The sequence below is a fragment of the Haliotis rubra genome, unplaced genomic scaffold (genome assembly GCF_003918875.1).
Source record: "Haliotis rubra isolate DU_JTF1 unplaced genomic scaffold, ASM391887v1 Scf1674, whole genome shotgun sequence".
NCBI lineage: Eukaryota > Metazoa > Mollusca > Gastropoda > Lepetellida > Haliotidae > Haliotis > Haliotis rubra.
Window position 1 is genome coordinate 1 of NW_025765641.1, and position 130,643 is coordinate 130,643.

General features: G+C 37.9%; 2 protein-coding genes and 1 long non-coding RNA gene across 5 annotated transcripts; 2 read left to right on the plus strand and 1 right to left on the minus strand.

Annotated features, from left to right (window-relative positions):
• Nucleotides 1-26,696: 26,696 nt before the first annotated feature.
• LOC124272226 lies at nucleotides 26,697-60,459 on the minus strand. Its single transcript, XR_006897287.1, has 5 exons — nucleotides 60,376-60,459; nucleotides 51,157-51,215; nucleotides 45,076-45,188; nucleotides 27,279-27,404; nucleotides 26,697-26,807 (listed from the first exon to the last, which is right to left on the minus strand). It is a non-coding gene; the product is annotated as an uncharacterized LOC124272226 (long non-coding RNA).
• A 72-nt stretch (nucleotides 60,460-60,531) lies between these two features.
• LOC124272224 (GTPase IMAP family member 9-like) lies at nucleotides 60,532-112,570 on the plus strand. 3 transcript variants are annotated; one of them, XM_046707378.1, is made up of 3 exons: nucleotides 60,532-60,614; nucleotides 110,551-110,595; nucleotides 110,973-112,570. In XM_046707378.1, exons 2-3 carry the CDS (start codon nucleotides 110,592-110,594, stop codon nucleotides 112,172-112,174), a joined length of 1,206 nt encoding a protein of 401 aa, XP_046563334.1. In that variant the 5' UTR covers nucleotides 60,532-60,614; nucleotides 110,551-110,591; the 3' UTR covers nucleotides 112,175-112,570. The 3 variants fall into 3 exon arrangements, with proteins under 3 accessions (XP_046563334.1, XP_046563332.1, XP_046563333.1); XM_046707376.1 differs by lacking the exon at nucleotides 60,532-60,614 and adding an exon at nucleotides 109,759-110,057; XM_046707377.1 differs by lacking the exon at nucleotides 60,532-60,614 and adding an exon at nucleotides 109,759-110,023.
• LOC124272225 (GTPase IMAP family member 9-like) lies at nucleotides 60,561-63,583 on the plus strand. Its single transcript, XM_046707379.1, has 3 exons — nucleotides 60,561-60,648; nucleotides 61,139-61,182; nucleotides 61,503-63,583. The coding sequence occupies exons 2-3, from the start codon at nucleotides 61,179-61,181 to the stop codon at nucleotides 62,708-62,710; spliced, it is 1,212 nt and encodes a 403-aa protein (XP_046563335.1). The 5' UTR covers nucleotides 60,561-60,648; nucleotides 61,139-61,178; the 3' UTR covers nucleotides 62,711-63,583.
• Nucleotides 112,571-130,643: the final 18,073 nt, after the last annotated feature.

The following is a 130,643-nucleotide window of genomic DNA, read 5'->3' on the forward strand; positions in this document are numbered from 1 at the left end:
TTGTTGTATTACTTTAGATTTCTTGCCTACGTTTATTTGCTCTATGCCTCCCTCCTCTTTCTCTCCTCTCACTCTCTATACAATGAATACGGACAAATATGAAGAATGTCTAGTGATGTTCGAAGGATGTCAGATCGTGCATGCGTATCGGTTTGTTTATAAAAATAATGCCAAAGATTATCGCAGATTGTTGATGTAGAAAATAATTCTGCTGGAATGTACGCCATGCGCATATATTATATAAAAATCAGCTAACAGTGAAGGTTGTTTAAGCACCTGTCCAGCTGCTCTGACCCAGTAATAATATTCCGGTAACTTTGTTTCTAATTTCAGTAAGTTTGTGGTTATATGCTTGGTAGGTGGGCGTCATTACATATATCGTAAAACTGTAGTCAATGGTGTATGATCGTATCTCTGTCAAACCTGTCAACATTTTCGCCGATTCGTGCTCTTCCTACGGTTTTAAGGGTTGACATGAAGTCTTTGCATTTCACCCACTGCGTACGGTTTCCAAAAAGATATTAATTTAGACTCGAGTAACAAAGTCGCCGTCTGTCATCTGTTATGGCAAACGTCTCCTTTGATGACGTATTTGGAATTTTAGGGCGGTGACGCATGTCAGCTACACCCTTGTTAGAATATCGGTATAGTATTATTTGACGTCAATGGGGAACATTCCTTAGGTTGCAGCCCCTTGCTCCGCTGCGGAAGTTGCGATTAAGCAGTAGCTGTCGCTCTGATACTGTACTGCCTATCAGCCAAAGCCAAAGGCTTAAAAATCGACATTAAACCTACTTTTACTCTGTAGTTCTTATGGCCCGAATTACGGAAGCATGGAAGTTACTTACGACCGGAGACTGTTGTCAGAGCACGAAGAACTACGCGTGTCTGGACGAAAAATAATGCTAATGGAACAGTACTGCAGTTATTGTAATATTGCCGTTTCTCGGAATTTCTTATTGAGTAGTTGCTTTGTAAAATTCGTCATACCATTTACTTCACTTCCCCATTATGTCGCATTACACAGAGCATTAATGGCGTCGTAATGCATGTAGCAGCTTTAAAGTGTGCATCTTGATAAAGGTGACAACACGGGCTACAGGTGTCGTTCGATTTATTCGACGAGCTGGGTTGAATTAATTGCTCTTTACTTACTGAAATACACAATAACAATGGATGAGGATAATAAAGCAAGAATCCGAGGCATAATTCATTTGGCCTGGCAAACAAAAGTATGGACAGCTTACCATCGCGCGGTACATCATATGCATGCATTGTAAATAAAGACGGTAAATATAGAATTACTGCATTTAGTATTGTTATATTAGTGGCCTTGCAACATGAAGTCAAGCATCTGGCTACACAATGCTGACAAGTCAAGGATACACAGCAACCTGAATTACAGTTGTCAGATGATATGTAGTAAATGTAGAATATATGAAATATACATCTTACTATTAGTAGCCATAAACGTCATCAATAGATAATGGTATATATATTCACGTGATGAAAAATAACCAAACATACCAGAAGTATGGCCTCTAGGTGTAGGTCACACTACAGTTTTCCACAACTACATGGTCACGGCTACAGTTCCACCGAAAATACTCTGCAAATGTGGAAATAATTCAAAACTAACTTCCCTACACAACATTCTTACACGTGCAAATGTTATCATCAAATCAGAATTACTGTAAAAGCAGTATGATATTTACAGATCTGGCATAGCACACAGTAAAAATACCAAACATCCTAATACTCATCATATATACACATACATACACAACACATACATGATTAAAAGCTCATAAACTTATAAATCAAAATACTCATTCAAATACCTGCCTATCCAGGAGATTTTGCCATTTACTAGAACCTCTCACAAATGTGTACCAAATTATCTTTATTTAGCATACATAGCATAATGTTTATATAACCTTACATTTATGAAAGATATACACATATAGCGTTTATGTATTTTAATTAAACAAACATACGCTTGACAGTAGTGGAAGTAACTGAAATTAGTAAACTTGCTGCAGTCTGTTGGTGACTTCTCTGTCCAGTGACTGAGGTGCAAGTGATGGTTAAAACCATGCAAGCTAAGAACAAAGGGTCCAGCCACTCAACCAGAAGAATTTGCCCTGGTTTAAACAAAAGGGAAGTGATAGGTAAAGTGAATCTGACCCAAGCATATCCAGTGATAAAATATTTACTTAAAGATTAATGAAGCATCACCTCTTAATTAAAATCCTTCACACCCGTAATGCTAACTAATATCAATGGCCTACTAACTAATAACTAAAACTAATAACTAATACTAATTTTAATACCAATACTATATTCACTGTATACTAATAACTAGTACTAGTACTAATACTAACGAAAAAAATAAATGTCCATTATTAATACTAATCCTAATTACAGTGGTGTACAGTGTATGGTTTATTTGACAGTAACACAAATATATGTGAGCTGCCACAGTAATAGTTGTTAGAACATAGGATTAGTGTACACTGAAATTAGCGTTAGACAAAATAACGCTAGCGACCCGTTGATTACGCGCACAACATATTTCTGTTCACGTAAACAACCTATTCTCATAGCCTATAACGCTTTGGGATTCAAAAGGAAATGCTATGGCAACGGATCGTTTTCAAGGAGGATTTGAAACATAAATATTTTTTTATCGAATTAACGACTCGTTGACAGTGTGTTGAACAAAATACATTACACCCATTCACACGATAAATAAGCACGACTTCCGGTTTATAGTTTCTACATTACATATTTAAGTACCTGTTCAAATTAATAGGGTGGGGGTTTGTGATGATTTTTATGGAGAAGCATGTACAATGTGAATGACCTCCCTACAATTCATGTACAAAGTAAGTGACACCCCTTTGCATATGTCATATTCAAAATCAATTAAACCCACCCCCACCCCATAATTTAAAGCATAATCTTTTTATGTACAAATTTGATTACCCCCCTAGTTCGTATGTGTACAAATTTGATGACCTCCACCTTCCAGAACAAAATAGGTGATCCTTTACATTCATCATCACCTCACATTCCACATCCCCAAATATATTATGACCCCTTAGGCTATTATTCAATCCCCCAAATGTACAGTAAATTGGCATATTGCATGCACAATATATTTCTAAGTATCATTTGAGACCCCACCCCAATCTGTAACATTTTTAAAGGCTGTCTCTTCTCAACACAAATAACCAGTATCTAAATGACAGATCACATTTGAAAACACAAGAATATTATTTGAAATTGTGTTTCAGGTGTTGTCAAATAATGTAACTAAGCATGAATGAAATACTGAAATATTATAAACACATTGAACCATTACTGAGGTCTGAACTATCTGATGCCAGAAGCAAGGGGGTATCGGTTTCATAGTCTTTTAAGGTGGGAGCCTTTAAATTTGAATACAAATATTTCACATTTGTTATTCCAGCATGTGTGAAGGGTTTGCAAGTTACATCAAGGCTCATCACAATTATAATTGACTCACAGTGTGTATTTGAAAAATACTGAAACAAGGAATAATTTAGCTTTTGAATGGTAGTCTAAATGGTACAATCGAGATTCTACAATACTTACGATTATCCCTCATGTGTCAATTATCATCAGACAAAAATCAAGTCTGGGCTGTCATTTCAGTTTTTATTGTTCAACATATTATATTCTGCATGTATGGACATTCATAAATAAAGACATACATAGAGTAAAATGATGATGGTCTCCCTTTGAAGAACCTTGATTAACACCTCTACATCAGGTGCATGTTGATGTTTTCCACACTGACAATCATACTGTCAATATTACTGTACAGATAATGTAGGTGACATGCATATGCACCAAAAATGGAAGTACAACAGTGAAGTCTGAATATTTTGAAAGTCCTGTGTAAATGATAGAATTGCTGCAGCACTAAGCATAATAGTTAGTACTGAAGCACTGCATGTTTGTCTGTGTGTTGATATACAGTAACTTTCGAATTTGGCCTGTGACCAGTCTGGAGAGAAAATGTTTGGCTCAATATTCTTGCCATCAAATCATCATGGGTGACTGTTTCCTCCCCACTGACCTCACTGATGTTACATTCAACATCACAAGTATCCACCAGCATTAAGTGGGTCAGCTGATACAGTCCAGGTAAAGAATTGGTCATACAGCATCTGTTTTTCTCTGTTGCCTCAGACGTGTTCATCCTGGAAAACATCAGTGGAGTATTACTATCCAAACTGATAGAGGGTAATATTATCTCATGACTGCCAGTTATATTCATATTCATTCGGATAGGTCAAAGCTGGAAAACATTATTCTTAACAAATGTTTCCAACTATGGAGAAGCATAGTTTAAATATGCTGACATGTTTTCCTCTCTGAGTGGCATTTACAAGTTGGTGTGATGAACAACAAAGGTAGAGGCTTTGTATGCCTTTTGGTAGCGGTGTTATCCCGCCTACCGGCTAGGGTGACACTGCTTCAAAGAGGCGTACAACAGAACGTATTACCCTCACGCGAAGCATGCAACTTCCATTATCATTCTGCACATGTACGCCATATATATTATGTTACAATCAGCTAACAGAGAAGGTTGTGGAAGTGCCTGTCCGGTTGCTTTGACCTGTCCCATGTTCCGGTAACTTTGTTTAATGTCTGTAAGTTTGTGGTTATATGTGACAGGTGGAACGTTGTACATATATTAAAACTTTATCATGGTGTATGATCGTATTTCTGTCAAACCTGTCAAAGCCTACAATTATTGATTGAAACACAACATGCTCCGCAGGTCCTGATTCACGCAGGACACATTGTACAGACAATACATGTACTGCTGCTTGTTCCACAATCTACTTGCCATGGGATATTGAATTATACACCTGTAATTCATGCCCCGTCACTCTACATAGTATGATGGTGAGTCATTTCCTTCTAATGGTATAATATGGACATCTTGCAAAGTGGATGAAAAGAGGAAATCCTGTTTTGTTCTAATTCCAACATAATTTTAAATATATCTAAAGCATCATAAAAATGAGTGGACGAAGAAGACATTCATGGTTGTTTTTTTTTGTTTTTGCTTGTCAATGCACAACTGTATATAGAAGATACTAAACGACCTTCCGTGAAATACCATTTTTATTAAACGAGTTCATGATTTGGTATCAAACGAGCGAAAGAGAGTTTGATACTAACTCTTTCACGAGTTTAGTATTCTGTTTATTACTCTCCAACATAAATTGATAGAAACTGCCTACAGTGTGATGACCCTCATATCAATTTTCCGCGAGTCATAACTGTAACTATTATGACGTCATATGTCTAGCGGTATTACTGCAGTATCTTCCATGGGCGAGTAATAAAGGTTCTATGTGTCATTCATACAGCTTCGTTAACAGCTGAATGAGTGAGTGAGGTTTTACACTGCTTTTTCCAATATTCCAGCGACATCGAGATGGGTAACGCCCCAAATGGGCTTTATACCACTGATTGTACCGATGAGCTTAAAAAAAAGCTTTTGCAGCAAGAAGGAGAAGTAGAAGAAATATAGTGTCACATGCCGATGTACAAACACACACACACACACACACACACACACACACACAAGGCACTGATATACTAAAACGGCATCCGACCATCAGCCCTTCGAGACACTAGATTTCGATAAAGCTTTATTATATTGAAATAACGTACTGAATAAAAGTAGTAGATATCTACATACATACGATGCACACTTATGAACATGCAATAAATATAAGACACACTAAAACGAGCTGAGTGCGGCGAGTGGCTTACTGTACCTACATCAAGAAAGAAACGACCAGCTCGGTATTGACTTAAATCCGTAGACCGGTGTTATATATCAAGCAAAGACTTAATTGTTACGTCGTTCATTAACAGGATAGTACGGTATAACATTCTCAGTGGAATGTCGCAGCAAATTGTTATTATCCATATGGTGAAACATAACCAGTGTCATATATGTCATATTTGCACATGTGCACATATCACTTTTGCCTAGCAACCATTATTTCTGTATTTCGTTGTCTGTGACGTCATTAACCAACTGAACGTGACGTCAATAAACAGGGCAATCACACTTGCTTATCGTGTTTTACTGCACAAATGTACATGAATAAAATGGATAATAAAGAAATTATTACACTCACAAGTGTGCCACACGACTTATGGGAATGAGGCAGTTCGTATTCCCCATTTATAGAATAAACGAAAAGTCAAAATAATTATGTCTGAACATTTAATACACCAAAACCGAAACAAAACAGTAAACCCAATGAAAAATCCCCGCACTGTACATTCACCGAAAGTGTGAATGTTAACTAAGCTTCTATGCTTCCCGATAATGGAAGCAATCTACTAAGTAATTCGTAACTCCTGGCTGGAGCTCGATATGGACGACCCTGTCCCTCAGCAAATATGTCTGACTAACTGCCGATGTTAAACTGATTAACGCTGTCGTCAGCTATCCCCACGAAATGCACGAGATTTTAAAACCCACGTGCATATACGCATAGCGACGGGTGTATTCGGGCGCGCTGACCCAAGCTAAAAAACGAAAACATCTATTTCCTTCTGTCCATACCCCTCTCCTTGACAGACTCCTGTCAACACAATACAAACAATTCAATCAATACTAATACAATGCTAACACCTCTAGCATCTGCAATAAACTGAAATTAAATACTTTCCATACTTACAAGCTGAAATCAATATAATCCATTAATCCTCGAATATCCCACAATGTTCATAACACGTTATATAATGTCACAAACAGTTCATATAACAGTTCACAGTCAAATTTCAAGACTCACAGTTCACAGTTCAGTGTCAATCTTGATGTCACATAATCCAAAGTCATAGAATCCAGGGAATCTAATGTCTCCACAGAATCCAATGTCACACAATCCACAGAATCCAATGTCTTCACAGAATCCTGTATCACATAATCCGACGTTACAGAATCCACAGAATCGAAGTCACAGAATCCAAGTTGCTGTATCCGATGTATCGAAAGTCGCTGTATCCGATGTATCGAAAGTCGCTGTATCCGATGTATCCAACGTCACAAATCTGTAACACAATTCTCAGTTGACCACTCTAGTGGACAGATCTTGTTTGCTGGCCTGGTAATTACTGATTGTCCGATCCGTACATCCACCACGCGAACATGTCCATCTCGTCCTGGATATGTCTTCACAATCCTGCCAAGGGGCCACTGTCCTCGTGGAGTGTCCAGAGAAATCACAAGAACAACATCGTTGGCACACAGGTCTCTGCTTGGAGTTCTCCATTTCCGTCTTGGGTTCAGACTTGGGAGCCATTCCTTCATCCAGCGCTTCCAAAAGTGTCTCATCAATTCTTGAATACGTCTCCAGCGCTTTCATGGATGGTAATCTGTAGTGTCTACGGATTCTGGAGCAAATATCCCTCTGAACCGGCCGTGCAGGAAGTGATTCGGTGTCAGAGGAATCACATCTTGGAGATGAGTCGACTGATAGGTGAGAGGACGCGAGTTGATCAGGGCTTCAGCTCCAGTAAATGCAGTTTCCAGTTCCTCGTCTGTGACATCACCATTCCCCAGGATAGCGAAGATGGCACGTTTAGCCGATTTTATCATCGTCTCGAATACCCCTCCAAAGTGTGGCGAGTATGGAGGGTTGAAGTGCCATTTCACTCCTCGATTAGCCAGGGAACGTTGAACAGCGTCTTGATCCAGATTGCGAAAAAGTTCCTTGAGTTCTTTAACAGCACCAACAAAGTTGGTTCCGTTGTCCGATATGACCTCTTGTGGTAGGCCTCTTCGATTTACCATTCTGTAGAAAGCATTTAGGAATGCACTTGTGTCCAAGCTATATGCCATCTCCAGGTGAACGGCTCGAGAAGTTAAACATGTGAATAAACATAAATAACGTTTTTGACGTGCCTTTCCTCTGCCTTGCACTGTGATAAATGGCCCAGCATAATCCACTCCAGTCTGGCTGAATGCACGGAGTGACTTTTGGAGTCTCATTTTCGGTAATGGTGGCATCAGTGGACAAGCAGGTCTTGCTTTGTCCCTATGACATCCAGCACATTCCTTCTCCCATTCTCGTATAGCTTCTCGTCCTGAGATAATCCAATACGTGCCCGACACAGCAGCCAACGTCTGGTTTGTTCCCAGTACATGTTTACCATCTTCGTGATACTGTTTTATTATGAGCTTTGTCACCCAATTTTTGCGAGGCAGAATTATGGGAAATCTTGCTCCAAGAGGCAAACATTCAGCATCACCTAGGCGCCCACTCATTCTCATGACTCCATTTTCATCTAGTTGTGGCTGAAGTGTAAGGAGTTTAGAACTGGAAGGCAACATCTTTCCTGATAGCAAAGCAGCATATTCTACTGAAAATGACTCCTCCTGTGCACGGGCAATGACTCTGTGTTCAGAGTCTGCTATTTCTTCTGCTGTAAGTTCACCTTTCATTCTGTATTCACCTGAAGTGGAACAGTTATGTAAGAATCTGTATACCAAGGCATTGATACGTGTGAGTTTTCTCCAGCTGGAGAATTTCGAAGGTGCAAGTCTGCTCGTCTCAAGATCAGGTTTCTGTATTGCAACTAGAGCAACCTGCTTCTTGCTAGTTTTTCTTTCTTTGTCATCTTTTAAGATGTCAAGCGACAATGTTTTGTTTGATGGCCATTCACATTCCGCTCTTAGCAGAAAAGTAGGTCCAGACCACCACAACTGGTTGTTTATCAAACTAGAAACCAGCACACCTCTTGTCAGAAGATCTGCAGGATTTTCTGCAGAAGGTATGTGTCGCCACTGAGTTGGGTTTGTGATACTGTGTATTTCACCAACTCTGTTGGCAACAAAAGGTTTGAAAGTACGACTGTTGTTTTTAATCCAGCACAAGACATTCATGCTGTCTGACCAGAAAGTCACTGTTTCAATCTCAATCGGAAGGATCTTGACTACTTCACAGGTAAGTCTGAGACCAAGTACAGCTGCTATCAGTTCAAGGCGTGGTATGCTACAAGCTTTCAACGGACCTACACGACATTTTGCAGCAACTAGCCTGCTAGACTTCTTCCTGTCCAGGTAAGTATATACGGAGTATACAACAGTTCCGTATGCATCCTGTGATGCATCAACAAAGGTGTGAATAGATACTGAACAAACCTCAGCGTCAAGATGCAAACATCTTGGCACCTGAACAGCTTTTATTTCTTGCAACTGTACTAACCATTTTGCTATTTTCTGTTGCAGGTGTTGGGGCAGTTCATCATCCCAGTCATGTCCCGTTAACCACATTTCTTGTAATGAGTATCTTTGCAGTGATGATGAATGGTCCTATGAATCCTAGAGGATCAAACAGTCTTGCAATTTGCCTAAGAAAACCTCTTTTGGTGGATTCTTGTTGAATATATGTTCCCGCTTTGAATGTGAAAATATCTTTTTCGGCAATCCACATTAGCCCGAGGGCTTTTACCGAAGGCAAATGACCCTTAGAAAGATCTATTTCAGAAGCTCTATCTTCTTCAGGAATGTTATCTAGGACTTTAAGTGAATTGGACAACCATTTTCGAGCATGCATTGAAGCACAGGACCATAACTGAGTTAACTGGTTGTACAGTTCTATGCCTTCATCGGCATTCTCTACTGAGTCCATGCTGTCATCCATATAGGTGGATTTCATGACAGTTTCTGCAGCCAGAGGAAGGTCTACAGTATGTGTCTTAGCATGTTCCTGGGTTACAAACTGAGCCAGGAAAGGAGAAGAGGTGTTTCCAAATACAACACGACTGAACTCATACACCTCAGGAGGTGAATCTGTATTCATAGATCTCCAGAGAAATCTGTGGTATGGTCTATCTTCTGGTGATATTTTGATTTGCAAGAACATCTCTGCGATATCACAAATGAGAGCTACCGGTTTTCTTCTGAACCGTATCAGCACATCAAAGAGGTCACTATGAAGCTTCGGACCTGGACTTATTATGTCATTCAATGATGTGTCTTGGTACTTTGCCGAAGCATCAAAACTATACGGACTTTTGTTGTGGCTTTATCTGGGCGCAAGATTGGGAAATGAGGAAGATACCACACATCTTCTCTTGATTCCTCATGATCTACTTTACGGATGTATCCTTTCTCAACATACTGCGAGATGATTTTGTCATAAGCTAGTGCTGTGTTCTTGTCTTTGGATAATTTCTTTTCAGTGCTAAGCAACCTACGGAGTGCCATATCATAGTCATTTGGCAATGATGGACCATCCTTCCATGGGATACCAATCTGATATTGGTTATTCTCATAAACTAAGGTATTGTGTGCTTTGTGAAGAGCGTGCTCATCATCTGGTTTAAGGGTTTGAGAGGAGTCTGAAACTCTTCAATTTCCCAAAATGATTTCATCAGTGAGCATAATTCACTGTCGTTGCTGTACGCATGATATGTATATGCACAGTGTGTTTGGGAGGTAGCCTGACTGTTTAGATTGCCTATGCATGTCCATCCAAGGGGCGTTCTCCTTGCAATAGGATCACCTGTGTCCCCACAAACATCTTCATATGACTGATGCAGATGCAAATTGTCAATACCTATCAGGAGATCAATTATTGGACGTCTCCCAACTTTAGGAAAGCTTATGTTTCCTAAGTGATTCCATTTGTGTCTGTACTTCTGCCAGTCAATTACCTGAAGGTCACCTGTTACCCTAGTTGTAGTCAGTGCAGACATTTCCTCATTCACTCTACCATCTTCACTTTCAATCTCAAATGTAACAGGCCTCGTCTCAAAGGTTTCTTTCCTACCATTCAAGACACTCACAGATATCTGCTCTATTGACCCCTGCATCCCTAATTCTGAAGCCACATCAGCATTGATATATGACCTTGTACTTGCATCATCCAACAATGCGTTAACACGAATCCTTCTATTTCCGTTCTTCAGCACTACTGGGACTGTCCTAAGGGCTATCCGAGGTTGGTCATTTTCCCATGGCATAGTCGCATGTGCTCTTTCAAAATACCCTGATCATGACCTTTTTGCTTCAGAACTTACCTGAGTATTTTCCCTATTCACAACTGAACCATTTTCCAAGTCCAGATTGCGTTGTGCAATGTCTATTTTGAGTGTGTCATCATGTAAAAGCCTATTATGGGTTTTCGAACACCCATTGATCCCACACCTATATGTGTATCTACATTGTGCACCACGATGATTGCCACCAAGACAGCGGAAACATAATTTCAATTTCTTAGCAGTGTTCCATCTCTCGGAAACGCTCATGTTTTTGAACACATTACATTTCCATAACACATGCTGATCACCACAAACTTTGCATACAACATCCCTGTGTGACCTTCTAATTTGTCCTATCTCACTTACAAACGAGCACGATTCTTTTCTTTTACTCTTATCAGAAACACCATGTATTGTCTCTGCAGCTATTGTTTGGTATTCAGCTTCCTGAAGTACCCATTCTCTTAACGTCTCGACTGACTCTTGTCTATCTCTATCATGAAGCCACCTTTGGTACTGAGCTACCATAGATTCAGTCATTTTCTTTTGTAGTGTGGCATACAATAACCCATTACCTAGCTCTTCTACTCTATCTGCTTCTCTCAGACTAACGACTGCAATGTCCAAGACATCGGCAAATCTTTGAACATCTCTAGCAGAGCCTTGACGAATAGGCTTCAAATTAGTCACTTCTTCTAACTGTAACGCTACTTGACGCCTCCTACCACCATACTTCCTATCTAGACGTTCTAACGCAGTATCATAGGCCAAAGCACTATGTCCCAAACCTTGAATTGCTTTCAACGCGTCACCAGCCAGATATTGCCTCAGTTGCAATAACTTATATTCAGCAGTCGCTGGTGCTTGGTCTATGCATGTCAGAAACGCAGCTTTCCAACTTTCGTAAGATTTTACATCACCAGAAAATACTGGGATTGAAACACGTTTAAGTTGTTTCCATAAATCAGTTCCTATTGCATGACTGTGCGACTCTGCTTCAAAACAAGGTGTGCTTTTCTGTTGTTTGCTTTGAACACAATGTTTATCAGTTACTTTGTTATGAACACTTGGTTCACCTTCTGCAGATTGTTGTTGAGATTTAAAACAATCTAGAAAGTCCCTTACTTGACGTAGACGTTTGCATCTGCATTACTATCTAAATGAGCTTGCGCCTGTTCAACTACAGCATTAGCTTCATCTTCAAGATGACTCCATTTCTTTTCAGTTTTAGTAACATTTTCACCCTGCAGATTCTTTGCATACGCTAAGACCAGTTTTGTCATAACATTGATTGCTTTCACCTGACTTTCATTTACTTTATCTACACCATCTCTTATCTCTGTACGAGATGGTTGATTAGGTGATTCTAGTAGACTGTACAACTTATTTTTAGCTTTGGTGAAGGCTGACTTTGCATTGGTTTTTTGTTGTTTCAGTTTCAAAATGCCCTCGAGTTGTGACTGAGACCCGTTTGGTTCTTGGGGTTTTAACTGACCATGATTTACAGAGCCTTCTTCCTGTATGTCAGACATAACTGATTAATTGACTTACCGCTTGATTAATTGACTTACCGCTTGAAACCACGCTCTGCTACCATATGGGAATGAGGCAGTTCGTATTCCCCATTTATAGAATAAACGAAAAGTCAAAATAATTATGTCTGAACATTTAATACACCAAAACCGAAACAAAACAGTAAACCCAATGAAAAATCCCGCACTGTACATTCACCGAAAGTGTGAATGTTAACTAACTTCTGTGCTTCCCGATAATGGAAGCAATCTACTAAGTAATTCGTAACTCCTGGCTGGAGCTCGATATGGACGACCCTGTCCCTCAGCAAATATGTCTGACTAACTGCCGATGTTAAACTGATTAACGCTGTCGTCAGCTATCCCCACGAAATGCACGAGATTTTAAAACCCACGTGCATATACGCATAGCGACGGGTGTATTCGGGCGCGCTGACCCAAGCTAAAACGAAACATCTATTTCCTTCTGTCCAACTTATACGAAACTCGTGCAAAATACAACATGTCACACTCGTGTAATAATCTCTATTTAGTTACGTACACCATACACACATTTTTGTCGATATGCGAAAAAGGACTAGCGATATCAATATCATCTATGGGTGGATAATATATTTAACATCACATATGATTAAACACTAGTAGTTATGCTTTTATTGTAATTTGTCAAGACATCTGAAAACGCCTTTACAGTAAATTGTGAATTTGGTGTTGTAATCAATCATACATACCATCGAAATGCACACTTTCACAACCTCTTTCTTTCGTTTAAATAGTTATATCGGTTCAAACGTACTTTTAAAATACATTAGCCAGTACATATTGTAAAAACAGTCAAAAGGGAGCACTGCGATTGTTGAATTCCTGGACGTATATATTCAATGGATCAACATCCGAATGCAGCCTGATGGGCATCTCAAGGTCAGTGCCCGTTTATATGAGGGACATAGGCTTTAGCCAGACCACGCTGACTTGACCGTGACATGGCCGTGACCTGATGGTTTGACATAGCGTGACATACGTGACAAGTTATTTTGACATTCACAACAAGAATATGTTGTTTTATGGCAATATTTTTGCCAACAATATTAAGAATCTTTTCACATTCGTTCTTTTGCTAACACCGAGAAAGCTTAATGAGGAATTTTTTCAACGATGAATTATGATCTGTGATTTCTTGTTGAAGATATCTTTAAATGTTGTAAACTAGAAACGACGTGAGTAAAGATGTGTTGTGTAGGAAATATTACATAGTACTGCCACATAGTGAATAGACTGTTAATAAGTAAATATAGGTAAGCAACAAATAATGATAACAATATATTAAAATGAACTCAGCAATAAGGTCAGACGCACACAAACATAAAACTTCCCTTTCAATACCAATCACTAACTATTTCTGTGGGAAATATAAATTTATATAAATGCTTGTACTTTTTGAATTTATCTTTCATCATGCTACCATGCTATTCCAAATGGGAATGTGCTTTATACAGATGTTTTCACTGACAAAGAATTGATGATTTATAATATTATCCCATACAAATGTACTGAACCAAGGTGGTTACAATTTAGGATTATCCATTGTACCAACAAAATCTCTTTTCTTTATGAGATAAATACATGGAATCACCACTTTTCTCCTTTTAAGAAACCATTGATCACCTCTTTTTGGAAATGTGAGGATGTAAAGAAAATATGGAAATTATTTAACTATAATACTGTTTACATGTCTTCATATTATTATGTACCTCAAAAAGAATCAAATGTACTGTTAGCTGTCTGTATGATTTTATAATGTACGCCTGTAAATGAACATATTAAAAATATTTTAAAACAATTAAATTAAATCCCTTGTAATGCACAAAACGCATGTACATGTACGCAAAACGCATCGAGTACCATTGTCTTCGTGATACCTCCGGTCTACTAGGGTCACCATAGAGTCGGAACTGACCTTTTAGAAAAGTGACCAAGCTACTCCCATTACCTGGCCTGAACTTACTTGCAAGCCCATTGGACGGTTGTATGATGTTGATATACCAAGGGCAAAAGACTGGCAATCAGCTGTCTTTCTCTGGTTAATGCATGGGTATAATATATAACTTCCTCTCAAGCACTTTTACAGTGAATTTAGAACAAGGAGCCAAGATGCAGAATAATATCACTTCACAATTGTTCAGAAACTGCATCGTTGGTGCCGGTTGCTAAGGGAAATGATTTGCCTAGCAACCGGTGCTATGCAACACTGAACTCCACCCCTGCAATTGTTCGGTTAGTTCCTATGAACATTTGTGCCAAGTTTCATGCTTGTATCACCTTGTGAGCAATTCTTACACCGATTACCTAGACTATTGGGTAAGCTCATGATACTGCTACCGGTTCTGATAACATCCATTATCAACTCCTTCATATTTGATGAAATCTGGACATCTGGACACTTTCAACCATCATGGCATGAGGCAATTGGTTTTCCCATACCAAACCAAACTGTGTTTGGGAAACCATGGAACGCATGGTCAATAATAGACTGACATGGTACTTAGAATCGAATGATTTATTAACTAAAGTTCAGTGTGGATTCAGAAAAATTCAAAGTAATTGATTATTTAGTTTGATTAGCGTCATTTTTTAAAAATACAATTATCAATAACCAACACGCAGTGTCTATCTTTTGTTACTTAGAAAAAGGCATACGACACTACATGGAAACATGGCATTTTAAAAGATTTACATGATGTTGGACTACGAGGCCGTTTGCCTCAGTTCATATCCAAGTTTTTAACTGACAGGCAGTTTCAAGTTCACGTGGGTTCTACCCTGTCTGATCATTATAATCAGGACCAGGGTGTCCCACAAGGCAGTATTTTATCTGTCACATTGTTCAGCATTAAAATAATTAGTCTCTCTGATGTTATAATGATTCCATTGATGGATTTTTTGTGGATGATTTTACCATTTCATGTCGTGGAAAAAATATGAATACCATCGAAAGGCAGTTACAATTATGTCTAAATAGAATTCATAAATGGTCGTTAGAAAATTGATTTAAATTTTTCAAGTTAAAAACAAATAGTATCCACTTCTGTAGGAAATACATACATCACAGAGATCCAGATTTAGTTTTAGATGGCACTCCTATTTAAGTTGTAATAGAAACTAAATTCATAGGTATAATTTTTTATCAGTAAACGCCTGAAGGTCCTATACTTACTGAAAGCTGTTGCCAATTCTAAGTGGGGAGGGGATCAGAAAACCATCCTTTACTTATACGGGGCACTAATCCGTTCCAAACATGATTACGACTCCATCTTATATGGTGGAGCCTGTATTAGCAACTTCAATTCACCTCAGTTGACTCTATTCACTATCAAGGTGTGAGACTATTCTTCGATCTTTCCGTACTTCTCCTATTGACAGTCTTTATGTCGAAGCTTACGAGCCATCCTTAAACATCGCCGTACCAAATTGTCTTTGCAGTATGTTACTAAACTTAATTCAAATGTGTCCAAGCCTGCTTATAGCTGTGTGTTCCATCCACTTTATGAGGATATTTATAATATAGTCTTCTTTTATTCCACCCCTTTGGAATGAGAATCAAACATTTCCTTTCTGATGCCGACATTAAGCTGGAAAATATATCTCCTTCCCGGCTTCTTTCTTCTCCTCCTTGGCTATTGGTTAGGTCACAAGTTGACCTAACATTAACATAATTTAAAACATGAAGAAACTAACGAATTACAATATAAACGAGAATTTAATCAATTACAAAATAAATATAATACATACAAATCCTTATTTACAGATGGGTCCAAGGATGGTGGCGCAGTGGCTTGTGTCTTGGATCCAGAACAATAACTTCTAGAATACCGGATAACAGCTTATTTTTTGACAGCAGAAGCCAAAGCCATATTTACGGCACAAAATATATATCGATGAACACCCTAAATATAAACAATCCAGCAATAAACAGTCAAATCCCGATGAGTCGAATGTCAGTGTCTCGAATATTATGCATAACTCGAAGTACCTGTTGCTCCCGACCATTCCCTGTTAGTAAGGTGCCCCAATAAGTGATAGGAAATCTGCTAAGCCGCGTTATTTTAAGACAGTCAAATCTCTGCATGCTGTCAACTTCATACTGTCACAACAAGTCTGCCTGGATGACGTCTTGTTTATTTGTGGATTGGGTAAAATCATTAGATAAAAAAATGCTTAGGCGGAGGGATTAGGACTGGATCATCTTTTTTTTTCTACCCTCATAGTCATACCTATGTCTCAAATACATCGATGAGTCGAATTTATTACTTGGTCCCCAGCGATTCGACTCATCGGATTTGACTGTATAATCTTTCGGCCTCTCTTTCGTGCCTTCAGGCTATTAAAAATCCTTCTTGTAAACATCCACTTTTAATAGAATATATTGAATTATATAAAGATCATGCTACTGGCCAATATGACATCGTCTTCTGTTGGTTACCCAGCCACGTTGGAATTTCTGGGAACACAATGGCCGATCTTGCTGCTAGGGCAGCACTCAACAAATCTGTGACACTGCTTCTTATTCCATACTCTTATTACAAAGCTGTCATTAGATCTTATGTCCGTGATCTAATGCAAAAATAGTGCGACACCCAAGTACCTTTAATATGTTACATGAAATTAAACCAACTATTGGTTACTCCTACTTTGGTTGTCGGTCCAGATTTGAAGAGGTCATTATGCGACGATGTCGCATTGGCCACTCCAAAGGTACACCCATGAATATCTGTTAAAAGGTGAAGATCCTCCCACGTTTTGTATCCCTTGTGATGAGAGAATCACGGTCAAGCATGACCGCTGCTGGACAGTATTGATTTTTTCATCACAAGGGACAAATATTTCAGTGCCAAAACAGTTAAGGATTTTTTAATAATGCAATTTTCATTAAATTATTGCATCTTAAAAGAAATAGAGTTATTAGATATAATTTTTGTATTAAGGTTGTCTAAATCGACAAATCTTTTATGCTTGTGTAGTTTAAATAAACACATGATATTGTTAGTGGCTGTATCCTCAAAGGGGTTAAAGTACTGTAAAATTATTGTCCTCCTGCGAGGATACGTATACGTAAGTCTCAAAACAATTCAAGTAAATTTAAACTTACTATGCTTTTTAACTGCAGTATATATGTTATTTTAATGTTCTGGCTAGATTGTCAAAAATTGCTGACAGCTGAAGGGATGGTGTAAATCCAGCTAGGGTCCATGTAGGTAGCTAAAGTAATGTAAGTCCCTATAATCCCTGGTATGGTGATCTACGTTCGGTTGTTGGCAATCTATAGCCTGTTTTTATGTTGTATTGTCATTTATAGTCAAAACGTTATAGATTTTTATTACTAGTTTTACATTTCTGTCTGTGATATTCTAGTTGTTATACTGTCCTTCGTTGACAGGTATTTATAATTTACCGTAAATCAATATTAATCTATAACTTGATTTAGTCACGATATGGCTGAAATAATGCCACAGTGACTTTAACTTTTAACTCACTCACTCACATATGACGTCATGTGATACCCTCCTCTGCTCATTAACTGTCGTGTTTCCGTATTAGGCGGGAATACAAGTACATTTTGTGTGTTTATTGCAATTTTACAAGCTTTGTGTTCAAATTTAATCACGGAAAGTGACTTTTTAGAATGTTTTTACTCCTATGAAATCTTTTAACGTTAGTATTCCCCTTTTTAGCTTCCCTGGACGAGGTTCTTGTGTGGACTCAATGGCCAAAAAGAGAGGCAAGAAACAACACAAAATTATGAGGTACCTCTTATAAAACATTACACTGCAAATGTTGCTTTAGAATTCATAATTCAAATGGACTATTTTATCATCAACGTAAATTTATATTTGTAGGCATGGTCATATTTTTTGTATCAATACAAGACCCAGAACACTAAGTGTATCATCGAAGAGATATATGTTTTTATTAGGGTAAGTGCAATAAATATTAAACCTCGCTAGAAACAATATGTATATAAATAAGTCACTTGAAATACTGTCAAAGTAAGCTGAGTAAATTTCAGTTGGGCTTGACAAGGAAGACGTTTGAGTTTGTAGGCAAAGTATTCTCATGAAAACAAAATGGGTTTAGCTTCAGCATTATGCAAATTTGTGTGAATGTCTTCATGAGAAGGAGAACGGAATCAGAATTCAGCACATACGTACACTCTATGCTATATGCACTCTATGCCTCTCTCTATTTACTCACACACTCCCAGGAATCTGGTTTTGGTATTTCCAGCTTCATATTGTTCTCAATGTCACCTCTATTTCTTATCAGTGGGCTGTTACGTGACTTGAGTGATCGTAGAGTGTGTACATTCTCGTCCCACTCAGCTTACTTTTTTAAAGGGTCTTATTTATAGACATATTGTCTCAGTCGAGGTTTATTATTATTGCACTTTCCATAATGACAATATATGACTCTTCCATGATACACTTGTGCACTGAACAACTCGATCCTACCTGTAAATACATATATCCTTTAACAGTAAAATAGTCCATTTGTATAAAGAGTGTTAATTCGAAAAAATTAAATGAATAACATAAATGTTTGATCGGCATTCTAGAAGTTGGTGAGTCAATAATGAAGCATACAGCTTTCGGGATAACAACTTCCTGTTTATTGGATAGAGCTACGTTTTGCTGTAGATTCTTATACCGTTATCTAGACTGACCACAACCAGATGATGATGATAATGATGATGATGATTGGGGATTTAAAGTGCGCTTTACGACACAATGCGTATTTCGTACACAGGCCTGCCAGTCCATTTAGTGTTTGATTTAAAAGAGGGTGTTTAGACCGAAAGGTAGGGCTGCATAATTAAATACATATGAACTTTTAATTAGGAACTTTGCTAGAAGTGTTGCTGAGAGGGGTTGAACTACGGTGCTGTTTGGTTGATATTCTTTTTGTTTGTTTCTATTTTGTGTTTTGCATGTTTCTCTTTTCCGGTCATGTGGTTTGAATGTTTTCACTTTTTAATGCTGACAGTTGTTGGTTATGTGGGATTACATGAGACCTAGAAGGCCACTTTGATTAGAAATATAGGTACGGTGTTGAAGGTTTGAGTGTTATCTAGTGGCCTTAGGAATGTTGTGTTAGGTGTGTGATTGTGTCCAGTAAATTTGGAAGCAGCATTATCTGTTGTTGGTAGTGTATGCAACGAATGAAGTAGGACATGTTTTGGCGTTTCTTTGCACAGTGTGCATTTGTTTGTTTGGTGTGTGTGTGTCTGTTTTTTGGTAGATGGGAATTTATTTTTTGTGTTACCTCCTTGTAATTTGAGTTGCTGACAATTTTGTTAGGGTTTTGATAGATTCGTATTAGTAGATCTTTCAGTTAGGAATTTGAATGTTGGTATTTACATTGTCACGTTTGTAAGATACACGTTTTAGGTGTCTATATTGTTTTTACATAATGGTATGATTATCTTTACCTCTGGAAGTTAAAGTGCCTCTTTCACTGTTCGGTCGACACGTTCGTTGCCAAACACAGGGACATGGGCGGGGATTCATATGAACTCTTTAGCGTGCAGGTCCTGAGTGCTTTTTAGTATTTCCTTTATTACTTTAGGCTGATGTTGTTTGGGGGTTAGTTTTGTTGTATTTCTTCGTTTTTCATTTTTTCTTTTTGTTTTTTTGGTTTGTTTTTGGTTTGAAGCCCGTTCAGTTAGCCTTTCAGAATTAAAAATGTCATATGTTGTTTAAGGAGCGGGTGATGAAACGATATTACTATGCCCAATTATTTCTGACGTGAAAATGGATTGGCTGTCTGGGAGTCTGTAGGACTGTACCTAGAGGGTTATGATGTGTCTGGTTGGAATTGAGTTTTTGCCAGAAGGCGCTTGGACTTTGGGTCTTATGTTGGTCTTTATGAGTTGTTTGATTAAGGGCTTTGTTTGGGTTGATGCTCAGAAGTTTAGGGTTAACAGTTCTCGTCTTAGTTGTAAGGGGATTTCGCCTGTGCTTGTAAGAAATGAAAAAGGTTCCTTGCTGTGTGCGTGTGCTTGTTTTAGGGCTTTGTAATGCATTGAGATTAGTGTATTATTAAGTGAATCTTTTAGGGAGTTGTAGAATACGTAGCCATAGTCTGTTTTGGACCAAATTAGTCATGATAACGGTGTATCCTTGAAGGAGGCCCCAGTTAGAGCCCACCCGACAGCGGAGTGTGTCCTGTGTGCATCTGTTTATTAGATTTTAAATGTGGGCATCCGAGATGAGATGTTCAGTAAATAGTTAGGCTTAAGAATATAATGTGCTTTTGAAGATTAATTTCAAGATAAATTGATGGTCTTTATGAGTTGTTTGATTAAGGGCTTTGTTTGGGTTGATGCTCAGAAGGTTAGGGTTACCAGTTCTCGTCTTAGTTCTAAAGGATTTCACCTGTGCTTGTAAGAAATGAAAGAGGTTCCTTGCTTACGTTTGAAGACTACAGATTACAACCAAGAGATGAGAAATATATACACATAGTATGTTCTGACAAACATCAGATTAACATCAACAACATCGTGTAATTGAATAACAAGAGGTGCATAACTGGACGACACAATGTGGGGAGTAAGAACAACGAAGTACAACGGACCATGAAGCCAATTAGCAGAAGGGATTAAAAGGGGCACTGATCCAGAGCAATTCCCGTGGACTGTTTGTTGCTTTGTTATTGTTTTTCTCCCATGAGTACCCGGATGATATCCTATAATTCTTGACTGGTTCTATCTATCTATCTATGGAAAAACTTATATAGCGCCATATCCAGAAATAAACTGCTCTGCAGCGCTTGGGACTCTGATGGAAAGTTAGTTGTTGTATGCTTCACGGAAGTAATGAGTCTTTAGCTGTGATTTGAATGAGTCCAGGTCGTAATTAGATCTCAGGCGTTGTGGGATTTGATTCCACAAGTTTGGTCCGGCAATTTGAAAACAACGGCTGGTGATGTGACTGGTTTTAGTGCAGGTGGCTGAAGGAGAAACTGGTGGGAGGATCGAAGAGATCTGACAGGTTGATATCTGGTTATCATGCTGGAGAGATACTGAGGGGCGTGATTGTGGAGACACTTGAACACAAGCAGGACAACTTTGTATTTGATCCGCTGTGGCACTGGCAACCAGTGTAGATATTGGAGATTTGGTGTGATGTGATCATGTGTCGCTGTTCTTGTTGCGACTCGGGCTGCTGAGTTTTGTACAACTTGTAACTTCCTGATCAGACATGATGGCAAACCTTGCAGGAGTGAGTTACAGTAGTCGATGCGTGACAACACACAGGCATGGACCAAGGAGATGGCGGTTCTTTTGTTCATGTACTTTCGTACCAAGGCAATGTTGCGGATATGAAAATAAGATTTCCTGCAGACAGAGTTTATGTGAGACTCAAGTGTCATGTTTGCATCGAAAATGACACCGAGATTTCGGGCCTGTTTGCTTGGGCTGATCTTATGGTTGCCGATGTGGAAGTCTGGTAATACAATGTCGTGACATGAATGTTTGGGCATTATGATAAGAAACTCGGTTTTGTCTCCATTTAGCTTTAGATAATGGGATGTCATCCATTCTTTTATCTCGTCAATGCATGTTTCCAGCACTGTGAAGGTGACAGAAATGGATGCTTTCACCGACGGTTTGAATGCCATGTATAGCTGAGTGTCGTCTGCGTATAGATGGAACGAGAGTCCATGTGATCGTGCGATGTCACCGAGTGGTGAAGTGTAGATGGTGAACAGAATGGGCCCCAACACTGAGCCTTGCGGCACACCATACAGCAAATCTGATGACTCGGAGGAATGACCAGCAATGACAACACGTTGTCGTCTGTCAGTCATATATGAATAAAACCAACCCAGAGCTTGTCCAGTGATCCTTATTCTGGTTTGCAAGATGTCAAGCAACATGCGATGATCAATGTGTCAAATGCAGCTGACAGGTCTAAAAGAACAAGAACGGCTGCTCCGGTCAAACCCACTGCTTCCAGGATGTCACTTTGCACTTAGAGAAGGGCGGTTTCAGTACTGTGATATTCACGGTATGCGGATTGCAGTGGTTCAAGATGGCTGTGAGTAGTGAGGTGTTCTTTCAGTCTTGTAGCAACCACACGTTCAAGGACTTTGGACATAAAAGACAAATTATAGACTGGGCGATAGTTTGACAGAGTATCCTGATCAAGGCCCGGTTTCTTAAGAAGAGGTGTAATGATGGCTTCTTTGAGTGACACAGGAACACACCCTTCACTGAGCGATGCATTAACTATGTGAGTCATTATAGGGACAATGGTGCTGATGCACTTCTTGAAAATCCAGGTGGGCATGGGATCCAGACTGCAAGAAGTTTCAGGGCTCTGTTTGATGATCTTTGACACCTCTATCTCGCTTGCTGGTCGAAACACTTTAAGTAACACTTTCTCTTCATCCTGGGATGTATAGTTGTCCTGAACTATGGGTGAGCTGAGAGATGATTGGATTTTCAGGATCTTATTCGTAAAAGAGTTTGAAAATTGGTCACACAGATTTGCTGGAGATGAGTGTGATGGAAGGGATTTAGTCTTTTCGCTTGTAGAGTAGTTTGTTTGCTACCTTGAACACAGCTTTCTGTCCAGATACATTTTCCAAAACACTATTGAAATATTCACGTTTAGAGAATTCCACTAAGGCTGTGACATGAAGTCTATAGGAGTTGTGAATTTCTTTATCTACAGCAAGACCTGTCTTCCGCATCCTTTTCTCCAACTGAAGACGTTTACGTTTTGCTTTTCTAATGTCATCATTGTACCACTCAGCGTTGTTGTGGACAGTTATGGTGCATGTTTTCTCAGGGGCATGTATCTCAACTGCTGCTTGTGCACATTCATTATAAACATCAACAGATTCTGAAGACGATGAATTGCTCAGTTGAGTTGATTGAAGAAAAGTGTGAACTGAAATACTCGATATCAATATCTTTCAATTTTCTATAAGTAATTGTTTTACGTTCACGTTTAGGTGAAGAAGATGTTGTAAAGTACAGCAAAGTGATCAGATTGTACAGAATGATCAAGTTTGATCCTACTCACGTTCAGCTCGTCATGTCTGGTGATAACTAAGTCCAGGGTATGGCCGCCTGAACGGGGTTGGGTCTGTGATGTGTTGGAGCAGGTTGTAGGTGTCTATAAGCTCTAGGAACATTGCAGCATCCTTGTTCTGAGCATTTTCAACGTGTTTCAGACCTCGCTGCGCTACCCGTATGCGCAATTGATAGTATAAGTATAGATTAATCAACAAAGAGGAAATCTTTTTTTACTCGATAATGTTTCCATCTTCATTAATTTGATAACAAATGAAAACATTTTGAAGTTTAACCATCTGCCAGTTGTGAAAAATGTTAGGACTGAAAAATAACGAAGTCAATGTACGTCCTTACATTTTGTCTTTATAATCCTAATTAGTTTATTATCATATTTGTATACATTTTGAAACATAATAAAATGCACGCGATCTGCTTATAACACGTCACAATTTCATTCTGACTCACAAAAGTCCAGAAACTCTCCGCACTGTGGGCACTTTCTGACAAGGGATTTGACCAAATTAAACATGCAGTTGTTATGAATGTATGCCAAGGATGAAAAATGAAATTTTTCTTTTCGAAAACTTTTAATTTTAACTCCTCGTCCATGGGCTTTGCCCATGGGCGAGAATGTTTAATTTCGATCAGAATTCATGTTTTGGAGGTTATAAATGAATGAGTGTATGCTTGTAAGCATCATGACACAAAGTTCAACTCATTTTGACTTAATTCGACTAACTTAGAGCGATATTAAAAATCTGGCCCATGGGCGAAAAATATGTTGGCCCATGGGCGAGAATGTTTAATTTCGATCAGAATTCATGTTTTGGAGGTTATAAATGAATGAGTGTATGTTTATAAGCATCATGACACAAAGTTCAACTCATTTTGACTTAATTCGACTAACTTAGAGCGATATTAAAATCTCGCCCATGGGCGAAAACATTTTGGCCCATGGGCGAGAATATTGACTTTTACTCAAAATACATGTTTTTCCATGTTTTGAAGGTTGTAAATGAAAAAGCGTATGTTTATAAACATCATGACACAAATTTCAATTCATTTTGACTCAATTCGGCTAATTTAGAGCGATATTAAAAAATTGCATTATTTACGGTAACATGGATTAGCTAATAGGGCATTGCCGGGGAGACCCACATTCACACGATCACTCAACCATACCCATTGCCGGTTGAGCCAAACCATTTTCAACTCTTGTTGTCTTAAAAGTGGCTTTCCCGGGCTATAACTATCAGCACACCCCAATCCGACCATCTGTCATTAATTACCTGTCATGAGCTATCAGTTGTATTGAAAACTCTCGCCTATTGTTTCTTTTACTTAATTGTTTCACGGATAGGTATGTAGTCACTCCAAATTCACCATATGTGCGTGACTGTCCTCTCCGACGTCCGCGCCCACCTCTCAACCTAGCAATCTCGATCCACTTTCTGCTCACTATCAAGCTTCATCTATAACTTCACCCTCTCTCCAACCACCTGTCTTCTCAGAGGTCCGCGCGCCTCTCTATTCCTTCATTATTTCACACCAAGGGCCTGTTCGATTATTGCGAAACTGGTTTTGGTTTCTGAAACTGGTTTCTCCTGTTATAAACGAGTGTCTAGTTTCGGATATATGGTTTCAAAGTGAAACTAGTTTCTAGTTTTATAAACGAGTGGATGGTTTCACCATCCGGTTTCAAAATCGATACAAACTATGAGGAACGAATAGAATGACAGCATTGCCAAAGGTAATATTTTTGGGTCATTTTATCAGGGAATTAACAAATAATAAAGAGATGAGATGCTTTTGGAAGTAAATATTTGCGTATATGTAATTATACTGTTACAAGTAATTTTATGTATACAAGTTACGTAAAATAGTCATGTTCAAATAGACTGGGGTTTTAAATAATATTTTCGTAGTTCTCAGTTGATTTTATCATTATTTGGGTTACAGAAATTGATGCTCTATTTTGCCACCAAGATTGTTTCCGCCATGTTTTTTGTGAGAGAACGCGAAACCGAAACTGTGAAACCTGCCTCGGAGATGGTTTCGAAGTTTCAGAACCCAGTTTTAGGTTTCGCCATAAACGAGTGCATGGTTTTCCAGAAACCAAAACCGGTTTAGCATAATCGAATAGGCCCCCACTCTACCTCCCAACAACTACTGTCTCCTCCGAGGTTCTCGCGTTTTATGGATATCATTCATGAATTATACAATCTGATTAGCTCTGAAATGTCGTATAACCAATAAAAAGAACATGTTGTCATAAAACGTGTCATATATTCAATGCTCATCTGTACATTTAAACATCATTAGACCCGTGAACGTCCGGATTAGAATATTGGCCTTCAGTAACCCATGCTTATCGTAAGAGGCGACTAACGGGATCGGTTGGTCAGGCTCGCTGGCTTGGTTGAGACATGTCATCGGTTCCCAATTGCGCTGATCGATGCTCATGCTGTTGATAACTGGATTGTCTGGTCCAGGCTCGATTATTTACAGACCGCTGCCATATAGTTGGAATATTGCTGAGTGTGGCGTAAAACTAAACTCACTCATCCAACTGCTCAGATCGATGCTCATGCTGTTGATCACTGGATTGTCTGGTCCAGACTCGATTATTTACAGACCGCCGCCATATATCTGAAATATTGCTGAGGGCAGCCTAAAACTAAACTCACTCACTCACTACAAACTGTGAAAATTAGGAACACCTCTAGCTACCAACAATGTCAACAAGAACATAATGGAGTCCCTGCATCAATACATCTTCAAGACTAACGAATTGATAAATTATTCTAGACCAATATCTGTACACAAATAAAGAAATGTAACTGCAAGTTCATGGTTCCTAAGCACGTACAATGCACATTTAGCCTACCTCTGTAATAATGTCTATCTCTGATTGATTCACGTGACCTTGAACAAATGGTGGACGGAAAGTCATTGGAAAAAGTCATGGAAAAAGTCATAGGAAAAAAGTCATAGAAAAATAACTATTATAAAACATCATTGGTGCATAAGGCAAAGAGGACAAACACGTCAGCAATTTGTGCAGTAATCTTCAACTGTATTCACCATCATATACTTGCTTACAGCAAGCACTAGTTGACTCGATGAATATCTTGTGTGTTCTGAAATTAACAGTTAAACAGCTAATAATACACATGCCTCACGTTTAAATATACTTAAAGTTATAAACTTTCCAATTATGTCATGTACTTGACATAAATATCCAAAGCATCCACACTATTACTGAAGGCTGAAAATAATACCTAGACAGTCTGACACTGACACTGGTGCATTACTATCACTGCTCTTACACCTTTCACAAAATATGCAAAATTAACTCTTTGTGAAAATACTAGCAAAACATAATGAATAATTCTTACCAGGCACTGCTCTGACATGAACGATTATTATTTCGCTAATGTGAAACAAACAAACTCACATGAAGGTATACCTCGCACATCGAAGTGCACGAAAACTGAGAACACTGTGTAAAACTAACACTACAACTACATTAATTTACATTTAATGTTCACAACTTGTTGTTACTTTACTGTATTAAACTTGTTTCTGTGACACAGAATTGAATAAAATACCTGAAGAGTGGTGTCTTTACACAAAATTGCTCATAGGCGAGTCACATACAGGGTAGACCATGCCGTCTGTGTCGGCTACATGAAAACTCCGCGCTCTCCATAGCAGGGAGACATCATTATATACTTCTGCAAGGGAGAAGTCATTGCTATGACAAACCATTAAAGTTCAAACTTCTGGTTGAAGATTATCATACACTATAAAATAACTATTCTCAACAGCCTTTTTGTAATTATATGATGTGCCATGTACATATAAACATAACTAAAAATAGTGAGTGAATTTGGTTTACGCCGCTTCAGCAATATTCCAGGACTATCGCGGCAGACTAAGAAAATAAAGATGATCTATGCTTATATCAAGTGTTTGAAACTGGCACTAATGACTGCTGTGGATACACGTTCATTGAGTAATGGTTTTCTGTTACTGTATACATTTCCTATTCAATAAGACTGAATTAAATTCTCAACAATCATGTTCTCCAGTTATTTACTTTGTTTATACTATTTCACTTTCAAGTTAATTATTCCTTTAGTGTGACGCTGTAAGAAATTGGATCTTATCAAAACAGGAGAAATGAACAGATTATTATTTGTTTAGTTCTTAACGGATTGTGGGATTAAAAGTCACAAGTCCACATGATTGTTTGTTTAACTAGCTTTGAGCTTGACGATATCACACCGATTAATGAACTCATGGGATTATCAGTTAATGCTTTTACTCATATGGCTTCCTTCAAGCAGCTAATATAAGACACGCTGGCCGTAACACTGTGACTCAAACTCTTCACGGCATTGGCTGGAACATTCGGTTAAATAAAATATGCTGGGACAACTGACTGATGTAGTGCTGTTGCAGATGAAAGTGTTATGATGACAGTGCATTTTCTGATGTCATGTATTTTACTTGAATGATCACATTAATTTTATAAGTTAGGTTCAAATGTGGTGGTGCTGTTGACGATAATATTGTTATGACTTGTTAAATAGATACATTATCAATGCTGATCTTTTTGAGTTTATGACTTTTTTCCTATGACTCTTTTTCCTACCCAAATCTATGACATTTTCCATGACTTTTTCTTATGACTTTTTTCTACATCCGAACAAATTACAATGTATGCCGGGTGCACGGTTGTGCACTGCTTGTATCCCGCCCCATGGAAAAAAAAACGGTATCTTCCCATAAGATAGACCTCCCAAAGACAAACCGCTTAACACAGCACATTTTATGGTTGGATTTGCATAAGGCTTAATGAAGCTGTACCCTCGATAATATGCATCCATGGCAGTCAGTGAACCGTGAAGCAGTGGTTCAAATCGACTAGTCAATTACCATGTTAGTGAAATATAGGACTGAATTTCATGCTTCATTTACATTAAAGAGATTTAAGATATTTTGGCCTAAGGTTATGTATTTATATGGTTTTATAAAATCTTTCTATGATGTATATTTTGACCCTCTAGATAGCAGTGTCTGATAAGCCTGTTCAGGCTGGATGTATGTAAAACATTATGTGTTTATTTTATATGTATTTTATATCTTGTTTACATACGTGGGACAATTTAACAAACTATGTCTATCTGTCTGTCTTTAAACATTCGTTAAGATAAATTCTGTTTACTATTGTGATGCGGTGTATACGGGGATTTTTGCGTCCCGTTTTATCCACCTAGCCGAAGGCGTCAGTGACAGTTGCTACTACTTATGATAGGAATTAATTTGACGTTTTTGTGTATCCAGTTCTTGTGTATTCTGTTATATTATATATGTACCGGTGAGGTATTAATAAAGCAATGGTTTGCTTGTTTACCAAACCAGATTCTCTGAGAATATAAATATGTTTAAACCATATGTTCAAAATTGAAATACAATATGAACATGCACACAATAGCAAAATTGCCAAACAAGGTTTTCAAGAGCGTATACGCATAAATGTGCACGTCTTGAGATAGGTCAAAGTTCCTATTCCTATCTCAGTAAACAGGGTTGTTCAATCACACATATATACACACCAATTTTGCATGACAAATAAGTTAATGCACAAAGAGAATTTAACACCTTTTCGACACCTTATAATACAATCAATTCGAGATTTCCTTTAGAATGTACAATATTTGGCTGCGGGATAAGCCCAGTCAGTCTCTTTTAAAAAAACCCACCCTCGCGAGCACCTGTACATCTCACACCTAGCCCAGGGTGATCAATGGATTGTATATATGGAAAGCAAAATACACTTGAAAGTCGTGGCTGCTTAACTCCAATAGACAAGACCAACGGATGGGACACAACGACTTTTCGGCGGAAATTGGTCGCAGGCGCTTTGCGGAAATTACGTAACTGAACGCGGAGATACACTAAACGTCATCGTTCCGCTCCGTGACCTCGTCTTTGCGAGCTACACTGAAATACTCAACTGAGGTGAAACTCAGAATGATGAAATTGGAAATGAGGAAGAAACCAGCTAAATCAACATGTGGATGACAAACAACAACTAGCGAAAATCTCTCATGAATTCGTATGACAATGCAATATCTGTTGAGACCATGATAATTTGAACAACGGAGAAAGTTATATGGATATACAACTTCTTTATCATAATGTAAGCGGCGTTTCGGTGGTGTACCCCCAACAGGCAGCAGGGTTACCTGGGATAAGAGGACACACACATGAATGAGCGTGCAGGGCAGGTTGTTCCGTGTGGAAAATGGTCCAGGGTATTTTGGCTGCCCATACAATTGACGCTGTGACGTCATTCATTCATTTATTTCAATATACAAATTATCATCATCATCAATCTCATCAACAGTATTATGAAATACAACCATTAGGCAATATTAGCACTACCATCATGATACAGACATACATTATTACAAAATTTCACATTATACACAATATCACAAGCATACATCATTATTCATAGTCCCACAAGGTGCGACACACCGTAAGCAAGTGGAGTCTCGACACCATCTTGCAGCAGTTTATCCTCGCTGTCTAGCCGTTCTTCAAGCTGGCGATATTTGTTCTTCTTAAGCCTCACACAGCCACCACCCTGCAACTGCATCAATGTTATTTCTGTGTAGTTCTGTTGTGACCTTATCAGAATGATATGTCAACGAGATAAGTGATGTGTTCAGTTTAAACATAACATCAATCATTAATTTAATCACTCACTCGTATTAGTGTCAGTTCAGGTGAACTGTGTTCACGAGCTCAGCGCAGTGGTAAGGTGAACTGTGTTCATCAGCCCAGGGGGTAACTAAAAAGTGAATCACCTGTTGGTTTCAAGAGATTTAGCATGGTTCAGTGACCTGAAACCTTTAAACAATATCTGCTGGCAAACTGGGGACACCCCGTTTCGGCGTAGCTGCTAAAACCGTTATCAAGCAAGTGATGTCTACTGGGTAGTCCCGTAAGTTTAGACCTTTGGGTCGAGGTAAAAATCCTTGGATGTTTGATGTTGTGACGACGGTGTTGTTTTAAGGAATAGGACACTAGCTTTCTACCAAATGTAAAATGTGTTAACTCAGCTCACCCAGGAAACGAAATAAGACACGTGTACCAGAATGTGTTTGAAATTGCCAGTTATGGCAAATGCACAATTAGACTTCAAAGTTTTCCCTACATTTCGTGGTGGAAGATACCTTTGTGTAAATGGTTATATGTTCATAGTGAAAAAGAGGAAAAGGGGAGAATGGATCTCTTGAAAATGCATGCAGAAAGACTGCATACAGATCAACACTCTCAACTGTCTTAACGACATAGTTTCTAAAATACCAAGAGACCACAACCACGGACCTGTACATAACGAAGTCAAGGTAAATCTTTTCGGCTGTAGCAAAAATATTGACAATTTTTAAAAAGGTAAAAGCAAACTCAATCTTGAATATATTGTGTATTCCTCATTGCCTAATGTAAAGACTACATATTAATACTATGGATATTTTAATGTATAGTTTAAACATGTTTTCTTCAAGTAATCATGACGGGATTGGCAAACAAACATAAACATGCATGTCAATGCCGCTCCATAACAATAATACAATTACATAGATAGTGATGTACACTGTGTGCAAAACATAATGTGTGCAAATCATAATGGAAATCCACAAGGGCAATATTAAAAATATTGCATGCAACTTACTCTCTGGTGTCCTCCGATCAGTTAGACGTCCCAGACACGTTAAATCAACAAAAGTTATGGTTGGTTGCACTCAGGTACACTGCACTGTTACCTTTATTGGGTAATGGATTGATCCAAAGTTATGTGCATAAGAATATATTAAGCGATATAATTAATAGGGCTGTAATGATGCATCAAACTATCGATGAATTGCAATTATTCCGAAAGCAATTAATCGATGGTAGAAATGAAAAACTATCGATGCATCGATAGTATGTGTGACTATCGATAGTTTAGTGATGGTTATTTATTCTTATTAAATATTTGTGTTGTTTTGATTTTTTAATTGTTTAGGTGCAAACTTGCATTTCATTGAGTTTATGTTTTAACTGTTTACTCGATCTTGGTTTCAAGTTTCTTGTCAGTTATTCATAGGGGGAGCAGAGGAAGCCCAACAGCCCGTGGTATCCACCTCTGTACCTCTGGGAGTAACTCAGTTAGTTACATGGGAAATCTATAATCCTGTTTTGATCAAAGTGAACATTATGAACACAAACTGTGAGAAGCCGAAGTCAATAAACATTAGTATTCTGATCAAAGTATTTCTGCACAAAAGTAACAAACTCATAATTAGTGTTAAAATATACCACTAACCACTAATATGAAAACATCTCGTTAGTCTATGGGATAGGTCTATTACGTCAGTGGGTAAAACTAGGTTTGTAATCACAGTCACGCCTGATTGGTCCAAAGTTGTCTGATAATCGGCGTGTCTGACAAATGGGATCTGTCTAACTTATGAGAGCAAAAGCATACATGGAATTGGAGACCCCTTCTTCATCTCGGTTAAATGTGTGTTAAGCAGCAATAAATCCTCAATAAAAACCCAACTTGCTTATATATACAGGATGTACAGGAGGACTGCAGCTGTCACAATGGATTGACATGAGAGTGACGATGAGAGCTATCGGGATAGGTTTGTATGTTGAGGTACAATATCTTCTTATAAGTTTTCATTACTATCAATGCATCCCGCTAATATATGATAACATTCATGATAACAGCACTCCATGTCCAGCTCGTTAAACAACACAATAAAATATAATAGACTCACTCAGCGGGCCCCAGCCGTTAAAACACCAAAATAACCAAATAAATGAAATACTAAAATCACCAAGAATCTGCACGCCTCAGGTAAAAAGTAGAGTGCAAAAGTGAGAACCGCCAAAATAGTGCCAATCTTAATCTGCTAAATAAATCAGAATTATCTCAGTGTTAGCATTGCCATATTGTGTGTACTCTGCATGTTTATTTATGTGGAATTGCTTTATGTTTCTATTTAAATAGGGGTGGGGGCTGTACTCCTAAAACCTCGGGCGAAGAATAGCCGTGACGGGCAGACGGGAATTACAAAATAATTGATCAAAAATATTAAAACGAAACGTGCGAACCTGGGTAGGTACACCTCGCAAGTGTGGGGTTGCCCACGATAGAATTTATTCAACAATGAATACTGTAGTGTTTGCCAGGGCAGGGTTCCTCACATGCACAGATAAGAGACACGTCTTGACAGTCCCATACTTTATTCTTTACTCCCCATACAGCCATGCCGCTTCCGGTCACCCAGATCATACTAGCGTCACAACTAATTATCACCAGTACACTACATTCCCTCTTTTCCTTAAGATTAAAATAATTTGCTTATTCTGTATATTAAAATGAGACTGACAATCACTTCTTTTTCTACATATATGACTATAAAAAAATATATAAAAACATCACAGTAAATACTCCTCATGTTGCTTCACCTTTCAACATCTCCTGAAGAATCACAGAAAATAATATTCAGTTCAAATACAATTCATCTCCTTGTCCCTTTTGTTTTTTTTTTTTTTTAACCAAGTCCTTGTTATTTACAACCGTAAGACAGTGGTCAGTCAATTGGTTGACTAATTCTGGACACTTCAGACTGTTTCAGTACATGATGTAGATGCAAATGCTTCACACTGATTACATCACTACAACACTCATTACATAACCTCTGTATTTTGCTGGTTGACTCCTATGCCTCACTGGTCTGCCACTACACACATCCTGTAAATCAGGGGTACTCTCACCTGATTTAGACACACTGGTGGATGCACCACTTCCACCACTGCACGGCACCACATGCACTGACCCGCTATCCACTTCCTGACTATCCAGGATATTCTCACTAGATGATTCTTTTTGTGACACTATGACGACATACCGAGTGTCACGTAGAATAAAAACACAGTTTTGATGCTTTTTTTCCTTTGTGAGAAGGTTTGACAAGGCCCTTAGCTCCTGAGTGGTGACGTGTGATGTCCTGGGCAGGAAGTGACAGTGTATTGACTTCTTTCCTTAATTACCCAGTTGGGGCTCCCTAATTAACCTTCATTTGTTCTGAAGCAGCATAGACTATTTATTTTATTTGGAAGTGGTTATTGGCAAATGTCAATAGGATTGACAAGACATATTTCAATACAGTTAAAGCTCTCACAATACTGTTTATGTTACAAGAATTACAAATTAAAAGTAATATTTCATATTCAACAATTTCTTAATTTTGACTGTTCCGACGTGTATGTTTTGATATTATCTGTTCGTACAAGCATACCATTGACGAGCCACATTTCCAATTGCACTGGAGTTATTTCGCATGTTGTACGTTAACAAATTAATAAATAAGCTACTGTACTGGGGCTTATCTTGCTGTGATTTCTGTTCTGTTTTATGAATCAATGTATCATTGAAGCAGTATGTCAGATAAGTTTTCAACACAAGGTAGTACCTTTGTGTTGTTCTGTGAAGCCATAGCACATAAAAATGATAGAACTCTGGATCATTCGCAGATTGTTGCGAAGCGGCATTTCTGACATTTTCAGTCATCACTCGATCCTGAACTTGGTCACTAGTCTTATGCCCTTGGTGGTGCAAAAAACGATGCTTTTCAGTGCATCTATATTCTCAAATCATCTACTATACAATATCACGTCATACTGTAGTTAGATAACTTGTTCCATGGCATTACTTCTAATGTTGTAAAGTGCCTAGTGACTACATATGATGATGATTATGAGTTTAACGTCAGCTTCTGGCTGTAGCCAATAACGCCGACAGGGTAGGTGGGAGCTAAAGTAATAAATAATATGTTTATAATAAGGGATAAACCACCATACCCCCAAAAATATGGGTGGTCTCTGTTTTGTCATCACGTGGACTACTTTATATGCTGATAACGTACACTGAAGTATACAGGCATGACACTCTCAAACGCCATGATACTTGACAGCCCTGGCAATCACACGACACAAGCCAGCAGTGCATGATACAGAATGATACGGGCATGTTGGAGTAGTTACAGATATAATATAGAGATAAAATTATGTAATCTGCTTTGAATGTATCTGGACGTCTGTGGTGAGTCAATCGGCAGTGTCTGGTTCGTGCAACTTGATTACTTGCCTGTAAGATAGATAAAATTACTCGTGAGAGACCTTTATCATCTTTGTTCGCACTTTGTTCCTGTAACAATACGTTAAAATCTTGATAGTGTTCTGACACTCGTCCTCTATCTATTACTTTGCAGATTATGTGGTATTTCCAGGCTGCAGCGTGCACACATATCTTAGCTCCAGCTATCTCAGCTCACGTACAAATAGCAGGTTATTATGACATAACTTTGTGTCGTTCCACATCAGGCTGCGCATTTACGTTGATGGGCGTCGTACACCCATTTAATCTGTGATGCTACAATATTAATAATTGTGTTTAATTATGTTTCTTTTTTAGATTGCATCTAAGCTTTTAAATATTATAGACTCGTCTGTGTTCTATTTTGCTGGTTTAAAGGGGACTCACAAGCCTTTTATCTTAGTAATTTCTAAGCCATAACACTGGTCTTACCAATTGCCAGGCAGAATTGAAGAGATTGTTAAACAATTTAGTAATGGACTGAAGTGACAATCTATTGCTGCGTTGTTTTAGAGAAGGCTCAATTGCGTCTACATCAAGGCTCTCAATGGGAGATGTCGGAAGGCATCGAAATCTGAGTGCTTCATGTTTTTAGATTACTTATGCAGGTTCGAGGTATAACATTGGAGCCACAGTCCAATTTAGAGTAAATCAATGATCTATATAGGTGAAGGAGGGTTGTTTGATCCCCTCCCAAAGTCATTGCTGTCAATGTGCTTCACTGGGTGGCCCTTGAGGACCAAAAAACTCTATGAGTGCTCTGTACTCAAGCTTATCCATTTCTGCCGTTTCAGTTGGGGTACATGTGATTAGATGTCACATGACCGGAAACTAGTGGATATATGTACATGGCAATATTACGTTTATGTGAATGATATAAACCATTCTTCAATATCATACAGTTATTTTTATCATGCACATATCAGAAGTATTTTAGGTTCAAAACGTTTTGATAGCTCCATGCATTAGTACAACAATGGCATGGCGCCACGCAGGAGGAAAGTGTCCTGTTGTCCAAATATGATAAAAAATGTTCAGAAGTGTTTCAAGGCATGGGTTGGGTAAATATTTCAGGAACTGATAGAGGGGCTTTCTCAGTTCCAGTCCCCGTTCCATGAGCTTCCGCCAAGGCAGTATTCAGCTCACGGAGTAAAACTACTTCACTACAGTCTTCACCATTATCAGAATGAAAGGTGATTTTTAACTTATCTTGATGACTTCTATATTTCTGAAATTTTGGATTACAATTCAATGATAAAGAATTTCTAGCTAAACCTTTACCCAACTTGTTTGCAATGTCAGATTTATCAGTTTAACATACTGTGTCCATCATTGAGATGATGAACACTAGAATTTCTATCTTTGCCCTTACTACTCTGTATCGTGTTCACACACCTTCGTCATAGATATCGGTCAATTTATCTTACATAGTTCTTCCAAGACTGACGTAAACATACTTTGTTTTAAAAGTACGTCGACCCTTGGCACTATTTATTTTTTTAAAAATTATTTAGATTACGAACTGTAGGATGTCGGCAAAGGTATTTCCTTGCCTTTTTCTACACTTCCTCGCTTGTTTACAATCGTCAGTAAACCTCTGGTTTAGCAGAGGCCTTAGGAATAGTTTCATCAGATATTTTGGTCAGTTTATCAGAAAACAATTGATCTGCAGCCTTGACAAAGAAGTCAGATTTCAATTTGTTAGTACACGGTGTCTGGAAATAGTGACCAGTTGATCTTTTTAAATTTCACTTTGTTGCGGGTGGATAATAAGTCAGCACTAGAGCTGCAAGTATTATGGGAATATGGTCACTTTCATACAGGTTATCGTGGACTGACCACCCAAATTCAATATAAATATTTGGACCAGAGAGTGACAAGTGCAAATTACGTTCACGAACCAGTATGTAAATATGTGGCTGATCCATTATTAAATATGCACAAATTATTATTAGAAATGAAGTCCTCAAGAATTTTCCCTTTAGTGTTAGTATCAGTACTTCCACACAAGGTTATGTCAATGGGGATGCAGGGTTTCGGATGATGGTCAAATAGATCCTGAAAAATCGGACTTCTGAAGACCTGAAGATGGAGGTATGTATAAAGAATAAATGGTGAAGGTTATTTGTAAAGTAACTCGGAGGGCAACAGTCCGAAAATTACTTTTAAGAGGAACAGGGCTATGAATGACACCTTTCCTCGCCGAAATAGAAATATCACCAGTGGCTTTATCACCTGGCGGTGAGAACGAATGAAATGAATTATTGTACTGACGAAAATCAAATTAATATGTAATATTCAGGTACATAAAATACAGATGGCCTACAAGCATGTGATAATAGTTTCATATCACGAAAACTGTTCCCAAGATGTCTGCAATTCCCGTTGGACTAAGGTCATAAAATGCTTAGGGAGGTTCAACTTGAGGTGTCACTCCCTACACCCTGTGTGTGAAGGAGCGATCAATATTTCAAGTGGTTCAAATGGATTTTGAACCACCACTGGGACTCAAAGAAAAAGACTCTTCCAAATATTGAAGAGCTTTGACCTTCTTCTTTAACTTTTCATTCTTTATTTGAAAGACAACTCACTGTGTTTCCTGGGTTGAAGTGATATCTTCTGGTTGTGTTTCTCAGTCTGATAGTGTGATGAGCGTTGACAATATACTGTTACGGTTAAAGAATTTGCCGTGACAAAATGTTTGTGAGTCCCCTTTGAACCAGCAAAAACAAAACACAGACAAGTCTATAGTATTCAATAATATATTGAATAAACAATGACCAACTGATTGAAGATTGAGTTGAGACGAGGTGAGATGAAGATGATAGCAGACAGACAGATAAGCGTAAATCCAAAGCAGTCCTCAGTCAGCAACCAAGCCTTATGTACCTATCACAATAAGCTTTTCGCTTTCAGTAGCTACGCCTCACTATTATCCTCCCAGAACTTTCCACAAGACCGCCCAAGACCGGAAGCAAGAAACAACCAAAGGGAAGCGTAGCTCTTACTCTCAGCAGGCGGAATTACATAGCCTCAGCTCAAGATGCGAATTCAAATCACACTCAGCGTTTCAGACTTTGTGACCCATAATAACAAAAACGTAATTAATGTGACATCTTTATCAACACAAACACATTCTCATAACAATAGTTTGATATTTAATAAACTCTCATGATAAGTTGCAGTAACCAAACCTTGACCAGGTTTCTTTAACTGAAGAGGATGCCTCTTCATCATCAGAAAAGAAAGATAACTTCGCTTATTTGTTTCAGATGAACCAGAATGTGTGTTTTGAGGCGAGGTATAAAGATAATGTTCGGCAACCCCGTTCCCTATCCGCCATCGAGTGTCAACAAGAACGATGTTGTAGTGGAAAACCAGTCCTACATGGGTGTTATAATGTCAGGCTGGTTCAGCCCATGACTTTAGTCTTAAGAAACACAGAATTCAGAGGTCCACATCACCGGACTGGCCCATGAGCCACTGCCTTCTGGGCATAGGCCTCAAGGCAAAATGAATATTATTCATGTTCATGAAATGTTTGCCTTCATAGACACGTGGTATCATTTCAAAAGTTGTAAACAAGTATGCTCAGGGCACGGTGTGACCAGCCGATCGATAGAATCCGGGCCAATTCTACCACCCATCTAGATGAAGTCAGTGTCGAAGTTGTATGTTTTGCAAAGGAACACTATTCGTTGAACCAGTGCCCTCAACCACCAGAATCCTGCCATCCACCGACAGAGGGACGCAAACAAGGCAAACCAGTCTTTTACGACCAGCAATGGGGTGCTGTTGACCTATACCTATTCTGACCCGGGTTTTGATCCTCACGATTGCTGGAAATAAATGTTCTTGCGCCCCAAACGCTTAAGCAGTTGAGTATCCGCTCAATATCGAGTATTACCGAAACAAAACATAATTCAGAAAAGAAAAATTTCACTGTGAACCCAAAACTTTAAATCCAGCACAGCAAAGCTGTTGCTGATAGATCAACCTGCAACATCGTCACAATTTAATTCTGGATCTCACATAAGTCCAGAAACTTCCTCCGCACTGTGGGCACTTTCTGACAAGGGATTTGACCAAATTAAACATGCAGTTGTTATGAATATATGCCAAGATGATGAAAAACATTTGGCCCATGGGCGAGAGTCTCTTTACATTTGCTCAAAATACATGTTTGTTTCTGTGTTTTGAAGGCAGCAAATGAATGAAAGAATGTTTGTGAAATATCATGATACAATCTTTTGACTTAATTCGATAATTTAGAGCTCATAACAAATATATCGGCCATAGGCTTCAAAGCAATTTCTTTTACTCAAAGAAACTCAGTAATAAATGTCAGTCCATAATGGGCGAAACAGTTTGACCCACTGGCAAGCTTCGCTAATTTCACAATTAATTTGGTTTGGTTTGCGAAAGAAAAACTGACAACATTACTTCTACTATTTATATGGAAAACAGAATGCGAATTGCTTCTGTTTTATCCTGTTGATCAGGGTTGGTTGAAAACAAATGTAATGAAAACATGTCACTGATGAAAAACGATTTGAGTGTGAGTGAGTTAATATACTCCAGTATATCGTCACATCGGCAATATTTCAGCCATATTTTGACTTGAACCAATTAAACATTGATGAGGAATAAATGTATAGTATATAACCTGTCGTCAAGGGACAGTAAAATATCCAGAATATCAATCAGATTTAAACCTAGCATTTAATATTTATATAATAGCACTATTTGGACAATACACAAAATGAAAACATGTTATAGACAGCCAGCAACTGATTTTAGATCACCATGGGGACTTACGGTACTTTAGCTACCTGCGAAGGACTTACATGGTCCCTTCATACGTTGGCGATTGTGCACAAATTTAGCACATGTATCCTACTATTATAAACCTGGTATATCTAAATTTACTTAAAATGTTTTGAGACTTACGTACCCTCTCAAGAAGACAAAACTGTGAAACCCGTGAAGGTGCGGGTTAGAATTGGCCTTCAGTAACCTATTCTTATCGTAAGAGGCGACTAACGGGATCGGGTGGTCAGGCTCGCTGGCTTGGTTGACACATGTCATCGGTTCCCAATTGCGCAGATCGATGTTCATGCTGTTGATCACTGGATTGTCTGGTCCAGGCTCGATTATTAAAAGACCGCCGCCATATATCTGGAATATTGCTGAGTGCGGCGTAAAACTAAACTCACTCATCCAATTACGCAGATCGATGCTCATGCTGTTGATCACTGGATTGTCTGGTCCAGACTCGGTTTATTTACAGACCGCCGCCATATATAGCTGGAATATTGCTGAGTGCTGCGTAACACTAAACTCACTTTCTCACTCACTCCAAACTGTGAAAAAAGGAACACCTCCAGGTACCCAACAATGTCAATATGAACATAATGGAGTCCCTGCATCAATACATCTTCAAGACTAAACGAATTAATAAATTATTCTAGACCATATCTGTACAACAAATAATGAAATGTAACTGCAAGTTCAAGGTTCTTATCTCTGATTGATTCATACGTGACCTTGAACAAATTACCATGTATGCCGGGTGCATGGCCGTACACTGCTTTGGGTGGTTTAGTACAAATCATCTGGCAGAATATATCATTTTATACCCCACCCCTTGGTAAAACATGAATCCCACGGTAGTCAGTGAACCGTGAAGCAGTGGTTCAAATGGTGTCCTCTCTCTTAGCCAGATTCAGGAAATTTGTATTAAAGTTGGATATATTGATATGGTATTATTTGAAATTCTTTACATTTTTAAACATGTGTGTTGAGCCATAGTCTGTATAGGAACAAAATGGTCAAGTGATTAGGAAATGCTCAATTAGTGAGGATTAGGTGAAATTTGTATTAAAGTGAGATGCATTGATAAAACTGTAACAATTGGTTTAAACATATTTTTATTCCGTCAATGCAGAAAACCTTGATAGGCGAACAAGCCTAGTGGCTTATATAAACGCTGCTCCAGTACAACGGTTCCAATATAGCTGGATGCATAACTGAAATAGTCCGACAAGAAAAGAATAATACTGAGACAAATTTACACTCAGAAAAATGATTGAATAATAAATATTTGGTTTTGTGTTGGTTTTGCCTAGCAACAGAAAAAGAGCGCCGCAGAAAACCGCTATATAAAATCTTGTTCCTGAATTGAATATACATGTATATGTAGAGGTGATAATCACTGGAAGCGCTTACTTTTAGAAATGAACTGGTGTAATGAGTTGAGAATGTCAGCTAATTCTGGTGAGTTATCCAATGCGCCGTTACCGTATAAGGTAGTTTTACATCGTATCCTTGAATATAAAAATACACCGTTGTTCTTAAATTTTGATAGTTCCGACATGTAAAAAGTGAGGAATGACGTCTTCGTTATAATGACCACATGAACACTTAGTTGTTTCTGATATATGTCGATTATATCTGTCTGCGTTCAGATCACTACAGCCGAGCTTAAGGCGACAATGGATGATTTGACAAAATCTAGTCCCAAAATTTAAATCAAAGTAGTTGTGAGTTTCTGTTGGATTTATCATGGTTTTAAACTGCCTCACGGAAATAGCGTTAACAGCTCCATCGGGCAATGAATTCCACGACATAATCGCGCTCGGTAAAAGTGAATGGAAGTACTAGCTCTAAGATTATAGTTGCTTTGTTGAAATACTCTACCTGGTACAAGATCACTCAGATAATCAGGAGTCAGACGATGATACGCATTTTATAGAAAGTTAAAAGTTGAGAGCGATATCGTCTCTTGTTTCAGTGTGCTATAATTGGTTTCCTTTGTATATTTTTTCATAACTGGTGCCACGAACCGCACCGCATATAGTTCTTAATGCGTCTAAGTGTAAATTTTCCAGTAAAATCGCCTGTTCAATCGTACAATTATCCCATATATGACAGCAGTAATCAAAAAGTGGTAAGATAAAGGAGTTATATAAAGTATTTAGCGTTTTCCGAGATAAATGATATTTCAAACTTCTCAGACAATTGATCATTGGACTAATTTTCTTTACCATATCAACTATATGAACTTTCCAAGAACAATCGCTTTGAAGTGTTATACCTAAGTGTTTATGGTTATCAACTTCTTTAATAGTTTCGCCATTCATTAGTAAGTTCGGCCTGGCATAATTGTTCGTTTTACGAGTGAATGTTATAATTTCAATCTTACTAGGATTAAAACTTACCTGCCACTTTCTGGCCCAGAATTTTTGCCAAATCATTGTTTATAATTGCGGCTGCTGTAATATGATCATCTATTATAGCATATATTGATGTATGATCAGCAAAAGGCGAATGTTACTGTCTATACCATCTACAATGTCATTAATATAAATGATGAACAGAAGTGGTCCTAATACGGAACCCTGGGGTACACCAGCTTCCACAGATTTGATACCTGAACTATATCCATTTATTACCACTTTCTGCATTCTACTATCTAAATAACTTTCAAACCACTCCAAAAGTTCTCCCTGTATACCATAAGCGTAAAGTTCATGAATAATACCTTTGTGCCAAATTTTGTCAAAGGCTTTACTTACATCACAGAATACCGCTCTGATTTCCTTCCCTTGGTCTACGTCACTTGCGATAAAATTATAATGATAAGTTAGTTGATTTACTGCAGAATCACCAGGCATAAATCCAGATTGTGAGTTTGATAAAATTTTGTTATCCCCGAGGAAGTTGAAGACGTATTTATAAATGCATTTTTCAAAAACTTTAGCGACACAGCTTGTTAACGCTACAGGTCTATAGTTTGAGCAATCGTGTTCATCAACTTTCTTATGAAGCGGAATCACCGAAGCTAGTTTCCAAGAAGTAGGATACTGTTTTATTACGAAGGGAGATGTTGAACAACTTAGCTAACAACGGGGTTAAAGAGGTTGCAGTTAGTTTCAGTATGATGTTTCCAATGCCATCAGGCCCCGTGGCTTTCGATGTATCTAGACTCAGAAGAATATCGCAAACAACTGCAACGATTAGAACCAACGAGCCGGCATCGATGAATAACAAAATCCTATCCTTAATAAGAAAACAGAATCGTGTACGTAACGTTGCTAAGTAGTATTTCGTTCATTTGAAAAACGATTATCTGAACGATAGCTCAGCTGATAGTAACATTTTCGATTATAGGAAAAAAGTCCCGGAAACAAGTACCGGAAAAACGTCATCCGGAAAAATGTCCTATTATTGTGATAACAGATTAAATGGATGTTTACATCAAAGGTATTGTAGAGAAAACATAAAGTGATTGTGTATAAAAAGACATGGATACTGAGTTAACCAAGAACAATGATATTTTAACTTGGCAGGTCTAATCCTGGATTTAGCTTGAGTTCTGTTTGTCAAAATGTGATTTTAGCTGCTTGAATCAAAAGAATAATTAGTGTTCACAACATGATTGTTTTAACAAACTGGCTCGTGGAGTACTGTTTGAATTCTGTTTGTCAAATAAAACGTGATTTTAGTTGCTTGAATCAAAGAATAGTTAGTGCTATATATTTAACTATTTTAAACAACCGCAGAGTAATGGGAAGTAAATACACACTTTTCCTCGTTCCTGCTAATGGAACGTGATTAGATTGTCCATTGTTTGCAAACACGTAAAACGGAAAGTTTACAACGCGCCCGCCCAAATAATGCAACACGGTAACAATTTGTTCAACTGTTTTATGGAATGTTTTGGGGACATTTTGGAAATGCTACGTAATTTGCATGTACACCAAAATCCTAGGTAGTGAATATCAGTAATCATCCGTTGTTACGGTTTCTATACACTATAAGTTAACACCCTCAATATTGTTCATGAAAAAGTAAATGTATATATGAATGGCCAATGAAAATAGCGTTTCCAGAAGCCGGTAAACAGGGGTGATGATGTAGGTCAAGCGACACTAAATGTACTTATGGCATAAGCCTTAATCACATACATGACTCATTTCATCTGCAGTGACACTTCACGTGACAGGTGTCCCTTGCCTCATGGCTGCACTACCATTACGTAAATGTGCCACTGCTCTGGTGATGATCCTGAAGAAACTGCAGAAAGGAACTTAACACTGACATCAAAGTAAATCAATAATTATGATCTGAGTTACAGTAATAACTCCAGCAATGATTATCGTACATAGGACAATGCCATGATAGATGGAGGTCCTGGTCGACGTCCAAACCTAAATTCTGACATATTCAATTCTCATTCATTCCGAAATATCGTCTTTTTCCTGTAATGGCGACTATCGTGGAAGCCATTTTTCTGCCATATTGGTTTGATCAAATTTTCATAAATCAGAGATTTATGTGTTGAAGTCCAATCCCGCGATCTCGCACTTGGGACGTTGGACACTTTTAGCTCCATATTTCGAGATCGCGAGAAAAGGGGTTGGAGGGAGGGGGATGTGTTGACCAATTGGAGTGAATAATAGTAGCTGCTGTGACGTAGAAGTCCGTTGTTTTACAGAGAACTCCCCCATCTCGGCTCACTGTCTCTAGGTTTCCGAATAAGAAACAATCTCGCATGACGCCTTAGACTTTAGCTTTGTGGCTGAAGTCTCTTTGACAAAAGTTAGCAACATTGTGGGTTGGTTGGACCGTGCGAGTAAAAAGCCGTCCGAGGAAGAACATCCTGTTCCGAAGGTCCCGTCGCGACAGCGTAAGAGGGTATACTGTAGTTTAGGGGAAGGAACGTCACTCCAGGTGTTGGCAACGACTGAGCCAAAACATAAACATTAATTAATATCCAAACCGTTTCTAGCACACACAGACAAAGCTATCGTGATCAACAATTTGAGAAACATACGCGGAAAAAACGACAACGCTCCATGCAAAAGAACAAGGACAAAACTCTGTTTAACTTATTAATTAAACTATATTTTTTTAAATACAACCGCTTGGAAGTATCCTATAAGTGCAATAAAATCGGCTAATAGATATAGTTTGTTTGCCCTCAGAAGATATGTATTAATTATTATTGCGCTTCATCTGTCGACTCACGATCATGATCATTCGCCACTCTGAGTTACAGTACAGTCACTATAAAGATACTGCTAGGTTTTTATCCTTTGCTGCAATACCACAATCATGTCACGGTGACCTACAAGTATCCATGTAAAGGGAAATACAAGACAAGGAAATCAAACCTGTGTGCAGAGAAGGGAATGGACGTTTTCTCCACTAATGTGCTCCACTCTACACATTTTGCACTTTCTACATTCATCTTCATTTTCGAAGGTGCAGGCAGGACAAGGCCACACTGGAATAAATGAGATCATTATGTTATTATGGTTAAAGGCCTACACACACACGTATCACATAGGCGGATCCAGAGAGAGGTGTGTGTAAAGTGAGTGGGTGGGGTGGGGTATTAAATAATCCTTTAAAGACGGGTAAAAATTAACCCCCACCCGTTCTCAAAAAGCTGTATCCACCCCCGGAATCCTATGAATATTTATAGGTCGTTTTGAAGGTACTCACGCAATCTGATTATAACAGCGAATGTACAGACCTAACGACCTGTATTTTGATCAGCTGATATCCGCTGTGTTGTGGTGGCAGACAGTGGTGTAGTGCGGTTGCAAACACTTTGTATTGAGTAGTACAGGACAACAAAGACTGTATTCAGCCATTCAGAGGTGTGCAGGTGACGGCAACGAGCACTGTAATGGCGGCCCCCAATAAGGTAACATGTGACACAAACATCGAGGTTAGTTGGAGGAAAACAAGCAGCTTCGCAAATGTTATGCATATCGAAGCAGAAGTGCATGTAAATCATCCCACTATCGCTAGCTGTGAACACACAGACGGTCAGATGTCGGAAAGTAGGCAGAGTGACATTAATACTATACTGGAGTGAGTGAGTTTAGTTTTACACCGCACTCAGCAATATTCCAGCCATATGGCGGCGGTCTGTAAATAATCGAGTCTGACCAGACAATCCAGTGATCAACAGCATGAGCATCGACCTGCAACAATTGGGAACCGATGACATGTGTCAGCCAAGTGAGCGAGCCTGACTACCCGATCCCGTCAGTCGCCTCTTACGACAAGCATAGTCGCCTTGTACGGCAAGCATGGGTTGCTGAAGACCTATTCTACCCCGGATCTTCACGGGCCTTACCATACTGGAAGCAGTGACAGGCCTTATGAGTCAATTAGGGGAGGTGCAGTGTCATCCCTCACAAAACGCATGTCAGAATTAGAAACCAACTTAGAAGTCAATATCAAGTTTTTAATCTCATACAATAGAGACAAGTCAGGAATGTTTAGAATGAATTGCATAAAGATTTTTCCACGTTGAATCAAAGTGAACAAATTAGAGCAAACCTACTGAAATAGTACAAAAAGGTGTAGCCCTCTCAGAACGTTGACCCATGCTCCTTTTGTGTACAAAGGACGAAAAACCAACCTCGCAAAAATTAAAAACCCAAGAGATAAAGAACACCACTGGACGACCTGCTAATCAACTCAACACAATTAGAGGGTGAAGAAGTAGTGAGAAGTTAAGGTTATGTCAGAAAATATGGAGAAAGCAGAAATCCGGATCACATAGTCTGCCAGCTTGGAACCCCAGAGCAAAAGCATTTGGTTATGAAAAACAAAAATAAATTAAAGAATAAGAAGAATATGTAAAAAACTACATCTATAATTACATGACAAAGGATGAGCTTAAAGGCCAGGGTTCAAACCTATACACAGATGGGGTGTGGCCTCCTTGCCTTGTCAAAGTCTTCGATGCAAAGCAATGCAGTATTCAAGTACATTCCATGTAATATCACAAAATGGACATACCGGTTCTTGATGAAATTAAGCCCTAGTGTAAAGAGGTATGTTATGGCGGCTCATGATAAAATGTATGGATGCAAACAGCCTACACAACATACATTATGAAAAAATATTTCCTCAATATATATTTTAAAACCAGATTTAAATTTTAGCCAGGTGGTCAGAGGAGGGACAATTGCATAGAAACAAACCTGTGAGTAGGTTAGGGTTTCAATCAGGGTTTTTATATTTCAGGCAGGCTGTGAAAAGGACCCTCCCCACTCCCCCTGACCCCATGCTGTGCAGGTTTAGGGCTATACACTTATTTGATGCTGACATCACCATGTTGAAGATTGTATTTTCAGAAAATACGTAAAATTTTAAATTTCGTATATGCTAATCAAATATGTCAAATAGTCATCACAATATGTAGTGAAGGGTTGTTGGGCATTTACTATAAAGGCGCATGTTTTTCTAGTGGTAAATTCCAGGTAAACCTTTGACATCTCCCCGGCTCTTCCCAGGCACCCATAGCCGTTACAGTCACTCATGGACAGATAACATCTACACTGCTGAGGAGTAACCAATGGGAAACTAATTGCGAAATCCTTGTTTTGGGATTGTTTTATTTAGGTTTGCACCCCGGCCTTTAAGGCAGAAAAAAACCATGCGCATGCTTCTCAAAACGTTAGACAAGGAAAACATGTTGAGATTCCACAAGAATGGGAAGCTGTCTTCGACCAACAACACACCTAAGAAGACCCACTAGGGCTTACGGCTTGGGGTATGGAATGTCAGGGGTTTTAAGAAAAATGTGAAACATATAGATGCATAAATAACTTGAAATGTGATGCTATCAACTTTTCTGATTGTGACATTATTGGACTATGTGGAACATTTTTAAAGGGCACAGATAAAGTTGACCTAAACAGATATGAGTGGAAAGGACAGAACCGTCAAAACTTACATGTGCGCGCCAAAAGATGATCTGATGGAGTAGGAATTTTGGTGAAGAAGGACGTATTTCCATATGTAAAGAGACTGACTGACTTTAACTCAGAAGGAGTACCGTGAACACAGATATGTGGGCATATAAACCAGATATGTACATGTGCATTGTTTACCTGCCTCCACATGGAACAAGTCGGATCATAGAAAATGAACTTTTCTGAACTTTTTATTTCTCTCATATACATTACATGTACATCATGTACATTAGTGGAGATTTTAATTTTAGATGTGGAGATGTACAAGATATCATTGAAGAAGTAGACAGCTTGGAATTAAGAGAGGTTATTGACAATGTAATGGATATTAATGGGGAATGACTTATAGATTTTATGACAACTTTCAGTTTATGCATGTTGAATGGGCGTCTTGGTACCCAAGACTATACATACTTGATTGCACAAGAAAAATCTGTTGTGGACTATCTTTTAACCCCATATGAGCAGTGTCAACATGTGAAAAAAAGTTTACAGTACATAGAATCAGTGAATTAATCAACAAAGCTGGTCTAACCCTCCACCAACGTTACCAGAGCATTAAGTCTTAACTTGGGAAATAGAAGATTGTTCAATGTGTATAAGTAATAATACAGAAAACACAAGAAAACCTGAAAAATGTATTGTGACGTATAATGTTGAAGATATTGCCTTTGATTTCCTTCTCAGCAACGAAAATATGAATCTATAACAGAATCGGATATCACAAGTTTGAACCAGTCCGGTTGGAATGAACTATATAATGAACTAGTGTCAACCATTAAAGAAGAAATGGACACCAAACTAGAACATTCAGTGATTCATATTAACGGGGACACGAAGAAGAAGAAACCAAGAGCAAACACATACTGGTGTGAAGAGCTCCAGTAAAGTGGGCACTCTAGAGTGCAACAAAAAAGAATTTGACAATCTACATCGCAAACATAAAATATTTCATCAAAGAGAAAAGCTAGTTAAAACCACACATTCTTATCCAAACCAAGTACATCTTTGAAAGACAACTTGGGATCCAAAATGAGAGGAAAATCATGATACCTAAATAGTGACAGAAGAAAATAACGTTGTAACTGATCATAATCTTGTAATGAACAAATGGGAAAATGATTCTCTTGTGTGTTAAACCCCGCCATAAGTACAGAAAACATGCAAATATATCATAGTTAGGACATGTATAACAAATTACAGAAGATTACTTTAACTGAAGTGGAAGACTTAAATAGATCAATGAGCATAGGAGAAGTTTCAGAGGCTATACTACCATTGAACATGAAAAAGGCGCCAGTAATTTACAATATTCAAGCAGAGGTTATGTAGCTGAGTTTAGCTGACTGCTGAGTGGTCTCAACGATGGAACCTCTTAATCAACATTATAAGTTGTATGCTTCTATCGAGGGTAAGACGGTCTGATGTACGTATCTTTGAAGCAGTGTTACCCGAGCCGGTAGGCGAGGGATAACACTGCCACAAAAGATGGGTACATCAGACCGTATTACCTGAGCGAGAAGCTTACAACGTATTTATCTTACCGCCATGATAATTGTACAAAATATAAGTTTATTTTATTTTGAAGATCGATAAGCTCGCTACCGACTATATGACAAATAAACAAAATGGCGTCTGCCTCTCGACTGGATTTTTAATATCAGTGAAACATATTCTGGCAAGCTTAAAACTGCTATAAAATGGCTAATAATGTTTAAGTTTGAGTGTGCAAACGATGCAATGTATAAAATATTTTAAATAAAGCAGTGAAAGTCGGTAAAATAAATGTGTACATAGTGAACTCAAAACAGCTAATCGAACAGTTTCGAACTCCGTGCATTGCATGCGTCATATTATGACGTCATAGGACTGTTAGCGATACAGCTTCTCGGCGGTGAGTTTGGCGGTTACCGTGGCAGCGGATGATATTTTTCCAGTTGTCACCCACCTGGAATGGGTTTACGGAAACTTGTCAAAGTGTCATTGAATTAAAGTATTTTACATGAAGGGAAGATAAAGATAAAACAAAGAGTCTTCAATGCAGACTCGTGTCAATACCCAGATCAACAGTGAACCTCAGTTGTGGTGATATAATAGGAGAATATTGTGAATAATATAAATGTTTAAGTATGTGGATAAATGAATTTTAAGATAATAAAATATCTGTAATGTTTTAAATATGGTGTCTTTTAAGGCCTTATGATTCCCGGTTGTCATATGTGTATTTTACTACTGCATATATTGTGAACTGTGAAAACATGACACAGTATCGTAATAATTATGTTTTACAAATTAAGATCAAAATGCAGCAGGGAGGGTTCGGGTGATCCTCCGCACTGTCATCAGCTCAGGGCCCTTGCCCCATCTGCACGCAGCCCAGACAGCGAATGGGACTTCTCCCAGGAAACGCTGCCTAGTCGAACCAACCAGGAACCTTCCGGAGAATATGTAAACTCCCCAATTCTGCAGCCTTCTGCATTACCCAGTGTGTCAGAAGGGGCTGTGCACCCTCGGCGGAGAACCCTGGCACTCTCCTGATCTGCGCCAAGAGATCAGGAGGTACAAACCCAGGGGCACCGAGAAAATGGGGAATCTAACGACAGTGTACTTGTGGGATACAATCGAGAAATTTCAAAAGCAAGGTTCGCATATTTAGCATGCTTTTCCTGAATCTTGCTAATCAAGTTGCTGGCAAAAGGATCGTAGTATTTCTGTTATTTTAACTTTCGGCTAAATCTTCCTACATCGCCAGCGGCTGAAGGGATGATGTAAATCCAGCTAGTGTCCATGCAGGTAGCAAACGTAATGTAAGTCCCCATGGTTCCTAGTATGGTGATCTACCTTGAGTTGTTGGCGATTTTTGCCCGTGTTTTATATTGTATTGTCTTCTTTAATTACAATCTTTTAGTTTAACATGCTAGTTTTATGTTCATATATGTGATATTCTAGTATATTTACTGTCCATCGTCGACAGGTTTTACTCTCCAAAATGTTTTCATTTTTATTGTATAAATTGTTTTCGTCATTATATATGGCTGAGATATTGCCGATGTGACGATAAATATTACCTCACTCACTCACTGCTGTCAAAAGGGACAGGAAATTCAATAATATAAATAAATTCATTAGCTTTATCAGAAAGAACAAGATCAGGTTTGTTGGCTGGAATTTTTGAGAAAAGTTTGAAAGTATCATTTTCCATGACGCCGTGGCGAAGACGATAGTAGAAACAGCGAACCATGCCAGCATGCCTATTTAGATATGCTGTTTGAGCCAAGAAAGAGCATCCAGTGACAAGATGTTTGACAGTCTTTTGTACCAGTTGACCTCACGTAATCGGTTAAAAATGACCATTGAATATTTTAAACTCATAAAAATGTTATGATAGGTTATATAATAGATATATTTGAGAAAGTCCCATGATCTACATACTAATGGACAGAAAATGTGCAGATTGTATGTATAGTAACTTACTTTTGTCAGTTGGACGTTGTATCAGTCTTACAGGATATGATGTGCGATATATTCTATACCTGAAAGGAAACAAACCATCAATCCTTAATCTGATATAAATAGGTGACACATATAATGATATTTGATGGTGACCATTCCTTGTGGAAAGAGATGTCCCCTCTTAGCCGAACTTCGCTGTATCTGACTTTGTTATTCGAGAAACCAACATCTATGTTCGAGGTGCTATGAAAACGTTTTGAGCCCTAAATTGAATTCTGATACGAGGGACAGTCAAAAGTAGTCGGCCTGACCTAGTAAACGATACAAATGCAGCTGTTTTATGTTTTATTTTTTCTACATATTATCTGTCAACCTCAAGCAAATTGGTTTTGCTACGTTCCAGCCTTACGATCCCCATTTTGTTTGAAATTTTATCTTGGTACCCCCCCAAAAGCGCAAAATCTGCAATAAATGCACCACAAACTTCAGGTAACAAAATATGCAAGAAACATTTTGTGTGTTTGAGATAGGTAGACGTCCGCTAGAATCAAACTTAGATATTAAAGTGCATAAAAAAGCAATTTGAAAGTACAATCGCTTGTTAAAGTGATTTCCCCTTCATGTTTACTGAAACAGCTTGTTTTGGAGACACTACCCACCCCTTTCAGACGACGAAATCATAAGGACATAACTTATTTTTTCTAATGTTTTCACTTTTTCACACATGATGCTAAAGGTTCAAAGTAAATACTGAATGATCACACAAGTGTCAACTCTCAGTATATTGTAAAACAGGGCCAGCTTGAATATCTGGACACAATGTTTTTGAAAGACTAATATGGGGTGTCCTTAAAAAGAACCAGCCCCCGACTAAATATGAATCAAGCAATCCAAAGCATTGACTCTTGATTATGACGGGAACTCATCCAATACTATACTAACATATTATTTTATATGACATTATCTGAGGGCATACCCATTATCGAAGATGTACTAAATGACGGATCGTTTTCATTTTCTGCATATTTGCTAGAAATATTATACCCCAATGTGTTGTGATATCTCGTTAATCACATTACCCACATATGTGATTTTTTATACGGCTTTGCTAATGATTCCTACAAACTAAAATGGAAGGTTTTCAAACATTGGACATCGAGAATATAGTTAGGCCGAGTAGTTTTGACCGACCCTCGTATATGCATGCTATGAATAACTGATATTAAAGAATGGTTTACATTAGTCACATATATACACTTAATATTGACGTGACATCTGATCACATGTATAAGGCATTCGGAGAATGACTATCGTTCTGAATTCACAAAATTTCTTGATTGGTGTAAATTAACTTCCTAAAATTATATGATAAGAAAACAAAAGTAATGGTTATTGATTTTCGGAAAAGTAAAAGTGAGCTACTGCCAACTGCCATTGATAATGAAACCATAGATGGAGCTTAGGAATATATACTACCCTTCAAAAGTTTAGACTCGCTTAAAGCACTCACTATATGTTATGTATATATATAAATATGGTTACATCAAAGATGAATGTCTCCACTAACTTAGAGGAACCAACTGCAAATCATATGCAGATGAATTGCAAGAGGATCATGCATCAGATTGTTAAAAAGCAAGAGCAAATATCGTGCATGTAAACGGCTGCATTTTGGTGTAAAGTTTTGTTAAGAATTTGCCAATTTTCACCGAGTTTCATAATGTATTGAACTCATGACAATCATCTGTTCAACATAACGAATTTGTTTTACAATACATCAGTTCATGTGTAAACATTACCCTTAAACAAAATGGTATAGTTTGAAAATCTAGTTTAGAACAGTTGACTGAAATGAGTGGCTACATTTACACAAGTGAGTCTAACTTTTTGATGGGTAGTATAAGTATCTTGGCACAGTGATAGATTCTAAGCTCACCTGGAACATTAATACTGATGACATATACAAGAAAGGACTAAGGCGCCTATATTTTCCACGTCGTCTTCGTTAGTTTACCATATTGTCGTTATTCTAATGTATTGGGTCAATGTACATTGCTGGTATGGGGGTCTGTCTGTTCAAAAATCGATGTAAACTTTCCAAAATTGTTAACACAGCAAGTAAGATGCTGGACTTAAAATGCAAGATATCTGCACTGTTTACAGGCAGCAAATTGAAAAGAAAGCACGTAAAATTTTAAATGACAACAACCATGTCCTATTTCCTGAATTTCAACTTCCTTTCGGCCGACCACTGCGCACGCCGATATTCAGAACAAACAGGGCTAAACGTTCTTCCATCCCAGCAAGAATCAGTGTTTTAAATGAATTATTTTAATATTTGTTAATCATTTCAAAATATTTTATCAATTGTTTCGAATTTTGTATACATGTATTAATATACTTTTAGTGCTTATGTTCCTCAGCATAGTTTTATTGCTGCCACTTTAGCTCTAAATCTGAAATATATTATTATTTATTCATCATTTATCTTTACTTCATATATTGGGCGTCGTTGCCAGCTTTTTTGCAATATGTAACGCGATCTGTAAATAATCGAGTCTGGACCAGACAATCCAGTTATCAACAGCATGAGCATCGATCTGCGCAATTGGGAACCGATGACATGTGTCAACCAAGTCAGCGAGCCTGACCACCCGATCCCGTTAGTCGCCTCTTACGACAAGATGTGTGAAGCCCATTTCTGGTGTCCCCCGCCGTAATGTTGCTGGAATATTGCTAAAAGCGGCGTAAAACCAAACTCAGTCAGTCTTACGACAAGTATGGGTTACTGAAGATCAATTCTAATCCGGATCTTCACGGGTGTGCTGGACAACGGGCTGCCATTGTTGTCCTAATACTACTCGACAAGTGCTGTTTGTCCTTGTCTCAACCACTCGCCTGATTCATTGCATGTCCCCATGATACATGTTAGCTAACAGCTTTGTGCGAATCATTCATTCATTGTGGAAATATGTTTTCAACAAAACATTTAAGTATGATGAAACAACAGTTTCCCTTGAGGAGCTCACGATTCTTTTGAAAAGCGTTACGGCCAAACAGAGGGGTATTATTCAAACAATTATATGAGGTATCTCGATGTCAACTCAAACGAATGTGACGTAAAAAATAACACTATAAGCGACAGACGTTAGTACACGTAACTTCTTTCTAATACATTAATTGCTCACATCCACTACTTCCTCTTCAACGTAAATATAAATTCAGTAACTGACTATACGCACCGCCACAGTGTTCCTAACACGTCTCCACTCAGGGCACGGGTGTGTCCACAGTACAATTATAGATAACGACAACCAATAATATACATCGATTGCCAAACACTGATTGCACCATTGCATGTGTATCGTCAACCGTAGCGTCGTACACCCACGGCTTATAACCTGTCCTGGTTTCGCTGCAGTGCTGTTAAACAGCAAACCTGAGTCGTGGCTAGATGTACACAGGATGAGTTTAGTAGGAGTGGTCTTGATGTTTCGATGATGTAGTTGCTGCCAGTTGCAGCTGATGTTATGGACACCACATTTTTGCTGTTGTTGTTGTTTTGCGTATTTCCTACCGTTAGTCCTAATGGTGGTCCAGAATAATATCTTCGCGACTGCCAAATAACAGCTCTATTTTCACAGCAGAAGCTAACGCCATAATTAATAGCTTTTACATATATTAATAAACACCGTAGATATCAACAATACATAATCTTTTCCGATTCTCTTTCGTGCCCACAGGCTATTAAAAATCTTTCTTGTAAACATCAACTTTGTACAATGATCTTTGCTACTGGCCAATGCGACATCGTCTTTAGTTGGTTACCCGGCCATGTTGGCATTTCTGGGAACACAATGGTTGATCTTGCTGCTAAGGCAGCACTCAATAAATCTGTGACACCACTTCTTATCCTATACTTCTTATTACAAAGCTAGCATTAGAACTCACATCCGTGATCTGATGCAGAAGAGGTGGGACACCCAAGTAGGTATCAATAAATTACATGAAATAAAACCTTATAGTAGTTACACGTAGTTGGGTTGTCAGTCAGATTTGAGGGAGGTCATTATATGACGATGTCGCATACTCACAATAATACCTGTTAAAGATGAAGGTCCTCCATTTTGTATTCCTTGTGATGAGAGAGTCACGGTCAAGCATGTCCTGCATGACTGTATTGATTTTTCCATCATAAGGAATAAATATTTTAATGTGAAAACAGTTAAAGACCTTTTTACCACGGCTAATTTTTATTTAATTATTGTTTTTTTTAAAGAAATTGATTTAATTAATGAATTTTGATTAATACATTGTGTAGATAGATGTATTTTAATGATTGGTACTTTAGATTAGTAACTTAGATTGTTAGTGGCTGTACCCTCAAAGGGGGTTAAAATATTTATGTCCTCCTGAGAGGGTACGTAAGTCTCAAAACTTTCAAAGTAAAATATAAACTTACCACATTTTTAGACGTAGTAGTTTTGTTCTATTAACTGTTGGCTAAAGTTTCCTACAATTGCCAGCGGCTGAAGGGATGGTGTAAATCCAGCTAGGGTCCATGCAGGTAGCAAAAGTAATGTAAGTCCCCATGGTTCCTAATATGGTGATCTACCTTTAGTTGTTGGCGATCTATTATATTGTTTTATACTGTATTGTCTTCTTTAATTAAAATATTTTAGTTTTATATTCATATCTGTGATTGTCTAGTATTTGTACTGTCCATCGTCGATAGGTTTTAATCGTCAAAATGTTTTTACTTTTATTATATAAATTGTTTTCGTCACGTTATTGCTGAGATATTGCCGATGTGACGTTAAATATTAACTCATATTTCATATATGAAACAGGTTGGCAAATGTTAAAAAGAAAGAAGAAGATGTCGTAAATTGTCTTTATTCTATAAATATATACAACAAAAATGCTCCATCCTACCTTTGTGATCTTATGCCGCAAACTGTTGAATCTAGGACAAATTATAATCTTAGAAACATTCGTGATCTTTCCCTGTACTATTCCCGCACAAATCTCTACAGTCAATCATTTTTCCCATCATCTGCACAACTTTGGAATAATCTCCCTTTATATGTTAGAGAATCAGTTTCCCTTAAAAGTTTTAAATCGCATATAAGCTCGCGTAAGTCAAAAGCACCAGGATATTTCATTTGGTAATAGAAAACTCAATGTAATTCATACCCAGCTAAGATATTCAAATAGTAGATTAAATGGTGATCTATATAGGATCGGTCTCATAGAGAACCCCGAATGTAATTGTAAATTTACCTGTGAAAATTCTCAACATTATTTTATGGAATGTTCTTTGTATTCTGTTATCAGACAGGAAATGTTTCAAAATATTAGCAGAATTTGTAACATTAAAGCACCAACAAACCTAGACGTACTATTAAATGGCAGTGCAGATCTTCCGTATAGTGACAATATTCACATTTTTAAAGAAGTTCAAAAAATATATATCAAATTCCAAAAGGTTCAGTGATCAGATATAATGTGTATGATCTAAATAATTCATGTATTCATTGTATTGTATATATCATTTTGTATATATCTTTCTATCCCTGTACATATAGTTTGTTTCACTTTTGCATGTAAGCACTGTAAATAGGAGAGGGTTTCACTAAGTTGGCATAACTTGTACAATCCAATCCATTCTCTTGAATAAATATGTTTAAATCAAATCAATATTAACTCACTCACTCACCTAATGGTGGTTTTAAGTGGTGTGGCTGTGGTGAAGTAAGTGTCAATGCCTGCTTGCTACTTTAATAAACGGCTGTGATGCGATGTTTAACTATGTGGTAGTGAGATGCGGATGCGGCAGCAACTACATAAATTAATAAATTGAAAATATATACACAAAAACTCTTCTTAACTCATCAAAAATGAGTGCTGTTGTAAATTCAAATGTAACTTAGGCGAGGTATTTGTTTGACAATGTCAAAATTGGTGAACAAACAAGAACCACACCATGCTGACATCCACTAAGTGTTATGAGAGTGTGTGGTTTTTTTTAATTTGTAATAACATTGATTAAGTGATAGTTATTATGGGTCACAATGTTTAAAGTTTTGAGTGTGGGTTGCGGCTCACATCTTGCATCATGTATGTTCAATGGCAATAGTATTTTTTAGCGGTACGCCTTTTTGATAGCGCTCCGGAGTTGCCTCTCTTGGCTTATTTTGTTTTGACTTCCGGTCGTATGTTCGAGAAAGTAGTCTAATGTTCTGTGTGGATAGTGATGCTGCCCACCTTTACTAGAATGCTCGAGAACTGTGTAAGAGCTAAATAAAGGCTGGTTGTTGCGTTGTGCGGTGGGGACTAACGCACGGGACTTATCACATGGGACTTGTCCCCAGATAGCATTCGGAGGTTGGGCCAACGTCCGAATGCTATCTGGGTCTGTCTGCCATCGTCAACATCGTCAAGACCGATCGTTCTTGCCTATTCGTCTACTACTACTGTCTTTGTAAACAACCTTCAATCAGTGTATCATGTGTATGTCTGCTCTCACTGTAAATGTCAAGACTCTGGTGAGTTAATATTTTATATTTGTGACCCATTACTTTAGACTTGTGACCCAATTGCATTGTATTATTGAATATTTTAGACTTGGCTGTGTTCTACTTTGCTGGTTCAAAGGGGACTCTTAAACCTTTTCTCACCGTAATTTATTAACTGTAACATAAGATAGACTTAGGACAAGTCAGAACCTGTCCTAGTATTTGTCCTAAGTTAGGATATCCTAGCGCTAGGATACTTTTCGAGCATAAGGTAGGACACCTAGCCTAGACCCTAGGATCAAAGTTAGGATATCCTAGGGCTAGGATCCTTTCGAGAATAGCGGCCCAGTTATGAATTTTATGGAGATAGTATCTGATATGAGTATAAGGGTCTCACTGTGTGAAATGTTTCTATCAAACTCATTACTTATGTTAATGCACATACACCAGACATTCATTGATCACCTCCTTCACATGATAACATCAAAACTCGTGTATTTTTAAATTGGACAATGATTACAAACCTTTGTTCGCTCGTTTATATCATTTTTGAACAGTCAAAAAAATATCTTTCAAAAATTTGTCTTTAAACAGTCTTTAAATTCTTGATAATATTTCAACCTCTATCGTAGTTAATTTTTTGACAAATGGAGTGAGTGAGTAAGTGAGTTTAGTTTTACGCTGCACTCCCAGCTGTATGGCGGTGCTCTGTAAATAATCGAGTCTGGACCAGACAATCCAGTTATCAACAACATGAGCATCGATCTACGCAATTGGGATACGATATGTCAACCAAGTCATAGAGCCTGACCACCCGATCCCGTTAGTCGCCTCTTACGAAAAACGCACGTGACGATGTGCGTGCGTGCGTGTGTGAGGGATTGATTTTTGTTTCAAAGTCTACGATACTGGCACGGTTTCCTGGTCCTGCAGGAAATCTGAGTACGAATATGGTTCCCTAGCGTTCTTTGCCTGTCATGAGAGGGGACAAGATGGATTGCAAGGGGGAGGGTCAGTCTCGGTCACTTGGTATACTGTTCATGTAGTTCCTATTGAATATGGCCTAGTGGTATCGCGCTCTGAGGATAGTTTTAAAACATGTAAAGTCATAGATAACCCCACCATTCACACAATTTGCTTTAGACGTAAATGAGTGAGTCATTGACTGCAAACAGGCTTGTAGTTATATGGATGTAGCTACCAGGAATCGCCTTTAACGGTAATTGACCAACTTTAACCTAAATGTTCTTCAATGTATCTAACGCCTCAACCTTAAGCGACGTAGCAGATCAAACTGGGCGATGTTGTTGATTCCATGTCATTGTCATTTCGTAGAGATCGCTGACAATGTCAGTCGCTGCGTTGTCTGGTTTTTCACGAACCGTTGTCACAGATCTGGAATCTCAATGAGGGTGTCCTCAAACTTGATCCAAACAAATTAAAAGCTCAATATGGAATCGTTAGGGACAGTCTACGATATATGTAAAGCCTCCACACCTGTATGACAATAGTAAAAGGAAATGTTCTTGTTTCTTTTCACCACTACCTGCCATTAACATTAATAGACGATATAAAACTGAAACGAAAATAGAAGAATCACTTGTATGTGTATCGTATGGAGACAGTTGCATAATAATGTTCATGCATGCATAAAGTGCACAAGGGCAGACATATCATTCTCACGTCAATTGTAATGTATGTGCCGGAGAACTGACTGCCGGTACAGTACCGTCCTACCTACTACTCGATACTGTAATGTATTGAGCGAATGTGTGATGCGATATATCGATATTTGGTATGGCTTCTATCATGTTAGCCATGCTATCCAAGCTATCAAATAAGCCCACAATCTAGAATGTCGATCAGAGAATATCTTTCCATAAAGACAGGTTTAAACCATATTATAAGACGGTTGATTACATGATGACACAACTACTTCTTGCAGCGTTATTTTAGCTGCTGCATATATACAAAAACTATTTCACAGTTCAGTCGTGAATATTTGTGGCATTTATATCATTAGAAAATTTACGTAGCATTGGTCGTCTCTTTGCTCAAAGGATGATATTGGTACACACATTTCCCATCATGGTGATTCCCAAAGCTGGGTACTTATAATACTCTTTTCATGGAGAACCACCCATGTCATAAGACCACAATAACTAATGGGTCACCTGGGACCCTTTAGCTTCGTTCACTGTAACCCGATAATGCGGGTTGTTTCTTTGTCTCAGCCACTGGTTTGCCTGTTTGACATTAGTTCCATGACACCATGATACACTTGAACAGCTTAAGAAACTTTAGAAACTGTATATACAAATGGTCGTCTCATGGCTCAAAGGGTGATACTGGAACACCCATTTCCCATAAAGGTGATTCCCAAAGCTGGGTACATACAATCTATTTTCATGAAGGACCATCCATGCCATAATATCACAATAACTAATGGGTGAACCTGGAACCCTGTTTGTCTTTGTCTCAACCTCTTGTTTGCCGGTTTGACAGTATTTGTACGACCCCGTGATACATCTGAGCAGCTTTGGACAAATCATCCATTCAATGTAAAAATAAGTTTTCCAAAAGAACATTATAGTATGCTGAAATACATTTCCTTTGACGAGACTATTGAGAAGACTCACCCTAATAACCAGACAGAGATGTAATATTCAAACAATTATATGATCAGAACTATCCCGCTGCACAAAATACAGAAATAACATACCTCGGTTGCCAAACACGGTTACTCCCTATCTTGTGTATCACAGCATTAAACGATATTCCTATTCTCGGGGAATCAGGCGTTTGGGATTCCCAGTGTCACAATATTCTCTTTGTGATCAATAGGCTGTTGTGCATATTCAAATGTCCTCGCTGTGGTAAACGCTCGGCTTGTCACGTGTTCCAGCTTTCACTGCAGTGCAGTTAAACAACAAACCTGATTCGTGTCCAGATGTATACAAAGTGAGCTTAGTAGGAGGGAGAAATTAAGTGACAGGTATGTAAAAAATCAAACATTCTTGTGAAATAGATCACACTTAGTGATTAACCTTGAGTCTAATGCTACAAAGGGGTCACACTATAATTACCTGGTGTAATTTCAAGACCTCGATCCTCCAAATATGAAAAACCCGGGTTATTTTCAGTTTTGGCTTCTATGGTTATCAGTAACTGTTGTTGACGCGAAACATGGATCATGGCCTGTCTAATCGCTGTCGTACTCAACTAACCTTGGTCGTCCTCTGAAATGCAAGCGAAAGTATACTTTTGTACTTAAGGGTTTGATTAATTATGTTGTGCCTTACGTAAAGTGAACGTAGTTAATCTATTTTGTCATTTACTCAGAAAGGAAACTTTTTCGGAAGAAAATGGAGACTGTATATTCTCATATATTTTAAAGTCGAATGAATCACGAAATATCAGTTATAAACAGATCTTTATAGTAATAAAGTGTAAAATGTTCTAAACAAATATTATTTTTTTTGTAGGACTTGATCAAAGACAAAGCAGAGGGAAAATAATAGGAGAATGGGTAAGTAATATCTTCTAAATGTTAAATTATATATCCATAAGTTACAGTAGTAACTGTTCCACTGTTCAGTTAATTCAACATCATTTGAATTGTGAGATTACAAGCATATTGTTTCATACTCATGTTTTTTGCTTATGTTTCACTGGTATTGAGGAAACTAATAGGTATTAATATGTGTATGTAGAAGAAACTTGTAAATGTGAAGAACAACTTGTAGGAGTCACGTAATTATTACGTGTGAATCTGACTTCATTAACAGAAACTGGAAAGTCAAAATGCACTTCCAGCACACAACTACTAAGTATACAATTACCACCCAGATGCACCTATCGGATGGTCAGAGAACGTCTGTCCAGAGAGAAGACTGGTCGTCTTGGGACGGACAGGGTCTGGGAAGAGCGCTACATGTAACAACATCCTTGATCGGGACGAGTTCAAGTCCGATATATGTGGTCAAAGTGTCACCGACAAATGTCAAAGGGCCACCTGTCAGAGGTTTGGACGAAACGTTCAGATCATTGACACTCCAGGACTGTTTGATACGGGCATGTCCAATGCCGACATCACCAGGGAGGTGGTGAAATGTATTGGGATGACTGCACCAGGACCACATGCCTTTGTTATGGTTGTCAGGGTCGATCGATTCACGAAAGAGGAACAAGATACAGTGGAACACTTCAAGAACGTCTTTGGAGAAGGAATGATGAAGTACCTCATGATTCTATTTACCCGAAAGGATGACCTGGATAATTGCGGCAAAACTATTGAGAAATATCTGGAAGACGTACCACAAATGCTACGAGATCTTCTGAAGTCCTGTGGCAATAGATATATTGCTTTTAATAACAATAACAGGGCATCTCCAGAGGAGAGGAATGAGACAGTTCAAAGGTTTCTGGACATGGTGGACAGGATCCACTCTAACAATTCTGGCGAGGTCTACACAAGTGACATGTACAAGGAAGCTGAGAAGGTTATGCTGAAGAGGGAGGAAAGGCTCAGACAGGAAAATGAGGCTGAGGTAAATAAGCTGAAGACAAAGATTGAAGAGGAATATCAGACCAAGATGACAGCAATGGAAGAGGCTCAGACTGAAAAGATCGCTCAACTCGTACAGCAGTTAAGCATTAAAGAACAGCAGAAGGAGCAACAGCTAGAAATGGAGAAATTGAAAATGGAAATAGAGAAACAGAGACTGCATATGGAAAGTGATCTTCAGAAGGAGCGACAGCGTCTGGAACTGGAAGCCGAACGGAGGAAGATGTTTTGTGAGGCTAATCCTCCAAATTATAGAGAAACGGCTAGAAAAGAGGTCAGCAATGAAGGAGAGATGGTGATGGATCTTATCAAGGGTGTTGTGAAGCTGGTTGGACCCGAATTACTTGCAGTAGGTTTTGATAAGATGAGAGAATATTATACCAGTAAGCCGTCAGTTGCCCCTTTGAGAAATGAATCTGATAAAGCTGAATCACCTGTTGATGAGCCACAGGTTACAGATAAAACCAGCAAGAAGGACGAAGCCAAATAGTTGAACATCTGTCATCAGTCATGCATTGTATGGAAATATTTTTTGATATGTACATATTGGCTTCACTTGTGTAAAATGTTTAGAATCAAACGCATAACATCCAGTTCCGTCTATTTTTTTTAATCGTCCATTGATTACAAACCTTTGTTCGCTCGATCATTTCATGCTTTAAAATTAAAAAATATATCTTCAAATATGCATGGATTATTGACTATCTTATATCACAGTAAATCAGTTGTATGTTTCTCCGTTCTAGTATACGCAAAGTTCAAATGTATGTTATGAAGAATGAATTAACACTTGCCACTTCTGTGTTTTGGGGTAAATCTATAGTCTGTTTGCAGTGAAGATGGATTTCATTTTAACAAAAAAATTAAATCAAATAAAGTGAAATTAAGATTGCGAATCCTCATAATCTTACCTTGCCAACTGAACATTTAAATCTAGGAATTTTATTCAACTTAGGACAAAAGTGTTTAACAAACGATCATAGATTCAAATCGCTACTATTGGTTTGTACAGTAGAAGCTGTTTTCTGTTCAGATGGCAAGGACACCGTGGCAGACTCACTTGTCACACTTTCAGATAACACCTTTAGCCCGTATCTTGCTGCTTCTATTGACCCGAATTCACTTTTAACAACAAAGAGGTTGTACAAATTCAAGGGCTGTAAAATATTTATCACTCTTCCTGTAAGGTCACCGTTAACTTTAACTAGGTCATTCATGTTGATCGGAGTCAGCCTAATATGGCGGCCGTGTTTGTTTACAATTGTTTGGGATTCTTTAAGGTTATTTATTTTAAAAAGACTACTATTTATAACGCAATTTTATTGGAAAATATTAATTTCTATTAAAAATAGTATTCATATTCTTTAACCTTCACGTTTTCTTTTTTAAATCTCGGAATGTGTGAGTACAGCACGTTCTAATCATCAATGAAACGGTAAAAGTTTTCAATGAACTTGGATGATGAAAAGTAGTTCCATCAACCAATCATAATTCTTCTCTGCTTATCCGACCAATCAACGTTGAGAATCACTGAAAAGCACATGTGCGATTATCACAAAAATAATCACCTGTGTATCCTAGCCCGTATGGGTAATAAACCAGTATTATTCCCATATACAATATGAAAACAGGCTGGAGAGCACCAACAACCGAAGGAAGATCACCATGCTGGGGGGCATTGTGACTTACAGTTCTTTGGCTACCTGCATGGACCCAGGTTGTATTTACATCAATCCTTCAGGAGTTGGTGACTTTTGCACAAATTAGTCATAAAATATAAAGAACATTTATGCTTCATTAAAATCACGACCATCATGGGGCCGTCACATCGATGACACACCACAAAGTTTCGACACAAATGCGACCCGTGACCGAAGTGTTGACATTTATAACATCGGAATGGATTGGGGCATACACATCCACCCCGATATTCAAATATCCTTTTTTTGATCGACTACGGAAGGGAAGATTAAACACATGTCAAGAGACATGTTTGAATTTGTTACTATGTCATCTTCCTGGAAGGGAAAACAGCACGTATGATACCACAAGCATTTAGAGTGCACAGACACATCAACCTCAACATTTGCAAATGTATTATCTGATAACAAATTGAGAGATTGCTCTCTCGGTGCACATTCCACCAGAAGTGAACAAGTAAGACGAGTTACATTTTTAACCTCGCCACAAATCTCAGAGAAATGATTCAGCACCCATTCTCCTCACCCACCATGTTGTTTAACACCGCACTCAGCAATATTCCAGCTATATGTCGGCGGTCCGTACATAATCGAGCCTGGACCAGACAATCCAATGATCAACATCATGAGCAACACTCTACGCAATTTATGTCCGATGACACGTGTCAACAAAGCCTTACACGATTCCGTTAGTCGCATCTTATGACAAGCAATGGTTGCTGAAAATCAATTCTGGCCTGGATCTTCACGGTGTTTTTTGAAGTGAAACAAGTTGGTCATCAAGGCATATGGCAGCAATCTGGTCAAAGTATGACTTCACATCAACGGCTAAGCTACCGGAGAATATATTTCCTTTACAGCAACAGGAATGCTCCCTTAGTTGTTTACTTTCTCCTTATTCACCTTAAAATAGATTTTACATAAGTATGTTTAAGAATATAACTCGTAACGATGACAACTTAGATTGCATCATGTGCCTGTAGCTTACATACATATATATATACATATTCATACAGTACAAGATATAACAAGATATAACATACACACACTGTTATCTCAGCAATTTAGGCACACTGTAGTACAGACTTTGAACACACGTCTTGTTAGTAACAGATTGTGAGGGTAATGAATTCAGAGCAATATCGAGTTCACAATTTCCACGATCATATCAGCATCTCCTAAACAACTTACTGCATCAATACAATTCAATCCAATGGCATCTCACACAGTATGTACAATTTCTTATTAATGTATGTCAGAGCGTTGAAGAATAAATTTGTTTAGCTATACAAATGCATATAGTTGTTTCTTAGAAGTTTTTCATATTAGAAGTAGTCATATGACACAACTACGGAATACGAATATATTATACCACTGTGATACTAACATTTCAGTATAAATCCCTTTACCATAATAACCTAATCTTGCTTGACCAGTGTATGAAGATATATACTGAACATTTATATCACATCATAATAAAGTTGTTTTCCGCAATTTCTGCTTTTGTTAAATACACAGCTTATTATTGGAAATAGTTCGCGAAAGGAGGCGTAACAACTGACATGCCCACAGAAAATTAAATGTTTGAATTAAGATACAAATCAATACTTCACATCACTTAAATGAGAAGTTTTAGATACACGTGATGTTTGATCAAATGTTCTTTGATTATTGACAATCTGACAATCAAATAATATCAAATAATGAAATCAGTATTGCAGCCATGGACTTCAAGTATATATAATCCTGATGCTGAATATTTAAGCCGCATTTTACTTTGAGTTAGTGGTTTTAGTTTACCGCCACATTCAGCAATATTCCTGCTGTATGACGTCAGTCTGTAAATAATCGAGTATCGGCCAGGCCTATTTCAGTCATATACCGACATGTCACATTCTAATGTGGTGGAAAACGAATGTGAATCAAGTTGACGCAACGCCTTTATGTAACACATAAAGATGGGTACAGTAGTTTAAACTAACATCACGATTAGGATAAAATATCAATTCAAAACAAGTCAACGGATCCTGCTATCCAAGGGAAACAACTCTGCATAGTGAGCTATGGCACCTTATAGACATGTACAAATGTAATCTCATTGGTATATTGAGTCATGACGAACTTGTCTGCAAGAGATTCCTCTTGAACAAAGTAGAGGTTGTAGTTGCTGATGTTACGACAATGATTATAGAAATGATACACTTTCAGAAAACAATCTGTTTTACAGGGGCACAATTAAATGTCATGATGAGTGAGTGAGTTATTATTTAACGTCACATCGGCAATATTTCAGCCATATCGTGACGAGAACACTTGACATTAAAATAGAATATATATAGATAGTATAAAAATCTAACGTAATATAACACGAGACAGTATATATGACAGCAGGCAAATATTATAAAAGAAGTGACTAAACCCTTTCCACATCCATAAGAAATCTCTTCTAAAAGCAGAGTCGATTGTACAGCTGTGACTATATCATAACTATACATTTGTTTCAGCAATATTTCAGCTGCACGATGTTGTTTGTGAACAAATCGAGTCTGTACCAGACAATCTAGTGCGATACGATGACAGAGCATGTGTTTATGAATCACTATGAAATAGTGAAAATACCAGGTGTTCGCGAAAAGATGAGCATAATGTACAAAGATCTAAACAAGCATTCTGGGAACACAATGGCCGATTTTGCCGCTATGGCAGCGCTCAACAAATCTGTGACACCACTTCTTATTCCATACTATGATTACAAGGCTAGAATTAGAACCTACATCCGTGATCTGATGCAGAAGAAGTGGGACACTCAAGTAGGTATAAATAAATTACATGAAATAAAAAACTATATTGGTTACACCTACTTGGGTTGTCAGTCCAGATTTGTGTGGTCATCATGCGACGATGTCGCATTGGCCACACAAGATATACACATGGATATTTGCTTAAAGGTGAGGATCCTCCGTTTTGTATCCCTTGTGATGGAAGAATCACGGTCATGTCTTGCTTGACTGTATACACATGGATATTTGCTTAAAGGTGAGGATCCTCCGTTTTGTATCCCTTGTGATGAAAGAATCACGGCATGTCTTGCTTGACTGTATTGATTTTTCCATCACAAGGGATAAATATTTCAATGTTAAAACAGTGAAAGATCTTTGTAATGTAAATTATCATTTAATCATTGAATTTTTAAAAGAAATAGAATTGCTAGACAAATTTAAAAAAATGGTTTGTAAATAGAAAAGTATTTTATTATTGGTAGCTTGGATTAGTAACTGGCATTGTTAGTGGCTGTACCCTCAAAGGGGGTTGAAGTATTGTAAAAGGATTGTCCTCCTGAGAGGGTACGTACGTCCAAATAAACATTCAAAGTCAATTTAAACTTACCAGGATTTTTCAACGTAGTATTCTTGTTTTTTAATTTTGGGTAACATTTCTTAGAATCGTCAGCAGCTGAAGGGATGGTGTAAATCCAACTAGGGTCCTTGCAGGTAGAAAAGGTACTGTAAGGCCCCATGGTCCCTAGTATGGTGATCTATCTTCAGTTGCTGGCGATATATAGCCCGGTGTTATATTGTATTGTCCAAATAGTACTATTAGTTTTAACTTTTCACGCTAGTTTTAATTCTAATTGTGATATTCTACTTGTTTTACTGTCCTTTGCCGACAGGTTTATATAATATCACGTGTTTCATTTCAATCTCAAATATGTTCTCGTCACGATATGGCTGAAATATTGCCGATGTGACATTAAATATTAACTCACTCACTCTAAACAAGCAAATTTTGTAGGACTGGAACAAAAACATATAAGATAATATCAGGAAAATGGGTGGGTAATGAACATGAACCTTCAAATGTCTAAATGTCTATCCATGAATCATTGTTGAAATTCAACATCCCTTGATTTGTGAGATACTTAACAGTCATTATGATTCATGTTTCACTAATGTTGTTTGATATGTGTATGCATTATCAGCATGTAAATGTGAAGAACAACTTGTAAAATCCATAAGAGTCTGTGGAACGTAACACATTTAGAAAGAACTGATTGCATCCTACATTCATGTGTATTAAAAACATATTTCGACATCCCTAACACAAATTGGAATGTCAAAAAGCTATGAATTTGCAGTTGAAACTAGTAAGTATATAATCAACATCCAGATGCGGCTATCGGTGTGTCGGAGGAGGATAGTCCAGACAGAGCACTGGTCGTCTTGGGATGGACAGGCCAGGGAGAACTTCTGGACGACACATTTGGTCAATGTGTCACCGTAAAATGTCAAAGAGCCATCTGTCAGAGATATGGAGGAAACATTCAGTTCATTGACACTCAGGACTGTTTCATACGGGCATCATGATTCTGCTGATAACAGGTCATTGCATCCAAGTCTCGTGGAGATCGCAGACATCGCCAATCACAGGAATTTTAAGATTCCAGATTTTTACAGGCCATTTAAAGCCTTACTACATGTATGTCAATATTATATTGAAATTCTCCTGTTTCTTTTCATCACTAAAAGCAATTAAGATTAAAAGACAATATAAATCTAAACGAAAGTAGAAGAACCACTTGCATGGTTATCATATTGAGATACTAACATATGTTCATTCACGCAAAAGGTGCACTAAGTTGCGCATACCATTCACACGTCAATTGTACTGTATGTTCTGGGATGTCGTGACTGTACCATCCGACCTACTACTCGATATTGGGATGTATTGAGCGGAATTGCAATGCGCTGTATCGGTACTGTGGCATGGCTTATATAGAGAATCTCACCCGAGTGTCTTTTGATGTCAAATATATCATCACGAGTTGATAAAGTTACAAATATCCGAGGCTTGCCGAGGATATATTTTACTTTTATCAACGAGTGATGATATATTTGATATCAGAAGACACGAGGGTGAGATTCTATTTATCATCCAAAATCACTCTTCATTAGTTTTCAATCTCTGAACACGGTACTGCTGTTAAACTTGCAGTGCAGCGATGTCATAGCATTCTGACGTCATCAAGTTCATGACGTCATAGCATTGTCAGGGCATTGTACAAAATCTACTGTCAAAACGATATCTCCTAGGAGATATCATGTGATCTCACACAAGCAATATCTCCCGTGGAACACAGTTTTGGATGATAAATCATGTTATCCATGTTATCCAGAGAGGCTGTCAAATACGCCCAAAAGCTGGCTTACTGATCCGGGCATATGTTTTCATAATATACGTATAAACCATATTATGAAGCGATTGATTACACACTGACTCAACACTTGTTGGGGCGCTATTTGAGTAGTTGCATGTACACAAACTTATTTAACATTTCAGTCAGGAATATGTACGTATATTTTTACATCATTAGAAACTTTACATACAAATGATGGTCGTCTCTTGGCTTAAAGGGTGATACTGGAACACTCATTTCCCATAAAGGCGATTCCCAAAGCTGGGTTCATACAATACTAATTTCATGAAGGACCATCCATGCCATAAGACCACAATAACTAATGGGTGACCTAGAACCCTGTTTGTCTTTGTCTCAACCACTGGTGTGCCTGTTTGACATTAATTGCACGACCCCATGATACATCTGAGCAGCTTTGGACAAATCATCCATTCATTGTAAAAATAACTTTTCCAAAAGAACATTATAGTATGCTGAAATACATTTCCCATGACGAGACTCTTGAGAAGACTCGCCCTAACAGCTAGACAGGGATGTAATATTCAAACAATTACATGATCAGAAGTGTCACGCTGCAACAATTACACAAATAACATTCCTCGGTTGCCAAACACGGGTTACGCCCTCTCTTGTGTATCGTTAACAAAGACGTCTATTACAACATTGAAGGATATACCCATTCTCGGGGAATCGGGTGTTTCGGATTTCCAACGTCTTTGTTCTCTTTGTGATCAATAGGCCGTCTTGCCTGTTTATATGCACACCGTGGGTCCTACAGATATCAATACCCTGTTCTTTGTTCAGTATTGGCTTCTACATGTCATCATGAGTTGTTGACAAGGAATATATTTTGATGACCTGTGAATATTCCTATCGCTGTCGTACTCAACTAACCTTGGTCGTTCTCATAGTATGCAATGAAAGGAAAAGTACAATGTGTGAAGCCACTCACTCACTCACTCACTCACTCATACTGTGTTGCTTATGTTTCACCGATATTGGGGAAAGAACTTGGTATATGGCATGTATTTGTATTAGTAGCATGTAAATGTGGAAAACAACCCCTATGAGTCAGGTGTCAAATAACGACTGAAAGAAAATACTGATGGTAGCCCGTATTCATGTGAATCGGTAACTCAGTTCGATTTCCCTAACACGAACAGAATGGCAAAATGCTTTTGCAACATAAAATTATTAAGTATACAATTACTACCAAGATGTGCCTATCGGATGGTCTGAGAACGTTTGTCCAGAGAGAAGACTGGTCGTCTTGGGACGGACAGGGTCCGGGAAGAAGCGCTACATGCAACAACATGGACGGCTCAGTTATCAACATCATGGGTATCGCTCTAGGCAATTTGGATACGATAACATGTGTCATCCAAGTCGGCGAGTTTGACCACCGATCTCGTTAGTCGCCTCTTACGACAAGCATGGGTTGCTGAAGACCAACTCTAACCCGGTTCTTCACGGGTCTATCAAAGATCGGAGATTCAGCCAAATCTCAAGTTCTCATCATCAAGTGCAACTAATTCAAGGATATTTCCCTTCTAATGTGTGGAAAGTAGAAAAAAACATATACATGTACCAGAATGCCTACCTGGAAAAGAAGCGTTGAAGTTTTAATTCTGTGTGAGATATAACAAGCAGAACATATATTGTAGGAAGCTGTCAAAAATATTTATTGGACTGACTGACTGAGTTTGGTTTTACGCCGCTTTTAGCAATATTCCAGCAACATCACGGAGGGGGACACCAGAAATGGCCTTCACACATTGTACCCATGTGGGGATTCGAACCCGGATCTTCGGCGTGACGAGCCAACGCTTTAACCACTAGGCTACCCCACCACCCCTGTTTATTGGATATTCAAGGACAGAATATATTTGCAATAAAGGCAGGGTGCCATAAAACATACTGTAGAGAATTGTTGGGGGTAATTTAGGATAGTGCACGTGTTTACTGTTTAAAGTGTTAACTTACATGCATTTGACATATTTCGTGAAGCAGTTTTAGAAGAACATTTCTTTCAGAAAGCATAAAAAGACTGAATGATTTCACTGCACCCTAAAAGGTTTATGTAAAAAGGGGTGGTGCACCCTACAGAAAAGATGTTGAAACCTTTATCGTCTTTTCTGTAGGGTGCACCACCCCTGTCGGTCAACTTGCCCAGTGTGAAGTTAGTAATGTCCCAGTCCCCAAACATTAAGTCGAAACATATATTCAGATATAGATTCAATAGGAAGTTCCCCCTTTCACAAGTCGTTCAGAGAAGACAAAAACTATAAACGACATCTCTGTATCTCTTCGTGTGTCTCTGTCTACGTGTGCGTGTGCGTCTGTGTCAGTGTCGATGTCCCCTATCCTCCCCTCTCTCTCTCCTCTCACTCTCTATACAATGAATACGGACAAATGAAATGTCTAGGATGTTCGAGGATGTCAGATCGTGCATGCGTATCGGTTGTTGCCAAAAATAATGCCAAAGATTATCGCATTATTTGATGTAAAATAATTCTGCAAATGTACGCCATGCGCATATATTATATAAAAATCAGCTAACAGTGAAGGTTGTTTAAGCACCTGTCCGGCTGCTCTGACCTGTGTCATGTTCCGGTAACTTTGTTTAATTTCAGTAAGTTTGTGGTTATATGTGACAGGTGGAGCGTCGTACATATATCAAAACTGTATCATGGTGTATGATCGTATCTCTGTCAAACCTGTCAACATTTTCACCGATTCGTGCTCTTCCTACGGTTTAAGATTTGACATGGTCTTTACATTTCACCACTGCATACGGTTTCCAAAAAAGATATTAATTTAGACTGAGTAACAAGTCACCGTCTGTCATCTGTTATAACAAACGTCTCCTTGTTGACGTATTTGGAATTTGGGGCGTTATTTTGTGTCAGCTACACCCTTGTTAGAATATCAGTATAGTGACGTCAATGGGGAACATTCCTGGAGTTGCGCCCCCTTGCCCGCTGCGGTAGTTACGGTCCAACAGTAGCTGTCACTCTGATACTGGCCTACCTATCGGCCAAGCCAAAACTTAAAAATCGACATTAAACCTACTTTTTACTCTGTGGTTCTTATATTACGAATTACGGAAGCTGGAAGTTGCCCCGACCGAAGACTGTTGTCAGAGCACGAAGAACTAGCGTGTCTGGACGAAAAATAATGCTAATAGAACGGTACTGCAGTTATTGTAATATTGCCGTTTCTCGGAATTTCTTATTGAGTAGTTGCTTTGTAAATTCGTCAAACCATTTACTCCCCATTATGTCACATTACACAGAGCATTAATGGCGTCGTAATGTAGCAGCTTTAAGTGTGCATCTTGATAAAGGTGACAACACGGCTACGGGTGTGATTCGATTTATTCGACGACTGGGTTTAGTTAATTGTTTTACACCCTGAAATACACAATAACAATGATGAGGATAATAAACAGAATCCGAGCATAATTCATTTGGCTTGCAAACAAAAGTATGGACAACACCGTAACACGTACATCATATGCATCATTAAATAAAGACGGTAAATATAGAATTACTGCATTGTGTTATATTAGTGGCCTTGCAACACAGTCAAGCATCTGACTACACAATGCTGACAAGTAAGATACAACAACCTGAATTACAGTTGTCCAGATATGTAGTAGTAAATGTAGAATATATGAAATATACACACATCTTACTGTGTGTAAAACGTCATCAATAGATAATGGTATATATTCACGTGATGAAAATATGCAAACATACCAGAAGTATGGCCTCTAGGTGTAGGTCACACTACAGTTTTCCACAACTACATGGTCACGGCTACAGTTCCACCGAAAATACCTACAAATGTGGAAATAATTCAAAACTAACTTCCCTACACAACATTCTTACACACGTAAATATTATCATCAAATCAGAATTACTGTAAGCACATATTTACAGATCTGGCATAGCACACAGTAAAATACCAAACATCCTAATACTATCATATATACACATACATACACAACACATACATGATTAAAGCTTCATAAACTTATAAATCAAAATACTCATTCAAATACCTGCCTATCCAGGAGATTTTGCCATTTACTAAACCTCTCACAAATGTACAAATTACCTTATTTAGCATACATAGCATAATGTTTATATAACCTTATTTATGAAAAGATATACACATATATGTTTATGTATTTAATTAAACAAACATACCTTGACAGTAGTGAAGTAACTGAAATTAGTAAACTTGCTGCAGTCTGTTGGTGACTTCTCTGTCCAGTGACTGAGGTGCAAGTGATGGTTAAAAACCATGCAAGCTAAGAACAAAAGGGTCAGCCACTCAACCAGAAAATTTGCCCTGGTTTAAACAAAAGGAAGTGATAGGTAAGTGACTGACCAAAGCATATCCAAGTAAAAATATTTAAGGTGTAGTATCACCTCTTAATTAAAATCCTTCACACCCGTAATGCTAACTAATATCAATAGCTACTAACTAATAACTAAAACTAATAACTAATACTAATGTTAATACCAATACTATATTCACTGTATACTAATAACTAGTACTAATACTAACGAAAAAAAAATAATGTCACTATTAATACTAATACTAATTACAGTGGTGTACAGTGTATGGTTTATTTGACAGTAACACAAATATATGTGACTGCCACAGTAATAGTTGTTAGAACATAGGATTAGTGTACACTGAAATTAGCGTTAGACAAATAACGCTAGCATTGACCTGATTACGCGCACAACATATTTCGTTCACGTAAACAACCTATTCTCATAGCCTATAACGCTTTGGGATTCAAAAGGAAATGCTATGGCAACGGATCGTTTTCAAGAGGATTTGAAACATAAATATTTTTTATCGAATTAACGACTCGTTGACAGTGTGTTGAACAAAATACATTACACCCATTCACACGATAAATAAGCACACGACTTCCGGTTTATAGTTTCTACATACATATTTAAGTACCGTTCATAATTAATGGGGTGGGGGTTTGTGATGATTTTTATGGAGAAGCATGTACAATGTGAATGACCTCCCTACAATTCATGTACAAAGTAAGTGACACCCCCTTTGCATATGTCATATTCAAAATCAATTAAACCCACCCCCACCCCATAATTTAAAGCATAATCTTTTTTATGTACAAATTTGATTACCCCCCTAGTTCATGTGTACAAATTTGATGACCTCCACCTTTCCAGAACAAAATAGGTGATCCCCTTACATTCATCATCACCTCACATTCCACATCCCCCAAATATATTATGACCCCTTAGGCTATTATTCAATCCCCCAAATGTACAGTAAATTGGCATATTGCATGCACAATATATTTCTAAGTATCATTTGAGACCCCACCCCAATCTGTAACATTTTTAAAGGCTGTCTCTTCTCAACACAAATAACCAGTATCTAAATGACAGATCACATTTGAAAACACAAGAATATTATTTGAAATTGTGTTTCAGGTGTTGTCAAATAATGTAACTAAGCATGAATGAAATACTGAAATATTATAAACACATTGAACCATTACTGGAGGTCTGAACTATCTGATGCCAGAAGCAAGGGGGTATCGGTTTCATAGTCTTTTAAGGTGGGAGCCTTTTAAATTTGAATACAAATATTTCACATTTGTTATTCCAGCATGTGTGAAGGGTTTGCAAGTTACATCAAGGCTCATCACAATTATAATTGACTCACAGTGTGTATTTGAAATACTGAAACAAGGAATAATTTAGCTTTTGAATGGTAGTCTAAATGGTACAATCGAGATTCTACAATACTTACGATTATCCCTCATGTGTCAATTATCATCAGACAAAAATCAAGTCTGGGCTGTCATTTCAGTTTTTATTGTTCAACATATTATATTCTGCATGTATGGACATTCATAAATAAAGACATACATAGAGTAAAAAATGATGGTCTCCTTTGAAGAACCTTGATTAACACTTACATCAGGTGCATGTTGATGTTTTCCACACTGACAATCATACTGTCAATATTACTGTACAGATAATGTAGGTGACATGCATATGCACCAAAAATGGAAGTACAACAGTGAAGTCTGAATATTTTGAAAGTCCTGTGTAAATGAAAATTGCTGCAGCACTAAGCATAATAGTTAGTACTGGAAGCACTGCATGTTTGTCTGTGTGTTGATATACAGTAACTTTCGAATTTGGCCTGTGACCAGTCTGGAGAGAAAATGTTTGGCTCAATATTCTTGCCATCAAAATCATCATGGGTGACTGTTTCCTCCCCAGCGACCTCACTGATGTTACATTCAACATCACAAGTATCCACCAGCATTAAGTGGGTCAGCTGATACAGTCCAGGGAAAGAATTGGTCATACAGCATCTGTTTTTCTCTGTTGCCTCAGACGTGTTCATCCTGGAAAACATCAGTGGAGTATTACTATCCAAACTGATACAGGGTAATATTATCTCATGACTGCCAGTTATATTCATATTCATTCGGATAGGTCAAAGCTGGAAAACATTATTCTTAACAAATGTTTCAACTATGGAGAAGCATAGTTTAAATATGCTGACATGTTTTCCTTCTCTGAGTGGCATTTACAAGTTGGTGTGATGAACAACAAAGGTAGAGGCTTTGTATGCCTTTTGGTAGCGGTGTTATCCCTCGCCTACCGGCTAGGGTGACACTGCTACAAAGAGGCGTACAACAGAACGTATTACCCTCACGCGAAGCATGCAACTTCCATTATCATTCTGCACATGTACGCCATATATTATGTTATAATCAGCTAACAGAGAAGGTTGTGGAAGTGCCTGTCCGGTTGCTTTGACCTGTCCCATGTTCCGGTAACTTTGTTTAATGTCTGTAAGTTTGTGGTTATATGTGACAGGTGGAACGTTGTACATATATTAAAACTTTATCATGGTGTATGATCGTATTTCTGTCAAACCTGTCAAAGCCTACAATTATTGATTGAAACACAACATGCTCCGCAGGTCCTGATTCACGCAGGACACATTGTACAGACAATACATGTACTGCTGCTTGTTCCACAATCTACTTGCCATGGGATATTGAATTATACACCTGTAATTCATGCCCCGTCACTCTACATAGTATGATGGTGAGTCATTTCCTTCTAATGGTATAATATGGACATCTTGCAAAGTGGATGAAAAGAGGGAAATCCTGTTTTGTTCTAATTCCAACATAATTTTAAATATATCTAAAGCATCATAAAAAATGAGTGGACGAAGAAGACATTCATGGTTTTTTGTTTTGTTTTTGCTTGTCAATGCACAACTGTATATAGAAGATACTAAACGACCTTCCGTGAAATACCATTTTTATTAAACGAGTTCATGATTTGGTATCAAACGAGCGAAAGAGAGTTTGATACTAACTCTTTCACGAGTTTAGTATTCTGTTTATTACTCTCCAACATAAATTGATAGAAACTGCCTACAGTGTGATGACCCTCATATCAATTTTCCGCGAGTCATAACTGTAACTATTATGACGTCATATGTCTAGCGGTATTACTGCAGTATCTTCCACGGGCGAGTAATAAAAGGTTCTATGTGTCATTCATACAGCTTCGTTAACAGCTGAATGAGTGAGTGAGGTTTTACACTGCTTTTTCCAATATTCCAGCGACTTCGAGATGGGTAACGCCCCAAATGGGCTTTATACCACTGATTCTACCGATGAGCTTAAAAAAAAGCTTTTGCAGCAAGAAGGAGAAGTAGAAGAAATATAGTGTCACACGCCGATGTACAAACACACACACACACACACACACACACACACACACACACACACACACACACACACACACACACACACACACACACACAAGGCACTGATATACTAAAACGGCATCCGACCATCAGCCCTACGAGACACCAGATTTCGATAAAGCTTTATTATATTGAAATAACGTACTGAATAAAAGTAGTAGATATCTACATACATACGATGCACACTTATGAACATGCAATAAATATAAGACACACTAAAACGAGCTGAGTGCGGCGAGTGGCTTACTGTACCTACATCAAGAAAGAAACGACAAGCTCGGTATTGACTTAAATCCGTAGACCGGTGTTATATATCAAGCAAAGACTTAATTGTTACGTCGTTCATTAACAGGATAGTACGGTATAACATTCTCAGTGGAATGTCGCAGCAAATTGTTATTATCCATATGGTGAAACATAACCAGTGTCATATATGTCATATTTGCACATGTGCACATATCACTTTTGCCTAGCAACCATTATTTCTGTATTTCGTTGTCTGTGAAGTCATTAACCAACTGAACAACTGAACGTGACGTCAATAAACAGGGCAATCACACTTGCTTATCGTGTTTTACTGCACAAATGTACATGAATAAAATGGATAATAAAGAAATTATTACACTCACAAGTGTGCCACACGACTTATACGAAACTCGTGCAAAATACAACATGTCACACTCGTGTAATAATCTCTATTTAGTTACGTACACCATACACACATTTTTGTCGATATGCGAAAAAGGACTAGCGATATCAATATCATCTATGGGTGGATAATATATTTAACATCACATATGATTAAACACTAGTAGTTATGCTTTTATTGTAATTTGTCAAGACATCTGAAAACGCCTCAACAGTAAATTGTGAATTTGGTGTTGTAATCAATCATACATACCATCGAAATGCACACTTTCACAACCTCTTTCTTTCGTTTAAATAGTTATATCGGTTCAAACGTACTTTTAAAATACATTAGCCAGTACATATTGTAAAAACAGTCAAAAGGGAGTACTGCGATTGTTGAATTCCTGGACGTATATATTCAATGGATCAACATCCGAATGCAGCCTGATGGGCATCTCAAGGTCAGTGCCCGTTCATATGAGGACATAGGCTTTAGCCAGACCACGCTGACTTGACCGTGACATGGCCGTGACCTGATGGTTTGACATAGCGTGACATACGTGACAAGTTATTTTGACATTCACAACAAGAATATGTTGTTTATGGCAATATTTTTTGCCAACAATATTGAGAATTTTTTTCACATTCGTTCTTTTGCTAACACAGAGAAAGCTTAATGAGGAATTTTTCAACGATGAATTATGATCTGTGATTTCTTGTGGAAGATATTTTTAAATGTTGTAAACTATATAGAAACAGCGTGAGTAAAGATGTGTTCTGTAGGAAATATTACATAGTACTGTCACATAGTGAATAGATTGTTAATAAGTAAATATAGGTAAGCAACAAATAAATGTACCCCATTCCCGTTTTCATTAGATTTATACATGTAATAGTGATTATAATCATAACAATATATTAAAATGAACTCAGCAATAAGGTCAGACGCACACAAACATAAAACTTCCCTTTCAATACCAATCACTAAATATTTCTGTGGGAAATATAAATTTATATAAATGCTTGTACTTTTTTGAATTTATCTTTCATCATGCTACCATGCTATTCCAAATGGGAATGTGCTTTATACAGATGTTTTCACTGACAAAGAATGGATGATTTATAATATTATCCCATACAAATGTACTGAACCAAGGTGGTTACAATTTAGGATTATCCATTTTACCAACAAAATCTTTTCTTTATGAGATAAATACATGGAATCACCACTTTTCTCCTTTTGAGAAACTATTGATCACCTCTTTTGGAAATGTGAGGATGTAAAGAAAATATGGAAATTATTTAACTATAATACTGTTTACATGTCTACATATTATGTACCTCAAAAGAATCAAATGTACTGTTTGCTGTCTGTATGATTTTATAATGTACGCCTGTAAATGAACATATTAAAAATATTTTAAAACAATTAAATTAAATCCCTTGTAATGCACAAAACACATGTACATGTACGCAAAACGCATCGAGTACCATTGTCTTCGTGATACCTCCGGTCAACTAGGGTCACCATAGAGTCGGAACTGACCTTTAGAAAAGTGACCAAGCTACTCCCATTGCCTGGCCTGAACTTACTTGCAAGCCCATTGTACGGTTGTATGATGTTGATATACCAAGGGCAAAAAGACTGTCAATCAGCTGTCTTTCTCTGGTTAATGCATGGGTATAGTATATAACTTCCTCAAGCACTTTTACAGTGAATTTAGAACAAGGAGCCAAGATGCAGAATAATATCACTTCACAATTGTTCAGAAACTGCATCGTTGGTGCCGGTTGCTAAGGGAAATGATTTGCCTAGCAACCGGTGCTATGCAACACTGAACTCTGAGTGGCTCCACCCCTGCAATTGTTCAGTTAGTTCCTATGAACATTTGTGCCAAGTGTCATGCTTGTATCACCTTGTGAGCAATTCTTACACCGATTACCTAGACTATTGGGTAAGCTCATGATACTGCTACCGGTTCTGATAACATCCATTATCAACTCCTTCATATTTGATGAAATCTGGACATCTGGACACTTTCAACCATCATGGCATGAGGCAATTGGTTTTCCCATACCAAACCAAACTGTGTTTGGGAAACCATGGAACGCATGGTCAATAATAGACTGACATGGTACTTAGAATCTAATGATTTATTAACTAAAGTTCAGTGTGGATTCCGAAAAATTCAAAGTAATTGATTATTTAGTTTGATTAGCGTCATTTTTTAAAAATACAATTATCAATAACCAACATGCAGTGTCTATCTTTTGTTACTTAGAAAAGGCATACGACACTACATGGAAACATGGCATTTTAAAAGATTTACATGATGTTGGACTACGAGGCCGTTTGCCTCAGTTCATATACAAGTTTTTAACTGACAGGCAGTTTCAAGTTCACGTGGTTTCTACCCTGTCTGATCATTATAATCAGGACCAGGGAGTCCCACAAGGCAGTATTTTATCTGTCACATTGTTCAGCATTAAAATAAAGAGTCTCTCTGATGTTATAATGATTCCATTGATGGATTTTTTTTGTGGATGATTTTACCATTTCATGTCGTGGAAAAAATATGAATACCATCGAAAGGCAGTTACAATTATGTCTAAATAGAATTCATAAATGGTCGTTAGAAAATTGATTTAAATTTTCCAAGTTAAAAACAAATAGTATCCACTTCTGTAGGAAATACATACATCACAGAGATCCAGATTTAGTTTTAGATGGCACTCCTATTTAAGTTGTAATCGAAACTAAATTCATAGGTATAATTTTTTATCAGTAAACGCCTGAAGGTCCTATACTTACTGAAAGCTGTTGCCAATTCTAAGTGGGGAGGGGATCAGAAAACCATCCTTTACTTATACGGGGCACTAATCCGTTCCAAACATGATTACGACTCCATCTTATATGGTGGAGCCTGTATTAGCAACTTCAATTCACCTCAGTTGACTCTATTCACTATCAAGGTGTGAGACTATTCTTCGATCTTTCCGTACTTCTCCTATTGACAGTCTTTATGTCGAAGCTTACGAGCCATCCTTAAACATCGCCGTACCAAATTGTCTTTGCAGTATGTTACTAAACTTAATTCAAATGTGTCCAAGCCTGCTTATAGCTGTGTGTTCCATCCACTTTATGAGGATCTTTATAATATAAAGTCTTCTTTTATTCCAACCCTTGGAATGAGAATCAAACATTTCCTTTCTGATGCCGACATTAAGCTGGAAAATATATCGCCTTCCCGGCTTCTTTCTTCTCCTCCTTGGCTATTGGTTAGGTCACAAGTTGACCTAACATTAACATAATTTAAAACATGAAGAAACTAACGAATTACAATATAAACGAGAATTTAATCAATTACAAAATAAATATAATACATACAAATCCTTATTTACAGATGGGTCCAAGGATGGTGGCGCAGTGGCTTGTGTCTTGGATCCAGAACAATAGCTTCTAGAATACCGGATAACAGCTTATTATTTTACAGCAGAAGCCAAAGACATATTTACGGCACAAAATATATATCGATGAACACCCTAAATATAAACAATCCAGCAATAAACATTGTATAATCTTTTCGGCCTCTCCTTCGTGCCTTCAGGCTATTAAAAATCCTTCTTGTAAACATCCACTTTTAATAGAATATATTGAAGTATATAATGATCATGCTACTGGCCAATACGACATCGTCTTCTGTTGGTTACCCAGCCACGTTGGAATTTCTGGTAATACAATGGCCGATCTTGCTGCTAGGGCAGCACTCAACAAATCTGTGACACTGCTTCTTATTCCATACTCTGATTACAAAGCTGTCATTAGATCTTATGTCCGTGATCTAATGCAAAAATAGTGCGACACCCAAGTACCTTTGATATGTTACATGAAATTAAACCAACTATTGGTTACTCCTACTTTGGTTGTCAGTCCAGATTTGAAGAGGTCATTATGCGACGATGTCGCATTGGCCACTCAAGGTACACCCATGAATATCTGTTAAAAGGTGAAGATCCTCCCACGTTTTGTATCCCTTGTGATGAGAGAATCACGGTCAAGCATGACCTGCTGGACTGTATTGATTTTTTCATCACAAGGGACAAATATTTCAGTGCCAAAACAGTTAAGGATTTTTTTAATAATGTAATTTTCATTAAATTATTGCATCTTAAAAGAAATAGAGTTATTAGATAAATTTGTATTAAAGTTGTGTAAATCGACAAATCTTTTATGCTTGTGTAGTTTAAATAAACACATGATATTGTTAGTGGCTGTATCCTCAAAGGGGTTAAAGTACTGTAAAATTATTGTCCTCCTGCGAGGATACGTATACGTAAGTCTCAAAACAATTCAAGTAAATTTAAACTTACTATGCTTTTTAACTGCAGTATATATGTTATTTTAATGTTCTGGCTAGATTGTCAAAAATTGCTGACAGCTGAAGGGATGGTGTAAATCCAGCTAGGGTCCATGTAGGTAGCTAAAGTAATGTAAGTCCCTATAATCCCTGGTATGGTGATCTACGTTCGGTTGTTGGCAATCTATAGCCTGTTTTTTATGTTGTGTTGTCATTTATAGTCAAAACGTTATAGATTTTATTACTAGTTTTACATTTCTGTCTGTGATATTCTAATTGTTTTACTGTCCTTCGTTGACAGGTATTTATAATTTACCGTAAATCATTATTAATCTATAACTTGATTTAGTCACGATATGGCTGAAATAAAGCCACAGTGACTTTAACTTTTAACTCACTCACTGACATATGACGTCATGTGATACCCTCCTCTGCTCATTAACTGTCGTGTTTCCGCATTAGGCGGGAATACGAGTACATTTTGTGTGTTTATTGCAATTTTACAAGCTTTGTGTTCAAATTTAATCACGGAAAGTGACTTTTAGAATGTTTTTACTCCTATGAAATCTTTTTAACGTTAGTATTCCCCTTTAAGTTTCCCTGGACGAGGCTCTTGTGTGGACTCAATGGCCAAAAAGAGAGGCAATAAACAACACAAAATTATGAGGTACCTCTAATAAAACATTACACTGCAAATGTTGCTTTAGAATTCATAATTCAAATGGACTATTTTATCATCAACGTAAATTTATATTTGTAGGCATGGTCATATTTTTGTATCAATACAAGACCCAGAACACTCAGTGTATCATCGAAGAGATATATGTTTTTATTAGGGTAAATGCAATAAATATTAAACCTCGCTAGAAACAATATGTATATAAATAAGTCACGTGAAATACTGTCAAAGTAAGCTGAGTAAATTTCAGTTGGGCTTGACAAGGAAGACGTTTGAGTTTGTAGGCAAGTATTCTCATGAAAACAAAATGGGTTTAGCTTCAGCATTATGCAAATTTGTGTGAATGTCTTCATGAGAAGGAGAACGGAATCAGAATTCAGCACATACGTACACTCTATGCTATATGCACTCTATGCCTCTCTCTATTTACACACACACTCCCAGGGAATCTGGTTTTTGGTATTTCCAGCTTCACATTGTTCTCAATGTCACCTCTATTTCTTATCAGTGGGCTGTTACGTGACTTCAGTGATCGTGTGTACATTCTCGTCCCACTCAGCTTACTTTTTAAGGGTCTTATTTATAGACATATTGTCTCAGTCGAGGTTTATTATTATTGCACTTTCCATAATGACAATAAATGACTCTTCCATGATACACTTGTGCACTGAACAACTCGATCCTACCTGTAAATACATATATCCTTTAACAGTAAAATAGTCCATTTGTATAAAGAGTGTTAATTCGAAAATAATTAAATGAATAACATAAATGTTTGATCGGCATTCTAGAAGTTGGTGAGTCAATAATGAAGCATACGGCTTTCGGGATAACAACTTCCTGTTTATTGGATAGAGCTACGTTTTGCTGTAGATTCTTATACCGTTATCTAGACTGACCACAACCAGATGATGATGATAATGATGATGATGATTGGGGGATTTAAAGTGCGCTTTACGACACAATGCGTATTTCGCACACAGGCCTGCCAGTCCATTTAGTGTTTGATTTAAAAGAGGGGTGTTTAGACCGAAAGGTAGGGCTGCATAATTAAATACATATGAACTTTGAATTAGGAACTTTGCAAGAAGTGTTGCTGAGAGGGGGTTGAACTACGGTGCTGTTTGGTTGGTATTCTTTTTTGTTTGTTTCTATTTTGTGTTTTTGCATGTTTCTCTTTTCCGGTCATGTGGTTTGCATGTTTTCACTTTTTAATGCCGACAGTTGTTGGTTATGTGGGATTACATGTGACCTAGAAGGCCACTTTTGATTAGAAATATAGGTACGGTTTTGAAGGTTTGAGTGTTATCTAGTGGCCTTAGGAATGTTGTGTTAGGTGTGTGATTGTGTCCAGTAAATTTGGAAGCAGCATTATCTGTTGTTGGTAGTGTATGCAACGAATGAAGTAGGACATGTTTTGGCGTTTCTTTGCACAGTGTGCATTTGTTTGTTTGGTGTGTGTGTCTGTTTTTGGTAGATGGGAATTTATTTTTTGTGTTACCTCCTTGTAATTTGGGTTGCTGACAATTTTGTTAGAGTTTTGATAGATTCGTATTAGTTTTTTTTGTTTTGTTTTTTAAGTAGATCTTTCAGTTAAGAATTTGAATGTTGGTATTTACATTGTCACGTTTGTAAGATAGCCTTTTTAGGTGTCTATATTGTTTTTACATAATGGTATGATTATCTTTACCTCTGGGAGTTAAAGTGCCTCTTTCACTGTTCGGTCGACACGTTCGTTGCCAAACACAGGGACATGGGCAGGGATTCATATGAACTCTACAGCGTGTAGGTCCTGAGTGCTTTATAGTATTTCGTTTATTACTTTAGGCTGGTGTTGCTTGTTTTTGTTTTTTTGTTGTTGTTTTTCTTCGTTTTTCTTTTTCTTTTTTCTATTAGTTCTAAGGGGATTTCGCCTGTGCTTGTAAGAAATGAGTGAGGTTCCTTGCTGTGTGCGTGTGCTTGTTTTAGGGCTTTGTAATGCCTTGCGATTAGTGTATTATTAAGTGAATCTTTTAGGGAGTTGTAGAATACGCAGCCATAGTCTGTTTTGGACCAAATTAGTAATGATAACGGGGTATCCTTGAAGGCCCCCAGTTAGAGCCCACCAGACAGCGGAGTGTGTCCTGTGGGCACCTGTTTGTTAGATTTTAAATGTGGGCATCCCAGATGAGATGTTCACTAAATAATGAGGCTTAAGAATATAATGTGCTTTTGAAAATTAATTTCAAGATAAATTGATGGGATAATTTGGCTTATATGTTTACGTTTGAAGACTACAGATTACAACCAAGAGATGAGAATATATATACACATAGTATGTTCTGACAAACATCAGATTAACATCAACAACATCGTGTAATTGAATAACAAGTGGTGCATAACTGGACGACACAATGTGGGGAGTAAGAACAACGAAGTACAACGGACCATGAACCCAATTAGCAGAAGGGATTAAAGGGGCACTGATCCAGAGAAATTCCCGTGGACTCGTTGTTGCTTTGTTATTGTTTTTCTCCCATGAGTACCCGGATGATATCCTATAATTCTTGACTGGTTCTATCTATCTATCTATCTATGGAAATCTTATATAGCGCCATATCCAGAAATAAACTACTCTGCAGCGCTTGAGACTCTGATGGAAAGTAATGAGTCTTTAGCTGTGATTTGAATGAGTCCAGGTCGTGATTAGATCTCAGGCGATGTGGGAGTTGATTCCACAAGTTTGGTCCGGCAATTTGAAATCAACGGCTGGTGATGCGACTAGTTTTTAGTGCAGGTGGCTGAAGGAGAAACTGGTGGGAGGATCGAAGAGATCTGACAGGTTGATATCTGGTTATCAAGCTGGAGAGATACTGAGGGGCGTGATTGTGGAGACACTTGAACACAAGCAGGACAACTTTGTATTTGATCCGCTGTGGCACTGGCAACCAGTGTAGATGTTGGAGATTTGGTGTGATGTGATCATGTCTCGCTGTTCTTGTTGCGACTCGGGCTGCTGAGTTTTGTACAACTTGTAACTTCCTGATCAGACATGATGGCAAACCTTGCAGTTACAGTAGTCGATGCGTGACAACACACAGGCATGGACCAAGGAGATGGCGGTTCTTTTGTTCATGTACTTTCGTACCAAGGCAATGTTGCGGATATGAATATAAGATTTCCTGAAGACAGAGTTTATGTGAGACTCAAGTGTCATGTTTGCATCGGGCCTGTTTGCTTGGGCTGATCTTATGGTTGCCGATGTGGAAGTCTGGTAATACAATGTCGTGACATGAATGTTTGGGCATTATGATAAGAAACTCGGTTTTGTCTCCATTTAGCTTTAGATAATGGGATGTCATCCATTTTTTTATCTCGTAAATGCATGTTTCCAGCATTGTGAAGGTGACAGAAATGGATGCTTTCACCGACGGTTTGAATGCCATGTATAGCTGAGTGTCGTCTGCGTATAGATGGAACGAGAGTCCATGTGATAGTGCGATGAAACCGAGTGGTGAAGTGTAGATGGTGAACAGAATGGGCCCCAACACTGAGCCTTGCGGCACACCATACAGCAAATCTGATGACTCGGAGGAATGACCAGCAATGACAACACGTTGTCGTCTGTCAGTCATATATGAATCAAACCAACCCAGAGCTTGTCCAGTGATCCCTATTCTGGTTTGCAAGATGGCAAGCAACATGCGATGATCAATGGTGTCAAATGCAGCTGACAGGTCTAAAAGAACAAGAACGGCTGCTCCGGTCAAACCCACTGCTTCCAGGATGTCTCTTTGCACTTTGAGAAGGGCGGTTTCAGTACTGTGATATTCACGGTATGCTGATTGCAGTGGTTCAAGATGGCTGTGAGTAGTGAGGTGTTCTTTCAGTCTTGTAGCAACCACACGTTCAAGGACTTTGGACATAAAAGACAAATTAGAGACTGGGCGATAGTTTGACAGAGTATCCTGATCAAGGCCTGGTTTCTTAAGAAGAGGTGTAATGATGGCTTCTTTGAGTGACACAGGAACACACCCTTCACTGAGCGATGCATTAACTATGTGAGTCATTATAGGGACAATGGTGCTGATGCACTTCTTGAAAATCCAGGTGGGCATGGGATCCAGACTGCAAGAAGTTTCAGGGCTCTGTTTGATGATCTTTGACACCTCTATCTCGCTTGCTGGTCGAAACACTTCAAGTAACACATTCTCTTCATCCTGGGATGTACAGTTGTCCTGAACTGTGGGTGAGCTGAGAAATGTTCGGATTTTCAGGATCTTATTCGTAAAAAAGTTGAGTGTGATGGAATGGAATTAGTCTTTTGCTTGTAGAGTAGTTTGTTTGCTACCTTGAACACAGCTTTCTGTCCAGATACATTTTCCAAAACACTATTGAAATATTCACTTTTAGAGAATTCCACTAATGTACGTCTTTACATTTTGTCTTATAATCCTAATTAGTTTATTATCATATCTGTATGCATTTTGAAACATAATAAAATGCACACGATCTGCTTATAACACGTCACAATTTCATTCTGGACTCACAAAAGTTCAGAAACTCTCCGCACTGTTGGCACTTTCTGACAAGGGACTTGACCAAATTAAACATGCAGTTGTTATGAATGTATGCCAAGGATGAAAAAATGAAAAAAAAAAATTCGAAAACTTTAAATTTTAACTCGCTCGCCCATGGGCTTGCCCATGGGCGGACAGTGGCCCAAGGGCGAGAATGTTTAATTTCGATCAGAATTCATATTTTGGAGGTTGTAAATGAATGAGTGTATGTTTATAAGCATCAGGGGCGAAAAATATGTTGGCCCATGGGCGAGAATGTTTAATTTCGCTCAGAATTCCTGTTTTGGAGGTTGTAAATGAATGAGTGTATGTTTATAAACATCATGACACAAATTTCAACTCATTTTGACTTAATTCGACTAACTTAGAGCGATATTAAAAAATCTCGCCCATGGGCGAAAGATTTGTTGGCCCATGGGCGAGAATATTTACTTTTACTCAAAATACATGTTTTTTCCATGTTTTGGAGGTTGTAAATCAATGAGTGTATACTTATGCGTATCATGAAACAAATTCAACTCAATTTGACTTAATTCGACTAACTTAAGGCGATATTAAAAAATCTCGCCCATTGGCGAAAAATATGTTGGCCCATGGGCGAGAATGTTTAATTTCGATCAGAATTCATGTTTTGGAGGTTATAAATGAATGAGTGTATGTTTATAAGCATCATGACACAAATTTCAACTCATTTTGACTTAATTCGACTATCTTAGAGCGATATTAAAAAATCTCGCCCATGGGCGAAAAACATTTTGGCCCATGGGCAAGAATATTGACTTTTACTCAAAATACATGTTTTTCCATGTTTTGAAGGTTGTAAATGAATGATCGTATGTTTATAAACATCATGACACAAATTTCAATTCATTTTGACTCAATTCGGCTAATTTAGAGCGATATTAAAAAAAATGCATTATTTACGGTAACATGGATTAGCTAATAGCGCATTGCCAGGAGACCCACATTCACACGATCACTCAACCATACCCATTGCCGGTTGAGCCAAACCATTTTCAACTCTTTTTTTCTTAAAAGTGGCTTTCCCGGGCTATAACTATCAGCACACCCCAATCCGACCATCTGTCATTAATTACCTGTCATGAGCTATCAGTTGTATTGAAAGCTCTCGCCTATTGTTTCATTACTTAATTGTTTCACGAATAGGTATGTAGTCAATCCAAATTCACCATATGTGCGTGACTGTCCTCTCCGACGTCCGCGCCCACCTCTCAACCTAGCAATCTCGATCCACTTTCTGCTCACTATCAAGCCATCTATAACTTCACCTCTCTCTCGAACCACCTGTCTTCTCAGAGGTCCGCGCGACTCTCTATTCCTTCATACTTTCACACCAGCTCTACCTCACGCCGAAGACCCGGGTTCGAATCCCCACATGGGTACAATGAGTGAAGCCCATTTCTGGTGTCCCCCGCCGTGATATTGCTGGAATATTGCTAAAAGCGGCGTAAAACCAAACTCAGTCAGTCAGTCAGCCAGCTCTACCTCCCAACAACTACTGTCTCCTCCGGGGTCCGCGCGTTTTATGGATATCATTCATGAATTATACACCAAATTAGCTCTGAAATGTCGTATAACCAATAAAAAGAACATGTTGTCATAAAACGTGTCATATATTCAATGCTCATCTGTACATTTAAACATCATAAGACCCGTGAACGTCCGGATTAGAATATTGGCCTTCAGTAACCCATGCTTATCGTAAGAGGCGACTAACGGGATCGGGTTGTCAGGCTCGCTGAATTGGTTGACACATGTCATCGGTTCCCAATTGCGCCGAGCCCGTGAAGATCCGGGTTAGAATTGATCTTCAGTAACCCATGCTTGTTGTAAGAGGCGACTAACGGGATCGGGTGGTCAGGCTCGCTGGCTTGGTTGACACATGTCATCGGTTCCCAGTTGCGCTGATCGATGCTCATGCTGTTGATCACTGGATTGTCTTGTCCAGGCTCGATTATTTACAGACCGCTGCCATATAGTTGGAATATTGCTGAGTGTGGCGTAAAACTAAACTCACTCATCCAACTGCTCAGATCGATGCTCATGCTGTTGATCACTGGATTGTCTGGTCCAGACTCGATTATTTACAGACCGCCGCCATATAGCTGGAATATTGCTGAGTGCAGCCTAAAACTAAACTCACTTGCTCACTCACTCACTCCAAACTGTGAAAATTATGAACACCTCTAGCTACCAACAATGTCAACAAGAACATAATGGAGTCCCTGCATCAATACATCTTCAAGACTAAACGAATTGATAAAGTATTCTAGACCAATATCTGTACACAAATAATGAAATGTTACTGCAAGTTCAAGGTTCCTAAGCACGTACAATGCACATTTAGCCTACCTCATGTAATAATGTCTATCTCTGATTGATTCACGTGACCTTGAACAAATGGTGGACGGAAAAAAGACATGGAAAAAAAGTCATAGGAAAAAAATTCATAGAAAAAATAACTATTATGAAACATCATGTTCTCCAGTTATTTACTTTGTTTATACTATTTCACTTAATTATTCCTTTGGTGTGACGCTGTAAGCAATTGGATCTTATCAAAACAGGAGAAATGAACAGATTATTATTTGTTTAGTTCTTAACGGATTGTGGGATTAAAAGTCACAAGTCACATGATTGTTTGTTTAACTAGCTTTGAGCTTGACGATATCACACCGATTAATGAACTCATGGGATTATCAGTTAATGCTTTTACTCAAATTGCTTCCTTCTAGCAGCTAATATAAGACACGCTGGCCGTAAGACTGTGATCCAAACTCTTCACGGCATTGGCTGGAACATTGGGTTAAATAAAATGTGCTAGGACAACTGACTGATGTAGTGCTGTTGCAGATGAAAGTGTTATGATGATAGTGCATTTTCTGATGTCATGTATTTTACTTGAATGATTACATTAATTTTATAAGTTAGGTTCAAATGTGGTAGTGCTGTTGATCATAATATTGTTATGACTTGTTAAATAAATACATTCTCAATACTGATCTTTTTTGAGTTTATGACTTTTTTTCCTACCCACTTTTTTCTATGACTTTTTTTCTACAACCGAACAAATTACAATGTATGCCGGGTGCACGGTTGTGCACTGTTTGTATCCCGCCCCATTGAAAAAAAACCGGTATCTTCCCATAAGATAGACCTCCCAAAAGACAGACCGCTTAAAACAGCACATTTTATGGTTGGTTGCATAAGGCTTAATGAAGCTGTACCCTTGATAATATGCATCCACGGCAGTCAGTGAACCGTGAAGCAGTGGTTCAAATCGACTATTCAGTACCATGTTAGTGAAATATATGACTGAATTTCATGCTATATTTACATTAAGAGAGATTAAAGATATCTTGGCCTAAGGTTATGTATTATATGGTTTTATAAAAATCTTTCTATGATGTATATTTTGACCCTCTAGATAGCAGTGTCTCATAAGCCTGTTAAGATTTTTTAATATCGCCCTATGTTAGTCGAATTAAGTCAAAATGAGTTGAATTTGTTTCATGATACTCATAAGTATACGCTCATTCATTTACAACTTCCAAAACATGGAAAAACATGTATTTTGAGTAAAAGTAAATATTCTCGCCCATGGGCCAAAATGATCTTCGCCCATGGGCGAGATTTTTTAATATCACCCTAAGTTAGTCGAATTAAGTCAAAATGAGTTGAAAGGATAAGGTATGATAAGGGTGGTTTTTGGCCAACAAACAGAATTGGCTGAACACATGTTATTTGTTTAGAGACAAGATGGCTTTGCATAAAAAAGCTATTTTTTAAATGATCTGAGGCCATAATTTCAATGCAGAGGGGCCAAAAATGGGTTTTATCAGTTCCCATGAAAAAATAACAAGAAATCTGAAATATCAGTGTGCCATAATGACTTATATACAACTATAAGTTTATTTACATACAAACAGTGTCAGTTTTGCAACAGGTATTCATGATGAAGAAACATGTCAACATCAATCACAAGGTTTTAACTTCAAGGGGCCCAATTAGGGTTGCAATACATTGTGGACGATAATTACATTACTTGCCAATTGATTACCAAAAAGCTCATTATTCACAACTTTCTTTGCAAACATAAACTATAGGTCAATTTTACAACATGTACTTATGATAACCAATCATGTCCCACGAAAAATCACAGGGGGCCCATTTTAGGTCTAATTACATTTTGGGCACAGCTTGATTTTAACAAGTAAGTGTTAAAAGTCAGTATTCACAACCGGTTTTAGCAAATATACAGTAAACATCTCATTCACAACATGTTATTACAATAACCAATCATGTTGCACTAAAAATCACAGGTCTTTCTTGACCTCAAAGGGGCCTATTTCAGGTGAAATTACATTCTTGGCACAGCTTGATTTAACACCATGTAAGTGTTAAAAGTCAGTATTTACAACATTCTTGCAAATATATACAGTAAACATCTCATTCTCAACATGTTGTTATAATAACCAATCATGTTGCACTAAAAAGCACAGGTCTTGTCCTCAAAGGTGCCTATTTCAGGTGAAATTACATTCTTGGCACAGCTTGATTTAACACCATGTAAGTGTTAAAAGTCAGTATTTACAACATTCTTGCAAATATATACAGTAAACATCTCATTCACAACATGTTGTTACAATAACCAACCATGCTTCCCTAAATATCACAGGTCTTGACCTCAAAGGGGGCCATTTTGGGTGAAATTACATTCTTGGCACAGCTTGATTTTAACACCATGTAAGTATTAAAAGTCAGTATTTACAACATTCTTGCAAATATATACAGTAAACATCTCATTCTCAACATGTTGTTATAATAATTAATCATGTTGCACTAAAAAGCACAGGTCTTGACCTCAAAGGGGCCTATTTCAGGTGAAATTACATTCTTGGCACAGCTTGATTTTGACACCAAGTAAGTGTTAAAAGTCAGTATTCAAAAATCTTCAAAAAGTAATTATTCACAACTCATTCACTGCAAAGATATATAAAACATCCACTTTCACTCTTCATCCACATGGTCATCAATCTCTGAATCAGTTTCTGAATCACTGTCAAGAACTGTAGCATTCAACCGTGTATCACTAGAGCTGCTGGAAACTGGCATATTGTTTTGGTGTCTGCCATACCCACATCTTCTCTCAACTGAAAAACAGATGACTTTATATCAAAAGAAAATACTGTTTTAAAACTTTGATATTATAAATCTATTCAAGGGTAACATTACTTATTTATTTTCAAATGTCAGTAGTCTGGCCTTGAAGGCTTATGCAGATTTAATCACCACTGAGACATCAGTATTTCTGAAATTCTGTCACATTAAATTAGAAAATTGAAGAAAACATTATTGGTTATTTTTTAGCACTCATATTATGCTTACCTTCCACCTCAAGTTTTAAGTTGTCATCTTCATGAAATGACACTTCTGAAATCAGTCCAAGCAAATTTCTCTTATCTGAAAACAAATATTTGAAATCATAAAAGAATTATCAATATGTTCAAGAAATTGGTGCTTTCTAATTTTTCTAATGCTAAACATGTCAATAGCATAGTTATATAGGGAAGGGAATTGACCTCCAAAAGCATAGGTAATCAATTGTTGAGGCCACTTTTTGATCAATTATAGATATAAGATAAAAACAACTGTTAGAGCACATGAAAACAAAGGTAATCAGTCCTCAGTTTTAATATGACAATTGAAACCAATAGTCATTGATTCTGTAAACATATTTTTAAGCAGAAATAGTGAACGCTTTAATTGATTATGCGATTTGGTTATCGGTAATTGACTGGCAGCCCACAAAATATCCATAAACTAATTATTTGTTTGATCAGTGCACCACTAATTAACAGCTCTGGACAGTTTGTAAATGTTTACTTAAAGAAATTACCATACTAACATTTTGAAACAATGCTTACCTTCTACAAAGTGGAAAAGTCAGTGTCTTCAGGCTTAAACAAGATTTACATGATGTTAATTCAAGTTTGTTTGAACAGTGTAACTTACCTTACCAAACTTAAGAATTTTTTTTTACAAAATTTGTATTTCATGTGCACAAGTTTTGTCAGCCAATTTACAATGTTTAACTTAACTTTTGAAGAAAAAAAAAGTAGAAAAGAAAAAAAACATTAGGATTTGAACCTGAATGTCTGATAACAGAAAAGAATTGAGAGGCCATCACTGTAACCACTAGGCTACATATTCTATTGTTACTATTTGTCACTTTAAGCTGATATATTACACTTTGCAACAATGTGTCACTTGACGTCTGCTTGCTTTTCATAATCTGCTAGACCTTGATACAATGTTCTTATTCTAACAATATTAAATGTAGCCTGATATATCCTAGAAAACATCAAGGTACATTATTTTTGTTCAAATGTGTATGTTTATACACAGTTACATCCAGTGGAATGCCAGTGTTATTTGACAGTGACAGGTGACACAGAGGGGTTTGCTAAACAGATGATAGAACAAATATGATAAAATTCTAGCATAATTACAAAGATTCTCACCTTTAGAATGCTGCCTGATCATATTTTGAAAAATCTTTTGATGTCTTCTTATTTTTCCAGCAGTGATCAACAGGGTCTCCAAAAAACTACCCTTGTTTACCTCAAAGTAATCAACCTTGAGAGTCCCTTACGATATTGAAATTTTTTAATAAACATGTTTGATAAGTTCATTTTAGTGCTCTAAAACATTCAAAATAGTAATGAATCATGGTATAGTTGTGTAAATGTGACGGATAGTTTTCAGAGATATTACTTTATGCCAATGTTTATTTTTGAGGTGTTGTATGGGGCAATTTCAAACAAAAGAAAAAATGTACTTTTTTAAACATTTTGATATGAGTAAAAGCATGACCCACCACAACTTTTTAGGAGTGCATTCTAATTTACTCTCTTCATGTGTGGTGAAAAAATTGGGATGGGTCAAGCTTTTGCTCACACTTTTTTATCACTCTGAAAATATGAAAATGCAGGTTTTTCGAAGATATTGTAAAATAGGTTAACTTTGAGGTCTTCAAAGAGGAAAAAACCAGCACTAAAACATATAAAAAAACCATATGGAGGTAATTCCAACAATTTATTTAGCATTTTTTATGCTAAAATTATCATGTTGTAGAACTTTGAATATCATGAAATTTTGTGGGCCAATAAGGGCCTTTATCATACCTTGTCCTTTGTGTCATGATGCTTATAAACATACACTCATTCATTTACAACCTCCAAAACATGAATTCTGAGCGAAATTAAACATTTCGCCCATGAGACAACCTATTTTCACCTATGGGCGAGATTTTTTAATATCGCCCTATGTTAGTCGAATTAAGTCAACATGAGTTGAATTTGTTTCATGATTCTCATAAGTATACACTCATTGATTTACAACCTCCAAAACATGGAAAAAACATGTATTTTGAGTAAAAGTAAATATTCTCGCCCATGGGCCAACATATTTTTCGCCCATGGGCGAGATTTTTTAATATCACTCTAAGTTAGTCGAATTAAGTCAAAATGAGTTGAAATTTGTGTCATGATGCTTATAAACATACACTCATTCATTTACAACCCCCAAAACATGAATTCTGAGCGAAATTAAACATTCTCAGGCAGAATTTAAGTTTAAATTTAAAGTTTTCGAATAATTTTTTTTTCATTTTTTCATCCTTGGCATGTATTCATAACAACTGCATGTTTAATTTGGTCAAATCCCTTGTCAGAAAGTGCCCACAGTGCGGAGAGTTTCTGGACTTTTGTGTGTGCAGAATTAAATTGTGACGTGTTTTATACATATTGTGAATTTATAACATGACTGTAATATCTAGACATTTTATAGATTGCCAACGTCGATTATGTATTATTTCACACACACGCCCCAAATGCGATCTAGTGTATGTTGACTGTCTCATTACTCTTCACGGCGAAAAAAATGGTTCTGTATAATGCTACGTACAACAAATGACTAAAGACAAAATGCAAATATTAAAATTACACCAGACTAAAGTTACAGCAACACTGTCAGGCTATCGTACCTTGTTCGAGGAATGAATCCATCAATATCCACATAAAGGAACAACATGCCATTCACCTTCAGCTGACAAAGAATCCGGCTCCATGTCATGTGTCTTGTAACAGTCTAATATGCGAAAAAGTGGTATATCGTTTCAGGTTTTTCACATTGGTGTAGAGTCTGATTGGTCACCCAAGATAGCACACCGGGCAACTAATTGCATGATGTCTGCCATTCTATAACAAAGTAATTTAGTTAGTCAATAATAAGTAATCAATGATTGTATTGGCGGTTAATCCTTTGAAGGGAGGACGTTGTTTTTATACGGGCACTTTACGACAGGGTGTATTCAGTATAGATTAGTAAACCTACATACATTAACACTACCTTTTGACAAATCCACTGTGCAAGATAAAAGTAATTAATCAATCATCCTGTTATCGGTTAATCCTTTGATGGATGTTTGTTTTTGTAACTCAGCTGATAATCCCCCTTGCTGCACTTCCATGCGCATATTACATAAGATGTAATACATTTGCCACATCAGACCTTAATTTATAATGTTGAATATTTACTCTAGACACGAGAAATGCCAAATGGGAACCTTTGTCGGGTAATCTGAGGGGTGTTACCAATAATTATACTTGTTATAAATAAATATATTCAATAAATCAATATTCAATAAATTCAATAACTGACCATCAAGTGAATAATGACAAATAACGTGTAGGTTTGCCACCAAAGACGGGTTACAGAAAAGGAGTAGTAATCGCTGTATTGCATGCAATTTTGACTGCCTGACAAAAACTTATAGGCCGACACTGTTCTGAGGATACGAACGGAACTGCATTTTTGCGTAAGAAATACATTTGCTGTATATACCTATTTACCTTCAGATTTCAGATTTTTCGAACAATGGCAAGGTGGGGTTGTTTACTTTACGGATTCAAATACATCAAATGTGTGTTATTAATATCATAGCATAGGTAATAAACGTTATATTTTTACATGACATGATTGAACCGAGGTAAAAAACACAGAATTAGGATCAAATTATATCAGTCATTATACCATCCAGGCATTAGATTATCTGAAAATGTTTCCACTGCTGGGATTCTTTATTACAGTCAGACAAAGACTACCAGGGATATTTTCAAATAAAGGGCATCCACCCTTTCTAATGTCCCACTGTTTAGGTTGAGGAAATTCTGCTAAGGTGGACAGTAGCCCAGTCCCAGTGCCCGTCGCGGTCAGGTACCGACCAGCCTGCAGCTTGGTTTCGTAATTAGACTGAGAAACATTAATCGCTCTGGATCACTGCCCCTTTAAGTTGAAAAATAATGTAAAAATACAGTGAGGTGCTAACTGATAAAGCTCATCTTGCTTTTTGGAGGGTTGGTTACGGCCATTGACATAGAGGATGGTTCTGAGGGATGGGGAGCCAGTGAGAAGACCTGTATGTCAAAGAGTGATAACAATTAAGTAAAAAATGATCATCCAAACGCGGCTATCGTTTGGTCAGATAGCGTTTTTTTCCAGAGAGAAGACTATTCGTCTTGAGACGGGCAGAGTCGGGGAAGAGCATTACATGTAATAAAAGTCCGACACATGTGCTCGATCTTTCACTGTAACAGTGTTAAATGCCGAAAAAGCCAACTGTCTGGACGAAACGTTCCGATCATTGACGCTCCAGGCCTGTTTGAGATGGACATGTCCAATATCGACATCACCATAGAGGTTGTTAAGTATATAGACATGACTGCGCCTGAACCACATGCCTTCGTTATGGTTGTCAGGATAGATCGATTTACGAAAGTAGAACAACATAACCTGGAACACATACTGAACGTCTTTTGGAAAAGAATGATGAAGTGCCTTGTGGTTCTATCTACCTGAAAGATGACTTGGATTATGGAGGCAAAACTATTGAGAAATATCTTGAAAACGTACCACACATGCTTTGAGATCTTCTGAAGTTTTGTGGCAATAAATATATTGATTTTAATAATATGGCATCTCCTGAGAAGCGGGACGAGACGGTTCAAACTTGCATTTATCCCGACCTCGGGTATTGTTACATGTAGTGCCCTTCCCTGACCCTGTACCTTCCAAGAAGACTAATCTTCCCAGTGGGCAAGCCTTCTCTAAACTTCGATAGCCGCAACTGGATGATGAGTTTATACTCCATAGTTGTATGTTGCTACATAAACCCATGCCAATAATGGTTGTCACCCCCTTCAATTTTATTAATAGGCTGGGGGGTGACAACAATTATTGGCATGAGTATATATGCATTTTCTAGGCAAATATACCATACCAATTAGTGTTAAATAGATCGAGCTGAGTTGTTATAAAATATATAGAACAATAATTTGTTTCTTTTGTTATGCTACTTCGTTACTACTGAATCATTCTGTTGTTACAAACTGTTCTCCGCCCTTACAAGTACATACCAAAAAAACGTTGTTTGGTCAACAAGTGAAACATAGGCAACAAAGTATAAGTATGGCATAATCTCACAATTCGAATGTAGTTGAATTAATATTGTCAAGTGGGATTTCCACATTCGTTTTGTGTATAAATATGTTGAGATTTAGAGGTGCAAAATAGGTGGGTACATAATTATGGCGCATATATATAAAACTGTTGTGAGCCTCTTCTATTTTTTTACTGCTGTGTTTTCAATCTCCTCCACCAATCTTAAGGATGCAATTAACAACTAACAGACCCGCTAATGTCATAATAAAACAGTGGTTCTCCCAGGAAATCATTTCCAATGTCACACTGTTCTCAATGTCTCCTCTATGTCTTATCAGTGGTCTGTTTGACGTGACTTGAGTGATCGTGAGGTGTGTACATTCTCGTCCTACTCAGCTTTCTTTGGCCATATTTCAAGGGTCTTATTTATATATTATTCTCTCTATATGACCTTCCAATGATACACTTGTGCGATGAACAACCTGATCGTACCTATAAATACATATTACATTGACAGTAAAATAGTCCATTTGAGTAAAGAGTAATAATTAGAAAACAATTATATGTATTAAATAAATGTTTGATCGGCATTCTTCGTGCACTCTATGCCATGCCTCTCGTTCTATATACACACACACTCTAAGGGAATCTGTTTTTTGGTATTTCTAGCTTCACATTGTTCCATTTGTATAAAGAGTGTTAATTAGAAAACAATTAAATGTATACTGTTTGATTGGCATTCTTGAAGTTGGTGAGTCAATAATGAAGCATACAACTTCCTGTTTATTGCATAGAGCTACGTTTTGGTGTAGATTCTTATACCGTTATCTAGCAAAGACTGACTACAACCAGATGATGATGATGATGATTGGGGGATTTAACGTGCGCTTTACCACACAATGCGTATTTCGCACACATGCCTGCCTGTGTTTGTGTTTGATCAAAAGTGGGGCGTTGTTGGTAGTGTATGCAATGTAGTAGGACATGTTCGGGCGTTTCTGTTTCTGTGCAGTGTGTACATTTGTTTGTTTCGTGTGGTGGGTTTTTAAATTTGATGTAGATAGCAATTTAATTTTTGTGTGACCTGTTTGTAGTTTTGTTTCCTGTGTATATCTTTAGACTTTTAACTGATTATTATTCTTTTTGTGTGTTTTAGTAGATCTTTCAGTTTAGAAGTTGAATGCTGGAAAATAACTATATCCTCTTATAATGCTCAAAAAACACTTTCACTCAATAAAGCACAAGCTATATGAAATTTGTATGCTTTACTAGTTTGTAAATGTGGAAAGCAGCTTGGAGAATGGTAACGAGTAAGGCATCAAGTAACGATTGAAGAAAAAGTGATTGTATCCCATATTCATGTTCATAATCATATTCAACTCAGTATTAACATAATGTGGTATGTAAACACACTAGGAAGATGCATTTCTGTAACATAGAGCATAAAATCAACACCAGATGTGAGTATAGGATGGTCAGAGAATAGGTCTACTTGTGACGGACGGGGTCCGATAGGAGCACTTTATTTAACAACATCCTAGGTCGGGACGAACACGTGTGGTCCAAGTATCACCGTTAAATGTCAAAGCACCACCTGTCAGAGGTTTGGACAAAACATTCTGATCACTGACACTTCCCGGCTGTTTGATAAGGGCATGTCCAATTGATTACCATCTGGATTAGCGATGAAGGAGAGATAAAACTATTGGAGATTCTTGGGAAAACGATTGGACGAGAATTAATTTCAGTAGCTATAAAAAGAAATTGTGGACGCTTTACCAGAAGTCTATCAACTACCCCTGTGACAAGTAAATCTCTTACAGTTAAATCACCTGTAGATGAGCCACAGGTTACTGATAAAACAAACAGGAAGGACGAAGCCAATTAGTTGGAAATCAGTTATGAATTGTATGGAGATGGTATATGAGTATAAGGGTTTCACTTGTGAATTAATTTTATCAAAGTCATAACTTATGTTAATGCACATACATCTGACATTCTTTGATCGCCTTTTTCACAAGATAACATCAAAATGCGTGTAGCGTCTAAAGATTACAAGCCCTTGTTCGCTCATTTATATCATTCTTGACTAGTCAAAAACATATCTTCAAATTACTGTTAATATTTTAAACTCTATCGTAGGTAAACTTTTGCTTATTACGATTGGGGGCGGTCTGTAAATAATCGAGTCTTGATTAGACAGCCCAGTGATCAACAGCATGAGCATCGATCTAAGCAATTGGGATACGCTAACATGAGTTTACCATATCAGCGAGTTGGACCATCTGATCCCGCTGGTCGCCCCTTACGAAACACACATGTGACGATGTGCGTGTGTGAGTGAGTGATTTTTGTTTCAAAGTCTACGATACTGGCACGGTTACCTGATCCTGCAGGAAATTTGAGTACAAATATGGTTACTAGCGCTCTTTGCCTGTCAAGCGAGGGGACAAGATGGATCGGAACGCGGAGGGCCAGTCTCGGTCACTTGGTAGATTGCTCAAGTGGTTCCTAATGAATATGGCCTTGTGGTATCGTGTTCTGAGTATAGATTTACACCACATAAATTTAAGGAATACATTAAGTCAGAGATAAGTATGTGCTTAACAACATGAAGCCCCCGCCATTCACACAATTTGCTTTAGACGTAAATGAGTGAGCCAGTGCCTGCAATTAGGCCTGCAGCAACAGGTTGTAGCTACAAAATATCGTCTACCAGGAATCGCATTTGTAATTGACCAACTTTAACCTAAATGTTTCATTTTCATCTATCAATCACAGGCTTATGCAAGAGACACTCAATAAGAACCTACAATATTTATCGTGCTGGGCAAAACGTTGGCTTGTGATATACAATCCAACAAAACAGAAGCTATACTTTTCAGTCTTAAGAATAATAATACAATTCTAAATTTAGAATTTGAAACTCAGTGTGTACGTTTGGAAAAATCTCATAAACATCTTGGAGTAACATTTTCTTCTGATTGTAAATGGAACACACATATTGATAACATTGTAAAAACAACGTCCTTGATGGTTTCATCAATGAGAAAATTAAAGTTTATGTTAAACAGAGACACTCTTAATAAGATTTATATTGTATTCATAAGACCACATCTTGAATATGCTTGTGAATTGTGGGATGGTTGTTCGGTAGATTTAACCGATAAAATTGAAAAAGTTCAGTTTGAGGCCGCCAGGATAGTTACTGGTTTACCAAAATATGCCACTAGAGATACTCTGATATATGAAACAGGTTGGCAAATGTTAAAAGAAAGAAGAAGATGTCGTAAATTGTCTTTATTCTATAATATATACAACAAAAATGCTCCATCCTACCTTTGTGATCTTATGCCGCAAACTGTTGAATCTAGGACAAATTATAATCTTAGAAACATTCGTGATCTTCCCTGTACTATTCCCGCACAAATCTCTACAGTCAATCATTTTTCCCATCATCTGCACAACTTTGGAATAATCTCCCTTTATATGTTAGAGAATCAGTTTCCCTTAAAAGTTTTAAATCGCATATAAGCTCGCATAAGTCAAAAGCACCAGGATATTTCTCATTTGGTAATAGAAAACTCAATGTAATTCATACCCAGCTAAGATATTCAAATAGTAGATTAAATGGTGATCTATATAGGATCGGTCTCATAGAGAACCCCGAATGTAATTGTAAATTTACCTGTGAAAATTCTCAACATTATTTTATGGAATGTTCTTTGTATTCTGTTATCAGACAGGAAATGTTTCAAAATATTAGCAGAATTTGTAACATGAAAGCACCAACAAACCTAGACGTACTATTAAATGGCAGTGCAGATCTTCCGTATAGTGACAATATTCACATTTTTAAAGAAGTTCAAAAATATATATCAAATTCCAAAAGGTTCAGTGATCAGATATAATGTGTATGATCTAAATAATTCATGTATTCATTGTATTGTATATATCATTTTGCATATATCTTTCTATCCCTGTACATATAGTTTGTTTCACTTTTGCATGTAAGCACTGTAAATAGGAGAGGGTTTCACTAAGTTGGCATAACTTGTACCCAATCCATTCTCTTGAATAAATATGTTTAAATCAACCTAAATGTTCTACATTGTATCTAACGCCTCAACCTTAAGCGACGTAGCCAGTCAAACTTTGATTTTGTTTTTTCCATGTCCTTGTCATTTCGTGGAGATCGATGACAATGTCAATCGCTGGGTTGTCTGGTTACGTTGTTCACGGACCGTGGTCACAGATCTGGAATCTCAATGAGGGTGCCGTCAAACTTGATCCAACCAAATTAAGAGCTCAACATGGCATCGTTAGGGACAATCTACGATATATGTACAGCCTCAATACCTGTATGGCAATAATAAAAGGAAATGTTCTTGTTTCTTTTCATCACTACCTGCACTTAACATTAATAGACGATACAAACCTGAAACGAAAATAGAAGAATCACTTGTCTGCGTATGGTATGGAGACAGTTGCATAATTATGTCCATGAATGCATAAAGTGCACATGGTCAGACATATCATTCTCACGTCAACTGTAATGTATGTGCCGGAGAAGTGGCTGCCGTTACAGTACCGTCCTACCTACTACTCGATACTGTAATGAATTGAGCGAATGTGTGATGCGATATATCGATAATTGGTATGGTTTCTATCATGTTAGCCATGCTATCCAGGCAATCAAGAAGCCCACAAACTAGCATGCCGATCAGAGAATATCTTTTCATAAAGACAGTTTTAAACCATATTATAAGACGGTTGGTTACATGATGACACAACTACTTCTTGCAGCGTTATTTTAGCTGCTGCATATATACAAAAACTATTTCACACTTCAATCGTGAATATTTGTGGCATTTATATATCATTAGAAAGTTTACGTAGGATTGGTCGTCTCTTGGCTCAAAGGATGATATTGGTCCACACATTTCCCATAATGGTGATTCCAAAGCTGGGTACTTACAATACTCTTTTTATGAAGAACCACCCATGTCATAAGACCACAATAACTAATAGGTGACCCGGGACCCTTTAGATTCGTTCATTGTAACCCGATAATGCGGGTTCTTTGTCTTTGTCTCAACCTCTTGTTTGCCGGTTTGACATTAATTGCATGACACCATGATACACCTGAACAGCTTTGGACAAATTATCCAATCATTGTAAAAATAGCTTTTTCCAACAGAACATTATAGTATGCTGAAATACCATTTCCCTTGACGAGATTCTTGTGAAGACTCGCCCTAAAAGCTGGACAGAGGTGTAATATTCAAACAACCATATGATCAGAACTATCTCACTGCAAAAACTACACAAATAAAATACCTTGGTTGCCAAACAGCGGTTACTACCCTCTCTTGTGTGACTTCTTAAAGAGTTATCACCTTTGTTTAACAGGTAGCACTCAGGTTGTAACACAGATTTAACACTTGCATAAAATGACAGATATTTGGATGAAGATGTATTGTTATGCCATTCCTGTGCACGTGTTGGAGATTATGTATAAATAGTTTTTCATAAGCATGTAAGTATGTGGTTATATTGGTTAGGTCCCGTTAGTCCGACCTTTGGATGGGGGTAAAACAAACTGGTCGGTCTGCAGGGGTGTATCTTTAAGGTCGACTGGTTCTAGACAATAAGCAGTCAATGTTTTTACAACGGTAGGGTTAATGCTAACATGTTCACCGGAAAATAAGTGGAGAAGATTCACGGTGTAAAATGTCATTTCTATTTAAACATTCATTAGGACGGTAATTTCTATTGTCTACATTATAAATAATACACATTCATTTAACATAATATGTACATAAAAAGTTTATAGCACTAAATAAGCAACTATAAATAACATAATATACAATAGCACTACAAATGACCATTTCCTTATGAATTGAATTAAATAATGCAAAACATATATGGTGAAAGCAAAATATACAGGTAACACAGATATACCAGAACCAAGAATCACGAGCTCAACCACTTCACACAATAGTAGGCATTGTCCAAGTACTCCATCAACGTCAGGTCGTTATTTGCAAGCCTGAACTTCAAGGTATCTAGCCATTCCTCCAAGTTTCTGTACTTCTTCTTTCTGGGGCAGTCTTTGTATTGCATTGCACTGAAGCATCTTTGCCTCGTTCAGTCCTTGTTCATCTGCTAAGAACTTGTCCATCTCGAAAAGGTTGGGATGTTGTTTTCCCACAAGTTTCTTGAGACGACCATGCTAACCCCCGAGGTTGTTGTTTGTGCAGGGACCGTCAGTATTTTTGGTATAGTCGAAAAGATACATCTTGACTTCATTGTGTATTGGTATTTGGGAAATTATGTCGTTCACTGTTGAGACTGATATTCAGTCTTTCTGAATGCATCTCCACGAGATCACTCTCCCCTTTTCTTCTTGTTCACAATAAACATATAACCATTTACATATATGTATCTTTCACCACGAGAAGTAGGAAGAAACCTATTGTGCATTTGCCATAACTGACGTTGTGGAAATGATGATGAAAACTGTCAGTTCCAAAATTCTTATAGCATGCAAGTTTATGTAAGCAATTGAATAACTCACTACTAATGAACTGTGTGACCTAAACTCACTCACTAAACCCGCTGGTACACATGTCAACCCGCTGGTACATATGTCATATTTTGTCGCCTGAGTGGACACATTTTACATTTTGTAGAAAACCAGTGTCTTAATCCCTTAAAACAACACCGTTTTCACAACACAGAAAATCAAAGGATTTTTAGCTCGACGCAAAGGTTCGAACTTTCGGGACTAACCCGTTATATGTGACAGTTGGAGCATCGTCAAACCTTTACCATGGTGCATAATCGTATCTCTGTCAAACAACTACCCCGAGACGTGTTTTTCCTGCCATCTAACATTCAACAAGGATTTCACCACTACACACGATTTCCAAGCCTACAATTATGGACATAATCTCGAAGGTGCTGAATCATGCAGAACACATTGTACACACAATACATGTACTGCAGCTTGTTCCCGAATGTACTTCCCATATTAAAGAGAGAAATCCTGTTTTGATGTGTTTCCAGCAGAATTTTAAATATATTCAAAACATTAAGAGGAGAATGGACAGAGGACGGTTTTCTTTTGTTGTGTTGTTCTTTTTTGTTGTTGGTTTTGTTGAAAATACGTCTATGCAAAAAGAATACCCAGTCATGGTTATCCACATAATCAGAATATTTTTGACGTAAAGGGCAATATACACGTAGCTGGGTGAATTATAGCAATCCACAATGCATTATAGCAATCTATATAAGGTTCTAAGTGTTCTGGCTATGGGTAGGTATGTGCGGCACTTCTGTCAGCACCCATCATTCATTCAGTAGTTTGCTTTAAACCTGGGTGATTGATTGATTGAGTGAGTGAGAGTGAGTGAGAAGAAATATATTTTATTACAGTGTCACGTTACGATTTACAAAGACATACATACATTCATGTGGCACAAACAGTAATGATATACTAAAATGCCATCAGGCCCACGAGACAGTAGATTTCTTTTTTGATTATTGTATCAAAATAACGTACTGATTACAAGTAGTAGATATATACATACATACGATACGCACATATGAACTTGTAGTAAATATAAGACAGACAGAAAAGAGCGGAGATACCTACGAGTTTTACAAATTTAAGACGAGACGTGAAGCTGACGACATCTGTACATTTATGATAGGAGTGCAGTTTACATTACATGTTCTTATTCATTAAAGATAATACCTGGTCGACTGGTGGCAGTTGACGAAACCCTGGTTCTACAGATTCAACGTAATTAAAAAAAATGTAACGTAAATCCATTGCATTCAAAATTTACGCAGATGACAGCCAAGTGTACATCAGTGCAAAAGCATCCCAATTAAGTGGTCGGAACACCCAGCTAGAGACCTGTATCGCAGAGGTGCGCTGCTGAGTCCAATTTTCTGAAAATGAATGACGAAAAAACCGAATTCATGATTATTGGCTCACAGCAACAACGACTGAAAGTCCCACCCCTCAGTATCACCATTGGCGACAGCTCTGTCAGTCTCAGATCATCTATGCGGAATCTCGGTGTGATGTTTGATCCATCCTTATCCGTTCAACCCCACGTGAGATCCCTCTGTCGTTCTGTCTCTACAATATCAGCAACATCAAGAAATATCTGACTGTGGATTGTCTGAAAACTCTTGTGCAAGCTAGTATCACATCCCGCCTTGATTACTGTAACTCGCTGCTTTATGGAACATCCAGCTCAAACATCAAACTCCTACAGCATCAACAGAACAGCTCTGCTCGTCTCATCACGGGTTCCAGGAAGCACTGTGAAAGCACACTAATCCTGCGGGAGCTACATTGGCTTCCTGTACAGCAACGAGTCACCTATGCGCTGCTCTCTCTTACATATTCAGTCCTGAATGATCCCACTGATCCACAAATTCGTACAAAACTTCAAATAGAAATCTTCGATGCAACAGTGCTTTGAATGATCTCGCCATGCCCAGAACCACCACTAAAATGGGGGAAGGTGTTTTACAGTTGCAGCCTCAGCGTTGTAGAAAGAACTTACAGCTGAACTGAAAAGTGCAAAATCAAGGGATTGATTAAACAAACCCCTTAAAACACACCTGTTCAGACAATATTTTAGGTTTGAATCCTCGAACCCCCATTCATCATGTATCATCTTAGCTTTTACTGTATTTTTAAGCATCACTGATTTGTATCATTGTGTTATTTTTCTGTAAAGCGCCACTGAGCAGGCGCTATACAAATACATTGTCATTCATTCATTCATTCATTCATTTTTCCAACGGACTTTTAGGTCGAGCAAATCTTCCCCACTCAATGTAAAGTGGTATAGTGCCACAACATAACCTACTTAGTATAATGAGATATGATCTCTTCAGTGGAGTATGGACACAGTACTGTTTAACCATGTATACTCTCCCAAAAAGAAACGCATTATGAAAATAGCAATTTCATGTAGCAATGAATTAAAACGTGATTCATTTTACAAAAGGTTTTGCTCTGTTTATGAGTCCTATGGTGTTTATGTTTTGAAACATTACAACAAAACGCACCATCCGTAAAATAACCGTATTTAACAGCATGATTTTCAATTTCGGCGTGTAGTGTCACAGAATACACAATTGACATGCAATGCACGTGAAAGTTGGGGATCAGATAGTCTCAATGATGGGTATAAAAGGTTGATCACTGTCTGTCGATTATTCACTGTATTTGGAATATTGTTGACGAACGCAAAATGCCACGTCTAAGAGAAGCCAACCGTCATATCGCCATTGGTTTGCTTGAAGCTGGCCAGTCTCAACGTGCAGTTGCCCGACGCATGAATGTTCACCAAAGCACCATTTCACGGCTCTGGGAGAGATATTGCCGGCAGAATGCGGTAGCAGATGCCCCTCGTAGTGGGCGACCTCGAGCGACCACTGCGGCGCAGGATCGCTACATCCGGGTACATCACCTGCGTCATCGAACAGCTACGGCGACCAGTACCGCTCGACAAATACCCGGATTGAGGAGGCTTTCTGCACAGACCGTCATGACAGGTTGAGAGAGGCTGGTTTACGTGCCAGAAGACCTTATTTTGGCCCTGTGCTTCGACAACAACATCGTCGACATCGAGTTCATTGGTGCACCAACGTTCAGGCCTGGAACCTACCGAATTGGCGTCGAATCTGGTTCAGTGATGAATCACGATTTCTATTGGAACGACGCGATGGAAGAATGCGGGTGTACAGACGTCGACGTGAACGTTTCGCCGACGATTGAGTTCCCCAGGTGGACATATTCGGCCGGGGAAGTGTTATGAAGTGGGGAGCGATCACCTGCCGTAGGAGAAGTGATTTGGTGATGATCCAGGGCAACCTGACAGCTCAACGGTACTGTGACGAAATCCTACGCCCACACCTCCTTCCAATCATTGATCGCCAGAGGGAGTTGTTTCAACAGGACAATGCCAGCGGGTTGACATGTGTACCAGCGGGTTTAGTGAGTGAGTTTAGGTCACTCATTTCATTAGTAGTGAGTTATTCAATTTCTTACATAAACTTGCATGATATAAGAATTTTGGAACTGACAGTTTTCATCATCATTTCCACAACGTCAGTTATGGCAACTCGCACAGGCACTACAGGCAGAGTGGGCTGCGATTGGGCAACACGAGATTCTGAGACTTATTCGTTCGATGCCGAGGCGATGCCGTGCAGTTCTGGATGCCCACGGTGGTCACACGAGGTATTGACTTCAGCGCCACCACACGTCTCCATGTGACACTCAAACTGTCTTTCCTCCAGTTCGTGCCAAAGACGGATAAGTCTGCATTCCCAGTGTGCAATTTCGCTATATTTCATTGACTCACAAAGCCTACAAGATGTTACAAAATAAACATAAAAATACAGTTAAAATTCCTATATGCGTTTCGTTTTTGGGAGAGTATATTATCAACTGAATGCAAACGACGCCAAAAACGTACGATTTCATTTTTTTAAGGTGAAGACTAACCCATACAACTCGAACAACTAAGTTTGGGGTTTTACAACCTATCAAGAATGAAACGAGACGCTCAGTTGATACAGCTAAACTGTGTTCTTGCCCAGATCTCTGCACCATAAGACAAAATGAGTTGTACATAAAGTTCATAAAGGGTAAAAACCTTACATGCGAAACCACCTGCAGATTTAAATCTACATACGATTACACTCGATGCAGGACTAGCAGATTTAGCTATTAGCAATTAAATATAGGTTAAGGGTTACATCCCGACGCCTTACAGCAGTACTCAAGCCAAGTCATAAGTCTGACAAATCCACAAAGCGCGCCCGGCCTGCTGATTGGCCAAAATGGACGCCAGTTTTGACTGACAGACTGGATCGGTCTATTAAGTGAAATTTCTGTTATTTCAAATATGTATTTTACTAAGTATCTTTACTCAGAAGCATCACCTCAATTGATGTATCAACTTCTAACTCTATGTGTACACGCTCCTCGAATTCGTCTATCAGATTGTTCAAAATCTCATCCATTTCTGGCTGTACATTTGAAATTGAATAAACATTTAGACATCAACAGTAATCATGTCTTGTTAGAAAGTAGTAAGTAAAACACAGTGGGCAGTAATCTGTGATAGATCAGTGAGTCTCCATTATCTTTGTCTCTCTTCAATCATATCTCGTAATAATTCTTCTCACATATTTATCACTATTAGTGACACTTGTGAAGTAAACTACCGAAAATAAACTTACAGAAAATACTGGCAAAGGCACAATAATTACTGATGAGATGCAGAGTGACAGCAAATAGGCTGGCCAACTATACAACAACCAAAGGTAGATCTACAGACTGTAGTCGTTGGGCATAGGTATTCGTCACTTGACGTAATTTCCACAGACCTTTTTTACATGTACATGTTAATTTAATGTAACATAAATAATCGTGAATTCTCACGTGATTGAGGAATCAACTCCGTTACAACTACATGGAAAGATTTCCGCCCTGAACCCCCGGTTTTGTTCATCATCCCATGCCTAAGAATAGATGTTTTTTCGTTGTTGTTGTTTTTTTTATAGAAATCCTACCCGAACCCTAAACCTAACATTATGCTAAACCTAAACCCTAAACCTAAACCCCTAGAAATAATCATAATAAATAGAATACATTTCAAGCTGGAGTTACGGGCGGAACTTTTGCCACGATGCAAAGAAAAATCAATTCGTAAAAATAATTCATGCAACACGAAAAGAAGTACTGTCCGTTCATAAACAAGATATATCCGTTATTACTCCTCTTTATTCAAGAGATCTTTCTGACATTTAAATTTCATTGAAAATAGATAATGGTGTTATTTATAATTATATTTACTTACGTCAAGCATATCCATGGAAAAAGAAGCTTGGGACTGAGTCATTGTCGCACTGTGTAAGCGGATAACCGGAAGTGAAGAACCAAAACTCTCGGCGAAGTATCGCCTACGGAACCTATTTGTATTGGTGTCACGCAAATCTCGCGAGTGTTGGCATTCCCGTCTTTCTCTATTTCTATGAAATTATATACCTCGGTTGCCAAACACTTGTTACACCCTCTCTTGCGTATCGTTAAACGTGACGTCTATGACAACACTGAAGGATGTACCCATACTCGGGGAATGGGGTGTTTGGGATTCCCAATGTCACAATGTTCTCTTTGTGATCAATAAGCTCTCGCGCCTATTTATATTTCAACGCTGGGGGAAACCCACGGCTTGTGACGTGTTACAGCTTTCGCTGCAGTGCAGTTAAACAACAAACCTGATTCGTGTTCAGATGTACACAAGGTGAGTTTAGTAGGATTGAGGAATAACATGGCAGGTATGTAAGCAATCAAACATTCATTTGAAATAGATCATCGATCAATCTTGAGTCTAATGCTACAATGGAAAATGCCATGAGTGTTGTAATTTCAAGACCTCGATCCTACAAATATGAAAAACAGGTTCTTCTTTCATTTTTGGCTTCTACATGTGATTATGGGTTGTTGTTGACAAGGAACAATGACCATGATCTGTGAATATTCTTATCGCTGCCTTGGCCGTTCTCATAGTTTGAAATGAAAGCGAAAGTACAATTTTGTACTTAATTATATGTTTGACATAATTATCACGTAAACGACTGCCGTGCCTCACGTTAAGAGAGTTTAGCGTCTTCTCACAAAGAAACCTGTTTCGGAAGATAATGGATACTTTTTATTTTCAGACATTGATGTTTTACAACTTTATGAGTTACGAACCATCTCATATATATTAAACATGCCTTTAGTATAAGCCAAATGTAAACTATTCTGAACAAATATTCCTGTTTGTAGGATTGGATCAACGACAAAGAAGCAGAGACAATATTAAGAGAATGGGTGAGTAGAAGAATATCTTATATGTTAAAATATCTATCCATAAGTCAAGGTTTAAATCCCGCCAAAATTTAATTCAACATCACCTCAATTATGTGATAACAGTCACATTGTTACATACTCATACTTTTTTGCATATGTTCCAACGACGTGTAGGAAACAAATAAGTATGTGGAACGTGTATGTAACAGTAGCATGTAAATGTAGAAAACAACCTATAACATCCCTATAGGTCAGGTGTCAAATGACGACTGAAAGAAAAAAACCTGATGGTTGCCAAACTTCATGTGAATCGGTAACTCAGTTCGATTTCCTCACACGAATAGAATGGCAAAAAGCTTTCCCAACATAAAACTATTACGTATACAATTACCACCCAGATACGCCTATTGGATGGTCAGAGAACGTTTGTCCAGAGAGAAGACTGGTCGTCTTGGGACGGACAGGGTCTGGAAAGAGCACTACTTGCAACAACATCCTAGGTCGGGACGAATTTAAGTCCGACACATGTGGTCAAAGTGTCACCAACAAATGTCAAAGAGCCATCTGTCAGAGGTTTGGACGAAACGTTGAGATCATTGACACTCCAGGACTGTTTGATACGGGCATGTCCAATGCCGACATCACCAGAGAGGTGGTGAAATGTATTGGGATGACTGCGCCTGGACCACATGCCTTTGTTATGGTTGTCAGGATCGATCGATTTACGAAAGAGGAACAAGACACAGTGGAACACTTCAAGAACGTCTTTGGAAAAGGAATGATGAAGTACCTCATGATTCTATTTACCCGAAAGGATGACCTGGATTATTGCGGGAAAACTATTGAGAAATATCTTGAAAACGTACCACAAATGCTACGAGATCTTCTGAAGTCCTGTGGAAATAGATATATTGCTTTTAATAACAGGGCATCTCCAGAGGAGAGGAATGAGACAGTTCAAAGGTTTCTGGACATGGTGGACAGGATCCACTCTAACAATTCTGGCGAGGTCTACACAAGTGACATGTACAAGGAAGCTGAGAAGGTTATGCTGAAGAGGGAGGAACAACTCAGACAGGAACATGAGGCTGAAGTAAATAAGGAGAAGAGAAAGATTGAAGAAGAATATCAGACCAAGATGACAGCAATGGAAGAGGCCCAAACGGAGAAGATCGCTCAACTTGTACAACAGTTAAGCATTAAAGAACAGCAGAAGGAGCAACAGCTGGAAATGGAGAAACTGAAACTGGAAATTGAGAAACAGAGACTGCATATGGAAAGCGATCTTCAAAAGGAACGACAGCGTCTGGAACTGGAAGCTGAACGGAGGAAGATGTTATGTGAGGCTAATCCTCCAAATTATAGAGAAACGGCTAAAAAAGAAGTCAGCAATGAAGAAGTGATGGTGATGAATCTCATCAAGGGTGTTGTGAAGCTGGTCGGACCCCAATTACTTGTAATAGCTTTGGATAAGATGGGCGAACACTTTGCCAGTAAGCTGTCAATTGCCCCTGCGACAAATGAATGTGATAAAGCTGAATCATCTGTTGATGAGGAACAGGTTACAGATAAAACCAACAGGAAGGAGGAAGCCAAATAGTTGAACATCAGTCATGCATTGTATGGATATATTTTTTTATATGAATATACTGGCTTCACTTTGTGTAAAATGTTTCAAACGCATAATATCCAGTTCCGCCTATTTCTTCAATCGTCCACTGATTACAAACCTGTGTTAGCTCGATCATATCATGTTTAATATTCCCCAAAAATATATCTTCAAATATGCGTGTGTGTTTTTATTATATTACATCTTCTATCACAGTAAATCGGTTGTATATTTGTCCGTTCTAGTATGCGCAAAGCTCATATATCTTTTATGAAGGATGAATTAACATTTGGCGCTTCAGTGTATTTGTGTAAAACTAACATTGTATTAGGGTTTTGTGTCTGTGAAATCACACTTCTTAAATAAAACGGTTCTTTTCCAAAAGTCTTCAGACTTGCTGTTATAAAGTACCTTGATATTCGGAAAACAATTCTTGTCTCAGTAAATTCGACCTGGGGAAGCATGCCCACTTATCGCATATATTATTATGTTCAGACCAACAGTAACACAAAACACCCAGTGGACCTAGATGAGGAGGAATCAGTCTTTGTATGTAACCTGGGCATGGGTCATGGACATATGGATTGTGTAAATGCTAATCTCTGTCATGCTCTGCTTACCTTGGTCGTATTCCAAGTCTGAAAATGAAGCGAAGGAAGGATCAATAGTGTCCCCAGAGCGAGTTTGAGTGAGTTAACATTTTACGTCACATCGGCAATTTTTCAGCCATAGCGTGACGAGAATACATTGGACTTTTATAAACAATGTGTAAATATTATAACAGATGTCACTAAAGGACAGTAAAACAACTAGACTATCACAGTTAAAGCTGACACTAGCATGTAAGGTTAAAATTAATAGCATTATTTTGACAATACGTAATGTACAAACAGGCTATAAGTAGCATGTAAAGTTAAAACTAATAGTATTATTTGGACAATACATACTTTAAAAACAGGCCATTGATCGCCAACAACTGAAGGTAGATCACTATACTAGGGACCATGGGGACGTACAGTGCCTTTGCTACCTGCATGGGCCCTAGTTGGATTTACACCATCCCTTCTGCTATTGGCGATTGTAGTGAACATTAGCCGTACATGAATATGACACATGTTCTGCTATTAAACACATGTGGTATGAAAACAAACTATAAATGAAATGGTACTTACATACCTTTTCAGGGGGTATTGTACTCAGGGACAGATAGTGAGTGAGTTAGGATTTACAGTCACATCGGCAATATTTCAGCCACATCGCGAGATCACCAGCAACCGAAGGAAGATCACCATGCAGGGGACGATGGGACTTACAGTACTTTAGCTACCCGCATGGACCCTTGCTGGATTTGCATCACTCCTTCGTGTATTGGTGATTTTTGCACAAATTAGCCATAACTTAAAAAATAACAACATTTATTCTACGATAAAAGTCACGGACCATCATGACGGTCTTCACAGCGATGACACACCACAGAGTTTCGACATTAATGCGACCCGTGACCGAAATGTTGACATTTATAACGACGGAATGGAATGGGGACAGACACATCCACCCCGATGTGCTTCAGTAGCCAGGAACCGAGCCTATGATTCGACATTTGCCGAATTATTTTCATTGGACTGATCTATTTTGTGTTGACGCTTCTTCTTTTTATTTGGAGATGTATTTGTGAGATGATGGAAAGGAAATGATTCAGCAACCTTGTCCCCCACCCACCACGGGTGGGGTTTTAACGCCGCTTTCAGCAGTATTTCAGCTATATGGCGGCAGCCTGTAAATAACCTGAACCGGACAATCCAGTGATCAACATCAAGAGCATCGATCTACGCACTTTGGATACGATAACATGTGTCAACCGAGTCTGACCATCCGACCCCCTTCGTCGCCTCTTACGACGAGCATGGGTTGCCGAAGATCAAATCTAAACCGGATTTTCACGGGTCTATCAAAGATCGGAGACTCAGTCAAATCTCAACTCATCAGCCAATTCAAGGACATTTCCCTACTAATGTATGGCATGTTTAAAACAAACAACATATAATACACAAAGACTACCTGGAAAAGAACCGTTGAAGATTTAACTCTAATAACTAGCAGAACATATATTGTATGAAGCTGTCAAAAAATCATTTAATGGATATTCAAGGACAGAATGTATTCCGAAAAAGACAAGGTGTCACAAAACATACTGTAGAGACTTGTGGAGGTAGTTTCGGGGTAGTGTTTACTATTCAAACTTACATGCATTTGCCATATTGAGTGAGGCAGTTATAGAAGGGTAGTCCTTTTCAGAAAACATACTTATCTATTATTAGAAAGATAGAATGATTTCACTGCACCCTAAAGGAATATATAGCAGCGGTGATGTTGACTGTTTAATTTGTTTTACCATATCATAAAGCAGTTATACAAGAGGACATTTGTTGACAGCATAAAACCTTCAAATTGAATTATTTCACTGCACCCTACAGAAAAGATGATAAACGATTCAACACATTTTGTTTGTGAAAGTACAAGGAAACAGATTCAGTGGTGTTTATATTTGTTGTGTTCAAAATTGATAACAAAATTTGCTTACTTGGTTGTTTATTATATAGCCATGGTAGAAACATCTCCCGAATACAATTATATTTTGGGCAAACAAAGAATATATGGTACTCATCTTCAATTTCAAGTAATTCACAATTTTTGCATACTATATCCACAATATTGCTGTCACATGATCTTAATCTACGATATCCATTATTCTTTGAATCATGTAATGAGATTCTGAATTTACATAAATGTGTTCTTAAAGAGTTATCACTTATGTTTAACAGGTAGCACTCAGGTTGTAACACAGATTTAACACTTGCATAAAATGACAGATATTTGGATGAAGATATATTGTTATGCCATTCCTGTGCACTTGTTGTAGATTATGTATAAATAGTTTTTCATAAGCATGTAAGTATGTGGTTATATGGGTTAGGTCCCGTTAGTCCGACCTTTGGAGGGGGGTAAAACAAACTGGTCGGTCTGCAGGGGTGTATCTTTAAGGTCGACTGGTTCTAGACAATAAGCAGTCAATGTTTTTACAACGGTAGGGTTAATGCTAACATGTTCACCGGAAAATAAGTGGAGAAGATTCACGGTGTAAAATGTCATTTCTATTTAAACATTCATTGAACGGTAATTTCTATTGTTAACATTATAAATAATACACATTCATTTAACATAATATGTACATAAAAAGTTTATAGCACTAAATAAGCAACTATAAATAACATAATATACAATAACACTACAAATGGCCATTTCCTTATGAATTGAATTAAATAATACAAAACATATATGGTGAAAGCAAAATATGCAGGTAACACAGATATACCAGAATCAAGAATCACGAGCTCAACAACTTCACACAATAGCAGGCATTGTCCAGGTACTCCATCAACGTCAGGTCGTTATTTGCAAGCCTGAACTTCAAGGTATCTAGCCATTCCTCCAAGTTTCTGTACTTCTTCTTTCTGGGGTCTTTGTATTGCATTGTACTGAAGCATCTTTGCCTCGTTCAGTCCTTGTTCATCTGCTAAGAACTTGTCCATCTCGAAAAGGTTGGGATGTTGTTTTCCCACAAGCTTCTTGAGACGACCATGTTAACCCCCGAGGTTGTTGTTTGTGCGGGGACCGTCAGTATTTTTGGTATAGTCGAAAAGATACATCTTGACTTCATTGTGTATTGGTATTTGGGAAATTATGTCGTTCACTGTTGAGACTGATATTCAGTCTTTCTGAATGCATCTCCACGAGATCCACTCTCCCCTTTTCTTTTTGTTCACAATAAACATATAACCATTTACACCACGAGAAGTAGGAAGAAACCTATTGAGCATTTGCCATAACTGACGTTGTGGAAATGATGATGAAAACTGGCAGATCCAAAATTCTTATAGCATGCAGGTTTATGTAAGAAATTGAATAACTCACTACTGATGAACTGAGTGACCTAAACTCACTCACTAAACCCGCTGGTTCACATGTCAACCCGCTGGTACAAATGTCATATTTTGTCGCCTGAGTGGACACATTTTACATTTTGTAGAAAACCAGTGTCTTAATCCCTTAAAACAACACCGTTTGCACAACATATACACTTTTTTTCCTCCAATGGAGAGTACAAGGGAATGCGAGAAAAGTTAAGATAGTTTTAAGTTAACAAGAGAAGCGCATAGAATATTCATGCATTACAGGTCGCGTAGAGTCCGTTAACAACAGTCAGTGTGTACAGCTCAGTCTCCTCGCCAGAGAGCAGTACTGGGGGGCGGCAGGAAAGTAGGTTGCACACCAGGTCCATATCAGTCTTGTTGTGAAGTTGCACGCTCAACTCCACCGGGCCCACGTTGATAATGTCACACCAGAGTTGGTCTCTGCAGCCAGCACAAGCTTCACACGCTGTTAGGACATGGATCAAGGGGTCTGCACAGTTCACATTACATTTATCACAAGGTCCATACACACGGTGAGGACGCCAAAGAGCACACAATTGTACTGTGAAGATGCATTGTTGTTTCAAGGAGGGGTATCTTTTGGCAAGTAGCCAAGCTGGGTGTGGCTCTATCGAGGGGTGTAATGTCCTGAAGTGTCTGAGATCTGGATCTGATGTCATTCGTTGGTTCCAGGAGGACTTCTCGTATTCCATGACAGAGTCTTTTACAATCTTCTTCCAGGAGAGTTGACTCATGAAGATGCCGGAGGAGACAAAATTCTCGAGAAAGTGCCTCAGTTTGTATTTTTCAAGTACATGAACTATATCTGGTATAAATCCTGTTCTTGTCTTCAATATGCAGTTTCTAAACGCAAACAGGCGTGAGATAAAGAGTTTGAAGCAAAGTAGGTGCTTCTTACTGTTACACAAGGAGCCAAGAAAAAACAGCTTCTTTGTGTCAATATGTGATTCTGCCGAGTACCATCCAATCAGGGAGTTACATATGTCAGATCTAGTAGTTCTTGGGAGCCCCTGACACATCTTTAAACAGAATCGTATCTCTGTCAAACAATTGTGCCGAGACGTGTTTTTCCTGCCATCGAACATTCAACAAGGATTTCACCACTACACACGGTTTCCAGGCCTACAATTATGGACATAATCTCGAAGGTGTTGATTCATGCAGAACACATTGTACACACAATACATGTAGTGCAGCTTGTTCCCGAATTTAATTCCCATATTAAAGAGAGAAATCCTGTTTTGATGTGTTTCCAGCAGAATTTTAAATATATTCAAAACATTAAGAGGAGAATGGACAGAGGACGGTTTTCTTTTGTTGTGTTGTTCTTTTTTTTGGTTGGTTTTGTTGAAAATACGTCTGTGCAAATAGAATACCCAGTCATGGTTATCCACATAATCAGAATATTTTTGACGTAAAGGGCAATATACACGTAGCTGGGTGAATTATAGCAATCCACAATGCATTATAGCAATCTATATAAGGTTCTAAGTGTTCTGGCTATGGGTAGGTATGTGCGGCACTTCTGTCAGCACCCATCATTCATTCAGTAGTTTGCTTTAAACCTGGGTGATTGATTGATTGAGTGAGTGAGAAGAAATATATTTTATTACAGTGTCACTTGACGATTTACAAAGACATACATACATTCATGTGGCACAAACAGTAATGATATACTAAAATGCCATCAGGCCCACGAGACAGTAGATTTCGTTTTTGATTATTGTATCAAAATAACGTACTGATTACAAGTAGTAGATATATACATACATACGATACGCACATATGAACTTGCAGTAAATATAAGACAGACAGAAAAGAGCTGAGATACAGACGAGTTTTACAAATTTAAGACGAGACGTGAAGCTGACGACATCTGTACGTTTATGATAGGAGTGCGGTTTACATTACATGTTCTTATTCATTAAAGATAATACCTGGTCGACTGGTGGCAGTTGAGGAAACCCTGGTTCTACAGATTCAACGTAATTAAAAAAATGTAGCGTAAATCAGAGTAAATGGGACAGCTAGAAATAAATTTAACTACATCCTTAACAGTATTACATAAACATAATTCTGTCTTCCAGACAGGAGCCATTCCATTCCATTCAAAATTTACGCAGATGACAGCCAAGTGTACATCAGTGCAAAAGCATCCCAATTAAGTGGTCGGAACAACCAGCTAGAGACCTGTATCGCAGAGGTGCGCTGCTGAGTTAAGTCCAATTTTCTGAAAATGAATGACGAAAAAACCGAATTCATGATTATTGGCTCACAGCAACAACGACTGAAAGTCCCACCCCTCAGTATCACCATTGGCGACAGCTCTGTCAGTCTCAGATCATCTATGCGGAATCTCGGTGTGATGTTTGATCCATCCTTATCCGTTCAACCCCACGTGAGATCCCTCTGTCGTTCTGTCTCTACAATATCAGCAACATCAAGAAATATCTGACTGTGGATTGTCTGAAAACCCTTGTGCAAGCTAGTATCACATCCCGCCTTGATTACTGTAACTCGCTGCTTTATGGAACATCCAGCTCAAACATCAAACTCCTACAGCATCAACAGAACAGCCCTGCTCGTCTCATCACGGGTTCCAGGAAGCACTGTGTTAGCACACCAATCCTGCGGGAGCTACATTGGCTTCCTGTACAGCAACGAGTCACCTATACGCTGCTCTCTCTTACATATTCAGTCCTGAATGATCCCACTGCTCCTTAGTATCTAAGCATCTTTTAGCTTTGAATCCTCGAACACCCCCCCCCCCCCCCCATATTATCATCTATCATCTTAGCTTTTACTGTATTTTTAAGCATCACTGATTTGTATCATTGTGTTATTTTTCTGTAAAGCGCCACTGAGCAGGAAATATCCTGGATATGAGGCGCTATACAAATAAATTGTCATTCATTCATTCATTCATTCTTTTTTCCAACGGAGCAAATATTCCCCACTCAATGTAAAATGGTATAGTGCCACTTTACATAACCTACTTAGTATAATGAGATATGATCTCTTCAATGGAGTATGGACATTGGTTTCAGTACTGTTTAACCATGTATACTCTCCCAAAAAAAAGAAACGCATCATGAAAATAGCAATTTCATGTAGCGATGAATTAAAACGTGAATCATTTTACAAAAGGAGTCCTATGGTGTTTATGTTTTGAAACATCAAAACAAAACGCACCATCCGTAAAATAACCGTATTTAACAGTATGATTTTCAATTTCGGCGTGTAGTGTCACAAAATACACAATTCACATGCAATGCACGTGAAAGTTGGGGATCAGATAGTCTCAATGATGGGTATAAAAGGTTGATCGCTGTCTGTCGATTATTCACTGTATTTGGAATATTGTTGACGAACGCAAAATGCCACGTCTAAGTGAAGCCAACCGTCATATCGCCATTGGTTTGCTTGAAGCTGGCCAGTCTCAACGTGCAGTTGCCCGACGCATGAATGTTCACCAAAGCACCATTTAACGGCTCTGGGAGAGATATTGCCGGCAGAATGCGGTAGCAGATGCCCCCTCGTAGTGGCCGACCTCGAGCGACCACTGCGGCGCAGGATCGCTACATCCGGGTACATCACCTGCGTCATCGAACAGCTACGGCGACCAGTACCGCTCGACAAATACCCGGATTGAGGAGGCTTTCTGCACAGACCGTCAGGAACAGGTTGAGAGAGGCTGGTTTACGTGCCAGAAGACCTTATTTTGGCCCTGTGCTTCGACAACAACATCGTCGACATCGAGTTCATTGGTGCACCAACGTTCAGGCCTGGAACCTACCGAATTGGCGTAGAATCTGGTTCAGTGATGAACCACGATTTCTATTGGAACGACGCGATGGAAGAATGCGGGTGTACAGACGTCGACGTGAACGTTTCGCCAACGCTTGAATTCCCCAGGTGGACATATTCGGCCGGGGAAGTGTTATGATGTGGGGAGCGATCACCTGCCGTAGGAGAAGTGATTTGGTGATGATCCAGGGCAACCTGACAGCTCAACGGTACTGTGTCGAAATCCTACGCCCACACCTCCTTCCAAACATTGATCGCCAGAGGGAGTTGTTTCAACAGGACAATGCTAGGCCTCACACAGCACGTCTTCCTCCAGAACCACAACATCAATGTGCTCCCCTGGCCCTCAAGATCACCGGACTTTAACCCGATCGAACATTTGTGGGATGCCCTGGACAGATGGGTGCGACGCCGTAACCCTCAGCCCCAGACACTTCAGCAACTCGCACAGGCACTACAGGCAGAGTGGGCTGCGATTGGGCAACACGAGATTCTGAGACTTATTCGTTCGATGCCGAGGCGATGCCGTGCAGTTCTGTATGCCCACGGTGGTCACACGATGTGCGCCACCACACGTCTCCATGTGACACTCAAACTGACTTTCCTCGAGTTCGTGCCAAAGACGGATAAGTCTTCATTCCCAGTGTGCAATTTCGCTATATTTCATTGACTCACAAAGCCTACAAGATGTTACAAAATAAACCTAAAAATACAGTTGAAATTCCTATATGCGTTTCGTTTTTGGGAGAGTATATTATCAACTGAATGCAGACGACGCCAAAAACGTACGATTTCATTTGTTTGAAGGTGAAGACTAACCCATACAACTCGAACAACTAAGTTTGGGGTTTTGCTACCTATCAAGAATGAAACGAGAAGCTCAGTATTGAACAGAGTTGATACAGCTAAACTGTGTTCTTGCCCAGATCTCTGCACCATTAGACAAAATGAGTTGTACATAAAGTTCATAAAGGGTAAAAACCTTACATGCGAAACCACCTGCAGATTTAAAACTACATACGATTACACTCGATGCAGGACTAGCAGATTTAGCTATTAGCAGTTAAATATAGGTTAAGGGTTACATCCCGACGCCTTACAGCAGTACTCAAGCCAAGAGATAACTGTAAACAAGTCACACAATCACACAATTTAATTTTAAATTTGGATGGCTGTGTAGAAGTGCTGCTGCTTACGTCTAAAGAAAAACGAAATAGAATATATTTGGTTACAACGCGCAACACGTTTTCAAAGAAAGACAAGCAGCTCTCTGTGTAACGATGTCTGTCGTGTGTTTTTGTCCTTCTGTACCACTCGAGCTGTCATGCTAGGAAACATTCTCACGACATGACTAAGTCCGTAGACCGGCGTTATATATCTAGCAGAAACTAAATACTTACGCCGTTCATTAACACTGTATGACATTCTCAGTGGAATGTCGCAGCTCTTTAGAAATTGTTCGTTACGTATATACACACGTTCTTGTCGATAGGCATAAAAGGACTAAGGATATGTCTACCTGATAATAGTTCTACCTGGTGATGGGGCCAGAACAAGCCCCGAAACGGTGTACCAAATAGTAAAAAGAAGATGAATCCCAGAAAATTCTCTACTTTCATGATATCAGTATCATCTGTGAGTGGATAATATATTTAAAATTACATATGATTAAACACTAGTAATTATGCTTTTATTGTAATTTGTTTACTTGGTATATGTCATCTCAAAACGCCTCAACAGTAACTTGTGAATTTGTGTTGTTTTCAATCATACATGCCATGGAAATGTACACTTACACAATCTCTTTCTTTCATTTAAATAGTAATATCGGTTCAAACGTACTTTTAAAATACATTAGCCATTACATATTATTATAACAGTCAAAGGGAGTACTGCGATTGTTTGAATTCCTGGCCGTGACCTGATGGTTTGACATAGCGTGACATACGTGACAAGTTATTTTGACATTCACAACAAGAATTTGAGGTTTATATGGCAATATTTTTTTAGCCAACAATATTGAGAATTGTTTTCACACTCGTTCTTTGTCTAACACAGAGAAAGCTTAATGAGGAATTTTGATGAATTATGATCTGTGATTTCTTGTGGAAGATATTTTTAAATGTTGTAAACTAGAAACAGCGTGAGTAAAAGATGTGTTGTGTAGGAAATATTACATAGTACTGTCACATAGTGAATAAATTGTTAATAAGTAAATATAGGTAAGCAACAATTAAATGTACCCCATCCCATTTTCATTATATTTATAATAATGATTATCATGATAACAATACTAGTATATTAAAATGAACACAGCAATAAGGTCAGACGCACACACACATAAAATTTCCCTTTAATCACCAATCAATAAATATTTCTGCGGGAAATATATATTTATTTAAATACTTTTTTGAATTCATCTTTCATCATGCTACCATGCTATTCCAAATGGGAATGTGCTTTATACAGATGTTTTCACTGACAAAGAATGGATGATTTATAATATTATCCCATACAAATGTACTGAAAGTACTGAACCAAGGTGGTTACAATATAGGATTATCCATTTTACCAACAAAATCTTTTCTTTATAAGATAAAGTACATGGAATCACATCTTTTCTCCTTTTGAGAAACTATTGATCACCTCTTTTGGAAATGTGAGGATGTAAAGAAAATATGGAAATTATTTAACTATAATACTGTTTACATGTCTACATATTATGTACCTCAAAAGAATCAAATGTACTGTTAGCTGTCTGTATGATTTTATAATGTACGCCTGTAAATGAACATATTAAAAATATTTTAAAACAATTAAATTAGATCCCTTGTAATGCACATAACACATGTACATGTACGCAAAACGCATCGAGTACCATTGTCTTGGTGATACCTCCGGTCAACTAGGGTCACCATAGAGTCGGAACTGACCTTTAGAACGCTGACCAGGCTACTCCCATTACCTTGCCTGAACTTACTTTTAGTGTCCAATGTGACATTCAAAGTCTGTTTTATCTGAGTATTTATAAAAATGGTGATTTATCACATCATGTTGGGGACCCATTGTGGAATGTGTATGTGTTTTGGCGTCAGAGTGTCCTGTATAAAAGGATGGCAGTATCTATTGCAAATCACTATCGCTCTGAAGTCTTCGGCTGTTCAAATCATCTCCTCAACTGCTCAGATCATCTCACCCAATACAATGGTTGCTTTTGTTGCTGCTTGTTTTATCTTTGCCTTCACTGGAACTGCCTATGCTGCAAGTAAGTCCTTACATTGGTGTATTAGTAAATATTCTGTGCGTTATTGTTCTAAAACATCCTTCAGCTTGCAAATATATAATCACAAATGGCCAATGATAAATAAATGAATTCACGTTTACATCTATATAGGTAATATTGTAGTTTGAGATATAGATTATTGGGGTGCGAGAGAGTAGCCTAGTAGTTTAAAGCGTTCCCTCATCACACCGATGACGCGGGTTCGATTCTCCAAATGGGTTCAATGTGTGAGACCAATTTCTAGTGTCCACCGATGTGATGTTGCTTAAATATTGCTAAAAGTGGCGTCTGTCCTAGCTCACGCACTATATTCGGGGGATACAACTCACATTTGAAATTGGATAAGTTTATTAATAGGCACACGTAGTTCATTAACTGGAGGGTGGTGTAATGGTCTTAGGGGTCCTTAAACACAGTTCGCAGTTACGTCCCTTTGGTGATCCAGGTTCCGTTGATCCTCGAATTTTTCGAATTGATCATGGAACAACATTTCCGTTGAAGTTTATTTTACAGTTTCTCTCACTTCATGATTATAAGATAGGGACAAGTACTAACCATGATCTGCGATGTTGTAGATTATACATATATTGAAAACATAGCTTCCATATCATTATCAGAGACTTTATATCCTTGATGTCTTATCATTAATTGCACGACCACATGTACCGTAGCATATACTACTATACACGTACCTTAAAACAGAGATAAGTAACTTCACTTCTACAATATTCAAAATGAGTATTCTCTCGACTATAAATAAATACATAAGCATGCATACTCCTGAACTTTCCGACAGTACTTATTAATGTTTATACACACCTGCCTGTAGTGTTTCATGATCAATGAACATTCGTTATCAGGAAAGAGCCGGAAATATATGTTTAAGTCTACAATAAGCAATGCGACCTCGGAAGATATTCAGATCTAAAGTATTATAATAATATTAATGCAATGTAAAGTTCCATATGATGATAAGTGAGTATACATATGTGTATTTAGTCTACAATATCATAAAAGATCAGAGAGTATACGCATGTGTACAGTATTACAACGCAGGGTTCATTATACAACATTAGAAATGACCATTATAGACACAATTTTATATTAGAAAGAATCCATATAAACACATGTCCACAATATTAGAAATGGCTAGTGTACCCATGCCTACAATATTAGCCTCAGTTTTAACTGATCTTCCATACCAGAAGGTCAAGGACGATGACGGCCTCAATATTGCACCGGTATACACACGTTTTCACTATTGTAAAACATTTTCACGTCTTCAGTGTTTGAAAGTTCCAGTAAAACCACATATTTTATATTCGACACGATCCTGTTACAAATATCTTCAGTATTAAAATGACTAAAGTACTGTCGGAAATGCTAGAAAAATGCTTTTTGACTTATATGTAAAATTCAGAGGTATTACAGTTACTTAAATAACAAATATCACTTCAAGAAACATCTACCTAAAGTAGACCGAGGGAATAAATTTTGAGACATGCTCTAAAATGTGTTTTTACTGATGAAAATACCAAAAACTTAGAAAAATAAGGGGTAGTGGGACGTTATTTGATACAAACATTAATTGCCTGTGTTACGTCATCAGCATCCACGGTATCGACAGGTGAAATTGACACCTGAGCACACGCTCGGGCGAGGGGTCATCTCAATAGATGTTTTCTGCAAAATGTTGAATATGTGTACGTATAGTATACGTATCGGTTATGTAAGGGATCATTTGTGTATGTGTGTTTTTTATGAAATAAACATACGAATTACTGTACATTGGAAAGAATCCTATCACTTGTGTTATCTTATCGATTGATTGTAGAAATGTGCAACGTTTTAATAAATGTTTTGCATGTCAACAGTATATTTCATTGAAAAAATATGGATGTAATTCGGTCAGTTTAATCTAGTTGTGAACATTGGCCAAAGTTTTAACAAAGTCACTAGTGTAGCTTCTTTAGAATATATATATTTTTCTTCTCATAAATTTTGTAGACCGCCCGTCTAAGCACTCTCTTGTCAAAGTTGTCAAGGATGGTTTTTCGACCAGGTTTTGCATTTGAAACGGTCCCTGTCTTGTCTGATTTGTTTACAATATTGTAACGTGTTGGGGAGACATGCCAACAGCTCTACAAGTTTTGTAATAAACCCTTTCTAAACTAATGAAAGGTTTACCTCTGTCTTTTTTAAGCAGAAAAAAACTATAAACCTTTGCAACAATCGACTGGCCATAGTGGACGCTGTGATAAAGATGTGCATGCATGACGGAAAACTTATTTATCAAGACTTAACATCTATATTAATATTTCTTCAATAAAGAAACGATAATTTAAGTAAAGTAACACAAACATTCAACATTTATATGTTTGGGAAAAACGTTAATTCATAATTTTACACTTCCTGTATTATTAGCATAAATGTAAAGACTATTTCAGATTTCTGTTGTTGAACTCTGAAAAAATATTAAGTTGCTGTTTTGGTATCAAATTCTCTCCTGTAAACTGCCATTTAAATGGGAATATTAAATCGATTGAAATAATAATTAGGTAGACAATAGGCGAGTTGATATATTGACAACATAGTACATTTATCACCTTTATAAAGATATTAAGGCTAAAAATCATTTTTCTAGCATTTCCGACAGTACTTTAGTATACACACTTCTTTGCGAGCCATTTAGCAGTTGGAGAACTAATGAAGAATGAGATAGATGGATGAACAACTTCTTCATTACCATAACAACGCCATTTGAGTGTAGGTTTTCACACCGTCATCCAAGCTAATGGTGTTGAAACCTACACCCAAAATTCTCTCATATTGAAATAGAGAAGGTTTTCATCCATATATATTATCCTTCCGTAGCATACACACGTATTCAGTGTCAGAAAATGCCAGAACAAATGTCTTTCAAATTAGATATGACCAGCATTAACACGTGTCCGGCATTAGAAAGGATCAGTGGTGTCTTCAGAAGGTATCTACAATATCATACTTGACACTGTGTCACTTCATCATGTTTTTATACTTCCAGCACCCACCAACTGCACTCTCTCTGGATGTGGTTTCGGAGGCAAGTGCATCAACAATAATGCTGGTACCGCCTCTACCTGCGTCTGCTATGAAGGATTTGAAATCAGTTTACAGACTTTTGAATGCATAGGTCAGTAACTTGAAGAGTTAATTGGTAAATAGTGTTTCGTCATTTAACAAACACCAGTCCGTTCAAATTTCACCTCTTTCTTTATATGACCAGATGGATTATTATGCTCTAGATTACTATAGAACCGTGCATATTACCATCATTGCATTTTGTGACAAAAGAGGAAAATGATCTTAATTTACCACGAAATAATGCTTATCATGAACAAATTCCAAATGTTAAATTGGTTTATGTACAGGTACATTCCCCTCTTTGTTCTGTTTCCTTCCTAAATGTTTGATAAGTTATTGTGCCAAATTAGCTTAAAACAAGGCATACTCGAAACAAATACTCACATGACGTGTTTTCTCTGACAGATATCAATGAGTGTAACCAAACCAGTGCTGCCCTGTGTCCCAACGGCTACTGCTACAACTTGTACGGCGACTACACATGTAACTGTTTCCCAGGATTCGTCCATCACCCTAACGGAAAGACATGTGTCTTAAGTAAGTCGATACACAGCGAACAGACACTTGTGTTGTGTGTGTCTCCATCAATAGTTAGATCCAATGGACGAACATAAATACATGACACGTTTTATGGATATCATTCATGAATTATACACCCGATTAAGGAGCAAGAATTAGCTCTGAAATGTCGTATAACCAATAAAAAGAACGTGTTGTCATAAAACCTGTTTGACATTGTGTCAAACCTGGGTCGTTGTCCTTGTGCATCCCTTACAAGGAACCTGTTTGACATTGTGTCGAACCTGGGTCGTTGGCCTTGTGCATCCCTTACAAGGAACCTGTTTGACATTGTGTCGAACCTGGGTCGGTGTTTGTAATTTTATCCTCGGTGATATATGAAACGTCAGAACAAAACAATACCCATTCGTGACTTTAGTCAGAAACAGATTTCATTTGTTGCAAAGGGCAACATGGCTCTGAATTTCATATGCGTAGGCCTCAGAAAAGGTAAGCCTGTTCCCGCCTACAGGTTGCCTCGCCATTCACATGACCACTCTAAACACGGTTGTATGTTTCAGGTCAATCCAACACCAACACCACCACCGGCAACAATATCATCTTCGACTTGCTCAACAGCATCCCGACCTGGCTGTGGCCGTATATCTTGAGAGAGCTGTAAGGTGAAGTCCCACCACTGTCAACATAATTGATGCAGTGTACTGGTCACGCTGACAGACCGAAGCGAGTGTAACAATCGTGGGAAATGTAACCCAATTTGAATAAAGATATATAATCATCATTTGTTTTACTGTCCTGATATGTGACCATCATTTGTCACCATCTGTTGAGTGAGCGAGTACTATGTCGCCCTTGGCAAAATATCGTGAAGGCTTTAACCAACACGCTTCCCCACCACCACAACTAACTGCTGAGGACCATATGCTGTTTGTTATCAGTACGGACGCTATGTTGAGGCATCGTGTATTCAATTAGCCTTAACCAAGACACATTTACAATTTCAGAGACTGTCAAGGAAACCAGAAATATGGTATTCTCCCGCAGATGCGGTTGGGTATCTTGTGACGGTGATTTATGATCCTCTGAACTTTCACAAATTGAATGCTTTTGTTTCTGCTATACATCAATGATAGGGATACAACACGTCTAAAGGGAAAAAATAATGACAAAGATTTTAAAAATAAAAACATAGTTATTACATTATTGGAAAATATAAAACACAACAAACCTTTTTTAACATAATTATAATATTTCCTCCCCACTAAACCGAACCCAAATAAGGTTACCGTTGCATCAAAAGCAATAAAGATTATCTTTTTCCAATTGATAGCTATTCTTCCGATGATGATATAATTTCTTCCAATGGCAATGACACTGTTGATCAAATGATTTTGGAAACACAAATATCAGTAGATGAGATAAGAAATGCCATAAATCACTTAAAGAGCGGAAAAGCAGCTGGTCCTGACAATACTATGATCGTAATGATTAAAATGCCGTTCCCCCATAAGTGTTTTAATGCGGTATTTGAAAGTGGCTCGTTTCCAGAAAGCTGGTCCCGGTCAAATATTGCCCCAGTATTTAAAAAGTGGGCTCAAGACAACCCAGATAATTTCAGAGGCATATCTTTAATGAGTGTTATTGGGAAATATTTACTACCTTAAACAAAAGAATCTCAAACTGGTAAGATTTAAGAAAGGCCAGGTTGGTTTTAGAAAAGATTATTCAACTGCTGATCATATCTTTACACTATATGCAATAATACAAAAGTGTCCGTTGTAAAAAAACAACAAACACAGTTATCTTTAGTAGAGGCGGACCTGTCGCCTTCAAAGAAAAATGTTTTTTGAATGGCAAACAATTATCGATTGTTAATCACTATACCTATCTCGGACTCGTGTTTTCCCATACTATGAACTTTAAAAAGTGTGTTATATATCTTAAATCACGTGCTACGAAGGCTCTTATTAATGTTATGTCAGTTTCCCAGAATGTTGGAATTTTAACCCCGAAAATATATTTTTCAAGTTGTTTGATTCACAAATCCAACCGATTATTCTTTATGGGTCTGAAATTTGGGGATTTCAAAGTCATGAATGTCTGTAGAAACTGCACCTTTTAGCATTCAAAAGATTTTTTAATGTAGCGCAAGCAACATCAAATTGATTGGATTTTGGAGAATGCGGTAGATATCCGATATATGTCAATTGACAAATCAGATGTTTAAAATATTGGTTGGGCGGTGGAGTAGCCTAGTGGTTAAAGCGTTCGCTCTTCACGCCGAGGACCCGGGTTCGATTCCCCACATGGGTACAATGTGTCAAGCCCATTTCTGGTGTACCCCGCCGTGATATTGCTGGAATATTGCTAAAAGCGGCGTAAAACCATACTCGCTGATTAAAATATTGGTTAAAATCCTAGGAATACACGAACAAAGAGTCCCAGACCTAGCTCATAACATGTGTGTACATTTAGATCATAGGGGTAAGAAAACATGGACGTCTCATATTAGAAATCTTTTTTGGCTAAATCAAACAGTTGGTAATATTAACCTATTTCTTAAGCAATTTCGAGCACAATCTGTTGGCTTGTATTATCAAGAATGGCATTCCTGTCTAGACAATAGTTCAAGATATCAGCTGTATAGATCACATAAGAGCTTAATTCAACCAGAACTATATGTATCTGTATTGACATCTAGAAATGTCAGACGCACATTAGTCAATTTTCGATTGGGCTTGTTAGACGTATCAGTAAATAAAGGCAGACGATGTTCAATAGAGAGAAGTTTAAGAATATGTCTATTATGTAACTCGGCTGTAGAAGATGAAATTCACTTCACCTTTGTGTGCAACATTATGCTGAGTTATACTGAAAACAATATATCCCAAATAAGTATGTGTTAAAATACTGCCTTTGTTTCCATTCTATCCTCCAAAAATGAAAATGTAATCCGTAATCTAGCGCTTAATGTAAAGCATGTTGTTAGCGTTAGAAGCAATATCTTATCTGAAATGTAATTTCTTTTCTAAAATGTCTGTAACATGTGCTGTATATATACTTGAATTACTTGTATATGGGCCGGGGGCCTTAAGTACAACAAATGTCCTTGACTCGACACTTCAACTCCTTGTATGAGGAAAGTCAGTGGCAACTCAGATTGTCATTGAGAGAAGATCTGATCAGATACAGGTGAAGTCATGCAAAACGTAAGCTGCATCATATACTATCAAGGAAACTACCATTAACGTGTCCAAATATTAGATATCGCATCCAGCACTCTCTTACTATAGCTCCCAGACCAATGATACCTGAAGAATGTTCCAAATGTGGCAGACATGCTTTTGGTTATGACAGACATGTACTGTTAGACTGTAAGTATTGTATAAATGAACTAAATTAGGTCTTCTTCTCATTGAAAAACTAAATGTTGAAAGTTATGTTCAACTTTTGGATGAAATGATATGCCTGCACTATTTGAGACGTTGTTGGCGATCTATAGCCCGTGTTTTATATTGTATTGTCTGATTTAATTAAAATGTTTTAGTTTTTCATGCTAGTTTTATATCCATATCTGTGATACTCTAGTTATTTTACAGTCCGTCGGTGACTGGTTATTTACCTACTTGTATTTATTGTGTATGCCCAACATTTCTCGTCACTATGTGGCTGAAATGTTGCCGAGGTGACGTTAAATTTTAACTCACTCATTATATGAGGTTACTGTCCAAGCACT

Bases quoted from the DNA above. Each gene is read 5' to 3' on its own strand.
- LOC124272224 (XM_046707376.1), top strand. The intron at 110,596-110,972 runs GTGAGTAGAAGA...ATTACCACCCAG, and splicing joins AGACAATATTAAGAGAATGG to ATACGCCTATTGGATGGTCA.